The sequence below is a fragment of the Erithacus rubecula genome, assembly GCF_903797595.1.
Source record: "Erithacus rubecula genome assembly, chromosome: 2".
Classification (NCBI taxonomy): Eukaryota; Metazoa; Chordata; class Aves; order Passeriformes; family Muscicapidae; genus Erithacus; species Erithacus rubecula.
This window is the reverse complement of record NC_136685.1, coordinates 92,685,492-92,805,301: the sequence shown is the minus strand read 5'-3', so window position 1 is coordinate 92,805,301 and position 119,810 is coordinate 92,685,492. Positions and strand designations below refer to the sequence as shown.

At 43.9% G+C, this 119,810-nt stretch overlaps 3 protein-coding genes across 5 annotated transcripts; 2 read left to right on the top strand and 1 right to left on the bottom strand.

The window, feature by feature from the left end:
• Positions 1-2,754: 2,754 nt before the first annotated feature.
• On the top strand, positions 2,755-53,888 carry TP53BP2 (tumor protein p53 binding protein 2). 3 transcript variants are annotated; one of them, XM_079297771.1, is made up of 18 exons: positions 2,755-2,989; positions 22,258-22,405; positions 27,746-27,859; positions 29,342-29,421; positions 33,488-33,589; positions 36,074-36,248; positions 37,610-37,791; positions 38,145-38,309; positions 38,724-38,961; positions 40,630-40,758; positions 41,149-41,285; positions 42,623-43,103; positions 43,447-44,228; positions 45,956-46,093; positions 46,630-46,763; positions 47,701-47,867; positions 50,791-50,990; positions 53,087-53,888. In XM_079297771.1, exons 1-18 carry the CDS (start codon positions 2,963-2,965, stop codon positions 53,126-53,128), a joined length of 3,441 nt encoding a protein of 1,146 aa, XP_079153897.1. In that variant the 5' UTR covers positions 2,755-2,962; the 3' UTR covers positions 53,129-53,888. The 3 variants fall into 3 exon arrangements, with proteins under 3 accessions (XP_079153897.1, XP_079153896.1, XP_079153898.1); XM_079297770.1 differs by having other exon boundaries at positions 41,146-41,285; XM_079297772.1 differs by lacking the exon at positions 2,755-2,989 and adding an exon at positions 16,324-16,463 and having other exon boundaries at positions 41,146-41,285.
• Positions 53,889-54,020: 132 nt separating this feature from the next.
• Positions 54,021-75,981, bottom strand: CAPN2 (calpain 2). The gene is made up of 20 exons (XM_079297777.1): positions 75,697-75,981; positions 74,928-74,997; positions 69,127-69,245; positions 68,670-68,803; positions 67,711-67,879; positions 65,778-65,861; positions 64,671-64,756; positions 63,962-64,036; positions 63,598-63,758; positions 63,117-63,295; positions 61,036-61,247; positions 60,502-60,538; positions 59,838-59,903; positions 59,296-59,353; positions 58,343-58,407; positions 57,172-57,240; positions 56,783-56,861; positions 56,450-56,566; positions 55,971-56,029; positions 54,021-55,340 (listed from the first exon to the last, which is right to left on the bottom strand). The coding sequence occupies exons 1-20, from the start codon at positions 75,931-75,933 to the stop codon at positions 55,317-55,319; spliced, it is 2,100 nt and encodes a 699-aa protein (XP_079153903.1). The 5' UTR covers positions 75,934-75,981; the 3' UTR covers positions 54,021-55,316.
• A 6,931-nt stretch (positions 75,982-82,912) lies between these two features.
• On the top strand, positions 82,913-114,476 carry CAPN8 (calpain 8; the record flags this gene model as incomplete). Its single annotated transcript, XM_079297786.1, has 21 exons — positions 82,913-83,149; positions 85,290-85,359; positions 92,052-92,170; positions 93,190-93,323; positions 93,579-93,747; positions 94,588-94,671; positions 95,484-95,569; positions 96,932-97,006; positions 98,019-98,179; positions 99,435-99,610; positions 101,552-101,563; positions 103,264-103,475; positions 104,042-104,078; positions 104,716-104,778; positions 105,722-105,779; positions 106,296-106,360; positions 108,359-108,427; positions 109,728-109,806; positions 110,691-110,810; positions 112,103-112,161; positions 113,089-114,476. 21 exons carry the CDS (start codon positions 82,913-82,915, stop codon positions 113,110-113,112), a joined length of 2,109 nt encoding a protein of 702 aa, XP_079153912.1. The 3' UTR covers positions 113,113-114,476.
• Between the last annotated feature and the right edge of the window lie 5,334 nt (positions 114,477-119,810).

The following is a 119,810-nucleotide window of genomic DNA, read 5'->3' as shown; positions in this document are numbered from 1 at the left end:
TAACCATTTCCAGGTTTGTTTTTCAGGCTTAAAATAGTTATTTTAATATTCTAATCATTAGAATTGTGTCTGCATTTAAGGAGTACTCTAAAAGATCACAGTCCTGATTTTATCCCTTACCAGCTAGATGCTTCTAAAAATTCAGCAGGCATTTGCAGAATTTTTGGCTGGAGTGTGTCCAAAGAGGGACAACAAGGCTGGTGAAGGGTTTGCAGAACCAAGGCTTCCGAGGTGGGACTGGGGGTTGTTGGGAAAAAAGGATGATCAGAGGGACCTCATGGTGCTCTTCAGCTCACTGAAAAGAGGTTGTAGCCAGTTGGGAATTGGACTTTTCTCCCAGTAAAAAGTGACAGAGCAAGAGGACATGGCCTCAAGCTGCAGCAGGAGAGGTTTAGATTGGATATTAGGGAAAATGTTTTCATTGGAATGTCTTCATTCAAAGGCTGCCCTGGGGAGTCACCTTCTCCAGAAGCATGCAGAGGACACAGAGATGTGGTGCTCAGGGACACGGTTTAGTGGCAGACGTGGCACTGTTGGGTTAATGATTGAACTCCATGATCTTAGAGGTGTTTTCCAAACTCAGTGATTTTATTACTCTACAACTCTAAGAATTTCAGTTCTCCATTGCCCCTTCCTCTGACATGTAACATTTTCATCTTGTTGGATAAATCTAAAGTGAGAGTTTTAAAAAAAATTACAAATGAAAACAGTCTTTGTCAACCTTCTGTGTGTAGGTTGACCCATGCATGAGGGCAGTGGAGAAGCGAATCAGAACATGGTGCAAATCGGGTAATGTTGGAGTCAATGAGTCAGGGGTCTCTGAATTCTTCAGAGACAAATCAGAGTGCAGGGACTGAATTAAAGCCTTTGGATGAATTGAAGTACATTAAGCCATTCATGCATAAAGCAGACATTTAAGTTAGAAAGTTTTAGGGTGAGCTCTAATGCTTTTAGTAAGTGAAAGGTTTCAAATGCCAGAGTAGCAGAGTATGTTCTAGTGAAGGTTGAAATATACTGATATCTTCAGTGGAGGCTCCAGGACCACAGTTGTAGACAGTGTTTAGTCTTAATAGAGCTATAGTAAGAATACTGCTTACATTTTTCAGATAGAACAAGATAGATTGTATGTGTAGTGTTATACATAACCTGGTGTGCTAAGTAGCTACAATTCTAGTAGGTTAAGGAGTGGTGGTCCGAGTTTGTGTCAGCCTGTTGGAAAAATCCTGTATAAGAGTATGTATTGAGGAGAGTTGGTGCTTTTAGCCATTCTGGCTTCTAGCCATTTGCCATTGCTTCTTGCCATTGCTTGTCTGTGTACTGTTGAGACTGATGCGCTTTGTAATAAGATGTGCTTTGTAATAAATAACCTTAGCAACTATTAGCTGCTTGCTTATTTAAGATAACCCGACGAAGTAGGAGCCTATAGAGCTCGGGAGTTGGTGCCTTAGAGCAGGGGAGGTGGTAGCCTCACAGGGCGAGAGCTGGGATTCACAGATGCACTCCGCCGGTGGGATATCCGCGGGGTTTGGGAGCAGTGCGGCTCTTCGCTCGCGTTCGGGCGGCGCGTTTCCCGTCCCGGAGTCCCGCAGCCGTGTGGGACACGCGCCTTTCCCGCCGGGACAACGGGAACCCGCGGCTCGGGACGCGGCCGGGGTAAGGGGCGTGGCCGTGACGTCACGGCGTTGCCTGGAGACACCGCTCTGTGTTCGTGAGGCGCCCAATGGGCAGCGGGGGAGGTGACGTCATGCCGGCGGCGGCGGCTCCTCATTGGGCGGCCGTGGCGCGGGGGCGATGTGCGCGGGGAGCGGGGCGGAGGGGGAGGGATGCGGGAGCAGCCCGGGGATCGGGACCAACACGTACCGAGGGGCACGGCTCGGGATTTTATCCCTGTCCCCACCACTGCAGCAATATTACATTAAACAGTGCTTGCTTACCGCCTAGGAGTTCCTGCGGAAAGGGGCGGGGGGGATAGTTATTAATTCTCTCAAAGTTTCTTTACTGCTTTAGAGAAATAAATGTTTATATACAAATTAGTTTCGTGCTTTGCTCTTCATCATCTGGGAATTTCTAATCCCTTCCGCTTTTATCCTGTCAAATTACTCCGAAAATTTTATTTAATACGAGGAGGAAAGACGGAGCTGGTTTTCCTGCCGAGAGAGCCCCGTTACGGTACTGATGGAATACACTTTCCTTCCAAGCCCTCCGTGAACTTCTGAAGCGCTGCTAGCAGAGTGCCTGGGTTTGGCATGCATATCCTGCACACTGCTCCAAGGGAGAACTTTCCCCTCCCTCGCAAGCAGTGTGTGCAAAAGATTTGTGGAGATGCTTTTTGGACAGCCCAAGTAATACTTTATCATGTCAGTGAGATCGACTCACCAGGTCCAACCAAAAATAACAAATAAAACATGCCTTGGGCAGGGATGCTCCACTGTCTGCATACACGAGGAGCTGAATCTGTAGGACGGTCTGTCTGAGGCAATAGGGATGGCGGGGGCTCGCAGATCAGGCTGGGGGAGGCTTTGGCCGCTGGTTCCCACCCGCTCTGCCGGTGCAGGGAACACCGGGCTGCGTGTGCCCCTGCCCTCCGCGGGGCCCCGCAGTGTGCAGGAGTGACCGTGGGGACTCGCACGGAGCCCGTACTGCCACAGCCCCGGCAGGTCCGCGCTCTCCCGCGGCTCCGCTCCGCGGCGCCCCGGCCGGGGCAGGAGGCGGGCCGGCCCCTCCCGGGGGTGGGCGGCGGGCGGGGCGCGGCGGCTCCTCCTCGCCGGGCCGGGGTTAGTTTCGGAGCGGTAGCCGGGGGTGGAGGCGGCGGTGGGAGAGTGGCTCCCGGTGGGAACAAAGCGGTGAGGCCGAGCCGGGTCGGGTGCCTCCTGCAACAGGTCGTCCCGGCGGCAGCGCAGCCCCCGCACCCCCGGGCCGCCGCTCCCCGCTGCGGGTGGCGGGGCCGGCACCGGCCGCCCCCATGCGGTTCGGCTCCAAGATGATGCCGGTGAGTCCCGGAGCGCCGCGAGCGGAAAGTTGGAGCGGGGCAGCGGGAGGGAAAATGGATCCGGCGGGCGTGGAGGGGGGGCGGGAGGCGACCCTCCTTCCCTTCGGCATTCCCCGCCCGCCTTCCCCCGCTCAGCCCGGGCTCCGCGGGGGCTTCCCCTCCCCCTCCCGGGTTTTCCTTTTCTTCCTCTTTCACGCCGGGATCAACTTGTTAGACGGGCCCGCTGGAGCCGAGCCAGGGCCGGCGGGGCCCCGGCAGCAGCGCGGGGTGGAGGGGGCCCGCGGCGCCCGGGGCTCTTCCTTCACCCCATTCCCGGGGGAGAAGGCTTTCCCGGCGGGGCTGCTCGCGGGCTAAACGGGCACTTCGGCTGGCTCCTGCTTTCTTCTTCTTCTTTGTTTTTATTTATTTATTTTCCCCTTCCCTCTGTAGTTTTTAATGGTAAAAAGTTCTTGAAGTTGTTTTGGGCCGTGCCGCTCCTGGCGGCGGGGCCGGCTGTGTTCTGGAGCTCCTGGAGGAAGATGGTGTCCGCGTTGTTTACGGTTCGCGGCGCCCGCGGGCTCTCGGGCAGGTATTCCCGACCTCGGCCGGGAGAGTTTCGGCAGCTCTTGTGCCCAACCTGCCCGGCTCTGGGAGGTGTCTCTGCTTTAGCGCTTTCACAAGGCGCACGGAACATCACCTCCTCTAGGGAGTTTTACCGTGAATTTTAAAACTACACCTTTTTTGAGGTTAGATGAAAGCAAAGCCCAGCAGCTTTTCCTTCGTTTGCAGCACAATGTATGTGAAAGCGCTGACGTAAAATAGTTTCCTTTGAAAGTACACCTGCCACTAAATACCTGGCTTTAGTGGCAGGGATGCCCCGTGAAATCCAGATTCTGTTGTTCTGCTAGACAGGAGCATGTACAGAAAATCCCGACAAGCTTAATACCTATTTAGTCCGAGCTGAGGGTGCTTTAAAGTCGCCTCTGTGCCATCCTCCCCCGGGCGATGTGGCCTGTCTTACCGAGTAGCTTTGCACGCATAGGTGGTTCCCTCAACAGCACTCTTGTATTAAAGATTATTTCTAGTTTAACTCTTCAAGGAACTGGCTGAAGCAAGCGAAGAAGGAGCTGTATACTGAAAGGTGAAACTGGGAACCCATGCTGGAAGGATGTGGGTGTTTCAGGGAAGCTTGTTTTGCTGTAGGTGTGAGGTTCTTCCCCTGCAATTAGGAGGAAATAATGAGCGATAATTTGATCTCCAGAGCGCTAGAGAAGGCTGGTGACGATTGCTCTAGCTAATGAGGGAAGAACAGACAGAATATGAGCACAACTAGATTAAATAGCATGTGTGTTGTGCAACAGTGCTGTTGTCTGCCTGTAAAAGCTTAGAAAAACAAGCAATAAATAGAATAAGGTGTTAATTCAATCCGTGTCAAAACTGAGCTAGGTAAGCTCTCTCGTATATCAGTGAAATCTCCAGGAGATGCTGCTGCTGGTGAGTTCCTTGTCACTGAATTCAAATAAAGGAGAAAACAAACAGGCAGCAGTCTTATCCCATCAGCATTTGCAGGTGACAAGTTCCAGGGTGTGCATTGCCCGGTGGCTCAGACTTCTCTTTGGTTGATGACTTAACTCATTAGTGATTCTGGTTTTTAACACGTAAATAAAGGGATGAATACAGCCTTTTCACATTGTTTACTGCGAATAATGGAGGGTTTGTGAGGGTTGAAAGTGGCTTAAGGAATTAAAAATGTAAGTATTTTGAGTATTCGAACTTTTAATTCAGCTTAACAAGCTTTTCTCCCGATTTCATCATTGTCTTTTGGTTAATAAACCCCCCCTTCGTTTCTCTTTTCACAAAAAAATTAGAAATTTGAGATGGGCCGAGGAGGAGGTTTTGAAGAAAGGAGGGAGCAGGACATGTGGGCTCTTTTATTTATTCAATAATGAAGTGTTCATAGACTTAAGTATCTTTTGATCCATTGTTTGAATGAGAAGTAGCAGGCTGGCCCTAAACCATCTACAAAATGTTTTGTTTCTTAAAGTTTAAGATGTCTGGCCCTAAACCATCTACAAAATGTTTTGTTTCTTAAAGTTTAAGATGTCTCCTTCTTTTTCCCAACCTACAAATAAAATAATCTGTGTATAATTTTTAACTCTTAACTGCAGGTCCACCTCCTGTGCTGCAGGAAAGAGCGTGGGCAAAGGATTAAACAACACAGTTTGTTGCCCAAGTGGGAAATACAGGCAACATGAGCCCAGCCAGGAATTCACCTCTGAGCAGCTGCCAGGGAAAAGCTGGGAAATTGCTGTAGCAGCATAACTACTTGTGCTCTTGGGAGACTACCCTGAAATGGGAATGTTTTCCTTGTGGTAGTGACTGGTAGGAGCTGGGCTGCTGCTGTAACCATGTGTCAGTGTGATTGAAAGTCTGCACGAGGGTGTACCGAGAGGTAATTTGTGTGTAGCTGTACTGATGAAGGTAATAACAGGGTTAATGCTGGCACACTGTGTGAGGTTGTCTCACCTTTCATCTGTGAAGGCTTGTGGGAGTGTGACTGGTACTGTTAAGTAGTGAAAAGGAGCTGGGAACAGTTTCTAAAATAGCATTATTTTTCCACAGCATAGTTGGTATATCTCCTTTTATTTTACGTTATTACCCTAAAAGGAGCATGTATTGAGAAATAATTTGGGTCATTATGCATGCTGGATAAATGTTTGGGTTTTTTTTTTTTCTGTCAGAATGTGGGATGTGGTAGATTGAGCTAACCTTCGATACCCAGAGAACTTTCTAGATGAAACCCCCCTTGATCTAGATAAGGATTAATTTTTCAATTTGAATTATGTTTATTGGCTACTGGGGGCCTCCTGAAATCAGGATGGATCCAGACCTGCAGCTATATTCTTAGGGACTAACTTGGCAAGCTTAATTCCTTAGTAAGTTTTGCCTTCTGTCATCGAAAATGACTGAAATGTCTGACACTGAAATTTTTGGTAACCGTGTGTTCTTTTCTAATAAAGTTAAGCTTTCAAGTGTAATGCTGCAACTTGGATACCACAAGGAGCTAGTGCTTTCCTTCTAAACTCTAACATCTTATCCCAAGTGATCCTGGAGCTGCCACATCCAGTGAGGATTTCAAGTACATATTTTCATTGCAGAGTGCTCACTAGTTTGTGGATATGTTTATGTTTAACCTTTAAAAAGCCCCCTGTAGTTAAAGCTGTTTTGCAGTTAATTGGAACTGCCACATGGATTCTGATTTACTGAGGTGGTCAAGTAGTGGCCTATCTTTGGGAATTTTTATAGGAAACACTTTTCTGGTGGTTTAACTGAAGAACCTTTATCAGAAATGAATCTTGCATTTTATAAGATAAGCAACTGTAAGTTTATAAACAAACTGACCCCCCAGCTGAGTATATGAGAGGAATAAGTGAACTGTAGGATCTCAGTGCTGTTTCCTGTGGTCTTTCAATTATTTATCTCTGATCAGGTTTATCAGTCATTAACACTGTTTACCTTGGCCCCTTTTCATGGGTTTCAGTTCACAAATGGGGTTTTAGACCGTGAACTCTTCAAAGAATACGCTGCATGTCTTCATCTGATTGGAGGATTTAGTTTATTAAGTGTTTTTTTTAACTGAATATCCACTTAATGTTAATAATTTAAAAGCTTTAATACTGTATTCAAACACTTTAATGTGGTACTCAGTGTTTAAGTATTCTGTCTATAATGCTAAATAAAGCTTAGGTGATTGTTTTGCTGTTTTAGCTCTAAACTTCTCAAACCTCTTGCATTTCTCTTACAGACTCTGGCCTGTTGTTATGCACAATAGAAAACACTGCCTTGAGGTTCCCAGAGTGCTCTTTTTCCCCTCCCTTTGCTTCATGCTGCTCCAACAAGATATTTTTTACTTTTTATTTTTTCTATCCAGTGAATAATTGTTCCAGGAGTAGTTTTAAATGTATTCACTTTCTCCTATGTCTTTTTTAATACCATAGCACTCTACCTGCAATTTGTGTTGTATTACTCAGCAGTGTATTAATATCTTTGTTGTTCTGTGTGGCTTTTATCAGACATGGGGGAAGGGCAATATTACAAATTCATACCAGATCAAGCTGTGGGGACCATGGGAATAGTTAATTATGCCTCTTCTGATCTATTGAATCAGGGGCTGAGTGCCTTTTGAGGCTCTTGCATTTACAGTTTTGAGGGCTAATATGCAGATATGAAGTTTGGAATGGATGGATAATTCATGTAGTTTTGTTTTGCCTTCTTCCTAGTGTTGTCAGATGAGATCTCTGCTTTTTTGGTGAGCAGATCTGCTTTGTGGGGTTAATTTACATGCCAGTCAGTTGCATTTTAAAAGAGGCAGGTGTAAAGGTTATTTCCACAGAACAAACTAGCGGCATGGCAGTGTGCCTAGCATTCCTTTCAGATTATTGATGGAGAAACAGTCTTGAAAGTGCTCCATTTGTCTGGCCTCTGTCCTTGTTAGCAGCCTGCCTTGGGGACTCTCCTTTCTCTCCCTCGGTGTGTGTTGTGGAGCTTGTTTAATTACATGCAGAGTCGTGTTTTGCTGCCATGCAGCCTCCCTGGAGAAGGAGTCGGGTAACCCTGGGAAGACTCAAGCTAACTCCTGTGGCTTGGTGGCACAGCTGGAAAAGGACTTCTTGCTTCTTGTGCATGTGCCCACTGGCAACAGAGGAACACCTAGATGCTTTTAGTGTCTGGGCTTTCACCATCCTGTGAAATGTAAAACTTAGTGCTCTGGAACTGGAGGATGCTCCTATTCAGGAGGTAATGAGCAGATAAAACTTCTCTTTGCTCTCAGTTTTATTATCTTGAGGCCTGGTTTCTGTCAGCTTAGTCACTTGTGAGTCAGGCAAAGCTTTTTGATCTTCAGTTCCCAAACAGTTGGATGATACTGTGAGTAAAGGTCACCAGAAATCCTGGACATCATGTGAAGTGTACTTAATTATATTAGTCACTACTGCTTAACTGGTTTAGAGGTTTCAGACTTTTCTGTGGAACATGAAAGATTTAAAATGTTGTTTAAAACAGTGTTAGATAACTTGCTGTAGGTCAGGATAAATGTTCATGGAGAGAGAACTATGAGCTGGGGACAGAACAGCAACTGTGGCTTTGATGTGTTAAAGGGCACAAAATTCTACTTTTGCTGTTTGCATTTAGTTAATCATTAATATTCAGGATTTTGCTGCTGCTGTTTAGAGTTAGTCATGCTTGTCTTCATTGGGTATTTCACCAAAGGGATGGTATTATGTGGATGTTGAACCCACCAATGTCTAAAGATGAACCTTTTTTTTTTAATTGCATTAATACCAATAAGTTTTTGCTGAGCTGGTAATGCAGTTCCTGTACAAATTTCTTCTGTGGTGCTGTGATGCTTCCAGGTCTTAATAGGATATGAACCTTTGGTAGATGGCTGTGTGCAGTGCCCTACCTTTGACTAGTGTTTATTTTAAAAAGCAAGATTAGGGAAAAACTTCACGTTTGTCTATTTTTTTTTTTTTTTTAAACTCTATTCATATGTTTATTTCACCCTTCTGCAAAGTAAAGTATAGACAATGTAAGATCAAGCTTGTACTGCAGTTATCACTCATTCTATGTGGTTCTCTTGGTAATAAAATTGATCCTTACAAGCCTTTATTTGCAGTGTATGTGGGTTATAGTACCAGACTCATGTGAAAACATGGATGTGTTTCCCCAATTGGCTGGCAGGTAATTTTAAAGGTTCTGACAATTTTATTTTGAGGGGTTTTTTTTCATCAAGTGTTTGAACTGTAAAATGCAAACTGCTGTGGGTCATAACTTTGAGTAAAGTGAGCAGACACTGCAGGGAGGTCAAGCCATTTGTTAAAGGTCATGCAGTGGGTTCAGCCTGGGAAGTGGGGGACCTGTACAGTCAAATCAACTAGGACATTTTGGTGCAGCTGGAATACAGATCTATTATATCCAATATCAGTATTTAATGGTTTGTAGGGTTAATCACAAATAGGGAGAGAACTCTGGTGGTAGTTCATTGTGTTCCATGCTTGAGACTGAGCCCTGAAAGAGATGCTTCTTCACAAATCCTTTACAACTATATAAAATAAATATTCTGATTTCATTGTTTAGGATGTCTTTTGGATAAGAAGCAGTGTGCAGGGTTTGTTTCAGCTTTTTGTTGAATAAGTGAGGAGATTTTCCTTGTAATTTGATACTTCTATTTTGTGAAACTTAACTGTGTAAGGAGTAATTTAGATCTAATCTTAGATTACTGGTTTTCTTCTATTTTGTTAGTGTGTTAAATCCCATTGTTTCTTGCAACTGAAGACTAAGGGAGAGTATTTGGATTTGGATATTTTTCTTAGCTTATTTTCCTTCTGTCATTTTAAGAGTAAAATTCTTCTTTGAAATTCCTTTCAGTGGATTCTTTTTTAATGCTTTTGAGCTCTGTTCTGCACCAAACCACAGTAACTTCAGTGCAGCCTGTGAGTGTGTGAACAGGGAACTGGAAGGCTCCACCTAAGCACTGATTTACTTTATTATTCTTGTATTCTCAAGGTTTGTCCTACAAGGTGACTGTCCCCTTCTTGAGTTTCAGTAGCCACAAGCCTCTTCAGCAAGATACAGGGATCTCACCCTCTTATTCCTTAGTTTTGTTGGACAAAGCTGAAGTTGTGCAACTTGGCTGGAGTAGCAAATAATATGAATTTAGAGGCTTTTACTCCCTGTAGCTGGGTCTCTTACTCAGCTGTTTCTGTCATACTTGTGCAGTTATAACTTGTTAATTTCCCTGCTGCCTGAGGCTGGTGGCCTGTCTAGTGTACTTTCTCCTGTTTTTTTATGAGCATACAAAGACTTCTTTTCACTCTGCTCTCCATCTACGTTAGTATTTGCTGTCCCAAATGCAGAATCTTGCCTAGATCAGTGTCTGAATCAAGAAGAGCAGTGATTGTTAGCTCCTGCCTGACTTCTCCAGACAAGTGAAACCCTTTCTTTGGATATCCTAAGCCAGTGAAGATCCTCTAAAGGATGATATTCCTAGAACTTGTTAGAGGTTCTCTGGTCTCAGCTGTAGTAAAACTGTGTGTCTCAACATAACCAAGTGTTCAGGAGAAGCTGATATAGCAGGGAATGACTGATTTCTGGCTGGAACAGAGGGAGGGAGGCATCACTGAGTCATGAAAGGCAGAGTGCAAGGGACCAGGCAGGATGAATCTGACTTCCCAGGAGAATGGCAGGAAGCTCTCCTGTGAAATACCAGTGTGGAAAAGGGACTGTGCCATGGCTGGTGTCCAGGTTGTGATCCTGAGGAGCATTGCTGTCCTGCCCTGCAGCCTCTCTCAGTGACAGCCTCACTGCATCTCCAGCCTGAGAGCACGTTCTGCTGCAAGGAAAGGCTTGTGCAGGGCAGCCATGGAAACTGCACTGTGATTCTTGCCTCTGCTGTCTGTAGGTCCTGCCCACGAGGCCCTTCTGCAGAGTGATGTGCCAGTGTTGCACAAAAGCCATTGTTCTTTAGGGTACTTCTCTTGCAAATAGTATTTAGCAGTGTTGGCTAAGAGAAGAAGCTTTCTACCTCCAGGGAAGCTGAATGAGCAGGCAAGCAGTACCAGGCTGAAAGGGACAATTTCTGAAGCTCTTGAAGCGAGAGGAGCCTGGCATAATATGAATGCTATTTGTTTAAATTCTGCTCTGTTTATTTCATTAAAATAGGTGTGACATCACCTAAGCAACCACCATTCTGTACAACACTGTCTTGTTCACTGTCATGACTTTGGTGACAACTTGTAAAGCCAAAAGCCACCCAGCAAGCTCTGCTTGAACTGTTCTCCCTTTGCTTCTCATCTGGTGTGTCTGCACAGAGTCTGCTATTGCCTGGAAAGAGCTGTGGGGAGTGAGCACACTTAAATAAAACCTGTCAGACAGTGATCAGCTCCACAATCTGCCAGCCTTCTGCAGCGTCTGGTGGAGTGCCTGAATGTTTGGGATGCAAGTTAAAGTGTGTAGAGCTCCACATCACAGGAGCAAAGGTTGCAGCAAACAGTTTGCTTGGGCTCATGGGCTGACTGAAGGGACAAGATTTCTCCTTCCCAGTTCTGCTGTAGTTTAATGTATCCTGTTATTGTAAAATGGTTGGCTAAGACTGTCTGGCCATCCATAATTTCCAGTGTTGGACTAGCCTCACTGATCCCTTTAAACCTGCAAAATAGCAACAAAGATCCATCTGTTTGGTTGCAAATGCTCAGTGTGTCCTCTGTGCCAAGTGAATGGGTGCTGCTTTAGTTACTCATGACTTACTGTGTGTTTGCAGAAGTAGTAGGGCAAAACCCCTCCTTAGTGGCTTTGAATAATAATAATATCATCAGCTGTTGTCAAATAGGTATGATCCCATTTTCATGCTGGCCATCTTTGGCATGGCTGGTGGCTGTGTTGGGTGTCTGCAATCCTGTGTGTCCTGGCAGTCACCTGGTTGTGACAAGTGAAGGTCATTGCCATGCAGCAAGAGTGTGTACCCACCCAGAGCTGGTGGTGAGTTGGGAAGAGCCGCCCTTCTGCAAAGGTGTGGTGTGACATTACACTTAATTAATTTAATAGTAGGATGCTGCTCAAATGGATGGTCTTGTTCCTTTGGTTTCCATCCACACCCAAAGCCACGTGTCTTTGGTAGCTTCCCCTTGAATTTGTAAGGACTTGAGTGATGTTTGTAGGAAATGCTGCCTGCACTAAAGGCAAAAAGGGGCTGAAATACTTCCATGGTGGAAGGGATTTGTCATGTGGCTGTGCAATCAGAAATAATGGGTGGATTTGGGAAGATCATGCTGTTCCTCAGCTCACCCTATAGGTTGTAGCTGGAGCATTCAGATGATACCTTACCCTCTTCCTACCCTCTCTTGAGAATTGGTGATTCAGGGGAATTTCTCCACTAACAAAAACATATCATTTACTCTGGTGTTATTTAGAAGATGTAGCAAGGGAGCCTTTGTGACAGCAAATACATGGGAAGGCAGAGGGCCCTTTGAAAGCAGTAGACAGGCACCCTGTTGTTCTGTGGACTGAAGTTCATACTTTGGGTTGGGTTGGTTTGTTTTTTGCTTGTCCTAAAGGCAGATGGCTGAATGGCACGTTCTAGAATCAAGATAAAGGAGGTATCAACCCAGCCTGTGGTGTGCTAAAATGCCTCTGGATTTGCCATAGTAGTAATGCATTTTAGGGTGCCTGCATCACAGAACAACCCAGTGTGTCCTGTGACTTTACCCACCCTGGAATTAACCTGTGTGGTTAAACATGTCATTGTTTCAGATGCCAGAAATGGTGTGTCCTCTGACCTACCTGTGTGTGTCATGGGTGTTTTGGTTTGGACATAGATCTGTTTTGTGGAGGTAGGACACAGGTTTTGACAGCTGTTTTCCTGGAGGAATGACTAATACAATGTATTTCCAAGTGTTTGGTACAGAGCTTTGTGAAGTTGATGGGCTTGGCTTAAATGAGTGTTCTACTCTTTTTTTTTTTTTTTTTTTTTTTTTTTTTTTTTTTTTTTTTTTTTCCCTGACTTGCTACATGATTTGTTTTGTGTTGCTATTATATCACAAATCTTCTGCTTTTTTTTTTTTAAATACTGTTTTAGATACATTGACTCACAAAAAAAAAACCGAAGCTCTTCTCTTCTGCTTCCATACCCTGACCTCCCCCATGGGTATTCCCACCAACACAGCCCCCTGGCATCAGTAAATAGAATTTAAGTAAAAAATGTGTTTGATGTATGGGTAGGCACTTGCTGTGTGATGAATGTGACTTTGCCTTTGTGCTCTGGTGGGCTGAGGTGGAGTTGCTTCCTGGTGTGAATGTGGATTGTCTTTTTATTGGTGAATTTATTGTTGGCTGCAAAAGCAGAAAAGGAGTGTTTTTAAACCCAGAAAGAGTTGGTGTCTTAGGCAGTGGGAGGTGTGGTGTGGGTGGGACAGGTGCCAGATCCTGTGATAGCCTGTGTTGTTTAGGTGTAGGTGGTGTTAAAACTGCTTTCATCCCTGATGCACATCTATTTTTGCTTTTCTCCAGGAAGAGTCTTGTTCAAAATCTTTTTTTATTATCAGGAAAAACATTGGGCTTTCTTTTCCTTGTGAGAAGTACCTGTCTTTTAAAGGACTGTCTTGAGATGTGTAATTCTCCTAAATCCTGACAGAGAACACTTATTGTGGCCCTTTTTTGATCTCTGACTGAGAGAACCATAATGCTTATTCCCAATGGGGAGGATGCTAAGCTCCAGAGCAGCAACAGTGGGTTACTTTTTAAATTTTCCTTTATGTAGTTATAACTACTTTTGTTTTCTTTTGTTTCTTTTGTGCAGAGACTTCCTCTGGGTTTGATGCAAGTGCAGAAAATTGAGATGATTCAGGCTTAAGCTTGAGTTCACAACCCCACTCATTATGCTTAGATGTTGCCTTGGCTTTAGGATCCTTAGGAACAGCCTGTGTTTTGATACTGAAAAGTGGGTGGAGGAGCAAGTGGAGCCCCCTGTGAATATGATTTATGAGTTGGGCTGTTCCCCTTTTCTGTAGTAGGTACCTATTTTAAGAATTACACTGTATCATTCTTTATCTACCTGAAAATAGCATTAATTTCATTCTGCTTGTGCATGAAATGTTTCTAACTTGGTGCTGAATGCAGAAGATGAGGCAGTCTGCCTGAAGGGGCAAACCTCCAAAGATCCAGTCCTCCTTTGCTGGCTCCAGGAGGTGGAGGAGGAGCAAGCTGCAAGTAGGACATCAGCAGTACAAGCCCAAACACCATGTGTGGGCTTGCTTTTCTGACAGTCAGCTTGCAGCAGTTTGTGGTAAAGTGTCCCACAGTGCAAAAGCAGTGTCTGCAAGAAGCCACCATGCAGGGTTTGGGGAGAAAGGGAACAAGTGTTTGGGAGTGGAAAGGGATATGTTGAAGGAGAGGAACTACACAGATGGCAGTGCTAAGATCTGTGAACATGCTGCTGTGTGATAGAATAGAATATATTCAGGGTTTATTTACTCTGGATTTCTGCAGTTGTTTAACTACCTTGGTGCAAATCCAAGTGGATTCAGGTTTGAGCTGTAGATGGTGTTGGTAAATGTGGGTGCTCAGTAAAAGGCTGTGGTTTCCTACATGTATTACTGAAACCAATGTATTTTGTGTATCTTACAGGCCAATTTGTTTGGTTTTTATCCTTGTATTGGGTTGGCACAGCTGGGTTTTGGTAGGGGAAGCTACATGGGTGGCTTCTGTGAGAAGCTGCCAGAAGCTTCATCAATATCCAACAGAGCCAATTCCAGCAGGCTCCAAGATGGACCTGCTACTGGCCAAGGCTGGACCAGCCAGAAATGGGGGAAACACCTCTGAGATAACACATGTAGGAAGAAGGGAAAAGAAGATACTGTGCAGATGTAAGTGTGGCTGGAGAAGAGCAGAGTGAGAATATGAGGAACAACTGCGGACACCAAGGTCAGTGCAGGAGGGGGAGGCCCACAGGGATGCAGACATCCACCTGCAGCCCAGGGAGAAGACCCACACTGGAGCAGCCTCAGAGGAGGCTGTGAATGGGCTCTGAACCATGGGCCAGTGGTGGAAGAGGCTCCTGGAAGGGTCCTTCAGACCTGTGGAGAGAGGAGCCCATGCTGGAGCAGGTTTCCTGCCAGGACCTGTGACCCAGTGGGAGACTCACACTGGAGCAGGCTGTGCCTCTGGAGCTCTGCACCCTGTGGAAGAGTGACCTGGGAGCAGTTTGTGGAGAGCTGTTCCCCCTGGGGAGGACTCATGCTGGAGAAATTAATGGAGATCTTTGGGATCTCCTGGGAAGGACCTGTCACTGGGGCAGGGCTCTTTCCCTGAGCAGCAGCAGGAATATGTGATGAGCTGACCATAATCCCTATTCCCCTCTCCCTGCACCACTGGGGGGAAGAGTTAGAGCTGGAAAGGTCTTATTGTACTTCTTATTATCCTGCTCTGAGTTTTTTAGTCATAAACCCAATTAATATCTCTAATTTGAATCTGTTTTGCCCGTGACATTGTTTGGGGAGTGATCTCCATCTTCTCTCAATGTGTGAATCCTTCATTATGTTTTGTCTCCCTCTTTGAGTTGCAGAGGGAAGTGATAGAGAGGCTTTGGTGGGTGCCTGGCATCCAGCCAGGGTCAACCCACTACAAACTTCTAGATATTTTTCTTTTTCCTACTAAATGCTGATGTTGCAATAGATGCTTGAAGTGCAAATGTATGGGTGGCTTTAAAAGCCACCTTTGTTTGAGTTTTTCTTGCCTTGTGTGATATCTGGTAGCTCAGCCAAAGAATGGGGAGTTATGTTGCTCCTGTATTGAGTGTTCATCCAAAATAGTGAACTTTATTTGCATATACCTTTCTGGTGTCTGGCTTGTGGGAGGACTTTTGCTTTCTTGTGTATAAAAATGCCTGAAGAAAAATGTCAAGTTGGAAAATGTAACTTGGGTTCAAAGTAAAATTCTTTGTTTGAAAAGCTCTCTTAAAGACTGCATGCATAATGCTCTGCTGAAAGAAGAGGGATGTAGGTCAGGATTCCTGTGTTTACTGGTCCTGATAGACTTCACAAAATCAAAATTGCTAATCTAAGATAATGATTTTCTACAAGATTTGGCAGGAAGGTTGTTATTACATGTTCCTCACTGATAAGTCTGAACTGCAGTGCTGAGTTCTGTTGTTGAGGTTGCAGTTCATGAAGTAGGATGAGAGCAAACCTCCATCCATTAATTTCAGATAGTAAGAATACTTGGCCAGAGCTCAGGCTGTTTCCCTTGCAGCTCTTCAGATTCCCATCAGGATGATTCAGATGCCTGGTAGTGAGATGTACTGTGACATTTCTGCTCTAGCCTTTGCCCAGTTGAACTAGCATATATCATAAGCAGATGGCTTTCATTCTGTTCTCTCTACAGTAAGGATAAAAGGGAGGAGAAAAAAATAAGAAGGGGAAAGCTTCCTCTTTGCTGCTTCTAGCTCTTTTTCCCCCATCCCCTCCTCAAAGTGCACATAGATGTAGGTTGTAGTTTAAGTCCTGGAAAAAAAAAAAGACATTTTTGCTAAAGATAAACACAAATGTACAACAAACTTAATCATTTAAATAATCTGTACAAGTAGAAATTGCCATGCCATTGAGTGTAAAGGCTCAGTGTTGTTTTCTGCTGTGACACAATGAAAAGGGAAAAGGGCTGTGCTTTATATAGACTGGGAATAATCTGAACAATCCCATGGTGCTTCCTACTGTACTCCACCTACCTTGCATCATAACTTCCTTTCTTGTATTTATGGCCCAAAGCCAGTGCAGGATAAACAGAGTGGTGTGTGTGGAGGGTGAGATGGCAAGAGCTGAGCCCCATGTGTTTGGGTGTGGCTGGAGGCAAACACTAAACTTCACTCTGCATTTCTGGTGAATGCTTTTTGAGCAGCTGAGTATGAAAAGGATCAGGGATAGCAGTCATCCTGTGTGCCTGTCTTCTAGTAAGTCTATTATTATCTTTTGCTTACCTTAATCTTTTGCTTGCCTTAATCTTTAGGCACAGTAAGTGAGGATGTTGCCTCCTGAAGGACAATTTTCAGGTTCTGAGGAACTTCATGCAACAGAATCACTGAATTACTCTATTGTTGTGGTATGCTTTGCAGTGAATGGAGAGCTGTAACTGTGCACCAGCTCTGACTGCTGCTTTTTGGATCAGGAAAATGTGCCATTGTGCAGGCTGACTTCTGTTGTTTAGAAAGTTGCATCAAGTCAGCAAAAATATCTGTTTTAGCCACTGATTTCTTTGTAGCCATCTGGGAAGGTGCAGCATCTTTGCTCCCACTAGGTAAGATGCAAGACTTAAATTTAAAACTTTGTATGGAGGGGTTTTGTATTTATCAGGGAAGACTTACTAGTAGTTTAAACTGTAGGTGAAAGCAGTTTTTTCTCATTTCTGCCACCTGTACTGGAAATGTGATAGTTATTCTATTAATTCTAAAATTTCTATGTTGCTAGTTTTTCAGCTAACTAAAACTAGCTTCTAAAATTGCATTTTAGTTCAGGATGTAAATTCACAGAAACTGTTTAGGTTTGAAAAGACCTAAAGAGTGCCTCTTAATGCCTCCTTGAAAGTGAGAGCTGAGAAAATTGGTTATGCAAGCTAAAACCATTGCTTGGCTGTGTTATGGAAATACAAAAACCTTCAGCTCAGGTAATGAGTGCTTGAAGGGATTAGGTTTCAGTCTGAAATGCAGCTAATACAGAATGTGGTACAGTATTATGTTATTAGCTCTGATGCAGGGTTAAAAAAAGGAATCAAAATTTCCAGAGGCAGTATCCCTGTTTGGCTATCAAATAATGGGATTGGCTCTGTTCTTGCCTTCTTGGATGCCTCAGTTTCCCTGCCTGTAAAGTAGGAAACTGCTTGCTTGTGTCATGACTTCCTGGCATATAAAGTGCTTTGAAACTGAAGAATACTGTGTGAATAGATGCCAGGATTTGTATGGTATAGTGCATGCTGTGCAGGAAGCCTCCATAAAGTTAGGAAAGCAGACAATAGTGAAAGCCAGGGTTAAGTTATTGTTTTAATATATTCTGTACTTGACTTTATTTTGTAAGAGACTGAGTTTTTCTGATTGTTGCCCATTGCTGGCATTTTATGATTGGAATAAATATGGGGAGGGGGAAAATGTGTCCCTTTTAACTCAGGTAGTTTCAGGTATTAAGTGTATTTGAATTTACATCATGCCCCATATAATAGTGTGTTCTGAATATTTGAATCCTGAATACTTGAATGCTATTAGTGTATTAGAAACTGTCCAATGTAGCACTTCTTAAACAACAAAGATGTGTGACATCAGCTTTATAATAACTAAGGAGTAAGAGAAGTCTGATCCTTGCAGAAACACCATCAAAGCTGAAAAAGAAATTGCATTTCTACTTCCCCCTTTAATCAATAATTGAGGCCTTCTGATCTAAGGAGAAGAGTGATACAAGGCCTTTGATGTGAAATGATATCTTGTTGGATAGATGTGAATTATAAGATGTGTGTTTGATCAGGTTAGTTTTTGGAAGTGATTTCTTCTGGGTTTGTTTTGTTTTGTATTTTTTGTGTGTGTGTGTTTGTTTTAATTTTGTTTTTAATTTTTGTGTGGCAACAACAAAGCAGGAGGAGTGAAAATAGAGTGTGGTCGTAGCCTAGCACTTTCATAGAGCTGGCCATTCTTTAATATTTTACTTTCAGTTGAAAATGTATTTGCAGATGCTGAGCCCTTTTGTATTTAATGCTGGTGTAATTGTATGAAATAATCCTGTTGATGAGCTCAGCAATGAATGGGTCAGATTTGCAGGCAAATGTAAAGCTGTTTGGATGATGAGGGATGGAGGATTATAAAATGACCCATGATTTGCTTTAATTGATGCCCTGTCCTGTCCTTCTGTTTGGTTGCTTTTCTTACTATGCTCCCTTCCTGTTCCTGGTGTGTTACAATCCTTAGAGGCTGTAGTTGGAGTTCATTCATAAATAATATGAGTTGAAGCAAAATGATACATTTTATGCTGAGGGTACTCAAAGTTGTACTTCACACCAATGTGGATTTTTTTTTTTTTTATATTTGTGACTGAAGTGGCAGTCTTTTTGAGTCTTTATTTTCAGTACTCTGCTCTTCCATCCAGTTGTTTGTAAGTCAAACACTGCAGTCATTCCTTGCAAAAACTGTCCCTTGGTTTAGCTCTGTGACCTTGGTGTTGTCTGTGCTGTCCTTGGTGCAGCCGATCGAACCCTCATTTGGTGGCTCCATAACTGCAAACTTCTATTTTCTAAGCTGGAGCAGAGTCAGCTGGAATCTGTGATGTGATTTTAAAAGGGACTGCTTCAGTAGTTACACAACATCCCTGGTTTCTCTCAAATATGCCAAAGTGCTGCAGTGCTTTTGTATTTTAAAGCTTTTCAGTACCTGTAGTTAGCATATCTTTGGGTTGGGAAAAGGGAGGGAAATCTTTTAGTTTAGACCTTATTTAGGGACCTGAGTCATGTTCAAAAAATGCTTGGTCTGTGTGCTGGGCATTCCTAAACCTTTATCTTTAAAAGTCTAGAGGAAAAAACCCTCATCCAAGGCTATGTGGAGTTGTTAGATGTTTCGGTAATTGCGTTCATACTATCTTTAAAAAAAGTACAAGATCTGGCTGAAATTTGTATTTTTTTTTTTTTTTAATCAAGTGCTTCATTTATGCCTAGTTTGAAACTAAATTTTTTGCCTTTTTTTTTTTTTTTGCAAATTTCTGGATGTTTGTATACAACTATCTTAACATCTTCAGTTTCAGGGAAGAGCAAGAAACTGTTTTGTGCTGTAGGTGGATGTAAGGATCCCAGCTGCTGTGTCACCAGAGTACTCATTTCCTTTGTTTCTTGTTGCCACACAGCAATAAGACAGTGATATAAACTAACTGGTGGGGTGGTTAATGAGTGTCACAGTGGAACCATTCCCAGGGAAGCAGGATTGAGTCCTTGGGATCCTAGTGTGAGGTGGTGGAAGCCACAGGAAGGGTTTGGTTCCCATTCCTCTCTGGGAAGAGGCATCCCTGTGATGGATGCTCTCTGCTCAGCTTGCCCTAGGCTCCACTGTGCCCAGCCGGATACCCCAGGAGCCCTGCAGGTGAGCAGGCAGTGGTGACAAAACGTGACACCATCCAGGAGCAGAGCTGCTTAGAGAGCTTGATCATCTCAGCATTGCCCCTGGGGCTAAGGGGCAGCAGGATGAGATAACACCAGCATCAGAACATTTTAGTTGCTTTAGACTCTAAGGACTTTACCTTAAAGTTTTTAGGGCATTTACAGTTTGGTTGCTAGTTCCTAGTATGTGTGAGCTAGAGGTGATGCAGACACCCCCAAGTCCCAGAAATGGCCCCCACACAGGTTTGAGTGCTCTTGGTTTAATGTATTAGTAATTATCCTGAGCATTGTGGATAGAAATGGCAACTCGTGATCCTTCCTGTGTAGTTGTCTGTATTGCTAAATCCTGAGGATTAACAACTGGATATAGGCAGGCACACTGAAGAGTGAACAGCCATGCTAGGGTCAAATTAGGTCTGCTTTGTGTATAATGCCACGGTTTTATAATTTTCTCTTAATTCCCATCTGTGAGTTCATCTTTTAAATTAACAAATTGAATTGCAGACATGCAGCCTGTGCCATTTAGTGATGTTCTGATTACAAGGTTGTATGGCATTAAATGTGGAGGGTTGACACGTTTTACACACCTACATAACCCTGCTGCAAGTCTGTTTGGGAACTTCTTTTTTATTTTATACTCTTCTGCCCCAGTAATTGTGATTGAGAGAGATTCTTACCTGGCTGCACCTAACATCTTTCACTTATTTGAAAGGTAGTGTGTTCTGTGACAAAAGGTTTAAGCCAAGTGTCAGAGTTCCTGCTTGGAAGGCTTTGTCTCTTAATTTATTTAGGTCACTACCTCCTTGTGCTATAGACAGCAGAACCAATAGTGCCCACCTTCACTATCTAATAAGTGTGTGGTAAACTGATCTTACCTACCTCCACATTCTTTCTCCTAGTTTCCCTCCTTACAAACTCCAAGTTTGGCTTTTTTGTTTGCTTTTCTTGTTGAGTTTTTGGGTTTTTTCTCCTGCCATAAAGTGACAAGGAAGTGGGTAGGGGAATGTAGCCATCAGGCAGTTTTAAGCTTGCTTTCAGCAGACTTTTTCCTCTCTGTGAATATTTCTGGAAGTTTTTTTTTAATCAGAAACCTTTGACTTGAGGAGCTGGGCAAAATCAGTGGTCAGAAACTTCTTGGTGCAGTGCCAGTGCCCAAAAAACACTGTTTGTAAGTTTTTATACTGCCATGAGTGGGCCAAATACTTGCACTCTGTGTAACAAGATGTGCAGTCTGGAGTGTTTTTGTCAAAGCTTTTAAAAGAGTAAAGGCAGCCTCTCACATAGGGTTGAAGGGGATCTTGGCACTCAGAAGAGCCCTGGAAAGGCTTTGGAGACATGAGGAATGTGCACAATTGTATTCCGTGAGAATCCCCAACAGAGGATTCATAAAGCTGTGAAACAGATGGGGCTAAATTTCACTTTGCAGAGGCATAAAAAAAATCTTAGTTCCATAGTATATACACAAAATCACAGAAATAGTGCATGTGATAATGGTTTTATTACTTTTTATTATTATTTAAGTTTATTTAGAAGGTTAATTTTACCTCTCTCCCCTTGGTTTGGCCTCCTTTTCCTCCTTTTTGACCTTTTGAACTGTTGCTTCTAAGGATGTATACCCCCTTTCACCCTTTAGAAATGAGGACAGGCAAGGATTTATGTATTTTCTTGAGAAAACACCTTTTCCATCTGTATGAAAAATCCTGAACTGTATAGGTTGCTGTTGCTTGAACTGCTTAGTGGAGTAATTTTTCTGGAGTTATTTGAGTGATCTTCGTGTTGCTGGAAGCCTGTGACTAACAGCCAGTTGAGACTGAAGTGGAGAATTGGACTCAAGAGAATGGACATTAATTTTTAGCTGGCAGCTAGACTTTGATAGCAGTTTAATATTAATATTAATAGCATGTAGTGAGATGGTGCTCAGAGGCTGTAATCATCAACGTTTTCTATCAAATATGGCAACTAATTTTTAGAGTGCTCGTTTAGTAGTTGTGGCAGGAAAGGCATGAGCAAGAACATCTGTGTGGTGTGTATAAGCAGAAAAACCAAAGATCAGGGATCCTTCTCTAGCTGTGAAGAGGAAGCCAAGTAAAATATCCTTGGTTTCCTGAGAATGGGGTGATCTTGTATTCAGGCTGAGACTAAGAGCAGAGCAAGTTGACTTGTGTTTCTAGGAACCTTTCCATGAAATATGTTACAGAAATGCAAATTGTGTTTCCACCTCACTGCCTATGTAGTAAGCTTAGGTCTTTTTTTATCCCAGATGTAATTACCATTGTTTTTCACTCCTGCTGAGCTCTAGTTCACTGTTTCTCCTGCTGTGTCAAATGATGGCAGGATACATATTCACATAATAAGGTGGGAGGAGTTCTGACACATCACCTGAAGAGGGAAGGAAGGAGCACCTGGTCCAGATTTAAAACCCAGTAATTCTCCAGCAATGTAATTTAGCTGAGCAGGGGATTACTTCTGCAGTGTCTCTTGCTTATACCTTAAAGAAATTCAGGGTTGTTTAGAAAATTGTACCCACTGTAGTTGATAAGACATTATCTGTGTGGGAAAGAATGTATTTAATGAGCAGATAGTGACTCCAAGTGCCCATGTGCTGTTGCCTTTGTGTTTTGCAGATGTTTCTGACCGTGTACCTCAGTAACAACGAGCAGCACTTCACTGAGGTGCCAGTGACCCCTGAGACAACCTGCAGAGATGTGGTGGAGCTGTGCAAGGAGCCTGGGGAGAGCGAGTGCCACCTGGCTGAGGTGTGGTGTGGCTCAGGTAGGTCAGGCTGGCAGCTGGGCAAATGCTGGGCCTTCTCTGCTCCTGAGAAGGTGGCACATGGAGACCTGACAGATGTGGTGCAGTCCCAGAGAGTTTCTGCATTACCATTTCATTGGTTTCTTCATCAGACGGGCTGTGTGATAGCACATCTGCAAGAAAGGTCACATGTGCAAAACTGAGTGAAAAGCAAAAGGGAACTTATGCATGCAGATGTTCTTGTGTCTGTGCAACCCTTCTGTGACTCAGATGAGTCTGAGGAGTATGAGAGAGTTTTGTTTTTTTTTTTTTTTTTCTTCCTCCTCCCCACAGTGGGATGCCAGCAGTCTTCAGGGGAGTTTTGAAGTACTAAGTGGTGTTAGTTCTGTGACTAGTTCAAAATAATTTCTTTAACCCCACAGCCATTTTCACTTTCAGTGGCAAAATAAAGCTTCCTTTTTCTGATACACCTTCAGTGTTACCAATTGCATTGAGTGTGGATGGGAAGGAATGTGTTAGCAGAATAAGAGAGAGCTACCTGGTGTGAAGTGCTCTAAAGAAACTGGGTAACAGGGAGGGTGGAGAAATTACTTGTGACTGCCCTTCCAACCCTGTGGAAAAGGGATTTGTGCATATGACTCAACTTTTTTTGTCTTTTTCTATGCTCTTCTGATCTTGGAGTTCAAATCTTCCAAATTTGCTATGCTCCACTGGAACTGGAGAATATGTCAACACATAAAACCTAAAATATTACTAATGTGTCATGGCCTAAATGGGAAAGGGCTCTGGACTATCTCCTGTATCCATGGTGCCCATTAGATACTGAGAGCCATCCAGAGGCATAAGATAGATGAATCCGTGACAGGATTTTGAGTAATGAAAAATAATTATGTCTGAGCCAACCTTTTTGAGATGTTTCAGCAAGATTATAAAAGAATCAGATGATAAGGGCTTATATTTCTGTCTTCCTCTGTTATCTCAGGCTCACATCTGGTGAAAGAAGTCTTTGGTGAGATGGATATTTGTTTAATACTATGAGATACCTGAGTTCTCTCTTGACATTTACTTGCTTCTGACAGAGATGTAGTGTTTCTGATATTTCTAAGTCTAAAAAATGGAACAGAATTTTTTCTTCTTCTTAGAAGATAAATAATCTTTGCTTCATAAATGATAATAAAATAAAATGACTAATTCATCATGGAAAGATATCTTCTAAGAATGTATTTTAATTGTACATCTTTGTCTAAATCAACACAGTATTGAAGTCTACAGTGAAAGAGAAATATAATAAAGGTTTAGGTAAAACTACTGAATTTAGTTAGCTTTAGTGCCCACACCCTGTTAAAGAGCACAAGTAGTTATGGTGAGGGATGAGGTTTTCCTGTTGGTGCTGGAGTGGGCAGCTCTCTTATGTTTCCTGAACCTGGATTCTTGCTTGACTTTTGAGATGATGATGTAGACTATGCTAGAAAGGGCAGTGAGATTGTCCCTGAAATCAAAGAGCACCTATACTAAGAGGCAAGTGAAGTCTGCCAGTTCTTAGTGCCCAAATGCTCTTGTTAAGCTGAAAAGTGAACGTTTCTGTGAATGGGACAATACAGTATGTAGTGTTTTAGTCATATAATCAAATTCCCAGCCTCTCTGCTGGGCAAGGAGGTGTAAGAAAATCTGGATACAGAAACAAAGTGAAGCAAAGAACTTTTTCCAAGATTAGTGTTTGGAGAGACACCATGAAACACACAAGAACAGATATCTAAATGTTGCTTGGACAGCTGTTGTTATAAGGCAAAAAAAAACCCCAAAAACTTCATCCATTTTTATAGTGAAAACCTTGGCAAGATCATTGGGCCCAACCTTTGACCAAACACCACCGTGCCAGCCAGACCATGGCACTAAGTGCTATGTCCAGCTGTCTCCTGAACTTTTCCAGGGATGGTGACTCCACCACCTCCCTGGGCAGCCTCTGTAAATGCTTAACCAGCCTTTCAGTGAAGAAATCCTTCTGGTGTCCAAGCTTAACCTCTCCTGGTGTAGTTGAAGGTGATTTTACCTGTGAAAAGAGACCAGTCCCTACCCAGCTACAATCTCTTTCCAGGCTGCCATAGAGAGCAATAAGGTCACCCCTGAGCCTCCTGTTCTCCAGGCTGCACACCCCAGCTCTCTCAGCTGCTCCTCACTGTGCTCCAGCCCCTTCCCAGCCCCACTGCCCTTCTCTGGACTCCCCAGCACCTCAGTGTCCCTTCTGAAGTGAGGGACCCAGAACTGGACACAGCACTCCAGGTGTGCTGAGCACAGGGGGACAATCCCTGCCCTGCTCCTGCTGGCCCCAGGGACTGACCCAGGCCAGGATCCCCTGGCCCCACTATCCAGGCCAGCATGTCAGTGGCCTCCCTGGACACTCTGGCTCATGTTCAGCCTGTGCTGACCTGCACCCTGGGGTCCCTTTCCCTGGCAGCTCTCCAGCCCCTCTGCCCCCAGCCAGCAGCTCTGCCTGGGGTTGTTGTTACAAGGGCAGGGCCTTGCTGAAGTTCCAAATACAGCTCCCAATTGTACTTGTTAACAAAAATGCAGTTATCTCAATAGCATTGAAATATTTGAGTACTGGATTAATGCATGGTGCTTTGGATAAAATCGGTCTTAAGCATCTGTGTAGCATCCAGAAACAAGCATTTGTGAGATGTTTTTATATATGTTCTGGATTTTTTTTAGTGAGGGGAGGAGGCAGGGGGGAGAGAAATACTTTTAGCTTTTTGCTAATCTCGTTTTAGATGTCAGCAAAGTTTTCCATCTTGTTCTGCCAGGATTAGCCCTGATTTCTGTTTTGTTTGCATATTACACTGAACAAATTCAACTGCTTTAAAACAAACATGGTGCAGAACAGCTAACCTCTGGGGTAGAAACAAAAGGTTTGTGTTGGCAAATGACTTCTCACACTTCAGAATCCTTCTTACATTGCTTGTTTCTTTGTTTTTCTGAAACTTGATCAGGAGTTTTAGCTTCTATTGTCAGACCTTATTAAGCCTACTTTGAAAGATTGCTGCAAGTGTGCTTGAGGCACTTTGCTTCCTGAAGGGGGCAAGTTTACTACTCTCCCTGTTCTCTTAGTTTTGCCTGAAATTTGGTGAATATCAGCAAAATTTCTTGATTTTTCCTATTATTGTCAGAATTCTGTTAGGCAGTTACCTTGCCTACTGTGGAAAGCAGTCAAAAGGAGTGCATGTATAAAGATCATATATATTTTTTTTTCTCTATGAGACAGGGAAAAAAATTGATTGTTCATTCTTCTTGAGCCTTCCAAATGTACATTTGTTTGGTATTTAAAAATCTGTTTGACCTTCCTTTGAAGCCAGTGAGTGGTATTGGCAGAATCCTTGTGTAAAGGGCATCTCCCTTGATTATAGAGTTTCAGCTGAAGTATTGCTGAGCTGCTAGAAATCTGCCTCATAAGCTTGCTGTATAGCCTTTAAGACAAAAATCTGCCAGTGGTACTGCTGATTTTGTTTGTTTGTTGCCTTTCTTTTTCTTGAATTAAGGTTTAGCAGATGAGGAATGTTTTTTGCTGTCTAGACAAGTAACAGCCAAGAGACAGCTTTTCTGTAACAGTGACCTACTTGCTTATTCTGTAAAGCTAATCTCTTTTGACAGTGACTCCAGAAATTCTCCTTCCTAGATTGCTTGAGCACAGCTGCAGCATTTTCATTTAAAGGAACATTTCTCTGTTGAAAAAAGCTTTTCACTTACTGAAAACATGTTAGCAGCTCCTTTTCTTAATGAAACTGAAAGCATTTGTACTTAATGCCAACAATTTTTCCTGCTGAAAAGATTATTTCACAGTAAGACAGTGACTTTTTGCAAGACTTTATTGAATATGAATGAATTAGTCTCTAATTTCCTTTTCCTATTTTTCCCCTCCTCTTGCTTAAAAAATGGAAGGAAACTGCCAACAACAGTGATAGCAGGAAAAATGAAACTGGTGCAAAAATGGTGGTATTTGATTTCATTCTTTGTCTGCTTGTCTTATTTCTCAGGCCAGGAACAATATCTTCTGCTTGTCTGGCATCCAGCACAGATGGGTCCAAGGTGATCATGAGCCCCAGTGCTGTTGGAAGATATTGTGACAGTATCCTGACTATATAAATTCACTACTGTGGTGTATTGGCCACACTGTAGACATCATGTTTAAAATAGGCAGAAAAAATTATGGTTAAGTCTAGAATAACAAAAGAAACTGCTTTTATCTAAAGATTTAGAGGCCAATAAGTAATTCTGGTTATATTCTTGGTGTGAGTGCCTGGCTGTGATGTTTGTAAATTTTTATAGAATAGGAATACAGAAAGGGAGGAGTACTGGTAGATTTAGACTCACACTGGGTTTTTGTATTATCAAAAGGCAGCAAGTGAGGCTTAAAAATTACTTTTGTGACTGAATCCTGAGCTTGGGAATAAAAGCAGGGAAAAAAAATTCAGTGGAACTTGTGCATGTAACTTTTTCATCTCAGTTATTTGAAAAGAAGTGGCAACTTCTTAGTGAGCTCACTTTTCACTGTCTGATCTTTTATTTACTTTGAGCTGTGAATCCAAAGTAGTTCAACTTTTCAAGGTTTATCAGAAATAGGGCTTTCAAAATGGATCTTATCTGAACTTCATGAGATTTGCTGTCCAAGACAATGAGCTGGATCTGTGTCTGACAGGAGCTGTGGGAGAACACTTGAAGTGACAGGAGCTGTGCTGGCACTGAGCTGAGGATCAGCCCACTGGGCACTGCCAAGGAGCCTCTTCAGGGTGTTGAGTGCTGCTGCCTGAGCTCGAATGCAAGGGCTGCCATCCAGCGTTAAGAGAAGAATTCCTCTTCCCTGAGAGCTTATTTTTGCATCTCTCTTCATTCTCTCTGGAATTAGGAAGTAAATGAGTCTCTGTGGGAATCCTGGCAGCAGTGCCCTTGAGGAGGGGGTGGGAATGACTAAGGAATGAGTTTGAGGTGCCACAGGAGGGGGGTGAAAGGTACAACAGCACATTTTCTGCACTGGTAAGTGGGTAAGGTGATTTACACATACAAAATGAGGGCACTAGAACTGAAAGCTCTAAATTCCCTGTTTGCTTTCCCCTTGGGCTGTGATAATGCCTTCAGGGATAGACTTTTCCAGGGTTGATATTCAGGGGTGTTGGTTTAATTTCAGACTCAAGGAGCAATGCAGTGGCTTCTAAAGGGAAAAAGAAATACCTTGGGTGAGGGCAAGCGCTGTGTGCATTCACCACCCCTGTGCACTAACAGGTGCTCAGGTGAAAGATACCTATTTTTGGTTTGGTGTGTGCCTGAGCTGTGATGGGATGGAGCTGTTGACTGGTTTTTTTACCTTTTCAGAGCGCCCTGTAGGCGAGAGCGAGCGGATCCTGGATGTCCTGCAGAGGTTTGGGATGCAGAGGAGCGAGGTGCGCTTCTTCCTGCGCCACGAGCGCTCGCCCTGCCGGGACGCTGGTACGTGTTCATCTCACTGCAGGTTCTGCTCCATCCTTCAAGGTTAAGGAAACAGCTTGTGTGTGCTGTTCACTCATGTTTATAGACAATAGGCATTGCAGCTCTTTTTTTGTCTGACCATTGGCTAATCTTTGTAGAGGTTTCATCTTTCCCTTTCCAAATCCAAATTGGAATTTCTGCGGGTTTTTTAGAGCTGGTTATCACCAAAGCATGAAAGGGCATACTGTGTTAAATACATTTTCTCTAGCAAAATATCTTGAGATCTGTGGTGATCTTCTTTTAAATATAGTAACCAAACTGTTGCCCAGTAATGTAATCTGTGATTTTGGTGATTATTCACCTGGATAGTACTTTACCAGGGTGATAAACTTAGCATACGTGGCAGAAATAGAGTTATTCAAAGTTTCTCCTACACATTTGTCTGGTTTTAGGAATAGCATTAAATGAGCTGCCTGGTCAAGTTCTCTGAGAATATAATTCTCAGAGAAATTGAAATGTGAAACCTGTGAAGGAAATTACTTTCAGCTTTGCAAGGGTTTTCTGTGCATCCCCCATTCATCTCTTCAGTAGAATCTTTGACTTTTACCTTTAAATCAATCTACCAGATTCTTCTTCCTCCTCTTTTTCTGTTTTTTTCTTTTTTTTTTCCTTGGTAATCTTCCTCAGTGTTGGAAATACTGCATTTGTTAAGTGGCCTTGTACTCAGCATATTTTAAGCACCTAAGTGTATCTTGGTATTTGAAATGCATGCTGGTGATAGAATGAGTACATGAAAAGCTAAAGTTGTACCATTTCTACCTGCTGAGGATCTTACAGAGGAGTTTAGTTGTCAAAATGTGTTTTTCAAGTCCAGGGTGCTTGTAGTATTAGGATTGCCACTTTATTGGCCACAGCATTGCTAAGCTATTTATTTGAGCTCTGAGTTAGTTCCACAGAAATGCAGTCTTGAAATAGGAATCAAATGGGCAAGAAGGTAGCAGGCATGGCTTTGTCCTGTAGTACACTTATGTTCTACAGGGAAATCAGTGAGCTTGGTGTTGGGCATCTGAGCACTATTTGCACATAATTTGATGGGAATAAAGTAGGGTTCTAGTTAAGCAGCATCTTCACTGACACAATGACTGCCAGGAAGATGAAAAATGTGTTTTTAAACCATGTATCTATAATGCACATTTAGTCAGGACTCACCGTCTGTTTGCCACAGGATAAATACTGGAACAGCCTACTATTGGTTAAGCTGTTTTGTTCATTTGTATTTTTGAACAGAACTGTACTTTAAAATAAAAGCTGACATTGAACAGCAGTCTTTCTGAGAGGGTGTTGTGTCATCACTTGAATTCATCTTGGTAGTAAACATAAGAACAGGTGTTCAGATTCTACACCATAATGATTGCTTTGAACCTCCTTTTGTTTTGAATGCTATGTCTGAAAGGATGAGGAAGATCTTCTATTACCTTACCATCTTTGACTGTTCCTCTCCAGGGACTGGACAGAGGTCTCACGATCCAGCCTTCAAAAGAAATGGTGTGAAGGTGCCTGGTGATCGAAGAATTGAGAATGGGGTAAGTTCTGGATGCAGTGGCTGGTTGGATTCAGTCTGGCTGAGCTGGAGGTCATTTTCACACAGCAGCCCTCCCAGTGCTGTGCTTTGCATTGGCAGCCAGAAGGGTGCTGATAACATTCCAGAGTTTTGGCTACTGCTGAGCAGGGCTGGCACAGCATCAGCACTGTCTGAACATTGCCCCCACCTCAAGGGGCTGGCAGTGGGCAGGGCCCTGGGAGGGGACACAGCTAGACCAGCTGACCCAAAGTAACCAAAGGGATATTCCATGGTATGTGGTGTCAGCTGAGACACAAGCCAGGGGAAGGAGAAGGAAAATGACTTGTTTTACATTTTTCCCCTGGAGCAGCTGCTCCCTGTGCTTGAAGCCCTGCTTCCTGGTAAGGAGCTGGACATCACTCTCTGATAGGCAGAGAATAAACTAATTTTTGTCCTTGCTTGCTTGCACAAACTTCTTTGCCTTTGCTTTAGTAAACTGCCTTTTCTCAGCCTTGTAGTCATTTTCCATCTTATTCTCTCTGCCCTGTCCTGCTGGGAAGGGGAGGGGAGAGGTAGAGCAGCTTGGTGGGGACACCTGGCATCCAGCCAAAGTCAATCAATCAGTCCTTTTTGATCCCTGAACAGAGGTGAGACAAAGGCAGTTATATATATATGTATGTATGTGTATATATATATATATATTATTTTAATGAATATTCTGCATACCACAGTAAAAAGTAGTTGCCAAGTATCAAGCTCCTCTGTGGGACACAGAGCTTGTCAGCTGCATTGCTTATCTCTTTGGTTTGCTGAGTTTGGAAGCATACTAATTTAAACAATAGCTCTGTGCTTTGCCCTCATGTTGATGGCCTTGTTACACTGGGGGAGCTGTCTGGTGGGGATCATGAGGGAATACACCTCCCTCTTCCTGCCTGAGATTGATGAGAATGCTTTTAAAATGCAGGCTCCCACGGTCTTGACACCCTGTGGGGTTTGTGGATTTCAGTGTCATCCTGGTGTAAGGAAAAAACCAAACTTTAGGTGAGGAGATACTGAGATGTGCTCTGAGGTATCCAGTTCCTGGGTGGCAGCTTGTGTGGAAGGATTTGGGCAGGTGCCTGGGGTGGACTTTACACCTGAACAGGTAATGAGTCAATTCTGGCAAGTTGACACACCAGCTGAGGGAAGGGTACCTTGCCTGCCCCAGTGAGAACCAGCAGCCTCTCACCTTGTACTGGTGAGAGGTGTACTGACCTGTGAGCCACATTCAGTACTCAGAGCACTGCAGTTGGGGCAGGAACCCAAACTGTGTTTGAGGATACTGTGGCTGAGACAAGGACTCAAACTACCATAATTCCTCCAGTAGTGAAAAGGGAAAATGGAAATGAAGTCAGCTGCAGGTCCATATTATTGGCTGGAAAGGGAGGAAGAAGGAGAATTAAGGAAGTAGGGGTCAGATAAAGAAGCCAGTCCTTCAAAAAAGAAACTTGTCTCCTATTTGATTTGTCTCACTCCTTTCAAAGTTACTTGGTCCTTGATCTCATCAGAACTTCAAGACTTGTGAAAAGATTGCAGCTTCCAGCCATGTGAGCAGATTCCTGCCTGGCTGCTTCAGTGCTGGAGTAATGGGACTCACAGTCAGCACTTGCAAGGCCATGAAGCCCAGCAGCTGGGATCCCTTGCTAGAGATCAGGAAATTGAAAGAGGAATTGGAAAACAGAGAGCAATTAGCAGTTTTTGGACATGGCTCCTCTCAAGTGTGAGAGCAGAGTGTCCATTTAAGGAAGATACTGTAAATTCCCAGGAAAGCAAACCACTGCACATGAAGATATCCAGTACTTGAGAGAATTAGCAGTGCTGGAAGTCATCTCAAAGGTGGCAATGTCCCTAAAGATCCAGAGGATGTCCCTTGTGCAGTGGCCATGTAGAGGAAGGTGGCTCAAAGTGCCCCTGCATCATATTCCAGCATCTTGGTGGCACTGTATTACCTGCAGACAGATACACCAGCTGCAGAGCTGGCATCCTTCTGGCTTTGAAATGTTGAAGAAGCTGGGTACTTCCACATCCCTACAGGCTAGCACCTCAGATTTTAGGGGCAGCCCAAGAAATGGCTCTTTTGCTGCCCCAGTCAGAAGGAAGGGAAGCCCCAAGAACAGGCTGTGTAATGAGCCCTGGTTGTTGCTGTGTCAACAGGGAGATGTGAGGCAGTGGGGTGGTGAACCCTTCTCTAAGCTGGAAGCCTCTGTGAACTGAGAGGGAAGAGAGCTGCTCAGAAAGGGTCACCCAAGAAGGCTGTCAGGGTGGTTGCCATAGAGAGACAGGAAGGCAATCAGTGATCTCCCAGACATTAAAGGACTGAAATTGCCTCCTTTAACTGTGGTGAGGGGACTTCTGGCATTGCAGAGGTCAGCCAGAATACCCTGTCCAGGAGCAGGAACAGAGGGTCCCTACCTTTGGCCAGGAGGAGGACAGGGATGGCTGGGCACACTGAACTGGCACGTCAGATCCACACAGGTATAAAGCTTCAGCAGATAACTGATGTGTGTTAGTGGTGCCATCAAGGCACAGGAGTGCAGAGCCCATCTGGGTCTCTGGAGTGACTGGGAGGTGCCAGGAGTTGTCTGCATTAGGGGCTGAGGTGAGTTTGACAGGGAACAAGAAGCACCCCATTGTGACTGGCTTGGAGACCCCTGGTATCCTCAGCATCAACTATCTCAGGAGAGAGTACTTCAGGGATCCTGAGGAGTACTGACAGGGTTTAGCTATAGCTACTGTAAATACAGAGAAGATCAGCTATCTGCCCTGCCTGGCACAAAAAGACCCCTTCCTTGTGGGATTGCTGCAAGTTGGAGACCAGCAAGTGACAATTGCTACCAGGGCAGGGCACTGGCAGCAATATCAGCAACTGAGACTCTTAATTCCCATCCATGAACTAATTCATTGACTGGAGAGCCAAGGAGTGCTCAGCAGGACCCATTCACCCTTTAACAGACCCATAAGGCCAGTGTAGAAGTCTAATGGGGCCTTGAGAGACATGTTCCATGGTGACATAGTACCTTGGAGTGAACTGAGTTAGACAAAGGGACTATTTTTTTAAATAACCTCATAAACCCTTGGGAAAAGCAAAATGTCATTGAGTGAATGTATCCTGACATTTAGCACCCACAAGTCTCTGGAAGAATTACCATTACAGTGAAAATGAAGGCTTCCCTTCTTTGGAGATACTAGTGCAAATCATGTTGTGAAAAAAACTAAGAGGCTGTTTTGGAGAGGTTGTTAATGACTTCTCTAAAATAGACACAAAGTCTCTAGCAATTATCATCCTGATTTTCAGTTTTCAGGATGTCACCAGGTTCTGTTGGCTGCCATAGCTGTGCTTGTACAGGTGTTCTCAGAGCAGCAAATGCACCATACTTCCCCTTCTCTACTCTCATCAGAATTCTTTTATTACTTCAGTTTGGGTTTTTTTTTTTCACTTGCAGTTTTGTCAGATATCCCTAACTCCAGATTTCAAGTTGACACCAGTTACTGTTTCAGGATTGAATCCATTGTCTGCCACCCTTGCTCCATAATTACAGATATAAAATTGAATCCAGGTTCAGGAAATACCTGAACAGACAACCAATAACAGTGCTGTCTTTGAGAGTGGTGTTTTCCCTCTTGCCCAGCCATATTTAAACTTTCTATTTTCTTCAGGAAATTGTAGTGATACACCTACGAGCACAGATCCATCCTGCCACATGCTGAGCATTCTGGGCTCAGTCAGTCAAAGCTGATTCATGCTGAACTGAATTACAAAGGGCTCTGAAATGCCTCTTTAAAATGCTGTTGGGATTTTGATAGAAACATTAATGTTCCAAGAGATGTCATTTTGTGTGAGTTGTTGAATTGGGCTACACATGCATTACATGCTTACAATTGTTGCTTCTTTTACCATGGGAAGATGCTGTATCTGTCTAATTATTTTATTAACTATTCAGTTATTTTTTGAGTAGTTGTTACTTGTATCATACCTTTCTGCAGTAACTCTTAAGTGCTAGCCCAATTAAAAATTGTAGATTTAGCATACTTTGGGTTTTCTTTGACAGGTTAGTGCACCAAGGATGGATATGACTCTGGCTGAGCTTCAGGAAATGGCATCACGCCAACAGCAACAAATTGAGGCTCAACAACAAATGCTGGCTAACAAGGTGAGTTTGGAATTAGGCTGTTTACAGCCAGAAACAAAAAGGTAATAAGAGTCATGTGAAGGGGAGGGAAGAATGGGGAACTGGGGGTTTTTCACTCCTTCTAAACAGAGGTCTCCTTTTCTTTGGCTGCCTGTTTTTAAATTTGAAAGTCAATGTATGTAAATATCCAGTTGTAAAACATATAAATAATGCCAATGATAGAAGTCAACATTTACCTTACTAAAAGGATAGAGCCCATAACATTAATATACTGTCATTCATCCTGGTGGCTCTGTCAGCTCTATTTGTGCTCCATGTGGTGACCAGCAATTCACCAGTTTGATCACTGAACAATGCTTTTGTCTCTGCTGTCCTGTCTGCTATCTTCTCCTGATAAGAGTTCAGCCTGCCTGGTTTTCTGGGGCAGCTGGCTGGAAGAGATGTCTTGTATGTGATAAAAGTAACATAGGACTGTGATTTATAGAATGCTTGCAGAACAATCACAGAAAAGCTAATGGAAGCACACAGGGTGCTCCTGAATTGTGTAGGGGGAAAAATACTGTGAATGCATGTGCAGAATGGTGGCATAGAGTTCATGTTTTGTTTGTGTGCTGTTGGTACACAATACTCTGAAAATGTAACAGAAAATGCTGCTTTTGGCAGAGAATTCTTAAATGAGAGCCTGTCCTGAAGGGGGCTCATCTGTCTGTCTGGGTGTTCCATGCATTTCAGAATGTGCTTTGCTGGAATAAGGCTGCTCTGAGGATCTGCTCTCAGTACTTTGCCTGTGTCACACACCCTATCTCCCTCTCCCTTTGAGATCACCTGTGTGTGTCTGTATGTTCACTACCTTGTTCAGTTCCTTTGGCCATCAATAATTGTATCTCAGGGAAGTGCTTGGAGCCATGGCTTTCCAATAGTTCTGCAGGACCTGCTGAGTGGTGCTATGGCCTGTCAAAGTAGCCAATAAAACTTTTTCTGCTTCATGGTAAGAACAGGTGCAACTATGGTGCAGGAAATTGGTCAGTCAGACAATGAGAGGTTTCACCTGAAGTGTAGCAGCACAATTAATACCTTACTGCTTGTTTAATTGGCCAAAGAATGCTGCTCTCTTCTCAGTTCCAGCTGAGATGTGTTCATATATGAGAAGCCTAAACTTTCACAGCTTCAGTTTCACTCACAGGTGATGGCAGTGTACCCTGGTCTTATAAATAACACTGCAGTCACAAGAAACAGGAAAGCTATTTTTACTGTAAATGGAGTTGTACAAGATTTTAAAAAATAAAAATATGAGTTTGAGTCTGGATAGCTACCCATTGGGTCTGCTGCCTGTGGTTTGAAGAGGAGTAGTCCTGTGGGTGTCCTGCTGTGGTAGGATTTTTCATTTCAGTGCCTCCCTGGAACAAACCTGCTTTCCTAGGTGCCTCTTCACAGTGACTTTCCATTGCCTCTTTCCTGTCTTCTGAAATCAGATGCAGTATTAAAAATAGATTCTGAGGGAGGAAAAATACGCTTTTTTTTTTTAGACATGAGCTGTAGTATCTCTTTTTTGTGACATTTTCCTGTGTGGGAGTGACTCTAAAGTAGTGCATACATTGAGGGTGCTGCCTGGTCCTGGTTTTCTCCAGAAGGCAAGCTCACTTTTTTGCTCTGCCTTTTTTTATTCCAAGTGCACAAAAATCCCTTTTTTCTAAATCTGACTGGTGATTTTTTTTTTTTCTTTAGTGGGTTTGGTTTTTTTGAAGGAAGTGTGGAGTTCTAATGTTAGTAAGTTAGTAAGTTCTAATGTAAGTAAGTGGTAGTCTTGGATTTTAGTGGGTGCTTGGGAAAGTCTTACTAGTTCTACTCCCCTGGAGCAACCTGTCATCTTCAAAGCTGGAAGCCATGTATAATGGGCCAGTGATTTAGAGGAATTCTTTGTAGATGGTCCAGTGATCTCATGGTTTCTTCTAGGTCTAAACTAGACATGTGTATGTAGAAACTGATAACATATTTTACTCTCTTGGAAAGGTGAAAAGATCCTCTCCACTAAGGTGATATCTGTTATTCCAATGAGGGCCAGATCACTGTAAAGGTTTTCCAGTGTCTTGAATTTTATTATTATTTTAATTTATTCTTATTCTTGCTATTTATGATTAGTGGTGGTAGTGCTGATCATTATCAGGAGACCAGTGTGTTTTCAGAGGTTTGGTGTGCAGCCAGCCTCCACCTCAAGGAGGTTTTAGCAGGACTACTAAAAGTACAAATAGTAAAGGAAAATACCAATAATTTATGGAATATCTTCTAAAAAAGAATGTCTAATACTCTCCAGCATGACTTAGTTGTTTAAAATGTGACATGATAGAGATATGTGAAGTATAAGCAGCATGGAGAAGGTGGAGAGGAAATACTTAGCTCTTGTAACTCAAGAGCTGACTAGTCATTAAATCAAATTAGCTAATGTCTTGGAACATGAATGCTGAAGTTTTTCTTAGACTTCAAAAAAAATCTTTGTCTTGACTGCAGGAACAGCGCCTGAAATTCCTGAAGCAGCAAGATCAGCGACAGCAGCAGCAAGCTGCTGAGCAGGAGAAACTGAAGAGACTAAAGGAAATTGCTGAGAACCAAGAAGCCAAACTTAAGAAAGTGAGAGCATTGAAAGGTCATGTAGAGCAAAAACGACTCAGCAATGGGAAGTTGGGTGAGTTGCTGCTTGGGGAAGGTAACCTGGGATTTTTTGTGAAATGCAGTTCTTGGAAGCCAAAAATTTCAGGTTGTTTCAGTGATTCAGAGGAGTTATTTACAGCATTCCAGGAAATGTTAATCTTAACAATTTCACATCTTGTATTTACCAAAAATCTCATGACTGACCTAGAACAAAATATATTTTCTTACTATATTTTAAAACATCCTGTAAGAGTACCCTGTATTTTGAGCCTAGCATGCCTGCTTTTAATTACAGTGTATTTTTTTCCTTACTTGAATACCTTTGTGCACCACAGTAACTTTTTCCATCCTTCATGTCAATACCATACACATTAAGAGTGTTATTTTCTTGGCCTATAACAAAGCTTAGCCTGGTACCCAAATTACCTTTTATTCAAGAGGTAATTAATAGCCAAATTGGCTGCATATTTGCTTTTTAATTACGTGAATCTGACCAGGGTCTTGCTTGCTATAGCGCTGGTTGGGTGCCTGTAGTTCAGCATGTTGAAGCAACATTAAATCTCAAATATTTATTCTTCTGCCTACTTTTTCATCTTCTCTATTGTGCAGAACTTGTTATTTCCAGCCTGATTCAACTGAAAACATGAATATGTTGTTTTAGTAGGAAGCATTTTGGTTGACAGATAAAGCAAAAGTGTTTTTCTGTCGGAGAATCCCTTTTCTGTTTGGGTTCTGTTGCACAAAACAAACATAAGTTTTAAGGCATGGAAGGATGGTAGAATAATACAAGATCTTGGAGTATGTCAATCTTGAAGTTTTCCTGAGCCATCCCCAGCAGGTCTGATTTTGATATTTACTTGAATTCTTACTGATTCCTTAAACTTCATTCTACAATAGAACAATTCAACAGTGGAGCAGCTGATGACAGATGTTTGTAATAGACCCTAAGAAGCCCTCTGAGTCTTTGTTTAATATGACAGCTGGGGTGTTTTGTCACTGGGTTCTTATGACCTAAATTCAGAGTTTTAAGTACCATGAATATACTTTGTGGTTGAATGAATGTCTTCCTGCTGAATTCAGCATTCAGTGAATTTAAACTTCTCCAGATGAATTCAGTCTGGCATTGTGGTTTTGTTTGTTTCCATACTTCAGAAAGTTAAAAAAAAAAAAGTTCTTTCCCTGCCTGTCAGTGCTCTAAGCAGACCAAATTTCCTTAACCATTCTAGTGAGCGTGCAATTGCCAGAGCTGCGAGGAAGAGCTGGTGTGGCAGGGCAGTGAGTTTGGCTGGGCAGCCCTGCTCTGGAGGCTGGCAGGGTGCTCTGTCTCCTTAAGTGCTGCCTTGGGAGCAGCCCACGCTGGGCTGTTTCTCAGGGCTGCTCTGCCCTTCTCTGCAGTGGAGGAGATTGAGCAGATGAACAGCCTGTTCCAGCAGAAGCAGCGCGAGCTGGTGCTGGCCGTGTCCAAAGTGGAGGAGCTCACCAGGCAGCTGGAGATGCTGAAGAACGGCAGGATTGATGGCTACCATGACAACCAGTCTGCTGTAGCTGAGCTGGACCGCCTCTACAAGGAGCTGCAGGTGATGGGAGGCCAGCCTGCCACCCTCAGCTCTTCTGGGCTGAAAGTTGGTTGGGGTGTTTCTCACTTTGTTGCATGCTGTTCCTGCCAGGGCTGTGTGGCAGCCTGCATGCTGAGGATGGAGGGTTAGTTGTGCTGGGTTCAAGGTAAAGAAAGGAAGGAGCACACACTGTCTGTACCTTTCCTTTCTGCACGATTTGGAGACTAACCAAAGTTTTCTCTGGAGGGAAAACACGACTTTTTAGAAGGCTTTTCTCTTTCCAACAGTTTCCTGTTCTTGATCCTGCAAGTGAATTTGTTTTTTTATTTTGGTTGTTTTCCCCTCCTCCCCCACTGCTTTGTGAATGTATTCAGTTGAGGAACAAACTGAACCAGGAGCAGAATGCCAAGCTGCAGCAACAGAGGGAGTGTTTGAACAAGCGCAACTTGGAGGTGGCAGTCATGGACAAGCGTGTTAATGAGCTGCGCGAGCGGCTCTGGAAGAAAAAGGCAGCTCTGCAGCAGAAGGAGAATGTACCAGTAAGTGCTGGCTAGTTAATAACTAAAGCATTAATTCTTGTCTGTACAGCCTGAAGTGAAAACTTGCTTGGGGGGAAGGCTGTTGAGATGCTAGACTTGTTGTCTTTCTCCATATGTAGGGGAAGTCTTGTATTATTAAAGTCCTTTCATGGTACGTTAGTGTTAACCTACTTACTCTTTACAGACAAGAAATCTTCTGCTCTCGTGCAATTTTATTTCAGTATTTTTTTTGCTATTGCTACCTCAGCTTTATCATTCTCAGGGCTTTTTCAAAAAAGCACTTTTGATGCTGGAGTATCATTTTCTACTTGTTTTATCCTTTTTTGATTTCTGTTTCAAACTCTATGAATGGATAATGCAGAATAAAATTCTTTAAATTTTCTCCTTTTTTTTAATGGTTTTTTTTCCCCCAAGGTTTCTTCAGATGGGAATTTACCACAGCCAGTGGCTTCTGCTCCAAGTCGAGTGGCAGCAGTAGGTCCTTATATCCAGTCCTCTACTATGCCACGTATTGCTTCCAGACCTGAGCTTCTGGTGAAGCCAGCATTTTCAGATGGGACACAAGCTTTGCAGGTACCTGATGGACCACTGAAAACACAAACACTGCCCAATATGAGAGCTGGGAACAGTTCACAAGTTAAAACTCCTGCAGGTAATAGCTTACAATTAATATTTCTTGTCCAGACGTGTTTTGTTTTCTTACCTAATAGCTCTGTTTTGATGTTCTGTTTTGTTTTGGTTTTTTTTTTTTTTTAACAAAGCATTATTTGAGATGTTAGTCTTGCTACTTGCAGTTTTTCCTGCATCAGTGACTATATTTTATAAGCACTGAGGTTCTCTGATTCAGTGTTAAATATTAAGTAAATCTATTAATAAGCACTTCAAGCTGTTAAACAGTGTGGACTATAGGAGAATTTTTCTATAAAGTAATTATTTATTTTAAAGTTCTTCTAAAAACTATCCAGTAGTGTGTTTGAGTTTCTAGAGGCTATTTTAGTACATATCTGTTTCCTGGATTTAAAAACTGGCAATGCCAAGTTTTCTAGTTGTGCATTTTGGAAATGACACCTGTAAAGGATTAACCAACATAACAGATTTTACAAGGGAGGCAGTTGCTTGTAGCACAGAAATAGCAGTAAAGTTACTGACTTGATGATGAGTGAGGCTTGGCCTCTCCTGCTTGGAGAGTTAATGGAGATTTGTTGGCTTCTCTCTCTGGCTTTCTCCTATGAGGAAGAGAAGTCTAAATAAACTTTTAGAGTTGCAAATATTTCTTCTGTGCTGTCCTGGGAGAAGACTCTTTTTAGCTGGGAGAGAAGAGAAGCACTGATCTTCCCAAAAGCAAGAAATGAAGACTGAACTTGTAGAATAGTTCTGTTTATTTTCTATCTCCCTTCCTCCCATCTGAGATTCTGGCAGATACTAAAGTAACCATTGCATAAAAGCAGTTCCAAGTGTCTCTTGCCTTATTGAAGAATGGAGGATTGTTTCTTTTTATTTGGTTTGCAAATCCTAAAACTACTGGAGTGGAATTTAAGCTCTAGACCACACAAAATTTGGATTTTTACTAGAGGAATGTATGGTGGTTAGCTATTTGAACTAAAATACCACTTCTTATTTTTTAGCATTTGGACAAAAGGACTGCTTTCCTCGAGAACTTTTGGTACTTTGTCAGAATGAAACTTTCTGTTGCTGCTTATTATTACTGTTTGAATTTAACATTACTTAGGTTATTTAGAATTTAGTAGAAATAATTTGGTGAAATACTTAATAGGAGATTGCAAGCGTTATCTCAGTGGTTTTTGCAGATCTGAATGTCTACTCCAGTGAATGTAAAGATCAGCTTTAATGCAGATCCTATATGCACATTAAACACACAGATGAATTTTCTCCTGTCTTGAATATCTCTGTCAGGATATTCCCTGTCTGTGCTTTAAAGCATCATGTTTTTCTTTGGAGTATGTATCTTTTTTATACTTAAAATTATTGTATCACTTTTAACTTAGCACAAATACTCAAGGAAAGTTTCATACTAACTGGAAATAAGCCAATATAGAGAAGTTTCTTTTTTGAATGCTTTAAGCGCAGGTGTGTGCTATGACGAGGAGGTTTGCTGCTGCTCTTAGTAGTTGTTCTTGAACTTCATTTACATTGTCTTTTTAAAACAAACAAATGAAAAGCTCTAATGATAGGCTTTGTAGCAGTTAACCTCTATGTGATACTTTTATATTGGCTAGACCTGATTCTTACAGGAAGAAACTTATTTTAATAAGTAATAAAAACTATTTTAGCTTAATCTTTTCCACTTATTCTCTCCTAGGTTCTGTGGTCCCCAATGCTAAACCTTCCCCTTCTGCCTCTGACTGGAGTAGTTCAAATACAGACAATCATACTAATCAAGGATCAGCCTTGACTTCAGGGAAAGGAATTGTGACAAGTGAAGGACAAGGTATGTTCATGTGTACTTGGCTAATATTAAAATTTGGAGAATCTAGTTGATGATACTTCTATATGTGCCAGTAAGTAATTGAGAATTCATTTGAAAGCACAAAAAAAAAAAATTCAAAGAGCATTGCCATTGCTTTGCTATGATGTTGCAGGGCTTTTAAAAAGAAAGAAGTCAAACCCACAGGTTTGGTAAAGTAGATCCTAGTTCCTTCATACATGCCCCTGTTGAATTTCCATGATGCAGCATTTGGCAGGCCCAGGGGCCCTTAGTAGGATGGATGCAAAAAGCATCCCCTTCATGCACTGTGGTACATACTGCACAGAGCAGGACTGTCACCCCTACAATTGTGCCATCCCTTTTGAAAGTTGTCTCCTGTCCCTTGACCAGCAGCTGAAGGAGAAGCGTTTTTGCGAGACAAGGAGAAGAAGGTGCGTCCGTTCTCCATGTTCGACTCGGTGGAGCAGTCGGCTGGGCTGGGCACGCTGAGGAAGAACCAGAGCAGTGAGGATCTCCTGCGGGAAGCACAGGTGTGCAGGGAGCTGGGCTGCTCTGCCTCTGCCAGGGCTTACCCACAGCTGCTCTAGTGTGGCTGGCAGAAAGCTCTGAGAAGTACTGAGGTCAGCTTTTCAAAGAGTGCTTCTGAGAAAAAAAGTCTCTTAGGCTTTTGATGGCGATTGGTAACTCCAGATCATTCTCTGCAGTCAGTGTGCTGAGAATCTGTGGCTGTATTACTTGTGGAGTGTGTATTTTTCCCTCTGAAGATACAAAAAGGCATTTGCATGTTTGGTTTTTCTTCAAAATCATCTACATACTTGTTTCAATCTTTAGTGCAAAAGTGTCCTTCAGATGTTTGCTAGCAGCAACCTCTTGCCAACTGAGTGTCTGATATCTCTAGAGAAATTACTGTGCCCTGCCATTGCTCCTTGTCCTGGTTTAGAGGACAGGTGTCTGCCAAGAAAGGCAGAAGCTTCTCTTTGAAATGGAGATGTAAACCCCCTTCCTGCAAATTATTATTATAATATTGAAAGTAAGGGGCTCTCAGGCAAAGATAGGGGAAATAGGAATAACAGTTCTTTATTAGGAAAATTGAAATAGAGATACAGTAAACTCAAAACACTGACAGAGTCAGAATACAACCTGACACCCCATCAGTCAGTCAGGGTGTTGGTAGCAGTCCCATTAAATGGTGGCTGCATCCTCCTGTAGTGGCAGATGTGGTTCAGCTGGAGCAGTGCTCTTGTAGAAGGTGCAGTTTTCCTCTGAAGGTCCAGGGATGATGTGGAAAGGTGCAGTGTTCCTCTGCAATCCAGTGGAAAGATGGATAACTTGCTTTTCAAAATCTCAGTTTTTATCTAGGCAGGAAAGGCTTGGCTCCTCCCCCTGGCTGGAGCATCTCCCAGTGGGATGATGTAATTTTATCAGTCATACAGTGGGACTGAATGGGCCAGCAGCAGATGATATCTTCCTGGAGGGAGGATGGGTTGTGGAAAAGATAAAGATGTTTGCTTCACCTAGTTTTAAAGATCGTCCATTAGCAGATAGTATGTGCCATAGAGATAAGGAATCACTGCCCCACCCGGCTTCAACAGTTGGTGATAGGATACACATTTCTGGCCACATCAACTGAACACACTCCTGATTTAAACATGGCTGGTACAGAAAGAATTTGAGAATAGGCCTCAAAGTATTTACAAACATCAGTGATGACAAAATATTTCAAGCAGTATCTGATACTGTAGGCCTTATTACAGCAGTAGTAGACATAAGATACTGTGTCATACTTTGAGGCTCTTTGGTCCTTCATAGCAGAACTCCTAAATCAGGTTTTATTGTTCAATCTTAATGAATTTTTTTTGTCTTTCAGACAACCAATAAAACTGTAACCAAGGTGCCACCGCCTGTCCCCACTAAACCAAAACAGATAAACTTGCCTTACTTTGGTCAAGCCAATCACCTGCAGCCTGCTGATACAAAGCTGGATGGAAACCTGCAGAAGCTGCCTTTGGCTATTACAGCCATGGGGAACAAGCAAAAACCAGTGGCACAGCAGCCTTCTCAGCAGATACAGCAAAGAATTTCAGTACCTTCTGCAGGTTCCTCCTCTAGCCAGGATCAAATCCTTCCTTCCTCCAAGCAGGAGAGTCCCCCAGCAGCAGCTGTGAGACCTTTTACTCCTCAGCCATCCAAAGAGTCTTCACTGCCACCATTTCGAAAGCCTCAGACTGTGGCTGCAAGTTCCATTTACAGCATGTACACCCAGCAGCAGACTGCTGGGAAGAACTTCCAGCAGGCAGTGCAGAGTGCTTTGACGAGGGCACAGACCAGAGGACCACACTTCCCAAGTGGTGAGCATGTGGCTCTGTCCCTCAGAACCTCAGATGTTCTTTCCACCTGGTCTGTGGGTATGAAGCTGTAATTCAGAGGAATTAAGTGGGTGAGGGCAGCTGTGTGTATTTTAGATAGATCTTCCATGCTCTGTGAGAGTGTTAACAAGAAGTGTGGAGTGTGTCGTGGCTTTGCAGGGTAACTAGTGGTAGATATGGTTTCCTGATTAGTTCTGTTCAGTTTTGTATTCTGCTTCTTTGCCCTATATAAAGAATGCACAACCTGATTCACCTTTGTTGTTGCTGTCATGCTGATCAAATATTCAACCTTGTTCCCCCCACCCCTCTCTGAATGGCCCCACAGTGTACGGCAAGCCGGTGATGGCAGGAGCTGGGGTGCAGAACCAGCTGCCGCAGGCAGAGAACATCTACTCCAACCTGCAGGGCAAGCCAGGCAGGCCAGAGCCAGAGGTGGAAACAGCAGCCTCTGCTCACGAGAGCCACGAAGCAGAGCGGATCCCCCGTCCCCTGAGCCCCACCAAGCTGCTGCCCTTCCTGTCCAACCCCTACCGCAACCAGAGCGACGCCGACCTGGAGGCGCTGCGCAAGAAGCTCAGCAACGCGCCGCGGCCGCTCAAGAAGCGCAGCTCCATCACCGAGCCCGAGGGCCCCAACGGCCCCAACATCCAGAAGCTCCTGTATCAGAGGACCACGCTGGCTGCCATGGAGACTATCTCAGCTCCGCTGCACCCCTCCAAGCAGATGGCATCGCCTGCCCGCCCTGAAAGCCCGGTGGAAATCCCAAATCCTTATCTAAGCACAGAATCAGAAAAAGAGACAGCTGTTTCCATGCCAGAACCAGCTATTGCTGAGGAGACAGAAAGCACAGCAGCAGAGCAGAGTGAAGCTGCTCTCCCCCCCATGCCTTTGGACACTGTGCCTGAAGCTGTATCAGACAGTGATGAACTCATGCAGCCCAAACCAGAAGAGCCAAACCTAGAAGCTCCCCTGCCACTGGAGGTGTACATGGAAGAATATCCTCCATACCCACCACCTCCCTATCCATCAGGGGAACCAGAGAGTTTGGGAGAGGACTCATTCAATATGAGGCCTCCTGAAGTTACTGGACAGTTTTCCTTGCCTCCTGTAAGTATCAGCTTACAGCTGGGGTGCTCTGTCAATAAATCATCTGGAGTGCTGCCATAAACCCTGTGCATTGTGTTGTAGAGCTCAGGCAGATGTGGGAGAACAGTCACACAGTCTGCAAGTCTCTCTGTGGGTTTCTCTTCTATTTGTGTGATGCTCTTATCTCCAGACTATATAACAGTAATGAAAAGTCTCTCTTGTCCCTAGAATTAATTACATAAGGAAGTTTCAAATGGAATACACAAATAGTAAAACTCTACAGAGCTGTAAAACACATTCCTTATAGAAATCTGCCTACACCCAGATTTTACTTCCTAAGCAAAGTTAAAGCTGATTTTTTTTCCCTTGAGGTACAGATACAGATTTCACAAGTGTTTCCCACTATTGCTAATATGACCTGGGTCTAATTTTCTTAATCCTTGGTGTTTTTTTGAAAGTGCCTTGCTTGAAAAATATGGAGGAACAGTCTTCTTTAGTTTTTGCTGTAAAAACTCATTTGAAGACATCAGCTCTTTGTACTTACTCTACTGAATATTTCCTAAATTTCTTTGAAATCTAACACCAGTCTACTCTCAAGTTGCATCAAAATGGAGTCTCATGGAGTTGGGAGGAGGCTGCATTTTTACCATTTTGTTTTGCAAGTTTGTATCTGTGTGTGGTTTGAGCCCACTGTTGTAGAACAAAAATGCTTAATGTTTTTGGCTTCTCAAAGACTTTCTTTAAAAACCTATCAAGAGTAGAGTTTTGATAACAGTTTTGATAACCTGGTACATGAAAGTTGTTTTTTCCTCTCACTTCACTGCAGAGGAGTTAAAAGGTTTAATTGTGCTTTTTAACCTTCCAATTTGTGAATGGGGTAGACATTCTGTGTGTTCATGCTTTAAAGATTGTTTTTGCTCCCTTTTACAAGGAAACTTGAGTGGTAGGATTTCCTGAATTGTGAGAACTCATTTCTGCTTGGTTTTGTAATAATTCTGCAATGATGAGAAGAAACCAGCCCAGCTTCTTGATTTTATATTTAAATCTGTGGGTTGTTCTACCAGGCTCACTCTTGGAAAAGCCCCTACTTTTGGTATTACGTACAAATCTACAGGCAGAAGAGTATTTCATGGGAATCTCTACTTATATATCTTATCTCCACATGCCTGCTCTTGCAGAATATGAGTCAGTTCTATTCATCTGTGCCTGGACATCTGTCAGAAATTTACATACCCTCGTGAATAGTCTTATTGCTGCTGCCCAGGCAGCTGGGTGAGCACTGAGCTAATGGGAGCATGATCCCTAAAGGAATGGCACAAACTGAACTATAGAAATACTTGGATTCCAGTATCAGTGGGAGCATCTAAAGCAATTTTACATTTGGTTCTATATTTTTCCAAAACCATTTTCCCATCACTGTTTGCTGTACTTAAAAGCATGTTAGGAGCTTTACATCAGCACTTAGAGTGGTGTACTTTGTGGAGTGTGCTGCTTGGTTTGTCTAACAGCTATGAGAGTTAATGGTAAAATTGCCCAAACAACAAGAAAGATAAAGGCAGAGATCTTTCATAACATACTTAACCTAATGTATTCATAATGTGTTTGAGGGTTGGTAAAAAAATACTATAAATTTCTTATGAAACACTCTTCTAGTTGATAATTTTTTGCTGTCATTCCCAAATAAGCAGCTTTGCATTCATCTTCTTTCCAGGAAAAATGTGCCTGTAACTCGTGTTACCTTTTCACAGGGGAAGAGGACAAACTTACGTAAGACTGGCTCTGAAAGGATTGGGCATGGAATGAGAGTGAAATTCAACCCCTTGGCATTGCTGCTGGATTCATCTTTGGAGGGCGAGTTTGACCTTGTGCAGAGGATAATTTATGAGGTAAAAATGCTAATTTGTAAGGCAAAGGATTGCAAAATGAAATGGGGAAGTCAGAACCTAGATCTGTTCTTGAGGAGATAAAAGGTTCTAAGAGATCGTACTTGGAGGCTGATTTTAAGTGTGTTAAGTCCACAGTGTATTTTTAACATCAAGACTATAAATTTTGAGACTTTTTCTCATTTTTTATGTAGTGTTTCATTCCCCATCTGGCATGTTATCAGATAATTTGATAGGCAAAAATCCATGTGAACTTTGCTTACGGTTAAATAGACATATATCAGAAATTTGTTAAAAGTATTTTTAGTAAGTTATCAAGACTCTGTTTCTTTGAACCACACTGTTAAAGGGAGGCTGCAACCTTAAATGCCAGTCATGGTGCAAAATTGGTAGTGGTTGTATTCTTCTTGCTCCTGTCCTTCCTAGAAATACATTACAAATTCATATTTCAGAATAAGGCAACTGATTTTTGCATGAGAAGGGGTGTTTATTCCAGAGAGTTTCACCTGAATGTGGTTGGTTCCTTTCTGGCTGGGCAGGTGGAAGATCCCAGCATGCCCAATGATGAAGGAATCACTGCTCTGCACAATGCTGTGTGTGCTGGGCACACGGAAATCGTCAAGTTCCTGGTGCAGTTTGGGGTGAACGTGAATGCTGCAGACAGTGATGGATGGTAAGAGCTTCATGAAATGCCTCCTTAGGGGTGTTCTCCATGAGAGTCAGGATGTGGGAGCTGCTGCATGTCCCTCAATGTCCCTTCTTTTGCTCCTGTGGAGCTGGCAGTGAGTTTTCTTTCCAAAGCAGAGCATCAGCAGTTCTCTGTGGGACTGTGCAGATGGGAAAATAGGGAAATTATAGCAATATTGTAGGGGTGAACACAGTTGTCAGGAAATTGCTCTGTTTCTTTGAGATATTGAAGAAAGCTTATAATGAGCCTTATGCTGAAATTTCCAATATCCTCTGCGAGAACCTATAATTATGTGTGCTCTGGGCAGTATCTAGTTCTGCAAACTCTCCCTAGTTCTTTGTCCAATTGTCAGCCAACTTGAAACCAAAACAAAGTGGAAAACTACAACCTTCAAACAAGGCTTGAAGCTGATAATGTGTTACAAATCCTTTTTACCAATAACTAGGGAGATTATTTATGGAAGGCTGGTGCAGGGGACAGTGATTTTACACTTGTTTCTCACTGTAACTGAAGTGTGTGAGGCCTAAAACTGGATAAAGATGGTTGTGCTCTCTCAGCCCGAGGGGCTTTCACTATTACATGCACTTGTCACAAAGTCAAATCTTGAACTAATTAGATTGTAAGAGGCATGATGTCAGATTTGAGTGGGTTTTGAATACTGATTAATTTTTTGATTTTTAGTGCCTTAATGAATGTTCCTAAAATGGCAATAAATTATAGGAAGATAGAATAACTGGAGATCTGTATGGGAACATAGCTTTAGGGCTGAAGCAGCTCGTGTTCCCTGTGGAGAGCCATTGCTCTTGCCACGCTGGGTTAGGTGCTGTGCTGGGAAGCCCCGAGCAGGGCAGGGCTGGTGGCTGCAGGCACGGGTGCCATGGGCAGTGGCAGGGAAGTGCCATCCTTTGTGCTTGCCCTGCAGGACCCCTCTGCACTGTGCAGCATCCTGCAATAACGTGCAGGTGTGCAAGTTCCTGGTGGAGTCGGGGGCGGCTGTGTTTGCCATGACCTACAGTGACATGCAGACGGCCGCCGACAAGTGCGAGGAGATGGAGGAGGGCTACACACAGTGCTCCCAGTTCTTGTACGGTGAGTACTGTCACCCCTGAGCCCTGCAGCACCTCTCAGCCCATCTGGGCATCAGGAGGGGTCAGCTGCACACTCAGCTTGGGTACCTGTGCCTCAGGTTCCTCTTGGGAAGAGAAGTTTCCACCAGCTTCCTGTCAGGGAATGAGTTCCATCGAAATTAACTTTGTAATATTCACCCTGTGGAGGGGATCTGAGTAACAAAAGGTTTCCCTACATTAAAAGCCTGAGTGAAGCATTGACAGATCCTCTAATTAGGTGAATCTTGCCACGTAAGAACTTCTTTTACATGAAAACAAAAGAGGTATGGGTATGTCTGTAGGCAGTTTGTAGCTGTTAGCTGGTGTCTTGAAATGAGTATTTCCTGATGTGCACCTGAGAACCAGAAAAGGTATTGCCAAGTTCTTGCCTTGATGCATGTCAGTAAGCACTGAATTTGACTTCACCTTCCTTTTTTTCTTCACTTGCATTTAAAAAGAAATCCCATATTAAATTTAGAGTGTATTCAAATAGTAAGGCAACAGAGATACTATCTTTGAATGGAGAAAACGAATTCCCCCTAGGGTGTGATGAGTATTAGTCAATGAGGTTTTACATTACTTTACTGTATGTTTTGTTTGTAATGAGGTTTTAAATTACTTTTCTCTGTTTTGTATGTAGCTCATGTCCCCTAGGCACCTACCATCTGGTGTGTCATCTCCTTGCAAGAGGTTAGAGTAACAGCAACATAACACAGCAGAAAAAGCTGTAAAACTGCCTTTCTGCTTTTGGTGAGAGCTGAGTTTCTCTAAGCTGCTCAGCCAGCAGATTTCAAAAGAGTCTGTCCAGCTGTCCTCACTAAGCTTGAAAACTGTGTCTTTGGTGCCAAGTATATAGTTTTCTCTATAAAGGGAGGAAGCCTTTTTAACTGGCATAAAAATTTGTAGGCTAAGTGAAATTCCATTTGGTTTTGTATCCAAACTCTGAGGGAGGTCCTCAACACCAAAGACCTAAGGAAGATTGTAGGACTAGATTTGAACTGGTTTAAAATCAATTATTAATAGATGCTGTATTTGTGTTGAACAGCTCTTGAGGGGTTTCTGTCAGGAATTTGTCAAATTCTTAAATTCAGGTAAACTGCCCACGAGATCCTGTGGAAAGGAGGTTCATGGTCTCATTATATACAGCATGAAGAAATACACTCTTTTTGTTTGTGGGTTTTTTTTATGACCTGCCATCTGGTGATTTCACTTGACACTTTTTTGTTGAGTTTGGGATCTTTTTGTGTAATGAGATACTTTTTGATGGGACCTGAAAGGCTTTGGCCAATTGCCAGTTTTTCCAGATTGAAACCACTGAAACTGTCTTTATCTATTGGCTGTTCAGCTATCAAAGTTCCATATTGTTTCATCAGAAATTAATCCTATTGCTGAGACTGGTTTGGTTGCCTGTAGTTACTGTAAGAAATTATTCCCTGCCTAAAACTGCTTCTGTAAAAGTTTGGGAATATGCATTTGTTCCCAGAATCTGTTTTTAGAACTGCACTAAAACTTGGTAATCTAAACTCATTATTAAGCTAATAAATCCTGGTGTAATTCATTGATTCACCCAATCTTTTTTTGTTGCAAATGATGTCCAATAGAAGAGGAACAGGTAGGTTTAAATAAAACCAGTTATTCTTTAGCATTCATTTAATGACAGGTCTGATGCTGTGTAAGTATGAAAATTTTTCATTTTCTTAAATGTAATGCCTGTGCTGGCTCTGTTTGCCCCACTCACCTGATGTGACTGTTAACATCACTTTAGGACATCAAGTGCATTGTGTGATTCTTCTTTGTCTGCTTTGGTGCTCTGTGCTCATCTTCCCTTCCATGTGGATGCAGAGCACAGCTTTGGCCAAACCTCTTATTATACCAATGCAAAGCAAGGGAGGGTTTATCTGAGCAGAGCTTATCATGCACTGGAAGTCATTTCATGTTATGTGCTGAACTGGTGTGCAGAAGTGAAGAACTTGATTTGAGCAGATGCTTCCTTTAGCAGATGTAGGTGGTAATAGGTATGTGATGAAAAAGGAAAAGGCAAGTTTTGTGATACAGTGTGCAGTGTACTCTCTGTTCCTGAAAAATACCAAAATCAAACCAAAAAACCTCCCCAAAACAGTAAAATTCAGTATTTTAAAATAATTTCATAAGAACTGGTGTACAAACTAAGATACCTTTTCCAGTTTTCTGCTTAGAGGCTGAGGAATGTACAAAAAGAAGAGTATCATCTCTGGCTGCAGCTGTAAAATGAGCAAGTTCTGAATAACCCTGCAAGGGTGTATGTGTGTACTCCAAAACACCTTGGTCCAGAAATAATGTAACAGAATTGTGTTTCTGAAGGCAGTGTTTAAAACAAGAAAAAAAAACAAAACAAAACAAAAAAAACCTCCTAAAAATTAAGAGCTGAGATAACCAAAAGCAGATGCAGAGTAGCAGGCAAATCTCTCAGGTAAGGTCTGAGATGCAACTTGCTTTAAAGTTCTGAAATAAAATGACCCAGGTGGCAAATGACACTACAAGCATATTAATGACAATGGTGGTCAATCCAAGCAGTTATCTCCCTGTGGCAGAAAGAGATTGCTATTGCACTAAGAGTACAGAAAGTGTTTCTTGCTCATCACTTAGGTCTAGAAAGCGTGAACACAAAAATATAACCTTGTATCAATCAGTGCTGCTCTCCCTCTTTGCCTTGTTTTTTTTAATATGTTTAAGGAAGAAATCTCTCTGCTTTAACTTCACAAAGCCACTTTTTCCAGGGCCAGCTCTGAGTAGGCAATAAGGTGCCAAGTAGGTAGGAATTTGGGGTTTTTTTGGACTGTAAGAATAAAGGAGTCTTTGTTTGTATTATCCTTTTTATTTCTCTATTTTCTTTTTGGTTGAGCTGCTGTGTGTTTTCAATGTTGCAGGAGTGCAGGAGAAGATGGGGATCATGAACAAGGGAGTGATTTATGGCCTGTGGGACTATGAGGCTCAGAATGATGATGAGCTGTCCATGAAGGAGGGGGACTGCATGACAATCCTGCGCCGGGAGGACGAGGAGGAGATCGAGTGGTGGTGGGCACGACTCAACGACAAGGAGGGCTACGTGCCCCGAAACCTGCTGGGGGTGAGTGAGTCCTGGCTGCTCCCAGAGCCAAAAAACCCCTCCCCAGCATGTGGAGTGTGCACAGCATTGCATTCTCATTGGATCTCTTGCATCAAGGTGCAGCTTTAAGAGTTGATATTCTCCGCCTTTGTTTAGGCATCTTGGCAGAGTGGGTTAACACCTTCTGTTTAAGGCACTTAACACAGATTAGTGGATGCACCCAAGAACAACATGTACCACCACATTGCTATACAGATCAGGCCCTAATAACAAGCTTGTCCCATCATCTTAGAGAAAAAGACCCCTTTTATTCAAATATGATGTGTGAATAAGATTTTTCTTGAGCATGTTCTCAGGCACATGGAGTCATTTTGGGGCTGTCTTGTGTGGGGCCAGTAGCTAGACTTAATGATTCCTTAGGGGGTTCCTTCCAACTCAGGATATTCTATGACTGTTTGAGAACAGAACTAGTCTTCTAGTTGTATTTCTTGTATTGGCACAAAAGGCCTTCAGAATTGAAAGTTGCATGAACAGTGAGTCATGAGTTCCCTGTGTACACAGAGATAAACACTACAAAAATTGAGGTTATCTTTTTTCCTAGTGTTGGAAAACTGATTACATTGCTCAGTAAAGGCAGATCTTTGTTTCCTCCTATGCTTTTGAAGTAACATTTAACCATATGGCTGAGGCCTTACATGAATGGCCTCTCTCATCACCTTTTGTATTGCCTTTTATTAAAAACAACTGTGTACAAACAAGATATTTTCAATTCTGTCCCTGTATTTCTCCTCATAGTTGAGTTGCTAGAAAATGATGGCAGATGGACACATGAAAATTCCATTAAGCTTTTTTCTTCAATTCTAGTTGTCCTGCTGTTGGAGATAAGAGGTTCTCCAAGATTAACCACTCTGAATTTTAGCTGATTGATGTATGATGCTTGAAAGAGGCTGAACTTCCTTCCTCATGCAGATAATCCTTACTCTTAAACTAGTTGGATTTTGCAGTGGGACTCTATCTAATACAGAATCAGTTTTTATGTCTGTATCATTTCCAGGTCAGGCCCACACACCACTTACTGTAAAATCCTCTCTAACATAGTACTCCTGCTCAGTTTTTTTCCTCTCCAAAGTAAACATTTCTAAATTGAGAGCAGCCATCAGCCCTGCACAGTAAGGTTAGAATGGCAGTTTTTTGATTTTTGCTGGCCCCAGGGTGAATTGTGCATTTAGTGCTTGTGCTTTGAGCCTGAGCACAGGTGTGTGAGAACACAAGGAACACTTGTGCTTCTAAAGAAAAAAAAAAAAACAAACCACAAGGCAGCTCAGCTTGAACTGGGGAGCAAAACTTACCCTTGTAAGCACAACACAATCCCAACAATCTTTGGGGAAAACTACACAGTATTTATTAACTATGACACTCCTGTGTCTGTTCAGTTGTTCTGGTGCTGCCACTGAAATATCCTGTAGTGATTCTCCAGAGCAATTATTGGCCTCTTAACAGCTAAATTCTAGTTTATGATGTTCACCAAAGAGGAAAACATTTGGTAGATTAAGTATTCTTATTTTTATCCTAGTTGCTTTATCCCTTTGCAGTCAGGTGTACTGAACAAAAACAAGGATTAAATTACCTGTATCAGTGCTCTGTCCATCTTAGTGCCTCCCTAGCTCCCTAAGCTAATAAGATAATACTGTCAAAGGGAGTCTTTTGAGCACTGTCAGGTGTTAGGACACTGTGACTGATTGACTTCATCTCTAAGAGTGGTGAAATCACAGCAGGCTGAGACAGACCTAGTGGTGAAGTTGTTGGCCTTTTCTCAGTGACTAAGACAAGAAGAAAGCCAGAATCTGGTTAAAGAGAAAGTACTGAATTACATGCTGCTGTTCAATACCTTCCTTTTGTACTAACACAGTTGGTATTTTTTTAAGCTTGCCTAAGACTGCTAAGTTCATATTTGTCAGTGCCCTGGATGTTTTTTATAAGGACATTTTTGCTACAATGGATTACATTAGAATTGTAGCACCAAAGAGAGGGGTCTTTTGTTCTTTTATTTTTTTCTTTTAAGAAAGTAACCTTTTAAAGTACTAAAATTTGAAACCTCATTTCTGTTTTACCCTCAGCTGTATCCAAGGATTAAACCCAGACAAAGAAGCTTGGCATGAAATAGTACAGAAGCCAGATTCTTGAAGTACTAATCATGGATAACTTACAGAAAAAAAGTCCATTTTGTGTTGGTTCCAATATCATGAGACTTATTTCAATGACAATGTAATTTGAAAGCTATGAAAAATGTGCTTTGAAAACAAATGAAGGATTGATGCATTAGCAAATGGATGAGGGCATTGTTCAAGATGAAATAATGCTTACAAGCAAATGAAATTCTGCTGCCTTTGGTCAAATCAAGCCATTATGTTCAAGTACCCACCCAGATTTCTTCAGCTGTGGCAGAAAAGAGTTTTGCTTTTTTTTCTGCATTAAATATAAGGACCTTTTGAATTTGCCAATGAAGGAAGCATCATGAAACAGACAACTTGACAAATTTATCCCGAGGCTTTTTACAGAGGGGAGAAATTGAAGTATGTGCACAGCACCCAACTACTTATTGCTGGAAGCAGAATGTTTGTTAAAAGAAGCTAAAAAACCTGAAGTGCATCTGAAGAGTGACAACCACATGACCAATCCATTAAGCAATAACTTTTAAAAAAGCTGTAGCATCTTAGAAATTCTGTGTATTCAAATTATCATGTGCTGTAACAGAAATGTAGTTTTAGATTCCTCTTTTTACAAAGAGCCTCATGTATTTATTGTATTTTGTACTTTGGAAACTAAATGTAGAAACCTTCTGTAGTCCTTGACAACTTACTTGTTTTTACTCTACTTGTTTACTTCACTATTAAACTTCTGTTTCCTCTTAAGCTTTAACTCTGGGTATTATAATAGTGTTTTTTATTAGAGATGTACCTGTAAGACACACTGCTGTTCTACATTAACTTTCAGCTACTTTCTGTATTAAACTGAACCCCTCCTTCCCTCTCCATTCAAGGTAGTTTCTCTGCACTTAAAATTGAGCTAAATCTGCACATTGTTAACCTTAAAAGCTGAGGGACATACTATAGAAAAAAACCCCAACTTTGATACAAGTGTTTTCCAAATAAAGCCTTTCCTATAGAGCTATCCTTTCTATCTCTCTATTTGGCAATAATTTGATACTGAACAGTATTTAACAGAGGAGTAAATAATTCCTTAAGGGTATTTAGAAAGTGCCTCATCTGCAGGCTCATGTTTTCCTACTAGGTAAGTCCTGCTCTGAAATAAATAGTTTGTAGGAGGACACAGTTCCTCAGGTGGGGAAACTAAAGGCAGCAGTGATTGGCTCTGGGTCACAGCCTCTGGTTTCAACAGGCTGGGTGTGGGGGTATATAGTGTCAATTATCTCTCTTAGAAAAACCCTTAGCTGTTCAAGCATTAATTCTTTAAAGTATCAGCTTATCTAACATTTCATTAACTGACACACATCCACAGTCAGCTCCAGCATGCTGGTTTTCCCCTTTAAAAGGCAGCAGCTTCTGTTCCTGAAAGCAAAAGCTCTGCATGTGCACTGAGATGATCTATCTCTAAGGAAAGGGGAAAAAAAAAAAAAGCTTATTTTCAGCAGAATAACAGTATGTCAAACTTTATTTCTACTCTTTTTAAATTTAAATACTTTCTTGTATTTCAAAGGAAGATAAATAAGACACAGGAATTCAAGATTCCACCTGAAACCATGGGCTTTGTCTTGGAAGAATCTTGTGAGCAACAGCCTCCTGTTCCAGGCACATCAATGCTCACTTTGACCAAAGATGTACTTTCTACTCAAATTCTTTAAAAAATATTTAACTAGAATAGTGCTGGGGCTTGACACAAAGCATACAAGGAACCCCTATCTCTGAGTACAGGTGTTTAGATATGCAATACTATCTGTTTCCTAATTTCAGATATGCAGGATGTTGTTCAAAAAGCACTTTTTAAAACCACATTGTCAAGCTATCAAGAGCATTTCTTCCTGATGTCCTGTAAATGCCTTAAACACAAAGATATTAGCAAAGCAGTATTCTCAAAACTTGCATTGAGGATTGCTACTAAATTAAAGCCTTTGTCCAGAGGCTATATGATAGTAGGCACAGACTGTCAGAAGAAGAAAAAATGAGCTTGCAGGTTCTTCTGTGGAAGTAGAATGCTTTTCTTCCAATTGCATGTAAAATCTGCTTGCTCTGTAAGTTAAGGCACATTCATGTTTGGATATTACTTGTATGGAGCTTGGTTATCTCCACCTGATCATGCTCTTGCTGAGGTCTCAGGCTCACTGGTGGCTCAAATGACAGTCAAGCACAGCCACTGTAACAAAGAGAGAGGGGAAAGCCAGGTTAAATTTAATAAAAAAGAGCTGTAGCAAGCATGCATAGTTGCATTTCTAGCATATTGTCAGCCTGCTGTCACAGCAGTAATTTTAGGATCTTTCCTGAGTGATTTAAATTTGTATCTCATTTAAATCAGAGTTCTGAGATTCTTAGGTTCCAAAATAAGTTATGTTCAGGTAATAAGCAAGACAAACACATGTAGGAGGGTACTTTTCTCCAAACTTAGTCTTTTCTACAGGGCACACATGGGGCAGGAAGAAGCAGACATGAGCTAGACCATCAGTCTTGCCTACACAACTGCACCTACATTTTGCTCTGTTTAAAAAAGAAAAAGCAGGGAAGAAGCCAAAATTGCTGCCAGCAAAAGGATAGAGGGCTTCTGGTGCAAGTTACCTTATCTGTTAGAGAATATGTTGTGATGTAGGTGCATTTTTAAAAGGTAATGTTTCTTAGGCTGCTTACAAATACAGAAGGTAGATAAATCCAGCACAAATGTAATTACAACCAGCCATCCTCAGCCAGAATGGAGCAAGACACACTCTACAATCTCCACCCCAGATTTACCCCCAAAAATTAAAACAAATGTTTTAGAGCTTAATGAACTTACATTAACAAGGTTCAATTCTATTGTCCCACTTTTCTCAGTATCCAGTTTTCTAAACATTTCTGTGGTGGGAGAGAGATGACAGACAAGAGTAAATACAGGAACTAATTTCAAAATCTTCCCTTTCCTTGTGCTTCAGGATCCATAAGGAATTTAGTCCCAGATTTTAAAATCTGGCAATGGCTTACACCCCAGATCAGAAAGGGCCACTCTAGAGTCATTGTGCAGGAGCAAGACTGAACATTTTTAATTGTTGTCTAGTGTTTTTTAATTCAGTAGAGTTGTTTGCAGGGAAGGCTGGCTGTGATTCAGCAGCCTGGCCTAAAAGAGTGGTTCCTGGATCTAGGAGAAGCCAGATCAGTATCTCAGGTTTGAATTTGTCTGAATACCTTATCCTGGGCTTCTGGAGAGTTCTGCCATGAGAGTTTTCCTGCTGGAATCCCAAGGCAGCAGGGCCTGTCTGGTTAGCAAGGTGTACTCACTGAACAAGGTCTCGAGCCGAATCAAACAGCGCACGAAGTTATCAAAGTCAACAATGAGATCCTCGTCAGCAAAACGAGCCACGATGACCTGGTGGAGCTGGCAGTTCAGTTTGAACCCTGAAAATACAATGCCAGGGATTTAAAAGACTCTATTTCCAAAGAGTAAACACAGGTACAAAATTAAGCTCCTCATCTTGCGTGGTGGCAGGAACAGAATGCCCCACAGTGCCCAAAATTCATTAAGTCCTGATGGGACTGTATGGCAATTTGAGCATCTCTCAACCCTGCTTGGAACTGATGGAATCCTATGAAGAGGCAGATCAATAGAAATACCTGCTGTTTCCAGTGCCCTCCTCATCTCATATGAGTTCATGGTACCCGATCGATCCACATCAATTTCTCTGTAAATTTTCTGCAAAACACAAAACCCAAAGTGAAGCCTTGACAGTAATTCAGAGTGTGGTTTGGCAGAAGAAAAACATTTTGAAATGCAGCCTGCACGTTACTTAAAGCACTTTGCAACATTGGTTTGAAGGAGCTGGTACTTATATCCATTTCTTCTAAAAGTGGCAAAGCAGTAGCCAGAGCAGATAAAGACAATTCCTGGGGGACTGCAGACACACAGTCCCACACAGTCCCTGCTCTGGGAAAGGTGGCTGTGCACAAATGAGTCTACAGACACTTGTAGGTGTGATTGTTCTCACAAAGGGGATGTGTCTCACCTGGTATTTCTGAATCTTTGTCCAGAGGGTGTGGAATTCCTTAAGTCCCAGTTTGCCACTCCCATCATTCTTCTCTGAGTTAAGGAAGTTTCTTCAGAGGGAAGTAAAAGGGGTTTCCTCTCCCTCTGCTGGGCTTACTTGCATGGGCAGTTGTGACTTTAAAAAAATGCCAAACAAAAAGGGATTCAAGTCCTTTCTGAAGAACTCATCCTTTCTCCAGGGCTCACCCTGTTGAACACACAATTGCTGTCCAAGATCTCTTTCTAAATCATTGAGATAATTGATTTAAATCATGACCATCACAAGCCCCTTCTGCTCCCCCTTTCAGGTCTCTGTCTTACCACTACATGTATAAACGAGCCAGGATGTTGCCATTTTATTCTGCACAGTGGGTTCAACACCTGCAGTTTCTGCAGCACAAGTCCTGGGTCTGGATTATAAACAGGAAAAGTCACAGCCAGGCCTGTTATTTGGAGACCTTCAGCTCTTGAGCAAACAGCTAACAAAAGAACCTGGCCATAGCAGTGCTCCCAAAGCCTGCCAAGGAGTCCCTATGGGCTGCTGTATTTTACACCAAATTATAGAAGAGTATCATCTTGTGTTGCTAATTTTCCCTTTTTCCAACTCTGTAATTCAACTCCCACTGCACAGAGAAGCTGAACACAACTATTCTTAGACCTGATCCTTCATCCTGTGTTTGCCTGTGCTCTCAGGAGTAAAAGCTCCTAAAATCCTGTGCCCTCTCTGCTTCCTGTATGGCACATCAAAACAAAACACTGTACTGGTTTCCCTCACTTTCCATTTGCTAAGTCCATATGGCTTTGTGACACTCTTACCAATCCAGCCAGATAACAGAGAGGTGAAACAGTCCTACAGCCAAGGCCATCCTCAGAGCCAGGTGCCTTTTCCCAGCACAAACATCACTTTGTCCCCAGCTAAACCAGAACACCTTGCAGCTGGGAAGGCTTCCAAGCAGACTTTGTTTGGTAATGGATTTTCCCATTGTCTGGAGTAACACATGTGTGAACAACAACAAGGGAGTGTCTTATCAGGGGATCCAGGGTAAAGCCAGTTTCTCCAGCTCAGGAGCCATTAGTACACCAGGATGGACACACTGGGGAGCAAAGGCACAGGAAGGGGAATAGCATCCTTGAAAAGGTTTAAAGGATACATCAAACAGGTCAACCATTATTTTGCATGTCTCAATACTAAAGCCATCACTTTTAATATCTTGGCCTGTAAAGAAAAAGACAGGATTATCACTTCATACTGTATCACAGCACCTTTTTAATAGCTCATGAGCTCTCCAACCAGCCTTTGCAGGTTACTTGCTTCCAATGCTGCCATCCTTTGAGCTGACAAAGGGGGCAAGTGAGCTGGAATGTGCCCCCAAGCAAGCAGCCTGAGTAGTCTGGTTTGTAGGTGTTATACAGGAGCAAGAGACAGAGACAAAAGCTTTCCTGCTCTTACTATCTGCCTGCAAAGTGGACAATGTGGACTTCCAGCCTATGGAGGTCAGCACATGAAGCCAAGCCTGGTAGCCAGCAACACCCCATTGATGATTACTGGCTGCTGCACACAGACATCCAGCCACAGTCCATGGCTTTCTAACCAATTCTCAACATCCAGGCACTTGTTTCTTGAGCACTGTTTCATGGGAAGGAAAATAATGCAGAGCCAAGCTAGGAATGTCTTCACAGAAAAAGAACCCCAGAGTTTCAAAGCTTCTCCTCCTTAGGGAGACCCCAGGCTGCTGGCTGGGCTACTGCTTGAATCACTCCTGGGTGGTTCAATACTAAAACAGCAGCAGTACTTCTCCTGATTATTATCAAGGATTATTCAAATCCATCTTCCTGGCAGCCAATTCCCAGTGGCAGATGCTGGGATAAGACACCCATCTGTACCCTGCCAAAGCACACATCCTGTGAAACACCTCCTGGGCTGGCACAGCCCCAGTGTTTCTGCAGCTCCCTGCAGCACAGAGAGCACGTGGCCATATGGAGAGCCAAGCAGCAGGTCTGGGGCACAGCCCAGGCTCTGACCCTGCCCAGCTGCCCTCTGTGCTCCCATGGCCATGGTGGAACCTGCTGGTGGCCACAGCTGCTGGTGGAGGAAGGCACTCACGTTTAGCCAGGATTTTATTCAAGATGCTGCGCAGTTCGAAGGCAGAGATCTCTGCATCCTGTGGAAAAAGAAGGGAACAAGTTTTCCAGCATGAGCTGCAAACACCATCTGCAGCCTCTGGTTCCTTTGGGCAAGTTGGCCAATTTCAAACACCCCTTGGAGTTCAGTTCCCTGGAGGGGAAGCAAGTGGGAAGCTCTCCCCACCTCCCATTCCCAGGAGCACCAGCAATCCCCAGAGATTGGCAAATCCTACAGCAAGGTGTGCCTGAGGCAAGAGCAGCCTGGGGAGAATGCTCAGCCCAGCCATATGCTCTGCCCAAGGACAGAATTCAGGCCCTGCAGAGCTAAAATTGGAGCCCAGAGCCCAAAAGGAGCAGAGGTTGTTCACCAGGAGTGCTCACAAAGCAGGTGGGTGACTGCACAGATTCTGGGATGCACAACTGAGAGCTGGCTCTGCATAAGAACCAAAATGTCCTGGGGGAGGCACCTCACCCACCCACCCTCCCTCCATGCCAGTAAGATGTTACCAGACAAACACTCACATTTCCTGCCAGCTGCCCAAAAAGCTTTTTAAAGCTGGGTTCGATGTCATCTTCACTGATCTCAGTCTAAAAGACAGAAACAGAGAATGTCAAAAGAGGGAAAGTTTCTGTCTGAGAAAGACTTAATGCATTCTCCTTCCCCATAGTGAAGAATTCACATGGCAAGGTTGAAGGTATAAAGTGGTTTTTACTATGATTTTATTCAGTTTCATTTTCAGGGGCACCTCAAAATACTGGCATTGTGAATGCTGGAAAGAACACCCACTCCACATGGGGTAGCTGCATTAGTAGGCAAAGCATCCCCAGCTCCAGCAAGGCTGAACAGATGGTGAGGCACCAGTTACTCCTGGAAACAGCAAGACATGCAGAAACAGCCCTGCTGCTGCAAGCTGCACTCCTGGATTCCTGGAGAGCAAAGGGAATTCCCTGTGCCTGCAGTTAACTCTTCAGAGTGCACTTCTGCCTAGAAAGTCCAAGTTCTACTTGTTTCCATTACATTCCTGATGAGGTTTCCATGTGTTTGACACCCAGCTATGGATACTGAAAGATCTTTTCCCATTTTCCAATTTCTTGATCATGTCTATAGAAAAAAATCACCCTGCACAGGGATTCCAACACCCCCCCCTTACAACAAAATTATCTCGAAACATTTAATTTGAAGTACCTCATCAAAATTGCCTTCAATTTCGTCATCTATCACCCTAGAAAGTGAAATAAATCAATATTAAAATAAAAACAAGTCATGTTTATGATGCTTTTCTGTCAAGCTTCAGTTACAGAGAGATTCTTTAAAACATGAAAATAACAATGAGCATCCAAAACTTACCGGATTAATCAGCTACAGACACTGCATAGCACAGTGAAAGCTGTATTTTGCCAGCTATGGCAAAGAGCTGAAAAGACAGTATAAATCCTGCAGTGTCCTGCAGAGCCACAGACAGGATTTTGGGGCACACAAAACTCTGGGTTACTGCCTACTTAGCACAGGACCAGGTTCTTGGGAACAAATCAAACTTTGTCTCATCATTTCTCCTTTAAAACAGCAAAAAAGTGAGAACCCTAAAGTGATTCTGATGGCTTTGAATTTTAATTAAATAGTAATAGGGATAACAAAACCACTAAAAATAACAACAACAATAATAATAAATACCCCCACCATGTGCCCACTGCTGTAATACAGTCACCAGAAGCTACCTACGTGGAGTTTGCATTTTTTTCAGAGAAGACTCTCAGGCAGAAGTCCCCATTCTTGTTGGGCTCAAAGGTGGAGGGCACGATGATGTATTCTCCTGCAGGGAGCTTGAACCTGTTCAGCACCTCCCGAAGGTTGATGAAGGTGTTGGATTTTTCCCTGGCTTTGTTGGTCAGGAAGAAGTTTTTGCTCAGATGGATATTTGTCTGGCCAGAAAACTTAAGAAAAGCAAAGGAAGGGAAAAAAAAACCCCTGCAGTCTGTGTGTGTTCATGTTTACAAATTAAAATATTATAGATATGTCAGTTAGCTACGTGTGGGGAAAAGGAAATAAAAGGAAAATGATGTCACTTTGACAGAAGTGAAAAAGAAGAGAAAAGAGGATGGGACTCCTGAAATGTGGCTGCAAATGTGTTTTGCAGATCATTGCAGTAAGTCATTCAGGTCATGCTTTTGTTTTGCAGGTGGTGATGGGTGGCTGAAGACATTGGGAAATTCTTCCATCGGTCATTTTTCTTTAAATTGAGATGGCACATGAGCCATGTCCCTCTGGTCCCCAGAGCTGGTGCCACCTGCAGCTCAGCTCTGCCCCTGAGGTCAGGCTGCCTTAGAGCCTGCTCATGCAGGGCTCCAAGAAAAAACAAAACAAAATAATAAAATAAAATGATATTTAGAGTATAACATCTAGGGAAAGGTGTCCCTGCCCATGGCACAGGGTTGGAACTGGGTGATCTTTAAGGTCCTTTCCAACCCAAACCATTTTGTAATTCTGTGATCTTCCACAAGAGACCCTTTTTACAGGGTCTTACAGTTGGGCTATTCCAGCTCCAGAAGCCAACTTCAGGAATGTGGATCTTTCAGTAACCTCCTCCTTCCTGTCCTTCCAGATTTTTAAGAACGAAGAAAGAATTTTAAAAACCTGTCAGACCTGCTGTAGGAGATAAAATTCCACCTTTCTAGGGGAGAAAAGTGTCATGGGATAGTAGCTAGAATCAGTTTTCTTATGGAAATATTTGGACCACTGGGGTGAGTGACAGAGCTAAGGCATTAAAAAGGTACATAAGAAATTTAATTAACCAGTAGCACCATTTCTTTTCCTGATGAAACTATGCTTTACATAAAAGCCACAGGTTTGGGCACAGCCTCAGGAGCCAGAGGATGGCCCAGCTGTTTTGCACAGACCCTCACAGGGAGAGCAAACCCAGAAATAGGGTCACCCAGGGGCTCTGCTCAGCTTCAGCCCCTCCTCAGAGGCATTGCTGCACTGCCACCCCCCTGTGACCCCCAGGGTGCATTAATAGCTGCCTGCAGGTAGAAACAGAGAGAAACCAAAAGAGGTGGTGCTTAGGGAAATTAATATAAACACCTCCTTGGAATATTATTCATGAATCAAACATGAGCTCTGTGCAAACCTGGAAAAAGTAGCTGTGCCCTGGGGCTGGGCTGGGGGGAGAGCCACACAAGAGCAGCTTTGGGGAGTTCCTGCAGCACTGAACACTGTTATCCCAATCCAGAACACTCTAAAAATGCAATATGGGCTGAAGGCCCTTTCCAGAATAACTGTAGACTCTGTGCAGGCATGTGGTCCTGCAGTGAGATGGGATACTCTGAATCTCTTCTTCCCACCAGCCACTGAGCCCCACCTGCACACCTGGACCACCAACCCATGCCACATACCTCTGGGGGCACCTGCAGGGAGAAAAGGAGAGAGTTATTTGCTCATTGAATGGTATCTCCATCCTCTTTTCACCATTACTTAGCAAGAACACCCACAGTCAATGCTGACTGTGGCTTTCTGCTCAATCTGAATCGCCTCCCTGCAGCCCACCACAATTTTTGTTGTAGGCTCAATTTCTCTACTCTTTCTGCCCGTTTTGCACTCCTGCCCCTCTGACCTCTCCATCATCAGGAGAGGAGACAGGGGCTAAACAAGACAATAATGCAGCTTCTTGTTTCTTTACAGCTTCCTTGCTGCAGCTGCTGCCCAGCCCAACCCACCTGGGTTCTGATGGAAAACCCAGCATGGGAACTGCACTATCCCATTAATATGGGAACGATTTCCCTTTTCCTCCCACATCCCTGTCCAGCCTTCCTTGCCTCATAGATGGCAAAGCCAATGGTGTGCATGTCCTCCCCCATCCTCCTCTGCTTCCGACGGTGCTTCTGGATCAGCCCAATGAGGAAAGTGCAGCCCCCCTCTGGATCATCAGGGTCCTCATCCTCCTCCTCCAGCTTGATCAAATACTGTGGATTTGTCCAGAAAGTGTCTGGAAGTGGATTTAAGCAAACTGCTCAGAGGCTTTTTTGACAGTAACCATGATGATATTTAAACATGTCAGCTGGGACAGATGTGGCTCTGGCTGCCAAAATCAGCAGTGAGAAGAGAAAACCAAAGCACTGCCCTGCCAAGCCTTCACTACCACACTGGACCCTCATCAGGGAGCCACACGTCCCAGACACCTGCACTTTTTGGAGATTAATCCTAGATATCCCCTCAGCCATCCCAAACCATCTCCTGAAAGCTCCCAGAGAAACTGGACGAGTAAAAGGTTCCCCCAGCTTTTCTTACTTGGGTAGTTCCTGCAGCCCCCTGCAGTGGCTCCTCGCCTCCAGTTCCCATCCAGCTTCAGCAGGCTCCACTTCTTGTACCTGTCACTGGCCAGGGTGTCTGGAGTCAGGTTGCAGATCTCCAGGCGGGAGTAATGCCTCAGGAAGTCGTGGAACGCCATCCTGTGGGAGGCAATGCCACTGCCAATGGCTGCTCAGGAGGGAGAGGTGTTCCATCACCACCGTGTCCATCCTCCCCCTGTCACTGTTTGGGGTGAATTTGCACACTCACCTCAGAGAGCAAACCGGGAGAAGTTATTTTGCATGGGTAAAAGCAGAGCAGCTGACTTCCCCTTCTGCTGGAATGGGAGCCCAGGGACACTCACCAGAATTCCCCATCTTCATGTCTCCTGGTCAGTCTCTCCCGCACCTCGGGGTCAACTCCACTCCAGTTTGGGCAGCTGGAAGAAAGCCCCACATCAACCACAGCCCATGGGAAAGGTGAAACCCTAATGTGCCTATTCTGCCACAAGATTTAACTTTTAGCAGTTCCAGAATTCTCAAACCACTGCAGAATTAAAAATAGATGCACCTGGCACATAAAATACTTCACTTCTCAAATAGCCAAGGTAAGGATGAGAAACAGAGTGTTATTTTTAGAAAATGATAATGGCTGGACTGAGACAGAGTCAGAATAAAAACTGCCCAGCCACAGAAGTGAGTAAACTCCAGCATTCATGGCTAACAGCAGAAATGGATTTATAAAGCTTTATAGAAAGTGAGTTTTCAGAAGTTCACTGCTGAATCCAGGCTGTTAAATGAGCAGAAACTACAGGGAGCTTTCTAGGATTCACCTACCAAATCACTGCATCTCACACAAAGGCTGGAATTTGCATGAAAGGCACCACCTACTCTGATGGCTATGAGGGAAAAGACAGTGAGGGGAAGCTTCTCTCTGAAACAGTTCCATGTGAACACCCCATCCAGACAGAACTTACAGAGGGGCTTCAGGTAGGGAACAGACAGAAAAGCACAGAAACACGACTGCACTCCTGCAGTAAAGAGCTACTGGCAACAAGCAAGCCATTGACTCACTTGTCATTCCATTTCCCAGTCCACTCCACTTCTCCCCAGGGATTTCGGATTCTGACCAGCTTCTGCAGTGTTCCTCTGAAGCTCACCTGGTGGGATCAGAAGTGTATGGAGAGTTACCACGGACTCAGAACCACACTCCCTCCCTTATCTGCTACAGTAATTAACAACGTGGCAGAGCAAATATCTCTTGCTAGGCATGACAACATGCACACATCTGGCCCAAAATATGTGAGTCCAGCTGATTCTGAGTGAGCTTCACACAGCCAGGCTTGTCCAGAGAAGTTTTACAGCATGCACAAACCAAAGCCCATGAGAAGCAAAATTTGTGCTGCAAAAAAATCACCTTTGATAAGATCATGAGCAAAGGGAATGTAAAACTACTATACAAAAGCCAAAAAGCAGGTACAGAGATATTTCTCAAAGTCATCACTTAGGTATAAACTGTCTCTTCACATTCAAATGCCTTTTTACCCCCACTGCCTTGTGAGTCAAGGTGAACAAACTCCCTCTTCTCTGCTTTTGCTGTGAGAAGAAGACCAAATGCACACCCAAAAAACCAGCACAGCAAGTCAGCAGCTCTCTGCACCTCACCTTGAACTTCCAAAAAATTATTTCAGACAATTCTCAGTGAACTAAGCAAAAATCCACTGCTCACATGGAATGATGCCATTATCTGCTTTGTCTTGCCTTCCCCAGTCACCCACACGTGGGCAAGTCCCTTGTGTTTGAGCCCAGCTGAAAGGTGCTGCTCAGCAGCCACTTCAGGGACAATAAAACATGGGGATTTTTGCTCAGGACACTCTTGCTGTGGTTCTAAGGTAAAAAGTGTGGCCTGCTGTACAGAATTGCACTGAAGAGCCTGGTCACAGCAGAGGACAGCATGCCCACCACCCTGCTCAGTGGGGAATAGCCATGCTTGTGGAATTATAGGGTTTTTCTTTTAGTCAGACACCCAAGAAAGCAAATCTGTGTTCATCCAAAACACCCAACTAATTAAGCATTCCTTCAGAAAGAAGAGACTCAAACCCCAGTCCAGCAGAATGGGTGGCATTAGGAATTGGCAGAGTGAAGGGGGTTGTGCTGCTGCCCCTGGGGTGGCACACCTACCTCCTCTGCCCCGGTGACCGAGTACGCGTGTCCCTTCACCAGCTTCTGGGAGGTGACAGCTTCTGTTTCTGCAGCACTGCTGATCTGCAGGAGCAAAGCACATCAGTGATGGCAGCTCCCCGTGGGCAGGGATCCCACAGAACAAAGCTTCCCCCTCCAACAGAGCTTCCATCTCGCTGGGAGGCTGCAGCAGTGCTTGAGCTGCTGCACAAAAGCAGCAAGTGTGGCAGAGCACTGCTGGTGGGGCTGGAAGCCCAGGGACCATGTCTGGGGCATGGGGAGCACACCAGAATCCTGGCACTGCAGCAGAGTCCCCTCCTGCCTCCAAAACACTTGGTGTGGTGCAGCCACTCCTGTGCACCTCCAAAGGGGATACACACACTGAACTCCATATTCTCAAGGGACCAGGTGAAAAACAGGCAGTGACAGACACCCAGGTCCAGCAAATTTCAGGAAAAAACACCCCCTGCAGCTCCAAAGCAGGTTCCTCTCCCCTTCCCCAGCCCTGCCACCCTGGGATCTGTAGGGCAGCAGGGGAAGAGGCTGAAATTTGGATTCCATTTGTACCTGAAGGCATCCCTGAATCCTGTCCCTGAATTCCCCTCTCAATTTCTCACAGCCACTGCTTGGGCAGTCTGCCCTTTAAACCCTGCAGAGAAAAGTCACTTCTTGTCAGACAGTCAATGTTGAACCACCTATGGAACACGTGGCTGCCATTGTCTCTCCACCATTTCAGAAGTGTGTCACCTCTAAACAAGCACATTTGAACCAACAGAGAGGACTGGATGGAGCAGGCAGGATTCCTGCTGCCAATTCATAGCCTTTTACTGCCCCTCAGCACACTCTCCATTTAATGCTTAACCTCTGTGTCCCTATTGCTTTCACAGAAGGAAAGATTTTACAAGTCTGTTGTTTGCTTTTTTTTTTTAAAGGATAAACTCAGCAGCAGTTAATTTACACTACAGAAAGTGCCAGCACTTATCAACAACAAATTTATTCTCCCCTCCACCCACCAAAAGATCTGTGTCAGTCTGGGACAAAAATCCAGATGTCAGATTCTTATCTAAATGCAAATGAGTAAAACAGGCCATGAAAATACCACAAAGTCATATAGACATTAACTAAGCACCTTTCCTGCTGTGAAGCTTCCCTCTCCTGGGACTCTGATTTAACTTGAAAAATGGGAGGAAACATTTACATTTATATTATGAATGGAGCTTTTGTAAACAATTTACCTTCTCATCAGACATAACTAAGATGCAATCTCATTTGGAAGGAGGGTGATTACCACAATAACAATACTTAGACTCATTTCAGTAAGGCTAAAAAAAAGCTGAATCCTTGAAGGCAGAGCCAAAGCTCCTCTTTCCTCTCCCATGTGGGTCCAGCTTCTGACAACGTGTCTTCCCATAAAACCTTTTAAAGGTCTGGCAACAGTCTGAGCCTCTCTGCTTCAAGCACAGAGCCCAGATTTTTTAGGAACATTTTAGGTACAACTTGTGCAACAAAAAGGCTGCAGCAAGGATGGACATGGTCACCCCTGAGCACAGGACTGTAGGAGCCATTAGCAGCAGCTTTCTGTCCAAACCTCTCAGCCTGTGCCATCCTGTGCCAAGCTAAGGCTTTCCCAGGAACACAGATGTCCATCAGGACCCCTAACAAATTCCCCATGGGATTAATCACCATGAACCTACCAAACAGCAGAAGGTCTCATGGAGGAAGCACAAGGGAGGGAATGAGCTTTGTACATTTAGTTTCAGTCTAACCCCCATGAAGAGCACATGCCTGGGTCACATTTATGGGTAATTTCTTCAGGCACAAGGTAGAGCAGGAACCCATAGCAGAGAGGGCTGGCATCCTGTGTGCAGCTCCTGCAGGTGCAGCACAGGTCTGTGTGCACAGCAAGAACCCAGAAACAACCCAGCTAACTCACATCAATGGAGCAGCCAAGGAGGGAGCCCTTCTGGAGTGCCTTCTGCATGATTCTGAAGAGGTTGGGGGGTGGTTTCTGCAGCTCATACCATTCTGCAATGCCACCAGTGAAGTCCTCAAAGCCTTCGGTGGTGCTGCCACCAGAGAGAGACTCATATGATCCATTCAGCCTGCACAGAACAGGGACAGACACACCCCATCAGGCTCCTGTTCTCTTCCTTCAGGGAGGCACTCAGTGTGGCAGCTGTCACTTTCTGCTTTCAGGAGCATCATAGCAGCTACAAACATGCCCCTCCATTCAGCTTTGCTTCTTAGACCTCTGCACTTGAAAAACCCAGCACAAAATATTATACAATCATGCACACACCTTGCAGGTTCAGTCATATCAATGACCCGAATCATGAATGCTATCTGAAGAAAAAATAATACGTTTTTTAAAAATTAAGACAAATTTGCCTCTCTAGCTCCACAGTCTTTAAATTCTTTTAACAGTTATGGGTCTGATTTTCAGCAGATCTAAATCTCTTAAGTCAATTCAAAATAGTAGAGTTAGAGGGCAGAATTCCTCTCTGGCCAACCCAAAAATGGAGATTCAGATATGAGCACTGAACACAGACCTGGGCACATGTACTGATGTGCTTTGCACACTGAAGCACTGCAGCTGCCAAGCCCTCAGAGGCGCACAGAGCACATGAAATAGAGCTTCCCAGGCCCTGGTGACAGAAGGCTGCTCCAGGAACAGTCTCACCACCAGATGCAAGAGCCATTTTTCATGGCTAGCAACAAATCCAACGCTTTTGTCTCCTTGTCCATGGCATCTGCCACCAAAGCTGTACCATGGGGCAGCCAGAAGCTGCAAAGGCTAACAAGCAGGCTGGCACTGTAAAAGCCCAGTGTCCATGCAGCTGGGGATGCTGTGAGAAGCAGGGGTGTGAGTGGGGGAAGCCCAGCCCCACTCACTTGGCGTAGGCTTTCTCCAGCAGCGCGCTCCAGAACTCGCCGCCCTCCGCCGAGTGCACGAAGAGCAGCTCCCCGCCCTTGGTGGGCAGCCTGTCGTCCACCACCACGTCCACCCACTCCCCATACTGCCAGAACTGAGGGAAAGAGAGCACAAACATCCAGCACCACCCCACCCTTGGTGCTCCCATCACCAGGATGTTCAATTTCCCCGGGAAAAGCGATCCCGGTCCCTGTGCGGGGATGTGCACGGTCAGCTGGCTCTGCTCAGGGAGGAAGGGCCACAGCGGCAGCCCCTGCTCCCAGATCTTTGATTAATGGCCTTGTTCCTTCCACCACCCTTTTTAGATGTCTCCTTATTTCTGTCTGGCTCTTTGACATCCCACGTGGATACAGAGCCAGCCACACTGGCTCCTGCCCAACAGCAGGAGCTAAGGGGGAAAGGCTGTTTTCCACATACCTGGAAGTGGAAAATTCCTGCGTATTTATCCTGGAAGCTCTGGTCTTTGGGAACAACACGGGCCAGAATTTCTTCATTCAGGGTGAGAGAGGCAATGGCAGCCAAGAGCCAACAGTCCCCTGTAAAAAGAAAGAGAAAAAAAAACCCAAACCAGACAGCATTCATTATTCCAACTTTAGTTTTTGCATCACTACAAGGCTGTGAATTATAACAAATAATTCCCTCAGCTGGGATAAGATGATCCCTCCCATCACTTTATCTCTGAGACAGATTAAATATATGAACACAAATACCTTCCAGATCCAGGCAAGTGTTTCTTCAAGACCAAAGTAATAAAAAAAAAGCAAAGCAGGCTTTTTCTGATCTACCACAACAGTTATCACCCACTCTGGGCACTGTTTGAAAGAAAATTTAATATTCAATGAAATGCCTGCAGAGAGGAAGCAGCGCAGAGAAAAGGCAAAGAGCTTGTGGGCACACACAGGACTTAGGGGTGCAATTTCTCCTCAAAGGGACAGTGTTTCCTCAGGCATAAGCTGCATTCTTTTCCCTTCTCCATCTTCAATAAACATGTAGCCTTGCCCTCCAGAGACCTGTCCTGCAGGCAAGCTCCCTTTGAGGTCTCTTGCCTGCAAACAGGAGCTCCTTTCACCTTGCACATCCCTGCAGGCTCTTGCCTGAGGCCCCTCTGTTTAGTCTCCAGCTCAGCCAGCAGAGAGCAGGAAGGGGCTGAAGGCAGGCACTGTGTCCCAGTCCCCCCCAGCTCCTCCTCCTGCCAGGGAGCCACACACCAGCCCTGCACACCACACTGCACCGTGTTTTCCCACCCCTGCCACGCACAGGGAGGAGCAGACCTCAGCTCCATAAACATTACACCTCGACTTTCTGTAACTCTTTTCAGAGCCCAGTTTTACTTTGGCAAAGCAGTTGGCTCTCTGCTCAGCCTGGTCCTTCCTCCTGCAGCCCATTAGCGAGGTGCTCAGAGATTTACAGACACCAAGGATGCTCTGGCTGCCACATCTCAACACAAAACTCCTTGTTGCCATCACCAGATCCACTGTTCCCCTGCTTTGTGAGCAGAGAGTGGTTGGTACTGCATGCGAGATCCCCCAAAAAATCCTGCAGTGTTGGAACCCAGAAACCTGGGAGCTTAGAGTTTTCTATGCTTTCTGACTCTGACCCCCAGAAGAACACTGCCTTTTGTATAAGGCCTTGGAGAAGGCTTCCAAATTTAGGTGATGGAGTTAGAGACACCGGTGTGTAATTAAAATAGAAGTGTGTGATTTCACAGGGTGAAAGGTTTGAAATGTGAGGTTTTTATAATATTGTAATAGGTGAGTGTCATTAGGGTGCTGCTGGGAGCCAAGAAAGCAGTCCTTTCTCTATTCTGTCACAGCACATGCATCTCACCCTGCAAAATGAGACTCCTCTCACAGCCCCCTCCAAGCTGCTGAGACCCTCTTCCCTGGGAGCTGCATCCAGAGGCAGCACTTTCCACTGCTGGGAAAGACAGGGCCAGGAGGAAAGAGACTGGCTCAGAGGGAGGCTGTTGCACCATTCTCCCCAATAAATGTTATTGTTTATATTTTATTATATTATTTTATATGTCTATTAGTATACCATAATATACTAATATACTATATTAGTATTTCTATTCCATACCCAAGGCAGGGGCTGGGCAGGCAGGGAGCAGCACAGGAAGAACAAATTAACAACTTAAATGGCCACAGCAGCTCAGGAGGGCTTGGTCAAGTTGATCAGATGTACTTCAGACTGTGAACATACACTTCAATGCTCTAATCTTTGAGTCATGTTTCCCCTGGGGGTAAGAGCACGAATATTCAAGGCGAAACTCCCCCCCAGAGAACCTCCACACCCATAAGCAGAATTTATAAAGAATTTCCTTTACTTTCTAGCTGTCCTCATCAAGGCAGACTGAAATTACTGCCTGTTGTAAAATCTCTCAGTTGAAACTTTATACTGACTTCTAACAAGAATTTGGAGTCAAACACAGATCTTAACTATGACAACTCTGGGCAAGGTCTTGAGGCTTAAAGGCAGCTGCAGCATATATGGAAAACATCCTATGGTTTCCACACTTAAAAGTGCTCAACAGCCAGGATATCATATCTCCTTTGTAAACAGCCACCACTGAAAGCACACCTGATAATCCACACCATGGGTGAGAACAGATCTTGTGATTATACCTGGAATCCCAGCCTGCACTAAGCAAGCCTGAGCAGCATCTTTACCAAATAGCCTGAACTTTCAGAACTGGTGCTTCTGCAAGGCTCTTGGTAGTGATTTTCCTTTGACAGGGAAGGAAAGTCCAAGGACAGGCTGGCAGAAAAGTTACTTAGAGTCTGAAAGAAGTCTTAGCAAGGCTACATTAATCATAAATAATTTTTGTAAATGAACAGTAGGCAGAACAAGGTTATCAGAAAAGGGAATATTATCAGGCAGTAAGTTTATCTTTAAGACATAATAACAAGAAGTGCTATTTTTTGTCCTGTCAGGATTACTTTTTCCTACTTGCAATGTTTTACTTGTTATTTCCATATACCCATCTCTGCATTTACCTAATCTCCAGCTGTAACAAGAATGTTAGGAAAAAAAAAAATAATTGCAAGGCAAGCATAAATAGCCTTAAGGCCTTAAAAATCTGCCATTCTGGAAAGAAAAGACAAACAAAACACACCCATCAAATGCCTGAGGGGCTGTAAGCAAAAGGCAGCTCCTCTGGTCACTGCACAGCTCATGTAAGAGTATGGGGAAAAGGGAAAAATGTACATTCTGCCAATCAGACTCATCATTACTTTAAAACAGTCTTGATTAACAGCTGCTGAATGTATTTATATTAATACCACAGCACTCCAGGAAGTTTTCTGGTTACAAACACGAGGCTGTGGCAACCCACTGGCAGTAGAGTGGCTGTCAGCATCAGAAAATCACAGGTCTGATTTTTGAAATTCAACCTCCTCAATTTGTTATTTTTTCACACCTTTGTTACGTGAGGAGGAGACACCTGCATCCAAACAGCAGCTGGGATATCCTGTGCTGTTTGCACCCCAGTGTTGTGATACCATGGAGACACCCACTCCAAAAAAAGGTGGTTAAGGGTGAACCAGGCTTCTCTGGCTTCGGATCCTCCCCTCAGCTGCAATGAGTCACCACATCCCATGTGCTGCCATTTGGAGCCAAATACCATCACTGACTTTGCAGATCTGATACTGCAAAACCAACTCCAAATGCTCACCTTCAAATGGTTCTCCTAAGGAAAAACTCCACAAAACACCAACAAAACCCAACTAACCAAATCAAAAAACCTCAAAAAGCCAGAATAAAGGATAGTCCAAATTCCAAGGGGCAGAACTTTGGTGGCTGGAGAACCTTTTCTGCACTGATGATCTGCTATGCCTTGTATGCATCACAGTTTCTTATAGTCCAGGTCAAAAGGAACAAAACAAATTTATGCATCTAGCCAAAGACTCTTGAGCTAAGAGAAACCCTGCTCATTAGCTGAGCTGTTTGGGCACACATTTCCTGCCAAGAAGCTGCCATGCAAATATGGGACTGTGTGCTCTGGATGCCTCATTTGTCCCTGCAGTACTCCCAGATGTTCTGAAGGGCTGAGAAACAGCAGTGAAACTCTCCATGGGCACAGGTTCTGTTGCTTTTTTGATCAAGCCTTCTGGGGGATAAATGAGACTACAAAAGCTTCCTATAGAAAAGAAGGAGTATAGTAAAAAGCACAGGTGTCCAAAAACACCTGGCATCTTCCAGTGCAATCTTCTTTACAGCATCCTAAAATGTGATGGGACATGAACATTCAAAGTAAACACAAAGTTCAAGTAAATGGAAGCTTAAGGAAATTTGCCAATACAAACACTGGTGTCAGATAAGGCAGTGGAAAAAAAAAACCAAAAAACCCAAGCATTTGGACAGTGCATCTGCCAGCCCCATTGTGTGAAAGAGCAGAGATTCACTCCAGGCTCTTAGGAACACAGTGGCTATACAGAGTTAAGATCAAAAGGATCTAAGTTTTAATCAACAATTGTCACACAATCCAGAATCCCAGATTCATGAGAAGACAGCCAGGAGAGTCATCGCAGTGCTTAGTGACAGTGAAAAAGGAAATACAAGAACACTGAGAACCTCTGATTCAACTATAGTCAGGAAGTATAAAAAATACCAGCTGTGAGTCACTTCATATCCTCTGGTGAGACCATACAACCCCAGGAGAACATCTGACTGGTCCAAAGACCACTAGGACAGCAAATGCTTCCATCAATTTAGAACAGAGTTTGGTATTAGCAACAGCAATCTCACAACTTGAAAATGAAGCTTCAAGGCTTTCATTCCCATGCTGTTGCTGCCACAGCATCTGCAGATAAAAACTGGAAAAGCAGAAGGCAGAAAGCAACTGACTCCAGAAACCAGCATCTCTACAGAAATGCCAGATGTTGAAAAGGCATCACAGAAAACTTTAATTTCAATTTGAAGAACTTCTTACCATAAAGTTTCACAATAAAATGAGATAACAGATGTCTGGCACGTGTGTTTAAGCACTGGGACATGCTTCATGCCAAAACAGTCATGGTGAGAGATGTGATATTGGGCAGAGAGGGCACAGGAAGGAAGCTGGTGACATGGCAACAGCCCAAGGCACAACAGAGCCTAACACACACCACTGATGATATTGGGGCATGAGCAAAATCAAATTCATAATCTAAATATTTTTGCTGTCATGGATTGTTTGTGCAAATTGCATCTATCACAGCACTAATCTAAAAAACTCCTGAATGAAAGCATAAGCACAAATACAAACTTCTCTGTCTGTTATGTTTTTGGACATGAACCCACAAATAGCAGCAGTAGGACTAAGTGGGACAAAGTAGTCACAATGTGGTGAATATTTGAAAGCAAATAAACAGAACTTGGTTCCTTTGCCAACTGCAGCAGCACAGCACAGTTTGTATTAGTCATGTTTCCTACATGAGAGCTTTCCCTAAACCACACTATCTGTCTTATCTAAAACCCTCTCACTACAGCTGTGGAATGGGAGCCTGCTGCTTTCACTTCACTTTACCTCTTCTCCTCATTTCTCTGCAAACATCCTCCACATAAAACCCCTTCTGACAAGCAAGGCAAGAGAGAGGCTTCCAGACTGGGATAGCTGGGCACTCAGAGCCAGGCTAAGCCATTTGTTCCCAACTGTCCCCTGGCATTCCCTGCAGCTCCCAGAGCTGCCCTGGAGAGCCCCAAGGGCTGCCATTGCACAGCCTGAGCAGAGGCCATGGCAAAAGCAGAGGGCTCACAGCCTGGCCCATCCCTCCTGAAACACCCCAGCTTTGTCTTCCTTGGGAGCTGGCAACCAGCAGGAATCCCTCTTTTCAATACAACTTCTCTCTCTAGAGCATCTCCCCAGGTTTCAGGAGGTTCCTCCTGCCCAGAACTCTCTCCCACCAGGGAAAGAGAAGTCCTGCTATGCACACAACTGCTCCTCCAAGCAGACAGAGGCAGAAAATGAGTCCAGCTGTTCTCAGGCACATGGACGTGACCCCAAAAGGAACTGGCCATGACCAGAAAAGCCATCAGGAAACCAGCATGTGCCACCCTGCTTGGTGCACACAGAAAGGACACACATGGTTCCCACTGCAAACACCAAGTAAAGGTGAGAAAGGTCTGGTTTGACATGAATGGAGGTACCAGGATGTAAAGGAGGTATTTACAGGGAGAGTTACAGCCATGTATAAACCCTGGTGTCCTGGATGGAAAACTCAGCTTTGTGCCCCCCTTACCTAAGGCCCCTTGGCAGATGTCGGTGCGAGTGGCTCCGCCGGTGATGAACTGGGGGCTGGAACACAGCTCCTGGGAACAGAGCGAGCCTGGCATCACACACAGCCACAGGCGGGGCAGGGAGCAAGGCCCTACCTGCAGCAAATTAACCAAACCATTGCCCACGGCAGATGAACAGCACGGAGATGGAGCAGGGCAGGAATGGGGGAGGGCACCAGACACACCAAACACGGTGTGAGCCATCTCACTTCACAGGAGGTGACCTGCATTGTCACACACGTGCACACGCTGCTCTGCCATTACCTCCCCACCACTGACTACACCAAGGTCTTCCAGCAGTGCCTGGGGGCACCCCGGAGTCCACCTGACCCCATGGATCCCATGGCTGGCAGGGATGCTTCGGGAATAAACCGCACGGTGCTCAACTCACGGCTCTGCTGAGGGAAAGAGTTATCAGAAAAGACAACCCCAAGCGCTACCCAACGCGATTTGTCCGTACGGAGAGCTCTGGATGGAGAGGAAAACCACTTTTCTGATTTGTTTGTTTTCCAGGCAGAGCCAGGCACGCTGCCAGCCCGTCCCCGGGCAAAGGGAGCCCCCGGTGCTCTGAGCATCCGCACGGACCGGGCGGTTCCCGCACCGCGCCCCGACCGCCGCCCCCGCACCGCTCAGCCGCCCAAATTTGGGGGAGGGAGAACAGCCGGGTGACACCGCGGAATGACGCCACCGGGGATCGATGCCAGCGGGGATCCCCCCTCCCCGCCGCCCTACCGTGGGTCTGCGCCAGACGACGCCCTGAGTCTTGTGCGAGCGGGGCCCCAGCTCCCGGTACCCGAGGGCGGCGGGGCCGGCGGGGAAGGAGGGGTCCTGGAAGAGCTGTCCCTGCTGCAGGCACTCCTGGCGCAGCGCCCCGAAATGCTGCCCCAGGTAGGGCACGGCGCGGTCGTGCCGCCCCGCGCCCGCCAGCACCGCCCGCTCCTTGGCCAGCGCCTCCGCCATCCCCGCCATGGCACGGCACGGCTCAGAACAGAGCGGCACGGCTCAGAACAGCCCCGCCTGCCATCCCTCCCACTGCTCAGTCCCGCCAGCACCGCCCTGCCACGGCATAGCACAGCTCAGAACAGAGCTGCACGGCACAGCCCAGCCCCGCCTGGCATCCACCCCTGTCCCATCCCCTGCTCAGCCCCGCCAACACCGCCCGCTCCTTGGCCAACGCCTCTGATATCCCCGTCATCGCCAGCACCGCTCCGGCACGGCACGGAACATCCCATCCCATCCCACCCCACCCCATCCCGTCCCGTCCCATCCCATCCCTCAGCCCCGCCGCACCCCCGGCTGGGCTCGAGTCGCCCTGTCCCGGCAACCGGGATGGAGAAATTTCCCCTCCTGCTCTTCTCTCTTCTCGCTGCCCCCGTGCTTTGTACCTGCGCCATCCCCGGCTCCCCTACGCACCGATTCAAAATAGTTGGTATTTTCCGTGTAAAAACCAGAACTATCCATATCAATTATCTAAGTGTAGACGAAAAAAACAACCCAAAAAACATCATCGACAACAAAAAATCCTCATCCGACCCAAACAAACAAAAAATCCAAAACAAAACAAGAACCAACAACCCCACCCCCCCCCAAAAAAAACCCTCCCCAGAAAAACAACAAAAAGCCTCACCACCAAAAAATAAAATATATAATTAATTTTTAAAAAAAGAAAATAAAGGAAACCCTAACAGGTCTCAAATCGCGCTGTGGTACATCTGTCCCCCGTGTTGTCACCTTGTTACAACTTTAAACATTGCAAGTAACAGAGATCGTTTGCAACTTGGTTTGCTGGTGGTCGCCCAGTGCTTTGCCATGGACCCGCCTGCCCTCCCTGCACAGCCCAAATCACAAACAGTAAATTTTCCTCGAGTTTCCCCAAAACACACACACGCGTGGTGTGGGGGGAGACAGCATCTCCGTTCTGGCAGTGAGCTGCTGCCAAGAATGGCTGAAATGCTGCTGCTGGCACCCCCGTAGAACGGCAACCCTCCGAGGGAGTATTCAAACCATTTGTTTCATATTTTCATCCTGACTCAGGCCGTGCTGGTGCCAGGCAGTGTTCCTTGGGCAGTACACAGAGGCTGTGAGCCCTTTGTGCTGCACCCACTGCTCTCAGTGGCTGCCCAGCTGCCCTAGAAGGACAGACACCTCTTCTTGCACACAGTTTTCCAAGTCCTGGATGAATGAAACAGGGGTTTGGAGCCATCATATCTGACTAAAATGGACATTATTGCTTGAAAAATGCTTAAAGAACCTTAAATTACTCGAAGTAGTTTACTGAGATGTGGTGGGAAGTTTCCCTTCATTGCTGGTACATGGTGCTCCAAAACATTGTGTTCCACTGCCTGTTTGCCTGCGGGTTTTGCACTTTCATCATTTATCATTTCTCTTCCTAAGCTCAGCACAGGTCCTGCTTGCACAGTTCATGGGAAGCCATTGCCATTAAACAGGAAAAAGAGCTAAGCATTGCCCATTCAGTCCTCAGTGTAGCAGAGGAGGCCCCCAAGGCCTTTTTGAAGTTAGATACAAATGGTCTGAGCAACACCTGTCTGTAGATCATGGCCACATAAGAAAACAGCCCTGATACCACCTGGTTGCCCAAACCTGGCAAGGCACATTCCAACTTCACTGTGCTTTGAAGATGCCTCCTGTCCCCTATGGGTCCGAAGGGCTCTCCTTACGAAGGGGATAATGACATTTTTAGCAGCACGTGGGAAATCAGTCACACATGAGCTGGAAGCAGATCCAGTAATGTTATGTGCTGTAAGCTGTGTGCTCTCAGTTGAGGGTGTGCCTTTAGCCAAGGTCTCCAGCATGGCTGTGCTGAAGCTTGAGCAGGACACAGAGTGGCACTGCAGGATGGTTTTGCTCAGCTGTTTGGATTTCTTAATCACTGCTGAGTTCTCACAGATGGCAAGGCCATCTCCTGGACCAGGAGACAACAGCATCCTGATGGATCTGGGAGCTGTAGAGCTGCTCAAAAATGTTTCTTTGGCTCCATGCAGTGGTTTGAATCTGTACAGCTGCCACAGGTCAGACTTCTCTGGTTTTACAAGAGTCAGGGGTAAAGGGAACCAGTCAGTTCAAAGCAATGGTTTTCACTGGTCCACAAAAACATTTTTTTGGTTTGTGAACTCCTCTGCTCCAGCTATTTTCCAGCAGCTACAGAAGTTTCAGCTGGGTTGAAAATTTGTCATATAATTACTTTGCTTTTCTTAGCTATCTCTTATGATACTCACAGGCCACTGTAATCTGCTGGCAGCTGCCAGCCTCTGCTGGACAGTGATCAAGAGCAAGTGTGTGCAGGACTCTTATATGGCTGCTCTGCTCAGTCAGAGTTACCACAGTTTTCTTAGAGTCTCTGTGGTGCAATGAGGGTTGAGACTGAGCCAAATGGAAGAGGAGAGGAACAGAAGGGAAAAAAGCCAAAAAGAAATGGAACCATCAAGAATTCAATTAGCAGTGGGAGAAGTACCTGGGCAATGCAGGGAAGATGTATATTTGCCACCCAGGCTTGTTAGTCTGGTCCCAAGTGTGGTTTAATGACAGGACCAGAATATACTGGTGCAATCCAGAATTTATCTTATTATCTGGGAAGTTGGCTGTCTGTAACGATTTGAAATAAAAACCAGTGAAAGATTCCAAGTCACAAATACAAATGAATAGGAAAAAAAAGGGAAAAATAAAATACATGCAATAGTACAAAATAAAAACCACAGACAGAGTCAGAATACAACCTGACACCCTGCTGGTTAGGGTGGTGGTAGCAGTCCAGATGAGGTGGTCTTGTAGTAGTGATCCTGTAGAAAGGTTTGGTAGCTCTTGTCTTCTGGAAACCAGTGGGTAAGGGCTGCTCTGGTGGTCCAAATCTCAGTTTTTATCTAGGTAGGAAAGGCTTGGCTCCTCCCCCTGGGCAGAGCATCTGCAAGTGGGATGCTGTAATTTTATCAGTCACACAGTGGGACCCAATGGCCCATTACCAGAAGATATCTCCCTGGAGGAAGGATGGGCTGTGGCAAAGATAAAGAACATTGCCCCATCTGGTTTTAACAGCTGGCCCATTAGCAGAGGATATCTCCCACAGAGATAAGAATCACCTGGTTTCAGCAGATGGTGATAGAATACATACCTTTGGGCACATCTTTACATTGTAACCTAGGACACCGTCCCAGCAGCTATCTGAACAGCACCTGCCACACAAAGTGCTCTGCAGCCAGGTAAGTCCACAAATCAACTACTTTCACTCCCAGCCCGGCAGTAGATGTGGATGGGAATCCACACTCTGAGAGAATGAAGTTCTTTTGACTCCATGAGCCAGTTTCTTCATTTTCTACATACTCACACAACATTCCCATTTTCTTTAAAGAAAGAGGCAATTTCCACTTGACCATGAGACCAGTGTAATGCTCTTGAGTGAAAGAAGAGGTTCTACAAATACTTACCCACTTGTGTCTCCCTAAAACCAGACAATTTCAGAAGGAAAAAGAAATCTGACTTCTTTTCAATCCCCCTGCACACCTGCACTCTGGATCAGCCCAACTCATGTTGTGGGGTGTAGGCATTACCTCTGCAGGATATCATCTTCCTCCTCCTCAGGCACCAACAGTTTTATGGCTTTTATAAAACAACCAAGCAAGATCAGAGCTAATTTCAGATGTGTTTCCCAACAGGGAACGTGCCAGGCTGCAGCTTGTAGCATCCCTTTCCTCCCCAAACACTCAGATAAAACATTGCAACCTCTAAAACAGCAATCTTGGAGACAAACATTTAGGAACATTCATAGCTCCCAAAGGTCTTCCTGTTGATAGTCACTCCATTTTTACAGAAATAGGGTGGGTAGCAACCCATACATCTAGAATATGAGAAAGCAAGCTCTCAGAATGAAACTGATCTGTTTTCATGCTGCAAGGTCTGCAGTACAGCAAAGCAGATTTCATCCTCATTAGCCAAGTGCTGCACTACAGGAGAGCCCTCATTTCTCTCTAGGGCACTATATCAGAAATGTGTCTGAAACTGCTGGGTAATTGGCAGTTATTTTCTTCTAAAGATTTCCCCATAAACAGAACTGCAGTTCTGACTGCATGGGATTTTCAGTCCCTTCTTTGAAACGCAGGTGAAGCATTTTTCTGGTTTAATTGGTTCTTCCTTACTCCCCTCATCCTCTTGGTATCATCAAGAAAGGAGGAGAGGGAGAGGAAAGCAAGTAGAGCCAGGCAAAATTATGCAAATCCCAGAAGCAACAAAACTCAGAATAATTGTTGTAACTATTAACCCTAGGGGTTAATGCCACTTCAGCAGCAGTTTTTGTGTCATGAAGAACATTAAAACTTTTTTCCTCCTATAATACAAATGTTGCTGTAGTCAACAATAGTCCTCATCATCTCCTTTATATCCTCTAGATGGTGCTTGTGTATCACATTCTTCACAAAATAATTCATAAATCATGCTGCTGCTAATCAAGTTTGGAAAATGGATTTGAAGTGTTGTGACATATCACTAGAACCAAATAGCTGTGCTGGACACACTGGTGGCCACCTGGTCCAAGCCTACCCCAGAGAAAAGGATTGTCCTCAGCCTCTTTCCAAATGTGAAAACTGAAATTAATTATTAAAATCTGATTGCATTATAGATTTATAGAATGGTTTGTGTTGGAAGATACCCTAAATAACCTTGTTCCAGCCCCCCTACCATGGGCAGGGACACCTTTCACTAGAATGGGATGCCCAAAGGTTTATCCAACCTGGCCTTGAACACTTCCAGGGGTAAGATATTCACAACCTCTCTGGGAAACCTGTTCCAGAGTGTCACCATCCTCCCAGTGAAGAATTTCTATTTATGTTTCATCTAAACCTCCCCTTTGTCAGTCTGAAGATACATTCCCATTTGCCTTATCACTACAGACCCCATAAAAATTCCCTCTCCAGCTCCTTCAGGACCTGGAAGGTATTCTAGGGTCTTCCTGGAGCCTTTTATTCTCCAGACTGAAAATCCCCAGTTCTCTCAGCCTTTCTCCACAGGGGAGGTGCTCCTACCTACTGTCTCCTTTCCGTGTTACACTCTGGTGATGCACAAGGGTTCACCCTGCTATGCCTGCTCACATCTAGTGGCAACTGGAGTTACAGAGCACACAGCATATCAAGTGTATGTCTGAAAAACTGGAAAACAACATATTCCAATTGTTCAGAATGACCTTTTCCAGTTGCTAGAGCACCCTGCTTTTCCATGAACAACGTTGGCAAATTTGCAGCTTACAGCAATCACAGCAAAGTTGGGAGCATTCCTCCCATTTCCCACAAGAAGAAAGGAAATTTCAGCACAAGGCACTGATGCAGGGTGGGGGAAGAAAGCAGTATTCTGCCTCATGAGCAAAGAAAGTTGGTACCCCTGAGTGGCTCTATTTGACAGGAAAACAAATCCACCCTGGAAAGAAAAAACCCTCCCCTCAACCTTTTGTTATTCCACTCCTCACTCTGGTTCAGTACACAGACATGCCTGAAAGTGCTGAAATGCAACAGGGACAAAATGTTGGCCCCCCTTTTCCTTTACTCAATTTCAACAGAATTAGTTTAATTTTGGGGTAACTGGTATATTGATTCCCTCAGCCCAGCCTTCACTGTCTGGAAGTGACCAAGCCATTTTATTTCCTCCTTTGCATTCACTCTCTTCAAATATTTGCAGACAAGCAACCTGGCTAGCCTCTCTTTGGACTCCTTATCTCACCAGGTTTCATTCCTTAAAAATTCTCCCTTCCCTTCCCCACACCTTCTGTCTAAATTTACCTAGAGGCAGTCATCAAACGTCCTCCTTGGCAAACAGAGTTACTGTTTACCCAGCTCTCAGCTGGACACGGGTGGCTCTGCTGGGGAATCCCAGCCATGACACAGGATGACAGCAGAGAGCAGCTGTGCTCCATGGAAAATATCTCCTCCTTCAGTTCCTAAACCTACAGAGGCAGCCACCTTGCCAGGGAGGTGTGGACCCCTGTGTCAGTACAAAATGGGATTGCTAAGGTAGAAATGGAGTTTTTCTCCTACAAGAATAGGAACCACTATTTCCTAAGGTCTATAAAGCCTTTTGCACCCAAGGCTTTCTTTGTTTTCTGCCTGTAAATATTTTACATGCAGGAAACACCAGCAGAAGACTGTAAATATGATGGGTAATCTCTCAGTAGCTGAGATTAAACCCTGTTTTTAAGATGGGGACATTTTAGTGACTTTTGCCCAAGGTGACACTGGAGAGCTTACCAGCTTCCCTCCTATCTGGTGAAACTATTTCCTCTTTTTGGCTTTTGTGTTGTATCCTTGCCTTCTGCAAGTGGCCAGCTCTAGCTTTGTCAACTTCACATCTCTTGTTGCTAATAAATTAAATTATAAATTCATACTGCTTTGTGAGCACCAGAGAGATGGGTCTTTTAAAGAAAACTCATCGTTTAAGCCAGGAGTGGGTTCAATTTTCCCTAGCTTTAAAACTCCATGGCATCTCCATCTAAACTGTAGCAATAGATATCCAGCTCCAGGTTTTGTGGCTGCACAACCCTCCAACATCATAAAGTCAAATTTCAGATGGAGGAAAGGGGTATTGAATCATCTTCACCTAGATAAACCTGAGTTTCAGCACACGGAATGCACACAGTCTCTTTCCATCTGTTAACAGGTGTGCCTGCAAAAAGTTCTCCCTGGCTTCTTGCTAAAAGAGTGCTTTAAAAAGGGCCAACAAAACAAGCAAATAGCATGGGAGCAGCAGCAGGCAGTGCCCATAATCCCAGCTGGCTGTGGCTCCCCGCCCGTCTCCCCAGTTCTATTTGCTCTCCTGGTGCCTCTCCCTCCAGGGCTGCTGGAGCACTTGGGGCAGCCCTTGGCTCCACCCGAGCCTGCTGCCTGCCCATATTGCCTCCTCTGTCAGCCCCAGAGGCAAAGGCAGAGCTGCAGCACAGGCTGGGAGGGTGGGCAGCATGTCCAGGGTCACGGCGAGGCTGTGCCAGCAGCGAGCAGCGGCGGACGGGCTCGGATCCAACAGCAATGCCATCAAGTACCTGAAGCAGGACTATGAAGCCCTGAAGCAGCAGTGCCTGCAGGCTGGGACACTGTTCAAGGATGAAGAGTTCCCAGCCTGTCCTTCTGCTCTGGGCTACCGGGACCTGGGACCGTATTCCTACAAAACGCAGGGGATAGTCTGGAAACGCCCCACGGTAAGAGTGCTCTGTGCTGAAATACCAGTGGATTTCACTGGGCTCTAATCTAACCAAAGCCCAGCTGAACAGCCAGCTTAAATCACTGAATATCCACTGCTCCTATATGCCTTTTTTCTGAATTCGATCTTGCTTTACTTCCAAGGCAGAAGTGAAGTTGGAAAGGGGGCAGGAATCATCTTCTAAGCCCATTATAAAGGAGAATCCTATAACTGCTTCATGGCAACCTGCTGTCTCCCTTATCCATCCCAGCTTCAGAGAGCTACAAGTCCAGGGGGAAATCCAGAGATGGATGCAAAAGCCCCACAGATATGCAGGCAGACCCAGGAGCCATGGGCTATCATTTGTAACAGCACCCACACCGAGGTCTTGCCACTGTGCCCCTCAGCAAATCAGGCTAATACCTGAATAAAATTCTCTGCCTCACTTCAAGCTGCCTGCAACTGTTAAATAGCAACTGACTGGAAATGTTATTACCTAAATAAGTGTATCCTAGAAATGGCCTCTGATTCTAAGAAAGTAATTTTCATCAGCAAAGACTGGATGATGTTTTTTTTTTAAAGGTACAAAATCAAGACTTCAGAGATTTTTCTGCTCTCTCATTTTTCAGGCATTTATTTCTGTCCCCACTTACTTCTCATTTGTCATTTTAGAACATCAAGAAATATATATATATACATATATATATATATATATATAAATAAAAGGATTCCTCTCCCCTCAGATTACTTACCTCCATCTGGTGGAGGAAAGGAGAATGAGAAAAGCAGAAAATTTCGAGGCTTTATTATTTTTTCACCTGTGAGAAACAGAAACTTGCAGGTTTAGTAACTCCAGGTTTAATAACCCTGGCAACCCCATTTATCCATCAGCACCTCACTCTGGCACCTGGATGTTACCTCAACAAATACCATGGATGTATTTCTTGGCTTTGCCCATCCTTGTAGAAGATCAGCCTTAGAAAACTCATTGAATTAGATTTGGGTTTCCCATACAGGAACAATGTTGAGCCTGCTGCAGGCAGAGACACAGCCACAAACACAGCAGGCTAAAGAATAACTGAGGGCTGAGATCCAACAGGGTTAAATGTCTCAGCCCTGCCTGCCAGAAACCAGCCCTGGGACCCCTGAGGGGAAAATCAGCTGTGTGAAAGGTGCATGTGGCACTTGGGAGTGGCTCAGGAAGGACAGGTGTCTGGGTGAGTAATAAGTCATATGCAGCTGATGACATCAGGTGCAGCACTTTGCAGGGAGAAGAGGAAAAATCACACAAAACCACCTTCTGTGTGGTGGGTAACCTACTGCTGGACCCCTCTCCACTGGTCAGAAGCAAAAGGATGTAGCTGAGATGATTCCTGTCAGAGGGGAGATCCACAAACTGGCTCTTCATCATGTCCAAGAAGTGCTGGATTGTCTCTCCATGGGATACTCAGAGCTGACAACTGCAGCTCTCAAGGAGAGCCAGCCACTGCCTAAACTGTCCCCAGCCCTGCTTGCCAAGTTAGGCTTCCTATAAACTGCTCCTTGCTGCCATCCAGCAGCTCATGGAAAGTTCTCAGAAAAACAGAAAAGGCTTTTGTCTCTAGAGAGACAATAATGATTTCCTAATATAGGCCATGAGTTGTTGGAGAGCTGAGAGTGGGATAGGAGTGACAGTCATTGCCATAATTCACTTGGCTGGCCCCAAAGGGCCAGGAGGAAAGAAGGGGTGGTGCTAATAAAAACATTTTGGCCTCCCAGGAAGCAGGATCAGGGTGGAAGAACATCCTCCACATTGTTGGCACAGGCAGCAGCCACAGCCACAAACCCATCTGTGCTGCCTGAACCAAAATCTCAGCAAGGTGAAATAAGATGTAATTTTCACCTCTGTCACCACAGCAGAAAAATTCTGGGTAGTATCACTGACAGTGCCTAGTATTAAAGGGCATCAGTATTTGCCTCAATAAAAATACATGCAGCCCTCAATTTAATAAAGAGATTTTGTCCTGGGACTGTGTTCATCAGACAGAGGAGAAAGGATATAATTTTAAAGAAGTGTTCAAAGTGTTTAATAGTTTTTGAATATTGAAACAAGGAAAAAGAAAATGGGAACTTTTCAGACCAGAAAGGAAGATGCAAACTTTGAAATTGTGTCTTTCCAGGAGTTATGTGCCAACCCTCAGTTTATAGTTGGAGGAGCCACCCGAACAGATGTCTGCCAAGGAGAGCTGGGTACGTACACTGCTTCTGAATTTTGTTTGGGGAAAAAAAAAAAAAAAAAGAAACTTCATTTAAAAACTCCTGATACATGGACCATTTTGTTGGCTATGTCCCATAGCATGGAGGGACAGACACCCAAGAAGAGGACTCACATACCAGCACTGCTGCCTGAGACAGGCTATGTGTGGGCTTGTAAGAGCTATGGCAAAGTTGGAAGACACCAAACTGTCTCCTGGAGGAAGGAAGTAATTATGTGGAACAGAAGACTGGTTGGCTTTTGACCTCTTAAGGCAGAGGTGGATGCCAACTTAATCATGGGATCACTTCCCTGAGGCAAGAGAGTGGGACACCAGGGAAGTTTTCTGCTGTAGCCTAGTCCTTAGATTCTTCTGTTTGGGAGGCAGAGCAAATTCCTGCCTCAGTGTCACACAAAACAAATACACAACAACCAAGGAACAGAGCAGGAACTGGTTTAGTAGAGGGACTGGGTCTGTGATGTGCCACCGAGCAGAATGGTCAAAGCATGAGTTAGGAACAAGGATTTAATCAGAAAGAAATGCACAGAGAATGTAAACTCTGTAATACCATCCACAACAAACAAATTGTTCCAAGCCCTTCATGCAGAACCCTCCTTTCTGCTTGAACAGCATCCATGTAGAGCTGTGAGCAGGGGCAGGAGCAACCAGGAACCAGAACACAGACAAAAAAAGCAGTGCTGCTGAGCTCCCTGAACCAGGGCCTGATGCAGAGGAAATATCTCTCAGACATGAGCACAAAAACCCTTCCTTACCCATTTTTCTGCAGTGCTTGCCTCTGGCTAAACAGTGCTGCTGTGCAAGTGGCCAGAAGGGAGCTGTAAGGACTTCATTCCCCCTGGGAGGAGCTGCAGCAGCAGCTGCCTTCCCTCTCTGCCTCTCTGGTAAGATCCAGCTGCAGAGCACAGCAGCAGCAAACCCTCGACTGCACAGAGAAGGCTGAAACTCCTGTAATGAGAATTTGATAGATTAGACACAGAGAAATCAGCCTTTCTCCCTCCTGTGCTGCTAACTGCAGCACTCCTGACCTCACTGCTCTTCCAGCACATCCATTGTGCAAATGAGGTTGAAACAATTTCTGCAAGTCGTTGGCGATAAATAACACCAGTGCTGCTCTTGTAAACACAGCACTATTAAAGCAATTGCTAAAAATTCCCTGGTGTGTACTCCAAATCCCTGGGCTTGTACTCCAAATGCTAAAAATAAGATGCCCAATCACACACTTGCTCCAGGATATTTATTTGCTGGATGCTGGAACAGAGTATGGGGAAATCACTTAGTGTATTTCAGGAGAATGGCTCATATAAGGAGTAAAAGTGACATTTCTTGTCATGTCCTATTTGGAAAGTTTCTATAATGGCATAAAAAAATTTAAGAACATACACCTAAAATAAAACCTCATTTTCCCAGACAGTTTACAAGCTATAGGACTGAAAAATATTATCTGTTCTTAATCTAGAAGATGCCAGTGCATTATTTGTGTTTAGCCTAGAAACTGAATACAAATACCCTGAGCCCTTTTCTGGTTCTGTCACCAGCTGAATATTTCTGTGAGGCCCCAGTCCCTTGTGCTAAATGGGCTTTCTCTAGAGAGATCAGTGCAGAATCCATCACACAGTGGTAACAACAGAACTGGACCCCAAAAGCACTTGTGAATCTGGGGATGGTGTCTTGCTCTGGGTTTTCCCAAGGCAGCTTTTAGTGGGCAACAACCCAAAGGCTGGTCCTGAAAATGATCCCAAACCTGGAAGAAAACCCCCAAGATCTGATTCTGCTATTATTAGGAGCTTGATTTTCTCTTTCTCTCTCACTGTCTCTCCCACACACACACACACACACACACACACAAAACAAAAAAAACCAAAAAAACAACAACAACAACAAAAAAAAACCAAAAAAAAAAAAAGAAAGATAGTCCAATTCATTTCTGCAAGGCTGCTTACAACTGCTTCTATGCACACTGACCCTTCACAAAAATAAACTGCAGGCATGGGACTTCCCTTCTAGCCTTCAGGTATTTGCTTTACATCTCTGAGGCATACTAAGCTTTCTTGATATTTGATCCAATACTTTGAATATCAAAGTCCTTGTTACTAAAACCCTCATGTGAAACACTTCTATTTGAAACAGACCCTGATTACATATTTACATAAGCCATGTATGTGACTGGGTAAAATGTGCTTTAGGAAAATAGAACCTAATTTTAGTAATATTCTCTGATATGTTTCTTTTCTTTTAAATATAGCACTACAGGTCTGGGTTTATGTGAACAAAAGGAGCAAGAAAACCCAGAGCTGGTCTCTCTCCATTAAACTTATTTCTTTGACAACAACATAAGCTTAGATGAATATCAGCTTGGGAAGTTTGATGGGGACTTGAAAGTCTTGGAATGTTTTAAATGTTCTTTGAATCATATCTTTTTGATAGCCTAGTAACAACTTGAAATGTAGTCACATAGTCTTAGTTATTAAAGGTGACTTAAGAAGTTTTCTTGCTGCTATCTGAGTAAGTTAACCCGAGGACTGTTTGCAGAAGTTCTTAAGAAGTAAGTGGCATAAATTTAATTTAAATAATATAAACTGTACTGAAACCCCCTCAGTTTAATATTAGCTTTCCAGATCCACACTATTCATATTCATGAGCTGCCTTTTGTTCTGAATGCCCAGAGGCCTCTCCAGGCTGGCAGCTGGAGGAGCTCCCTGAAGCCAAGGCAGATGCACCAGTTCACACCAGCCCACCCCACGAGTGCTTTGTGCATGCCTTGTCCTACAGGCAGATTTGGGGAGATTAGAGGTATCTGGAGAACAAACCAAAGCCTGACAGCTCTGAGATAGATCTGATACCTGTTGAGGGAACCTTTGAAGTGGTTGTAGGCAGGAGAGAACTTAAAAACATTGGGTTTGTTCACTTATTTTGCTGTAGACACTAATACATGGCCCTTCTGACATTCAATCCCATGGGTTCAGGGCTGTTGGAGATCCTGCTCTAGCAAATATATCCCATTGATAGAAAAAATACATTTAGTAACAACTCTGAGACCCCAAGGAGAAGAAAACCTGTTCCTTTGCTGGATGCTTTTTTGCCTTCCTGTACACAGCTGCAGAACAAAAATAATTCCCATGGAAAACCTCAGAAAATCTTTAGAAATCTCAAAGCAGAGGCAACCTGCACTGCCATAAATTATAAGCTAGTGAGTCAGTGCTTCCTTTTTGTCTGGTGTGATGCCCCAGGTACTACAAGCTCTGAGCAAGGGCTTCCAGCAGAGACCAAAGCTGAGAGTCAGAGCTGCTTGGCAATCCAGGCAGCCACAGCATTGGATTTGGATCCTTTCTGAACACCAGGCACTGCTGAAACAGCAACAAGCCAGAGCAGAGACAGGACAGAAATGCTTCTGTGCTGCTCAGTTGCATCCTGAAGCCAAACACTTGGACTTTTGGCTGAAACTCACCATCTCTAAGTCAAAGAGAGTTTGGATGCCCTGTGTCTAGACACTTTGATGGTAGCTAAACAGAAACTGAGCACAGCTCTGGAGCAACTGAAACGAATCAAATTTCTCATTTATTTTATGGCCTCTGCAAGTGGAGCATGCTTGGGTAAACATCATCAATACAGAGGAGTCTCTGAGCTGCCGGGTCACCAAGGATTCACTATTGACTGCAGCAATTTAATTATCTCTGTAAACCAGGAGCTGCCTGAGAGCATCAGCCAGCTCAGGACACCTGTGGGCAGCAAGGGATTCTATTCCAAGTGCACTAAAACCCAAAGTAATTCTCCAAGATCACACACACACACACACGTGTGTGTGTATATATATATATGTATATGTGTATATGCACAGGAAATAAGCACAGCTAGGCTTCATGTTTCCCCTTTCCACTATAAACTCAACATCAGGATTGCTTAAATTAAAAAAGAAAACAACAAAAAAAGAACCACCAAAATTTCACTTTACTACCATTTCAAATGACTTCAGATCCAGAAATCAAGTTGAGTTACAAACACTGTAATTGGCACTTGTCTGAAACTTTTGTTCATGAAATATGAGACTGAACAGAAAAAGGGATATGTATCCATAAGTGGTTGAGCCTTGGAGGGCTGATATTGAGCCAGCTGTTTTTAAAAAAAAAAAGATATTTTTATAAACTAAAGTGCTGAAACTTTAAACCCATACAGTGAGCAAAATGCTTTTTGATAGGGAAGGAAACAACACATTTAAGGAAATCTCCCTAATTTCACCAAATCTTCTGCCTGATTGTTCATCCAACATACACCATCCTCAGCAAAACCTGGAGTAGTTTCTCGCTTACTGGCTTTAAAATCCAGGATTTTAGGGGAAACCATTCCAGATGTTGCACATTGGGAGAGCACCAATCTGTGACAGCTGCAGCCTTCTCTGATCTCACAGGAACACCAGGGACACCCACCTTGCCACCTTCTCAGAAACAATCCTCTGCACTTCACAGCATGCCAGGGGCAGCCAGAGCATCAGAAAAATGAGGATTTCAGTTCTGACTTGATGCTGCTTTTCATCTTCCTCCTCTGAAAATCCATTCCCCAGGTTTATTACCATTATTTCTACCTCTTCAAGGAAAACAGAAATTATAACAGTTTAAGGCATATGCTGTACCAAGAAAAGCCTCAAAGAAATAGCTACAAAGCAGATCTGAGTGTTCTCATCCTCATTTTTCCCCTGCATCTACATTTCCTTAGGAGAGGATGTTCTTAAAGCCTTTTTTCCCCCACACTTTGTGCTCTGATAATTTTGCTTATTTTATACATAAGTACCTAAGGCTGGGAGGAAACTTCCAGGACAGCAACTTGATCCCCCCTGAGAAGGTTTTTTTCTCATGGATGTTCTATAGTCTGAGGCTTCTGGACTTTCTTTTCTATATGCAGAGCATCAACTTTTCCCTATTTCCACTTTAAACATCTCACAATCCTTTAATTTTATCTCCTTCTCTACAAAGGAAATATTATCTTTCAACTAAGAGCTCTTGCCTCAAACAGCTTTTCTGCAAAGTAGCATTTAACCTGCCTTGCATTGCCTCTTGAAACTTCACTTGTATAGGATGAGCAGGACAGATTTTTTTAACCTCTTCTCATAAAAAATGCAGGTGCATGGGGGAGAAGCAGGCAACCCAACCATTTGTCTGCCCCCTTCCAGCTTGAATGCTCTTTTATGAATGTGGCAGCCAAGATAAGGCAGAGAATCCTGGGGGAAGGCTCAAGCAGCACCTCAAAACTAAAAATGGATTTTCTGGAGAAAGGCCTGAGCTGCCCCAACAGGCAGAACTGTGTTATGTTGCATGTCATGGTTTGGAGCCATGGTGTGATCAGCCAACTCAGGTGGTCCCTGGGTCACTCCAGGGTCACTCCTTTATAGGGTTTTCTCAAAGAAAATCACAGGAGCCACCTGGGTACCCCCCATGGGGTATGGGCAGCAGAGAGCACCTGGCAAGTCCCTTCATCCTCCTTTTACACCTGTATTCACCATGGCATTAAATCATAAATCCCAAGTCAACATAAAGAGTTAACTGCTGCTCTAGGATGTTCAGTGTTGCTGCAGATTAAACTCTTCCCTTGGTTTCTCAATTCACTTGTTTCCTCTGAAGCAAGAGCTGCCATGCCAATTCCTTCTGCAGAATATGCACCCACCAAAGGAGCTGTGTCTTGGCACAGATAATCCTCAGGAAACCAGGAAAATGTTGGTACCTTCAGAGCAGTTTTGTTTTGCTAGGCTTTCTGCACACCTCAGAATTAAAACAGAATCACAGGAGTTCCTCTTGCTGTTTGCAGTGTGCAAACACCACGAGTTTCCCAGGGGCACCACCTTTGGTGTGACAGAGGCTCTGCTTACCCAGCCTCCAGCCCATAATAAACAGCCAACCAACCCAGCAAACTGCTCCAGCTGCAAGGCACACAGCCTCCAGGGAGGGCTGGGCAAGCCCAGCCTTTCCAGAATAAGGAATGGGCCAAAGAAAGGACTCACCTCCTCACAAAGGTCCCAGGAGACTTCAGCTGCCATTGGACTGCTGGGCAAATCTCTGGGAATAGCTCTAACTTAGAGTTCAGACCTTCAAAGAGAGGGCTGAGCAGGAACAGGCCCACAAATATTCCTGCTATCCACTGAACCTTCTCCAAAATATAGGAATAGAAGTCCCACCATCCTTCTATCAACCCAGAGCTTTTCCCCTCTCCTGGACATCTCCTAAGCCCCAGATGTGATGGCTGGAGTCTGATGTCTGCCAGATGTCTGCCCCAGATGTGGTGGCTGGAGTCTACTTAGGGTTCCACATGTCATTAACTCTGTCCTGCCCATCCACCCTTTGGAACCCACACACCTCTAATGCCTTCTCCTTCTGGCAGTGCTCTTGATCTCCTGGGGACATTAGCAAGCTTAGGTAAGCAGTCTGTTTTCACAGCTTCATTGCAGAATCACAGCCCAAACTGGGCCATTGAAATGACTGCCATGGTCAGCTTCAGAGGGCCCAGGATACCTGTGTGGTTTGGGTGAGTGGGAAATGGGCAAAAGAGAGAAATAAGAGAACAAGAATGGATTGCTGAACCAAGACTGAGTCTGGCTCTTCATGCTGGCATTTTAGTCCAGATGAGAGTGTGGTTTAATGGAGTTATTAATGAAATTTTCTGCCTTACCGTGTGTGTTTTTAGGTGATTGCTGGCTCCTAGCTGCCATTGCATCTCTTACTCTGAACCCAGATATTCTGTTCCGTGTTGTCCCCAAGGCTCAGAGTTTCCAGAAGGACTATGCTGGAATCTTTCATTTCCAGGTATCTGTATTTTTTTTTTTTGCAACACATGAAATAATCAACAGTTACAGTGTGTATGTGAAACTGATCAGAGTGAGAGGAAGAAAATAAGAACAGAGTTAAATACTGTTAAATAACACCTGCTCACTGGTGAGGTTCTGCTGTCTTACAGCTGATGGGCTCTGGGGAGTTATAAAGATTTTGTACACTGAGCCAAACCATCAGGCTGCATGAACTCAAACCAGGCTCTGATGCTGCCAGCTATTGAAAGTGAATTTAGGCTGGTGTGGTTCCTTCTCCTTCCTCCCTTTCGCTCCCTACTTTGCCTTTATTTCTTTGCCTCTGGATCCAGAGTGTTGGGATTTAGCCAGCCTGATTTGCCTGGAGGTTAGGCTCAGGTTGATTCACCCTGTTAAAGGAGCTGTTCTGGTGAGGACAGAAATTTTAGAACACATACCTAACCCTCCACTAGCTCACCTTTGAGTGTTATGGTGTGAATTATCATCTCTCCTTCCAGGAATGCAGCAAATCCTGGAGTAAACATTTCTAGCTTTGAGGCCAAAATTTGGCACTAGCAGTGTTTCACACATTTCCTAGTATTTTCACAAGGGATTAGCACTATTGATTTCTTCCCCTTTAGATGACCTCTCCTTACAGGCTTTTTTACAGGCATTTTTATTTTTTTTTTCCTTAAAGTTCAAGCCTTGAGATAGTTCAGAGTATCCTATCTCCATTCTGGCTTTCTTGGCTGTCCACTGTGAAAACTCAGTTCAGACAGTGTTTTTGATGCTATGTACAAAATGCTGTTAATATTTCCTATCAGAAAAATTGAATATATCACTAAGAGGCCTGCTGAATGATCCACACAGCTGGGAGGAGTTGTTCTCTATTGCAAAGGAGAGGAATTCAGCCTGGGAGCAAACCCTACAGTGGTTTATGCAGGGGGAGGTGATGACAGGTGGAAGGGTGGGAGGGTGGTCGAGTGGAGGTGTTGTGGGCACACCAGCCTCCATCATCCTTTATTTTCTTCTTTCCCTCAGTTCTGGCAGTATGGGGAGTGGGTGGACGTGGTGGTGGACGACAGGCTGCCCACCAAGGGCGGGAAGCTGGTCTTTGTGCACTCGGAGGAGGGCAGCGAGTTCTGGAGCGCGCTGCTGGAGAAAGCCTACGCCAAGTGAGTGGGGCTGGGCGGGAGCTGTGCCCCTGCTGCTGGCCCAGACCACTGGGCCCCTGCTGCTGCCACAGCTCCCTCTGAGTCCACAAAGGGTGTTGTCAACTGTATTTCAAAGGGCTTGAATTTTCTTGCCCGAGGTCACACTGATGACCAACCAAACTCAGAGATGCTGCATGATAAACCCTTCTTTCCGTGGTACCTTGTGCTTTCAGGTGGAGATGGACTCTTGTATAGCTCTTACAATTTCTCCCCCAGGTTGAATGGCTCTTATGAAGCTCTGGCAGGAGGGTCCACTGTGGAGGGCTTTGAGGATTTTACTGGAGGCATCTCTGAATCCTATGAGCTGTGCAGGGCTCCTTCAAACCTGTACCAAATCATCCAGAAGGCCCTGAGAGCTGGCTCACTGCTTGGCTGCTCCATCGATGTAAGAGGCTGACAAAGCTTTACCCTCCTTGTTCCTCCTCTCTGGGCTCTGGCCCAAACTGTAGCAAAAGCCCAGACCAATGTAAGATATAGGTAGGAAGGTCTGATAAAAAACTGAATTAATGTGAGATTTTCATTGATAAAAAAATTGGACAAGGTTCTAAATAGCTCAATGCCCCTCATGTCTCCCTATTTACACAACAGCATGTGATAATACTTAGAGCTGTGAACAACCTACTGGTGTTCTGGAACTTCATTCTCTGAATATCTTTTCTCATTCAAATTTTGTGTGATTTTGGCTCCAGACACCCAACTGCCAGAGGCAAACTCACTGAGTCACTTTGTTTTAGCCTGTAGTCTGCTCCTGGCTTTGGTTTTCAGTCCTAAAGATTACTGATACCTGTAATACAAACACTCTCAAGTTACAGATGATGTTGGAACATGTTTTGGAAACTTCACACCTTTCACATCCTGTTTCATTATTTGTTTGCATTGTGGCTTATAAAATTACTAGAGTTCCAATTTTGGTATACTAGACCTTGACTAAGACAGGCTAGAGCTGAGTTCATGTGAACATGTAAACTGACACATGAGCTGGGAATTGGATTTAAATTTAGATTTCATTGTACATTCTTGAATTTCTTCTGTGCTTGGACCACATATTAAAGGGCATTAAACTGCAGCTTTTACTGTGGATCTCAATTTAATATACTTTGCATCAAGAATATTGGTATTCATTGTGCACACCACTTTGGATATCTTCCCCCATATTAATCTGATTATGAAAGTTCAGTTCATACACGATATATAATCATAAATGTGCATACTTTTATTGCTCCAGATCACTGCTACAGCTGAAATAGAAGCAATCACAAGTCTGAAGCTGGTAAAAGGACATGCTTACTCTATCACTGGAGCAGAGGAGGTAAGCCAGCCTCTCTGGGACTATCATGCAAACCAGCTTGGGGCTGCCACATTGCAGTGCCTTCAACTTTCTGATGTCTTTCAGTGACTGGCCATAAGAATGTTCCTAAATTATACACACCTATACAGAAAAAGGAGGTACCTGTAGTACACAGGTCAGAAGCTGGGTACAGGTAGTGGTGTGGAGCACACTGGGAAGCCTGCCACTTGTATGGTACCAACAAAGTGTGAAGGTGGGCCAAGCTGTTACCAAAATTCAGGGTACAGAAAGGAGGAGCAGGAGAGGAGGTAACAATTCCCCATGTGTTTATGTTATGTGAGGTGGGGGCAAGCACTTTCCCAGCCAGAGCTAAATAAAAAAGTTTAAAAATATTAAAAAAAAAAAAAGATTAAAAGCCTCTTTGATGAACTCTGCTGTGAGTCTCATCTTCAGAGTGAGTCCCAGGTATTCTTGCTCCTCTGGAATCATCACACAGATGTCCATGCCAGGTAGCTCCTTCCAACCTTGCTGTGTTGTGCAATGTCTCCTGCTCTTGAGGATGTAAATATTCTACTGGTTTGTAGCTGATGATTTTCCTTGCAGGTTGCTGTCATTATATGAAATGGTGAGTGTTGCAGCTAGTGGCTCACTTGGTAGCACAGGATAATGTAAAATAAGGGTGGAAGGCATCTAGGTGTCTTTTAACTATTGAAAATTGTAATGAACTGCATCACTCAAGTACAAATCATGTTTCATCCTATCTGAAAAGCAATTGCCCTCTGATTATTGGGATAATGGAAGTGCTCAGGCTCTGTTTGTTGTGGATCTTTTAGGTGTTTTACCGAGGACGACCAGAGAAACTAGTGAGGCTTAGGAATCCCTGGGGTGAAGTAGAATGGACTGGATCTTGGAGTGATAAGTAGGTTTTTATATGCCCCTGCTTCTCTCTCTTTGGTGTATTTTGGAATCTCTTAAAAATTAAATCGGGACAATGCAGTTAATCCAATCACAAAGCGCATTTAGGAGAGATACTAAATCACTTGGAATAAAACACTATTAATTTATTACCAAGGTTGGGTATTGACCCGTTCTTTCCAGCAGGCATTAACATCTCCCTCAGGCAGAACCTTCTCATCAGAGACAACAGCTCCTGGTTTAACTCTGTGTTTAACAGTCCAGTGAAGCCATATCCATGTCATTTTGCAAGACACTTTTTCTCAGATTGATCCTACCAATGGTCCCGGGACCTAAGTAAAGTATACAAACAAGTCCTGCTCCTGTGAGTTAAAGCAGGGATAAACCATTATACCTCTGCTTTGACTCTGAGGTTGCTCAGCTCTAAATCACACCAGAATTTGGTACCTCTCTGAGAATCTTGAAAAAGTGGGGATGCTGACTAAGATAAGGACACAAAAGTTTCCAAATCTCTCAGAAACTGTCTGGGCTTCGTTTATCTTGGAATCTTGGGAGTGTGGTAGTGACAATACCTCTTTATTTTATTTTATTTTTAATATATTTAAAATGGCATACATTTTTCTGTCATTTGGGCAACAATATATTTTTGCAGGCAGCACACTGAGATTTCATTTTCCTGTCCTGACTGACTGCAGCCTGGTGCTGATGTATCATAACTAAGGATACAGATAACATTGCAATTAATTTTACTTTTATCAGATCTGCTTTGTTCAGCCCCAAGGTAAAGTGCCTCTGGTACACATATTTGCTATATCCTGGTTTTGTCACACCTGCTTTTACCATGGGACAGCCTTGCTGAGGCAGGTGCAGCACTGCATTGTCACATGGGAGCAGATCAGAGCAGAATTCATCCTGAGCACAGAATATCAGAATGATGAGGGAGCAATGCTGTTTTCTGCATTAAATATTCTGATTTCATCTTTTTACTTTCCTGTTCTCTCATGACCCCCAATAAATGAAGGTTATATAATTTCCCTTGGGAGGATATCAGGCACCCCAGTAGATCTTAAAATGCAGAGGCTCTGACTGACTTTCAGGGTGTGAATTTCCTAATCCAGCCAGTCTGTTTGTACCTTCTGGCACCTGGCAGGGGAGATTCAATTCAAGGTTGATTTGTGGCAAATATTGTTGCAGTCTATTTCCAGCCCAGCACAGTCAGGTTGCAGGGTCTCATTTGGAGGGGCCCAAGGTCTATTTGTTGAAGAAATATGTACTCCTTTATCAGCCAAAAATAGAACCTAACTCAGACCTCACTGTAGAATAAAATGCAACATCTAAACAGTGTGCCTTTGTGCTTTGTCTGCAGTGCTCCTGAGTGGAATTATGTGGATCCCAAACAAAAGCAGGCTCTGGATAAACAAGTAGATGATGGAGAGTTTTGGTGAGAATTGTTCATTTAGCTTACTTTTTTGGACATTTTGTGTGCCTTAAGCAATCCTTTCAATTGGGGGGAGAAAAACTGCCAGCACCAAAGGGGTTAATAATGACATGCATGCATTGTTAGCCTCTTATTTATCTCCCTTCCTATTCAAATATTACCTTTTATTAGAGCTTGCATAACTCGGCACTTATCCAAAATATAGAGACCAGATGGTAATAAAATTAATGAGGTGGCAAGAATGAACCTCAGCTGCTCTACATTCTGAGGTTTGTTTTTTTGCCTAAATGCTACACACTAATGAAAAAGTTCAGATTACCAGCTTGGGAAGAGCCTGTTTACTCAGACCTAATCGAAAGCCTGTCCTAACCCTGATCAGATTCTATATGGATCAGTGCTGAGCTGATGTCACTCTGTCCAGCCTGCAAAGATAAACGAGCCCCATCCTCCAGTGCAATCAGCTGCATGGGCCATCAGGCACAGGGAAATGAGAGCAGACCTCAGCTTGCAGCATGAAGCAATCTAGGTCTGTCACTCATGCAAACCTACTAGGAATGGTAAAAACAAACATCAGTGATAGGACTGAAGCAAAACACCAAAATGAGACTGTTTTCCTACGGAGTGATGCTTTCACGAGGGCCAACTCTTACTCCCTTCAAATGGGATCTCCTCACACATTGTTTCACCAGTTCCAGTGAATTTGTTTATGAAATTATGTTTATTTGTTTATGATCCATGAGGGATTGCCCACAGCTGGGGATGACAGAAAATGGTTTGACTGAGCCCATAATGTGTAACAGCCATTGACAGAGGCTGTCTCCAGAAGATACGGCTCATTCAGGCAGTGGGCAATTTTGTTTTCCAAAAGCCAGTTCCAAGTTTCAGAATTCAATTAAATGCAGCTTTGGACAGCTCTGCAACACCAATGTTTCCTGCCCTGTTGGGAGAGGTGTCCAGCCACAGCCATCTCATCTGTTGTGGGCTGATGGACTCACCTGGTCTCTTTGTGTGCCAGGATGGCATTTTCAGATTTCCAAAGGCAGTTTAGCCGCCTTGAGATCTGCAATTTGACTCCTGACACACTGGCAAGCAACAAGGTCAACAAATGGGACATGACCCTGTTTAATGGACAGTGGAGACGGGGCTCATCTGCTGGGGGCTGCCAGAACTACCAAGGTAAGGACCCAACAAGATGGGCTTTTGGGAAAACCCCAAACAAAACATTCAAAACCTGCTTGTGAACTGGAGAGGATTTTGGTGGAAAAATAGAGTTTAGATGGGGTTTTGTAATGGTTTTGAAATCAAAACCGGTGAGAGACTCCAAGTCAGAAATACAATTTAGTAGGAAAAAAAAAGAAAAGAAAAATAAAGTGCGTGCTATAGTACAGAAGAAAAACCGCTGACAGTCAGAATACAACCTGACACCCCGCTGGTTAGGGTGGTGGTATCAGTCCAGATGAAGTGGTCTTGTTGTAGTGATCCTGTAGAAAGGTCTGGTAGCTCTTGTCCTCTGGAAAGCAGTGGGTAAGGGCTGCATTAATGTTCCAAATTTCAGTTTTTATCTAGGTAGGAAATGCTTGGCTCCTCCCCCTGGCTGGAGCATCTCCCAATGGGATGCTGTAATTTTATCAGTCATACAGTGGGACTGAATGGCCCATTAGCAGTTGATATCTTCCTGAAGGAAGGATGGGTCATGGGAAAGATAAAGAACATTGCCCCATCTGTTTTAACAGATGGCCCATTAGCAGAGGATATCTCCCACAGAGATAAGGAATCACTGCCCCACCTGGTTTCAACAGATGGTAACAAATACATACCTTTGGGCACATCTTTATATTGTAACCTAGGACAGGTTTAGACAGTAAGCAAAAGCCTGGGAGTTGAAATGAAGCTCTAATTCACATTTATTTCCTCATGCGATATTACCAGCCCACCAAGCAGTTAATTCATGACAACATTATTATTTTTTTCTCTGTCTGCTTTTCCTGCTTACATGGCTTTTGCTGCTGGCTGGAGTTATCCTCTGAAGGGTTGGGTAGGCCAGGAAATTGTCACAGTTCAGTGGCACTGGTATTTCCAACTCATTTTCAGGTTACCTCTGGAGACGCTGTCTGACATTTGGTCCTCTTGCAACAATTACAGCCTCAGCCAAGGACATTTCCTGGAGATAAATGACCAGCTGGAATTAACAGTATCAGCTCCTCCCTGTTGGTCATTAGTCCCAGGAAACACCATGGTGCTTTGATTTCCCATGGCTCCAATTGATACTCAGCATAGCTGTGAAAACCCATATAACTCAATGGAAAGAACTGGAGAAACTCCAGGCAATAGTCCCTCCTGGGAGATAGTCTCTGCAGGTCTAGTGACAGCCCATCTTGGCTGCAATGACAGCAAAACCTTCTCCTTTTTGTCTCCTGTTGGGAATTCTTAGCAACATACTGGACCAACCCCCAGTTTAGAATCCGGCTGGATGAACCAGACGATGGCCACGAAGGGAGTTTGAACGAGCCATGCTGCACCATCCTGGTGGGATTGATGCAGAAGAACCGCAGGAGACAGAAGAGAATGGGAGAAGGGCTGCTTAGCATTGGTTATTCACTCTATCGGGTAAAGTTTGTTCCTCATTTTAAATACTTTATTCCTTGTTCTGTTAAGCTGGAAAAAATTAGCAGCGTGCTACATCTTGACACTCAGCACTATGCTTCAATAAGATCTGGATTTTGCAAAATGATTCAATTACTTCTCTGATCTCTTCCTGACCCCCATAATATGGGAAGACTCAGATAAATTGAGGCTCAGTTTTTCCCACTTCGACAGGATGGCAGCGTAAATTATCGAGACAGTAATTTAGAAACAGTCTCATTGAGAATCTTCTTTTACAAAATCTGAATGGGGGCAGGCTTGGGGTGCCTGGCAATTACAGATAAGTGGTTCTGATTACAGCCTATCATTAGCCCTCAGTAGTCACTTTCTTTTTTGTTATTATTTGTCCCTTGTATTTCAAACTTTTTTAGATCCATTGTCTGCCATATGCTACTGTTCTGGTTCAATAAACTGGGGCTTTGTTTTCCCTGATTTTCCCAGTGTTACTAAAAATATCATGTAAGGAAAAAACCTTACAGTGTAATCTCTAATTTCTGTGGTGTGAAAAAAATTGTAAAAATTTCAAACCAATATACTATGTGAAGAAAAGCAATTACATGTTGTATAGGCTCCACTGGATGGAGATCATTAGCCAGCACAGGTGGAGCAGATGGGAATGCCTGACTTTTGCTAATACATCTTGTGTGGGATGGCTCGAAAGTACGGAAGGTTTTTCCTAGTGCCCAAGTGCTGCAGGCACACATGGCTCACTGAGCACATTTCTGAGCTGCCTTCTCCATGGTACCAAGCACCCTCACCTGTCAGCATCCCAAATTTGTGTACTATGGATGTCTGTCTGCTCCCATCACTGAATACAGCACAGGAGAACTTCTTGTGTTTAACATCTATTCCATCCCATCTGTGTCTTCTGTGGCCTTACCCACATTAGGGTGAGTCTTAAGTCCTTTAAAAGACTTTAATTTTTTTTGAAATCTGGCTGCTAAGTCATCTCAGGTCGGCACCCAGCTATGATCCCAGCTCCTGGGATCACACAGTGTAGTAGGTTTGCTTCATTGCAGCTGGTGCTGCAGCTGGGGAACTCCAGTTGGGACTGCAGAGATGATGACCTAAAGCAGATCTCTCTGCAGGAAAAGGTGAAAAGATGTTCAAGTCTGCCTACCTGCCCTACAGAGCTTTTGTAAGTCATGCAAACCTGCTGACAACAGCTGTGTGTCCATCACCCAGCTCCTGCCCTTCCAGCCTGGTTGTAGGCAACAACACCTGGGGTCTCAAGGGGCTATTCAGGCTCCAGAAATGCTGTATGGATGATATTTCTAAAAGCTCTTTTGGGGCTTAGAAGGACACTCTCTTTGGCTCTCACTGGAATCCGTGTTCTCAAGACAACTCATTGCTTTTTGAAAGTTTGCCTTGTATTTGGAGGTACAAGTTAACATAGCAATTCAGTTAATTTAGGAAGGGCCAAATATTGAAACTTGCTACTTGTTATAGCTGCCTCACAACAATCTCATCATCCCTGACTGCTGCTAGTGACAGTAGCCTTATATTTTCATCATATTCAGTAGCAGTAGACTAGTGGAGTTTGGCCCTGATCTAAGAACCTCTCTGGTTTTGGTTAGCAAAACAGGACTAAATTGTTGACTTTTCTGACTGAGCATTTAAAGACTTACTCAAGTATTTCCAGCCAACAGTGTCACTCACAACACCACATCAGTGGAAAAGCAACTCAATATGCTATAGATTTCTCTGGGTGAAGATTCAGTTTTCCCTTTGGAACAGCTCTAGGCCAAGACAGAATTTAATGTGTATCTGATACTATTATATGGGGTTGTAAATTATTTATTTTCAAAAAGTGTCTGAAGGAGACTTTATCTGAATTTTTTTCCCTACTGATAGGTGGTGCAGGTATATAGCAGCACTTTAATTGTCTCTTTCCCTTCCTTCCAGATTCCTCAGGAGGTATGTAGTCTCTGCTGAAGATTTCCAGCCTCCACATGGGCACCTCCTTTTGCACTGGAGAATTTAACTGCCACAATGACTTCTTCCTTACTAATGATAGATATCTCTTCTGGAGAGCTTTGCCCTTGAATCACTGGACCAATATCTCAAGCTCTGAATAATTGTTTTCAAGGGACTGGGGCACAAGAATTTATTACAGATGTCTTACTCCCAGTCTTCATCTCATTTATACTTGTTGGAATCTGGCTTCCAGAAAGTTTGTAAAACCAAGGTCAGAATATGTCTGTTTAGCTCAGGTGTAGGCAGAACAGGATCTCTGCACTCTAAACCTGAGAAAATGTAGCTAATATTGTTTAGAAGAAATGCCAAGTTTCTGTGGGTCCGTTCCTTTTACAGTTCTGGGCTGGGGCTCCTGGTAATGGACAAATCCTGCCCAACCTCCCCTAATCCCCCCAGATGTCAATACTCAGGCAAAGAGACTTTTCATTGCTGAAGAAAGAGACCCCAGGGGTGTAAGCAGTAGGAAATCCTATGCCCATTGTTGAGGTCCAGCAGCCTACACTGCCAATTTTTCCTTGGCTTTTCAGCTCTTTTCCTCCCTCGGTAAATGAATGTGTGACCATGTAGCTATTAACTGTGTTCTTTTAGTAGCCTTGCAAATGGAAAGGCTTCTTCTTCCCCCTTATATACTGGGGAAGATACAGATCTGTCTTCTTAACCTTTGCATTTCCACTTAACTTAATATTGAGTGAGAGGAAAGGATGGGGGTGTTGAATAAATACCAAATGCAATCTTATCTCTGAACAAAAGAAGAAAAAAAGTCATATTTTTCTAGTTTACAGCAGAAAACCTGAATGATTATACAATGTTTGGTAAGATTTTTGGGTGTTCTGGTCTTAGACAGACAGAAACCTTGTCCCTGCATCAGCCACACTGCATTTTTTGTGTGTCACTGAATCATAACTTTTGAAAGACATCTTTGTGGAGGAAAAGTCATGAATAGGAGTTTCATAGCAGGGATGTTGTTCTTACACTACTGTTCCTTCTCATGTCAGTGTTTTATTTTATGAACTGTGCAAGGTTTAACTTCCTAAAGAGTATATTTGTATTAGGGAAAATTTAAGTACTGTTTTCTACAAAATCCAAATGAATATCCTTAGTATTACTAATAGAAGTTGGGTAAATCCCCTAAGGTGGCCCCAAAAGTCTCACCCTTGTGACTGCTTTGTTCTGTTTAATATTCTTTTCTGTCTATCTAAAAAAATCAGAAACTACAATTCTTATGCAATTAGGAGATTTATTGCAATTAGGAGATTTATTCCATACCACAAATTGCTCAAAAATATCCTGAAAATTAGATTTTTCCACTAGCTGCATGAAAGCAAAAAATGCTTAATGCAAGGAAAATGTAGTAATTTGATCAGATATGAGCACACATTATGATGCTTTTATTTATTTTAGGGTACTCAGTGTAAAGAGGCATGTGAAAAGATAATCTTTCAGAGGAAGATTCTTGCCCCTGTTTCCCATGACAGAACCCTGGTGGGGTATTTTTTTTTTTGTGTGTGCCATCCCTCGGGGATTTATTATTTTACGCAAAGAAAAGCTTGAGACGGCTTCGAAGCGCTGAAGTTGGAAACGGGTGGCTGGCTTTCCAGGGAGCTGCCAGAGGGTTCCTAACAAAAGCACGCTCTCCACAGCTGGAAGGCAGCACAGATGTGCACGCAGGCCGTGCTTTCTTCGCCAGGCACCAGCCAGCAGCCCGCACCGCGTCCTACGTGAACCTGCGCGAGGTGTCGGCGCGCATCACGCTGCCCCGCGGCCACTACCTCATAGTGCCCTCCACCTTCGAGCCCTACAGGAATGGGGACTTCTGCCTGAGGGTTTTTGCTGAGAAAAAGGCTAAATCACAGTGAGTACCTCCCCTGAAAGCTCCCCTTCTGCTGGGGGGGCACGCCAAGGAGAAGGTCAGGTGTTGCACCCACATTTCCGCCACCCATTTTTAACTCGATGTACCACAGTGAACACACATCCATGGGAGATGGTTTTTCAGAGTAATGGCTCTTCAGGGGTGTCCACTAAGCACTCAGCTGGGAACAAGATCCCTCAGTTCTGTGAAGGAGGAGTTCCTACAATGAAGGAGTGCAGGATTTGAGACTATGATGATGATGAGATGGTTTTAAAAAGGGTTATATCAATAGCATCCATTGGATGAAAAAACAAGAGTCTGGATGGAAGGCAAGAACAGCAAGTCTTCATTTCCCATGGCAAATATCTTCAAAGAGTTGGGGCAGACAGAGGTGGGATGCAGAGCATGGGAAGCAGGAAGACTGGGGACTTGTTCTTGCAATTATTAACACTTTATAGTTAAACAGCTTTTTTTTTTTTTTTTAATCTTTTGCTAATTATTTTAAAGGCAAGACTTTAAAGTAGACTCCTAATTTCTGTTTTTTTAATTTCTATCTTTTTTTTCCTCAGGATGATGGGTGATGAGGTGTCTGCAAGGCCATACGAGGTTAGACGCCCTAACTGGGCAGAGTTTTCCTTCATAATGTGGAAATAAATTAGGGGCAAGATTTTTATTTCTCATTAGAGCTGGGATTACAGAATGTTTTTGTGCTGAGGAGAAATGTTTTTTCTCATGGTTTTTTTTTACATTTATCCATGTCTTAGTTTCACATTCATTTTTATGTACCTGGGCCACGTGGCACAGAAACTTCACCCATGTACACTGAGCTGGAACACATTGAATTGTCCTGACCTCCAGCTTGGGTAGGAGAAGGTGGAGAGACCACATTTCCATAGAAACAAATAGTCTTCCTGAAGGCTGGGAGAAGCTGCAAAAGGCTTCCAAGGAGCTGCTGGATAGCTCTGGCCAAGTGCAGCAACATTTTCACCATGGCTATTTTCTAAAACTATCTTGGTAACAGAAGAAAACTTTCTCATCAGCCTTAGGAAATATTTGCTCTCAAACTGAGCCAGCCCCTGTCTGGTTGTGACTTAACTAGTGTCTCTGTTTTGCCATTGCTGCAGAGCACATGCTTGTTTTCTGTTGCTGTAAATAAGCTCCTGTACAGCAACTTTACAATGTCCAGGGCTCACTTTCTAAAACCACCTTGTTAACCACTCTTTTGGCCATCCCTTTCCTCTAGCCTCATGTTAACACAGATATAGATGATGAGCTCAAGACTCTGTTCCAAAAGCACTCTGGAGAGGTAAGTAGATTAAAGTGAACAAAAAAGACCATGACCTCTCTGTTATGATTATACAAATATTTGACTTGCCAATTCCTTTTACTTCAGTTCAAAAAATGAAGTATTTCTCCCCTTTTATTATCTCACAGCTTCAGTTCAGTTTATTTTACAATAGAGAAGATTTTCTACATTGTTCCTCTTATTGGTGCAAAATGTGATTTTTTTCCCCCTTGGTAATGCAAGGCAGGGAATAACTTTGAAACTAGGGGCAATAGGAGTGAGGACTGTGAAAATATTATCCCAGGGTGAAATAAATTACCTGTGGAGTTATCGTATAATTCTGACAATTGCTTGCTGGCCAATTCCTTCCTTTTTGTTTAGCCCCAGGAATCAGGAAACTGTTGGCTGGGCTTTTTCTCTACTGAATGTATTTGAAAAACAGTATCTACAAAGCCCTGCTGTGTTAGCCTGTGGCTGTCATGTCAGATTTCCTCTTAATGAACATGTGGCCACTACTGCTGGAGAGGGAAAACATCTTTTTAGTTAGGAAGATCTGAGTTTTGAGAGGGCAATTTTAGAATTGTTTGGTTGAAGTTTTCATGAGCCCTGAAAATCTCAAATGTTTTCCTGGACCTTTTTATTCAGTCAAACCTTTTTAAAAGTTGCCATTTACTTGATCATGTCACCATAGCACCTAACAAACCACTTATTTCCTGGATGAATGTCTAGGAAATATGATTGGTTTTGAAGATCTTCTCCCTCTGATATCTGAGGGTAAATGTGAAGGGTTAGGGAAAAAAAAAAAAAGGGTTTACATGCCTTAGATTTGGAAAGAAAATAGTTCCTGGATGTCTGATAGTAAATCAATAGAGCTTATTTCTCTCACAAAAAAAAAAAAAAAAAAAAAAAAAAAAAAGATTTTTTTTTGTGTTAACACCTACAATATGTTTTGTTTTCCATCCAGGACTGTGAAGTGACTGCAACTGGACTTCAAAGGATCCTAAACCAGGTTTTGGCAAAGAGTAAGTGACGTTATGTGCTTCCCATTGGATGGAGCAGACAATGGGATCTGTGCTAACAAAACCCAGCTCTGTCAGCTAGGGTTGATGAAAAACTGAGTTTGTGTCTGGTCCCAGCTGAATTTCTCCTGGTTTGTTGAACCTCTAAATATGGGATGGAGTGGAAATACCTCCTGGTGCTTCCCTTCCAAAGGCTGCTAGCAGATGTTCTGCAGAGGCACAACATCCTCTGTAGTTTTCTGGGACAACCACCATAGGCAGTATTATGCTGTTGTATGACTTCTGTGAACAGATAGAGGCTTATCACCACCAAAACAAATAACATCCCCTCCCACTGTGAGAAAAAAAAAAAAAAAAAAAGGCATATTAATCAACTGAAAGAACGTAGTGGAAGAAATGTCAGAGCATTTACTTTGCTACCAAGATTTTAAGGTGGTTGATATCTCCAGCATTGTCTGCAGAAAAATATTTGCCTTAAACTATTTCTGACTTGGACTTTTGTATTTCCTTTTTGTAAAGGAAAGGATGTGAAAAGTGATGAATTCAACATTAACACTTGCAGACAGATGATCAGCCTTTTAGATGTATCCTTTGAATATTATTTCAGCTTGAAAGTTTCTGGATCTCTTTTGCAAAACTTCCTGACAAGCTGGGCTAAGTTTTCACTTCAGTTGTCCTGGCACATGGCTGGGGGCAAAAAATTCAGCCAAGCATCTCCATCAGCTCATGGTGGCAGAAACATGAACCATTTAATCATCAGCTGCTTCTCTCACCACATCTCTCATTGCTTAAACTTTTTCCTGACTATAGTGGGGAGAAGTAGGGCCGTTCTGCCTGGCTGCAGCTGTGCAGTTCCAGGTGCATGCACAGCATGCTTGGCAGGGTGCAGGTTTTAAGCACATCCTCAGCTGCTGTCTCTGAGTCAGGTCCTGCTCACAGAGCCCTGAGCTCACAGCAGCAGGGACAGGCTGAGCCTGCTCCCAGGGGGAAGGCTGCAAGCACCAGCAGTGCCTGCCTCCCTTCTGCACAACTGGGGGACCCTCAGGAGCTTATAAGGGTTGAGTAGCCAAGGGAAAAGGAGAGGTCAGCACCTCTGCCAAGGTTTGTGTAGCTAAAGGAAAAGGTGTCCTGGTTTGGAGGACAGGTGTCTGCTAAGAGAGGCAGGAGACTCTGAAATTGAGAATGTAAACCCCCTCCCTCCAAACTGTTATAATTTTGAAATTAAGGGGCTCTCTGGCAAAGATATGGGAAATAGGAATAACAGTGTTTTACTAGAAAAATTGAAATAGAAATACAGTATTACAAAGAACAATCCCAACCCTGACAGAGTCAGAATACAGCCTGACACCCTGTCAGTCAGTCAAGGTGTTGGTAGCAGTCCCATTAAATGGTGGCTGCATCCTCCTGCAGTGACAGATGTGATTCAGCTGGAGCAGTGCTCTTGTAGAAAGTGCAGTTTTCCTCTGAAGGTCCAGTGATGATGTGGAAAGGTCTGGATTTTCTCTGGAATACAGTGGGTAAGGGCTGCATTAATGTTCCAAATCTCAGTTTTTATCTAGGTAGGAAAGATTTGGCTCTTCCCCCTGGCTGGAGAATCTCCCAGTGGGATGATGTAATTTTATCAGTCATACAGTGGGACTGAATGGACCAGCAGCAGATGATATCTTCCTGTAGAAAGGATGGGTTGTGGAAAAGATAAAGATGATTGCCCCAGCTGGTTTTAACAGATGGCCCATTAGCAGAGAATACCTCCCACGTAAATAAGGATCACTGCCCCACCTGGTTTTAACAGATGGTGATAGAATACACCTTTCTGGCCACATCCTGTATTGTAACCTAAGACAAGAGGTCAGCACCTCTGCCCAGTTTTGTGTGGCCAAGGGAAAAGGAAAGGTCAGCATCTCTACCCAATGCTCCTCTGCTCTGGCTGGGTGAAGGGCCATGTTGCCAGGATCTCTCTGGTGTTGGTGTCACGACATGGCCCTATTGAGGCCAGCAGGGATTCACTGTGGATCTTGTGGATAACTGGCTGTTAGGAGAAGTGATGCCATTGCCCTACACTCCACAGACTCCCAAGCCTAATGGGATAATCCAGTAAGTACAATGTCATGGTGTCCAAATCCTTGTTTCTGTGTAATTTTCCATTGAAAGGGATGTTCAAGCCCTGAAGGACATGAGAGAAGACTCTGGATTGCTACTGGACTCTCTTCACTTGCAGCTCCTGCCTCTGGTTTCTAGCAATTGCCTACTGCAAGGCCAGGCCCCTTTCCCCCTAAAGACTCTAATCTACTGTTAAGTGCACAAAATGTGAGTGCTTTTAATCATGCTTATATATTTAGCAATCCCATATATCATTCCTTGAGAGGGAAGATAGCCTAGAAATTCTTGGCATGCCTTTAGCCAAGCAAATGTGGAGCTGTGGGCATGTCTGTGGGAGATGGAGATGCATTACAAATGAGAACTAAGCTGGCATTAGCATGACACTGTGATGGGTGAGCTGTTTTTACCAGACCTGATTGCTCTCCAGTTTTGTTAAGGATAAATGCATCCTGATTTTTGAACCATGCCTTAACATGGCCCAGACCGATGGGACTGGCACCTTGGGACTTGTAGAATTCAAGACACTTTGGATGAAGATTCAAAACTATTTGGTAACAACATTTCTGACTCTCTTCCCTTCCTTGCCCTCTTAGCTCTGGAGTACAGAGCCAGAAGTGGGATAGAGCTAAACCCTCCCAGGCAGGTGTAATTGGAAGCCTTCCTTCCCAGGGCTCAGGTTTGTTCCAGGGCTCTGAAACACCTCTCACTCAACAGGACACAAGCAAATCCTCTTTCACCTTGGCCCCATCATTCTCCATAATTTGCAATGCCTTACAGAAAGACAGATTAACTCCATTTGATTGTTGGCAAAGACAGCTCTCTCTGCTGCCTGCTCTATTAAAACTCATATGAACATATCTCGGCTGTTGCAATATGTTGCATTTCTGGCTGAGCGTAAGCAAACACAAGAAACATATTTTTAGGAGCTACAAAAAACTGCCTTTGTATTTTTGAAATCTTGTACAACTGCTGAATTGTTTTTCTGGTAGAGGATTTAACATCTCAGTAAGTTCTCCCAGAATGAAGCTGTCTAAAGGCAGGTCAGATTTGGGCTTTCCTGGTGTGACCACCTGCCTTTCAGGCAAGCCTGCTGCCACCATACTTGATGTTGTTCATCATAGAGCATCTGCCCTGGAATCCCCTGGAGAAATCTTGGGTTTATGAAGACCCAACTCTGTCCTAAGGCTTGTCAGAAAAGCAAGTCCTGGGACTCAAATCCAGTATTAACTGTAGGTCTGGGTAGCTTCTAATCCTGGATAATAAACCTTCTGGCAGTAGGAGGCATCTGTCATCTTGTCTGAAATATTAAGCAAGATGGACTTGGTCTGTTGCAGTGTTTGCCAAGTGATAGGATATTTTCCTCAATGGCTTGTCTGCCACCATGTAATGTGAAGGCAGGCAAGCTGCCAGCCCATGGGAATGTGTTTCCCACTCTGCCTGGCTTGTCACTAGCTGCTTGAAATTATTTCCTTGCTCATTAATGCTCCAAAGAGTAGGAGCTCGTGGTGGTAGGGACAGTCCCTGTCCCAGCCATCAGTGGCCACAGCAGTGACAATGTGAACACAGCAGAGGTGGGAATGATTGTCCTGGCACTGGTTAGCTGTACAAGCAGGGAGGATGGAAGGCATGGGCTGCATGGTGGGCTCACAAACCGAGGTTAAAGCCTAGAGGAGCCCTCTGAGTGGTTCATTGTGGCTTGTAGCCCCTGATGAGAGCTGTGTTACCACATCTTCGTGGCTGCTGTGAGCCAGCTGTGCAAGCCCAGCTGCCTCCCGTGCCCATACCATGGCTCTGCTGCAGGGGCACACACTGGAGTGCCCTCTCCCATTCTCTCCTTCCCCTTTGCCACAGGCAATCTACAAGAAGGTAGACAGTGACTACTCTGGTACCATCGACTCCCATGAGATGAGAAATGCCCTGAGAGAGGCAGGTGAGTGTGCTGCTCAGGAACACCATTGGATCAACAAACACTGGGAGAACAGTGGAGATTTTTAATGGCTTTTCTTCTCTCCTGTCACTAGATCACAGCATTTCCAGCCATATTCTCCCTTTCTGACAGTCACACACAGCAATCCTTTTGCTGTTTCATACATCAAACCCCATCCTCTGTTCTGCACTATGAACCACTGGTACTTTTGTCCATGCTGTGACCATTGCTTATCCATCTGATTATTACTTGTTCTATTTTTGGCCTCATTATTTCCTAATCTAATAGTCTCTTTCAGAGCTGTACCCAAACCCTCTTTTTCCTTCGTTTCCTCCCACCACCTTTCTCTCCTCCAGAGAAGGTGCAAGCCTTATCAAGGCATGCCCCAATGATGTCCTCTCTGATGAGTTCACTTTTGGAGCAGAGCTTGCCAGCTAAGGGGCATCTAGAGGAGCACTGGTTTTTTGATTTGTCTTGTGCTCAGTGGATTTTATGTGAATGATCCAGAGACAGAAATAGCATGAATATGGGCCTGAATAAAGCCCAATGTGTTATGTGAGCAATTGGCTCTGCTGCAGTCGCTGCTATTCAGCTGCAGTGCCAAGACTCTCTAATTAGGGGTTTATCTGGGGAACATAGAACTGGTTATGCTGTGAAACAATGTGAAATATGCAGTCTGACAAAATGCTGTGAGAGAACTCCATGCCTCTCTTCACAATGGGCTTTGGAAGGGACTCACAGAGGTGGGTGTGGGAGGAACAGTCCTGCACTTCTGGGAGGCACAGCCCTGCCCTTCAACCTGCAGCTGCAGCAGTCCATGGATAAGTCACATCCCAGACAGCAAATTCCCCTGCAGTGCCAGTGACTCTGTGCTCTCCTGGCCCCAGGTTTCAGGCTCAACGAGGAGGTGCAGCACAGCATCGTCGCCCGCTACGCCTGCAGCACCAAGCTGAGCATCGACTTTGACGGCTTTGTGGCCTGCATGACCCGCCTGGAGACCCTGTTCAGTGAGTGCCCCAGCCTCCCAGCCCTGGGGCTGATTAGGGGTTTGGTGTCTTTTAGCTGTGTCCTGGTTTAGAGGACAGGTGTCTGCCAATAAAGGCAGAAGCTTCTCTTTGAAATGGAGAATGTAAACGCCCTCCCTCCAAATTATTATAATTTTGAAATTAAAGGGCTCTCAGGCAAAGATATGGGAAATAGAAATAACAGTGTTTTACTAGGAAAATTGAAATAGAAATACAGTGTTACAAAGAACAATCCAAACCCTGACAGAGTCAGAATACAGCCTGTCACCCTGTCAGTCAGTCAGGGTGTTGGTAGCAGTCCCATTCAATGGTGGCTGCATCCTCCTGCAGTGGCAGATGTGGTTCAGTTGAAGCAGTGCTCCTGTAGAAGGTGCAGTTTTCCTCTGAAGGTCCAGAGACGATGTGGAAAGGTCCAGTTTTCCTCTGGAATCTGGTGGAAAGGAAGCTGCCTTGCTGTCCAAAATCTCATTTTTTATCTAGGTAGGAAAGGCTTGGCTCCTCCCCCTGGCTGGAGCATCTCCCAGTGGGATGATGTAATTTTATCAGTCATACAGTGGGACTGAATGGGCCAGCAGCAGATGATATCTTCCTGTAGAAAGGATGGGTTGTGGAAAAGATAAAGATGATTGCTTCACTTTGTCTTTAAGATGGCCCATTAGCAGATGGTATGTGCCACTGAGATAAGGAATCACTGCCCCACCTGGCCCCAACAGCTGGTGATAGAATACAAATTTCTGCCACATCAGCCCAACACAAGCTGTGAGTGGCAAATTATATGGGAAGGTCAGGGTGCCACAAAATTGTGTCAGAGGAAGCAGCAGAGAAACAGCAAAAGCCATGGGGAGTAAGGCACATGTTTCCATTACACACCATTCTCTTGTGCTTTACAGTCACCTGCAACTTGTGGTCATGCTCTGGCCCCCGCATTGTCCCAGCTCTGACAAATGGGACCATTTATCACTTGCAGTCCTTACTCAGACCTGATTTACAGGTTTGTCACCAGATCATGCCAGATGCCACCACATCAGATTTTATAGTTGTCCTGCTGCCAACGCCCATTTTGCTGCTGTAGATCTATTCCACCCCATGAAGCAGCTTAGAAATTATTTGTAAAAAGGAAAAAGAGCAGCTGTAATATTATCTTAGAGAACCAGTGTAAATTTCCAGCAGAACATGGTAAAAAGCCAGACCTTTATGTTTTGTCAGACAGTGATTCTCTGTATGCTGAACTCCATGGTTAATAATTATTTTTTCCCCACTCTTCTGCATTTCAGAAGTGTTCCATCTCCTGGACAAAGACCAGAATGGAATCATCCAGCTCTCTCTGCCTGAGGTAAGGCTGGTCAGATTGAGATACTATCTGATCCAACTGCAGCAGTAGACCACACTAAAATACACTTATTTAAAATCACTATTATAAGTGATATAGTTGCTATTATAAGAGAGACATGGTAGTGATGCAAAGGGCAAGTTTGTTTATGTGAAAATGTTCTGCAGCCCACAAGGCCTGTCTGAATTAGTAGAATGAACTTTTACCTTTAGATGAGCAAAAAAAGTAAATATACCTTCAAAACACCCGAGGCTGATAGAGAAGGCGCTTACACAGTGCATTTCACTGTTTTTGGAGAGCAGTGGTCAATTCATTAGAAAACACACAGCAGGGAACTCTTCTTTTCTGGCAGAGAATGTACTGATCAACCTGCCAGAATTAGAAGAAACCTTTTAAGATGCAAGGTCTTTTTTTTCCCCCACATTGTTTTTAATGCAGATTTTTCCTGTTGAAGCTGTTATAAAAGCAATCAGCTTGAGCCTTTCCTTTGCAGAATGCAGGTATATCTCAGGAAACAGCTGGAAGGAGCCCCAAGAGGTCCATCCAATTAGTCCTCTCAGCTGAAGACTGGCTGAAGGGGAGGAGGATGGCTAGAAAGCCCTGTGACCCTCAGTCACAGTTAGTTAAATCTAGCTGAAATTGTACTTTGTGTACTCCCACCCTAGAGTTTTTCAAGGTTGAAAGTTGAAGCTTTCTCCAGCTTGCCTTGTAGAATTTATCTTCATTTGGAAGAGACCCCACTTGCAATGTTGGAGGCTGATCCTGGCAGTAGAATTCCCTGAAGTTCAAGAGCAGATGGATCTTACACATATAAAAGATTAAAATGCAACTCCAGCCTTTCCCAGCTTGTTCTCCCAGAGGCATGGAGGAGTGCCCCAGTGGCATCCTGTAGACCTGATGCCCTGACTCCTTGTTCTGTTTCTCCCTCAGTGGCTGTGCTGCACACTGGTTTGAACCATGGTCAATCAATTCAGCAGAGACCTCAGAGGCTCTTCCGAGCATGAATCTGCTTGTTTGGCATCTCCTTGCTGTGAAAAACAGAAAGAGAAACTTTTTATTATTCCTGCCAAGACAACAGAAATGTTCTACTGACAGTTATAAAATAAATGCATTTTTAAACAAACAAATAAACAAGCCCACTTTTCCTGCCCAAAGAGCATTGCTCTGTGCCATGCTGAAATCTCATCAATTTTGACTTAGCACGGGTGGGCCCAGGTGGCTGTGGTTTGACTTCTGACTGTGCAGCAAAGTTCAGCAGTGTTCAAAATCCTGGAAGGGATCTCCACTGCTGCAAAATCCAGCATACATTTTGCTCCATGCTCAAGAGTGTGGGCAAAATTTATGTGGCTGCCCTGGCAACCTCCCTTTGCAGACAATTGTCTGCTTTGGCTGTGCCAAGTGTCTGCAGAAGCTGGGGCTGAGGAGCTCAGAGGCAGATGCTGAGCTGCTGGGAGCACAGAGGATTGGGCACAGACACAGCCCCAAGGATTAACTGGGAATCAGGAAAATGTGATGGTACTCCTCCACAAGTCTCAGCTCAGTCCTGCAGGAGGAGGAAAGAGGATGGAAGGTCAGATGCAATTTTCTGCAGTTATTTCAGCAGATATCTTCTCCTGTGAATGCTTGTCCATTTGCGTGCCCAAAGATGGGATTTGGAGGTTTAGTTTAATGAGGGACTGAAGCTCAGAAGCTCATGAAGCAAGAAACAAAAAATGCACATGTAGGGGTCCAGGAGCCTGAGAACGTGGGGGATATGCTAATGTGGATTGTGACTTAAAGAAGAAACTGAAGCTAGCTGGCTTCAACTGTCCTAAACTTTTCACTGGCTCACAGTGCTATGCTTTCCTAAGACCTTGTAAAACATTTGTCCTCTCAAAACAAGCTCCTGTCTACATTTAAGTGTAATACCATAGCATTGCAGGCAAGATAATCTAGCACTCTGTATTAACAATCAGAAAATGTTTCAGGAACTTGCAGTAATGATCTGACAGGACCATGTTGTGGTCAGTGACATGTCAGACTCTTGCTCCCCAGGAGCAGGAGTGCAGGCTGACATCTGTGTCATCAATGCAAATGTGGGGCCAAGACTGTCCCCCTCTTTCTCCACATTTGCTGGTTCCTGAGCTCTTTTTTTTGTGCAGGAGGAAAGCTGTTGTTTGGTTCCCATCCCTGAACCCAGAATGCCCTGTGACAAACCCCACACCTCATATCTCCCAGCATTTCTTCTTGCTGCTGGCCTCTGACTAAGAGGGATGCATGACCTGTGTCAGTGCACGACTCTGCCTTTCTAACTGATGTCCTCTGCCAGTAAAAGAGAAATAAATAGTTTGGGTTGCAGGATAAAAGCAGCTGGAGTGGGAAGCACAGGCTTTCCATGCTGTCCCTCTGCACATATCACTGGCCATGACCTGTGTGCAGCTGTCAGAGGTTGCCACCAGTTTCTCCTGGCAGATATTTGCCAGCTGACCAACAACAGACATCTGTGTACCCCCACTTCTCTGGAAGACAGAGCAACCTGGGGCAAGCTGAGCTCTCCAAAACCACCAGAAAATTCTGGTGAATGCTCTGCCTGCTCAGTAGGATGAACGTGTCCTTCCCTGCCCTACATCTTGAATATGTAACACGTCTCCTTGCTAACCATGCAGCGGGGTGAGCTGGCTGCTTGCAGCTTCAGATTTGCTTTCTGCTCACATGCACTATTCATGAGTTCATTCCAATTATGGTCAGAGAGGCCTCTCTCCACAGGACTGGGAAAACTCAAACATATGCAGAAATCCAGTGCATGCTCCCACTTCTTCTCCTTTTGCAGCAAGCCAGATGCCCCCATCACAATAATTCTCACAGTTATCTCAATGGCTCTCACCCTCCTGCACAGCATGGGCAGAGTGCTGCACTCCATCTTCCTTTATCTTTGGAAAGCAGGCAGCTCCAGAGGAACCACCTCTTCTTTCATTTGTTCTTTGAGCACAGCACTTGGCTATCAGGTCTTATAGAACAACTGCTCAAAAATAAGCCTTTTCATGGAATTGAATGTGCTTCTCCTTTTTACTTGACACATCTGCAAAAAGATGATTAATGTCCACTTGATTTTCCTTCCCTATGCTGCAAGCTGGGCAAATGTCTGTGCTCATCAGTTCTCCCAGTTAGTCTGATGGGTCTGAAATAGCTTTTGCCTAAAATGCCTGCAGCAGCTCCTGTGGAAGCAGTGGGGCATGGTTAGCTGAGCCAGGGCTTGGGCATCTGGACTCTCTGCACTCTTACACTCTGCATGTTGGCTGTGCTTCATTTTTGGAGCTGTGAGGAGCTGCAGCTCTCCTTAGATTTGAGTAGCTCAGTCATGGGGAATTACAATGCAGGCAAGTCACAAAGGTTCATGAAGTTGTGATCTCTTCCCTGTCACAATGAAAAGAGTGGTGTGTGGCATTCTCAGCACTTTACAGGTATGGCAGGGCTAAAGAGAATCCCACAGAAACTCTGCCACAGCTTTCAGATCCTTCCTTTTTCTCTCCACTTGCCCATAAAAATGTTTTCTTCGGCGCTGCAGGCTGCAGGTGAACTGGAAACTTGAACTCTGTACATTGCTCTGGTAAAATGAGATTCACATTAGACCACATCCAGAATTCCAAATGCAGAGTTCCTTGTGCACTAACTGCTTTGTGGTTGCCTACAGAGAAACTTCATGTGGGTATAAATCCTACCCCATCAGCATCTGACTCCAGCTTTGCACCAAAGTGTCTGCATTGTGGACTGGACAACCACAGGTATTTGTGATTCTGCTTATGAGCTAGGAGAATAAAAAGAATCAGCCTTGTGTGAGCAATTTTCTGTCACCTGTTCATCCTCCCAGAATGGGAGATTTGCAGGGGGATCTCTCCACCAATGTAGGCTGATGATCAGATCCATGAGTAAGCACAGAAGTCCTTTACAAATTCCTTTTCAGTCTTTATTTCAGACAATCCAGCTGAACCTGACTCAATGGTGTGTTTTCCTTCTTCCTTTCCATACAAATTCATGCAACCAGGCAGGCCTGGAAGCACTGAGATACTGTAGGCACATTCTTCCTTTCCATGTTATTCAGGATGCATCCAACATTATTGTTATTCCAGGCTAAGTTTATAGACTGGAGATTCAAATTCTGTAAAAGCAGGTTTTTGGAGATTCTAGGTGCAAAAAGAACCCAAATTCCAAAGTTTTTGAAGTTTCTACACCACTTATGATGTCCCAAGTGATAGTTCATCTAAAAGTAGTGCTCTGCTCGTGCCTGACAAGCTTGTTGCCATGGTGCCTGTCTCTCCCTGTATAACTGGCACGTACAGCATAAAATCCTCTCCTTCTTTAATACAGCAAATTGCTTCTCTTGTTACTGTTGGCCACTCATTAACTCCTTCCTCTGCTTTGAAATCTTTGCAAGTCTTTGACTTGCACTGTGTGGGCAGGAGGGGCTTGGGGTGGGCTGTGTGCAAAGATGAAGAGCAGGCAGAAGAAAATAGTACATAGGAATGTACCTGAGGGATGGACTCAAGAAGTACCTGAACAAAAGCTGGAATAACAATCAGGAAGAGGCTGAATGAAACAGCTTTTTTTTTTTTTTTTTTTTTTTTTTTTCATTCAGGACCTGAGCAGTGTCAGGAACTAGAGAAAATTATTCTTCTGTGACCCTGCAAGTTTCAGGGCAGAAGACATGTACACTCTTTCTGAAATACACAGGGCTGTCTTAGAAAAAAAATGCTCTTTTTCTCTTTGGAAAACTCTGTAAGACATTGGTAGTTATGTCTACTCACTCACCTATAAACATGTAAAAACTACATTGTCAGCCCAAGGAGTGATTAAGGTGTTTCTCCTAACCCACCTTTTATTCGTTCAAAAAAAATCACAAACCACCAAGCTCAAATGTATTTTCACTAAGTTCATACTAGCTGGTGTGCTCCTTGATGTGTTCCCTCACCAAATTAGGTTTTCCTGGGCTAGTTTAAATGGTGTAGCTTAATCTTGCTCTTGCAGAGAAGATAACAGTGAGGTCCTTCTTCCAAAGTCTTAGAGCATTTCAGGCTCCCCTAAGTTCCCATATCCTTTTTGATAGTCTCTCTTGTTCTCCTAAATGCACAGACTGTCACATTTTTATCTCTGCTGTATGCTACTTTTCAGCTGATACAGTGCAATGTTTCAGTGCTCCTTTGCTATACATGAAAAACCACTGAGGCTGGTTTTGAAGGGGAACTTTCATTTTTGCCAGTGAAGACACAAGCCATAGCTGGATACCAGGGTCTGTACTGTGCTCCAGACCTGCCACACCACCACCAGTTGCTGAGGTGGAGCAACAGGAATAGCTGCAATCACTGGCAAGCATCATCACTTTGAAATCTCACAGAACCCAGGTGCATGGGGCACAGAATCCTCAAGAAAACTTGCAGTCTGTCCACGCAGAAAGCATCACAAATCTTAAAGATGTATCCTCATTGCATCATAGACACATTTCAATAGTAGTGGGTGTTTTCTCCATGTCTTTACTCAGCTCTGGGGCTCCATGGGGACACCACTGAACTTCCCACCACAAACAGCACTGACCTGGCAGTGGCAGCACAGACTATGAAGAGGAAATAAGCAACAAACCTCCTTGCCATTGAGGACCTGTATCTAGACACAGAAACTGGTTTATTACTAAACCAGTAGCTCTCATTGCCTTTAACACCTCTGAAAACATTCAGGTTGTTTGTGGGATGAAGCTTTCAAAGGAGAAGGAGAATGAGCCAAGGCAGTGTGACATTGCTATAATGGTAAAACCATCAGTGCTCTCTTTAATAATGATGGGCATCCTTTTGCCTTAGCTACAGATAGAATGAGATTTGGCATTTCCAGAGATTTCTCATTTCTCTGTCTTAGTTTCTCAACACACCTTTAGCTGATTAGCCAGCACTACTAGGGCAGTTACTGGGCATAGATCTCTGGGTACCTGGACTTCAATGTTACTGGTTGTAAATGTCATCCATTAGGAGTGGAAAGAAAATATTTATTCTTATTTAAAGAGCTTTATTTGGTAATTGATATAAGTAAGATATCTGGCACAGTCACTAAGCCAGCCAGCTCAAAACTGTGTGTGTTTGTAAAACTGGGTGTATTTACAAAACTGTGTGTGTTTGTAAAACTGGGTGTATTTATAAAACTGTGTGTGTTTGTAAAACTGTGTGCTTTCCCAAGCTGTAACCACACTCTTAGACCACTGTGCAAATTTACCCAGTACACATAGCAGAGCAGGTATGACCTCTTGGGAATTTAAAGGAGCTTTGTGACCAACACAGTCCATTTCAAGTTGTGTTTTGCTATGTTTTAAAAGATCATCGTACTGGCTGATTAATTTGCATGAGTTGGAGCTCAGGAAATGTGGTGCTCATCAAACTGGGACTGATGACTGGTGGTGATGGGTGTTGTGGCAGGCAGTGGGGCATCCCACAGGATCTCTGTGTTGGCATGCAGCAGCATTCCCAAGGGATATTCCAGTGTGCAGGTTGGTGTCATATGAAGGATGCTCCCATCTGCCCCAAGTGAAAGAATCTTTGCTGGTGAAGCTTCACCCAGCAGATGGCAACTGTGAATACAGGAAACTAGAAAAATGTTCTCAGTTTCAGAATCTACACAGAATTAATTAAACAGGGAAAAAAAAAAAAAAAAAAAAAAGGAGATTAAAGGAAAAATGAGAAAATTATAAAGTACCAACCTAATTTGACCTCTAATTTGTAAAGCACCTTTAGCCAGAACCCCCAGAGAAGGAGCTATCTGAAACAGCAGTAGTAAACTTAATATAATGAAACTGATTCCAGCAGAGAGTGCCAGCTTTCTACATGCTAATTTAATTTGAACTCATCTCAGTTTTGGGCTGGGATTCTTGTGTGTGTGTGTGTGCTTTTATACATGCTGATAAATGTTTGAATTGCAGAGATGCTGATCTGGTGCATGAAAGCTTGAATGAGAAATCAACCAAATTTTAGTGTCCAAGCTGACTAAAGTACAAACAATGACCAAGTTTTATGGAGAGAGAAAATACAATTAGTATCAGAGTTTATGTCTTGCTCTCTATGATGATACCAGTAACATGAGTAAGAATAAAAAAAACCAACATTATTTTTAAAATTATGTGGGTTATTATTATAGGTTACCCTGGCACTAATTTAATAGTGCTAGATTTAATTTTCCCTGACCTCATAAAAATCCTTGAGCCACCTCTCTCCATAGGATGCAAATATTATCCTAGTTTACAGGATATCTCCCCTGAGTACCTGATATGCTAACTCCATTCTATGCTATAATGGAGCTAGGTAAAGGTGATACTCTGCTTTAACTAGGAATGTACATTTCTTTTAACACAAGGTACATTTTGTGAAAAACATGTACATGAACATATCTTGAATAATTCTGATGTTTGTCAAACATGGTATTGCTTCCCTGGATTGCTACACATACAACAGATGAAATTTCCTCAGATACCAGGAGAATGATTTTTTATTTCATCTTCCTTTTCCTCTGAATGAACTCTTCTGTTTTGGGACTCCTGGGAGAAAAAGGTAAGTAAAATACTATCAGCCAGGTCTCATTCATTTCATTTAAAAGGAGCTGGTAACACAGTGATAGCTGGCTTGTGGATACTTGAGGATGTTTCC

Coding starts and splice junctions, on each gene's coding strand:
- TP53BP2 (XM_079297770.1), top strand. CDS start 2,963: ATGCGGTTCGGCTCCAAGATGATGCCG. Junction 27,860..29,341: donor CTCGCCCTGCCGGGACGCTG/GTACGTGTTCAT, acceptor GTTCCTCTCCAG/GGACTGGACAGAGGTCTCAC. Junction 29,422..33,487: donor ATCGAAGAATTGAGAATGGG/GTAAGTTCTGGA, acceptor TTTCTTTGACAG/GTTAGTGCACCAAGGATGGA.
- CAPN2 (XM_079297777.1), bottom strand. CDS start 75,933: ATGGCGGGGATGGCGGAGGCGCTGGCCAAGGAGCGGGCGGTGCTGGCG. Junction 67,880..68,669: donor CTGGAGAAAGCCTACGCCAA/GTGAGTGGGGCT, acceptor TGTTCTGTGCAG/GCTGAATGGATCATATGAGT. Junction 60,539..61,035: donor GAAAAAAATGCAAACTCCAC/GTAGGTAGCTTC, acceptor TTCACTTTCTAG/GGTGATAGATGACGAAATTG.